This window comes from Rutilus rutilus (assembly GCF_951802725.1).
Source record: "Rutilus rutilus genome assembly, chromosome: 10".
Taxonomy (NCBI): Eukaryota; Metazoa; Chordata; class Actinopteri; order Cypriniformes; family Leuciscidae; genus Rutilus; species Rutilus rutilus.
The window spans coordinates 13,772,177-13,916,355 of record NC_140215.1 but is presented as its reverse complement, the minus strand read 5'-3'; the positions used below and the strand labels follow the sequence as shown (position 1 = coordinate 13,916,355).

General features: G+C 38.0%; 10 protein-coding genes across 14 annotated transcripts in view; 1 reads left to right on the top strand and 9 right to left on the bottom strand.

Moving 5' to 3' along the window:
- Positions 1-7,490: 7,490 nt before the first annotated feature.
- dnajb11 (DnaJ heat shock protein family (Hsp40) member B11) lies at positions 7,491-12,419 on the bottom strand. Its single transcript, XM_084422421.1, has 10 exons — positions 12,259-12,419; positions 11,621-11,777; positions 10,598-10,695; positions 10,191-10,323; positions 9,867-10,009; positions 9,701-9,783; positions 9,530-9,587; positions 9,265-9,376; positions 8,699-8,858; positions 7,491-8,563 (listed from the first exon to the last, which is right to left on the bottom strand). Exons 1-10 carry the CDS (start codon positions 12,330-12,332, stop codon positions 8,499-8,501), a joined length of 1,083 nt encoding a protein of 360 aa, XP_084278547.1. The 5' UTR covers positions 12,333-12,419; the 3' UTR covers positions 7,491-8,498.
- Positions 12,420-12,815: 396 nt separating this feature from the next.
- Positions 12,816-15,292, top strand: rabl3 (RAB, member of RAS oncogene family-like 3). The gene is made up of 8 exons (XM_084422153.1): positions 12,816-12,893; positions 13,188-13,279; positions 13,360-13,489; positions 13,607-13,721; positions 13,895-14,045; positions 14,164-14,235; positions 14,368-14,406; positions 14,617-15,292. The coding sequence occupies exons 1-8, from the start codon at positions 12,848-12,850 to the stop codon at positions 14,671-14,673; spliced, it is 702 nt and encodes a 233-aa protein (XP_084278279.1). The 5' UTR covers positions 12,816-12,847; the 3' UTR covers positions 14,674-15,292.
- Positions 15,293-17,039: 1,747 nt separating this feature from the next.
- Positions 17,040-21,145, bottom strand: LOC311298993 (uncharacterized protein). The gene is made up of 10 exons (XM_084422376.1): positions 21,011-21,145; positions 20,603-20,750; positions 20,284-20,434; positions 19,945-20,202; positions 19,721-19,867; positions 18,476-18,548; positions 18,091-18,244; positions 17,766-17,928; positions 17,428-17,688; positions 17,040-17,328 (listed from the first exon to the last, which is right to left on the bottom strand). Exons 1-10 carry the CDS (start codon positions 21,054-21,056, stop codon positions 17,179-17,181), a joined length of 1,551 nt encoding a protein of 516 aa, XP_084278502.1. The 5' UTR covers positions 21,057-21,145; the 3' UTR covers positions 17,040-17,178.
- Positions 21,146-21,883: 738 nt separating this feature from the next.
- ercc1 (excision repair cross-complementation group 1) lies at positions 21,884-27,683 on the bottom strand. The gene is made up of 9 exons (XM_084421185.1): positions 27,528-27,683; positions 25,755-26,135; positions 24,838-24,941; positions 23,399-23,498; positions 23,133-23,209; positions 22,892-22,991; positions 22,710-22,781; positions 22,266-22,334; positions 21,884-22,099 (listed from the first exon to the last, which is right to left on the bottom strand). Exons 1-9 carry the CDS (start codon positions 27,588-27,590, stop codon positions 22,034-22,036), a joined length of 1,032 nt encoding a protein of 343 aa, XP_084277311.1. The 5' UTR covers positions 27,591-27,683; the 3' UTR covers positions 21,884-22,033.
- Positions 27,684-55,231: 27,548 nt separating this feature from the next.
- Positions 55,232-56,786, bottom strand: olig1 (oligodendrocyte transcription factor 1). The gene is made up of 2 exons (XM_084422010.1): positions 56,578-56,786; positions 55,232-56,147 (listed from the first exon to the last, which is right to left on the bottom strand). Exon 2 carries the CDS (start codon positions 56,144-56,146, stop codon positions 55,439-55,441), a length of 708 nt encoding a protein of 235 aa, XP_084278136.1. The 5' UTR covers position 56,147; positions 56,578-56,786; the 3' UTR covers positions 55,232-55,438.
- A 10,584-nt stretch (positions 56,787-67,370) lies between these two features.
- On the bottom strand, positions 67,371-91,492 carry olig2 (oligodendrocyte lineage transcription factor 2). Of its 4 annotated transcripts, none has more exons than XM_084421449.1 (6): positions 90,918-91,492; positions 90,254-90,532; positions 75,858-76,195; positions 74,079-74,855; positions 68,747-68,961; positions 67,371-68,272 (listed from the first exon to the last, which is right to left on the bottom strand). In XM_084421449.1, exon 6 carries the CDS (start codon positions 68,228-68,230, stop codon positions 67,415-67,417), a length of 816 nt encoding a protein of 271 aa, XP_084277575.1. In that variant the 5' UTR covers positions 68,231-68,272; positions 68,747-68,961; positions 74,079-74,855; positions 75,858-76,195; positions 90,254-90,532; positions 90,918-91,492; the 3' UTR covers positions 67,371-67,414. The 4 variants fall into 4 exon arrangements, with proteins under 4 accessions (XP_084277575.1, XP_084277574.1, XP_084277573.1 ...); XM_084421448.1 differs by lacking the exon at positions 90,918-91,492 and having other exon boundaries at positions 74,079-74,197; positions 74,570-74,855; positions 90,254-90,662; XM_084421447.1 differs by lacking the exon at positions 90,918-91,492 and having other exon boundaries at positions 90,254-90,662.
- Positions 91,493-91,666: 174 nt separating this feature from the next.
- Positions 91,667-97,059, bottom strand: gatd3 (glutamine amidotransferase class 1 domain containing 3). Its single transcript, XM_084421451.1, has 7 exons — positions 96,862-97,059; positions 95,877-95,929; positions 95,238-95,351; positions 94,964-95,083; positions 94,683-94,775; positions 92,575-92,731; positions 91,667-92,258 (listed from the first exon to the last, which is right to left on the bottom strand). The coding sequence occupies exons 1-7, from the start codon at positions 96,982-96,984 to the stop codon at positions 92,130-92,132; spliced, it is 789 nt and encodes a 262-aa protein (XP_084277577.1). The 5' UTR covers positions 96,985-97,059; the 3' UTR covers positions 91,667-92,129.
- A 151-nt stretch (positions 97,060-97,210) lies between these two features.
- Positions 97,211-103,835, bottom strand: LOC311298633 (interferon-induced GTP-binding protein Mx). 2 transcript variants are annotated; one of them, XM_084421726.1, is made up of 12 exons: positions 103,766-103,835; positions 102,396-102,611; positions 102,075-102,212; positions 101,800-101,954; positions 101,381-101,519; positions 101,069-101,267; positions 100,673-100,751; positions 99,703-99,825; positions 99,487-99,625; positions 98,732-98,890; positions 98,284-98,573; positions 97,211-97,961 (listed from the first exon to the last, which is right to left on the bottom strand). In XM_084421726.1, the coding sequence occupies exons 2-12, from the start codon at positions 102,607-102,609 to the stop codon at positions 97,728-97,730; spliced, it is 1,869 nt and encodes a 622-aa protein (XP_084277852.1). In that variant the 5' UTR covers positions 102,610-102,611; positions 103,766-103,835; the 3' UTR covers positions 97,211-97,727. The 2 variants fall into 2 exon arrangements, with proteins under 2 accessions (XP_084277852.1, XP_084277851.1); XM_084421725.1 differs by lacking the exon at positions 103,766-103,835 and adding an exon at positions 102,877-103,094.
- A 585-nt stretch (positions 103,836-104,420) lies between these two features.
- LOC311298632 (interferon-induced GTP-binding protein Mx-like) lies at positions 104,421-123,912 on the bottom strand. Its single transcript, XM_084421724.1, has 12 exons — positions 123,817-123,912; positions 121,108-121,337; positions 118,871-119,008; positions 118,564-118,718; positions 113,915-114,053; positions 113,614-113,812; positions 111,584-111,662; positions 111,315-111,437; positions 110,898-111,045; positions 106,182-106,340; positions 105,732-106,015; positions 104,421-105,353 (listed from the first exon to the last, which is right to left on the bottom strand). Exons 2-12 carry the CDS (start codon positions 121,322-121,324, stop codon positions 105,120-105,122), a joined length of 1,875 nt encoding a protein of 624 aa, XP_084277850.1. The 5' UTR covers positions 121,325-121,337; positions 123,817-123,912; the 3' UTR covers positions 104,421-105,119.
- A 16,888-nt stretch (positions 123,913-140,800) lies between these two features.
- Positions 140,801-144,179, bottom strand: part of hpxa (hemopexin a) — a 4,610-nt gene continuing 1,231 nt past the window's right edge. Inside the window, exons 4-11 of the mRNA XM_084421311.1 lie at positions 143,943-144,100; positions 143,695-143,848; positions 143,369-143,581; positions 143,164-143,265; positions 142,370-142,494; positions 142,118-142,265; positions 141,750-142,007; positions 140,801-140,941 (exon numbers count right to left, since the gene is read on the bottom strand). Of these exons, the coding sequence (XP_084277437.1) occupies positions 141,778-142,007; positions 142,118-142,265; positions 142,370-142,494; positions 143,164-143,265; positions 143,369-143,581; positions 143,695-143,848; positions 143,943-144,100 (1,130 nt within the window). The 3' untranslated portion in view covers positions 140,801-140,941; positions 141,750-141,777. The remainder of the gene's footprint in view (positions 140,942-141,749; positions 142,008-142,117; positions 142,266-142,369; positions 142,495-143,163; positions 143,266-143,368; positions 143,582-143,694; positions 143,849-143,942; positions 144,101-144,179) is intronic.

Sequence of the window (144,179 nt, the reverse complement as noted above, 5' to 3'; positions counted from 1 at the left end):
GGACCAAGCAAACAGCTGAAGGCCGGGTATCCCTGTCTACATGCGCCTTTATCTAATCTACACGCTTGAGGATGAGCTGGACTTTGAATCCCAAACAGACAGTGTATAGCTTGCTTTGTTTGACTACAAAATAAAAGCCATTCAACTCAGGTTTTCCTCATCGGGGGGTCGTTGTAAATGTCGGCCAAAGTATCAATTCACACTGCAGAGAGAAGCAACAGAAAAGCATTTTGCATTTTCTGCAGCAGTTAAAAGTTAAAACTAAAATATACCGTAGGCCTACCTGCACTGTACAAAATACTCGGTTAATAATCGTACCGGCTACACTTCCCGGCCAAAAGGGCTTAAGAGTCTATGACTGGATCATTATTGCTGTGATTATTATGTTTCTAGCATGTTATATGTTTGGCAACAGTTCTTCTAACCCTAGTTGATGGACAGTGTGTAGCTTTTCATTTCTTAAACAACCATGTAGGAAGACACATCATGGCCATATTGCAGGATGACAATGTCAAGATTCATCAGGCTCAAATTATAAAAGAATGGTTGGGAGGAAGCATAATTATAAATAAAGAATAATTCAAAATTATAAGAATAAGTTTCACACATGAATTGGCACCTCTGAGTCCAGACCTTAAATTCATTGAAAGTCTTTGAGATGTGATGGAGTAGACTTACCAGAGTGCTTGACGTTTGCATTATCAATACAAGATCTTGATGGAAATAATATCACAACATTTATTTCCATCAAGAGGTGCATACATTTTTGGTCAAGATCTTATGTATTTTTATTAATAATAACCTTAACTTATAACCTTATACCTACACTAAATAATTTAAACATAGCCTAAATAAAATAAAATGTAACATGAAACACCCTAATTTACATAACCGATAACACAATATAAGAAACACAATTATTTGAAATTAGATTATATGTAAGGCATCTTGCAAGTTTTTTTTTTTTTTTTACATATTTCTTTCTTATTTTTTTCCACTAAAATGTACAGTAAAAATAACTTTTTCAAATTTTTCTTGTATTACATCGATTTAAAATTTAAATGATTTGCTAATTCATACTTTCAGCGCATTTATTTTATAGTATATTATAGTAAAATGCTGAGTTAAACCATTTATAATTTTTCACTGTATGGTAAGGTAACTTACAATATCGGTTTCAATACAAATTACAAACTTTTTTTTACAGTGTGGGACATTGATTTAAATCATGTATTCAGTGTATTCACTGGGCCAAATTATTGATCCAGACACCTTGGTTTCATAGTGTTGCCTGGCAATGTAGGCTGCTGCAGAAAATGCTAAATGGTGGCATACAAATCAAAAAAGCCAATTAAAGCATCTTAATCTCAAAAAGACATTGTAAGAGTCAAATAAAGGTGAACCATCTCAACCCTTGTTTAAGGTCATGATCCTGGTGCACATGGGCACGTATTCACACACACAGGCGCACGCGCACACACTCTCAGTCTCAATTGGCCAGAGGAAGCACTGTTCATAGGTCCTGCCTGCCCAGCATCAGGCTAAGTGCTCTTGACAGCAGACCGCACAGTTATTAACTGTGATCCGCCACCACAGGGCCTGGGCACCGCGGCTGCGGGGAGGGTGTAGGATAGGCTCCACACCCACACAAAGACTGCTTTCAGCGTTCCAGTCCTCAAACATCTCTAATGCACACTTGCTGTACTTTCACATACATACATTTGGTCTCATTTTTTTAAATCCTGCTGAACTTGTGGGTGTTTTTGAAATTAGATAGCAGGTAATTCCACTAACAACTCAGGCAACGGCAACCTAACAACGTAACAAAAAAATACTGTGGTGTACCAGGGTACACTGATGGTATCAAATAGTGTTACCAATGGTCATTTTGTACATATTATGGTACTAAATGATTACCAAGTATAATGTTACTTCAAAACAATGTCACTGGAAGCTGAGGGGGGTAAAATGTGACAGAGTGCCTCTCTCAGTTCCAGTTGAACGCAAACCATTATGGGATATTAGTACGTCGTCACCCTGTACATTTCTGTACAGTAGCCCATACTTGCCTGTAAGGAATAAATGCTCTACTTAGGCTAACCTTGTGTCAAATGCAGCCCTTCTAATCAAGACCGGTGGTCTGAGCGCTGTTTGTGCCTCTGGTTCACATGACTCTACCACCTCTTCCTGAGGATGTGCATGCCGAAGTCCAGTTTCAGCCCCCACAGCGACGCATTAGCCTGTGAAATAGGGATGCAGTATATTTGAGACATTCTTAGGAGACTGTCCATAATGACAGTCATCTATGTTTAGCCCTGAAAATATTTCAAAAAACAGCATCTTGTCCTCACAAACAGATGGACTGAAAAACCCCAAGCCACTTTTTCCTGCCTGCGTTTCCCATAATTAGAGCCCACAACTCGCTGTTAAATAGTTGAGGCTTTTTGCCTTTGAATCGACAGTCTTTTATATAGTAGCACAGCGTACACAGGCTCTCTGCGCCGTGGGACGGTGCTGGCCATCCACAGCCGCCTTCAAAGCACCAGTGGGCTGAAGACGACTGACATGTATTATTCTACACAAGCGCTGCCTTTTGTTCACCTCAGGCTATAGCCACAAAATAGCTGGATTTGTCCATCAAGTACTGCTATTTTGGATACCCTGTTTTTTCCCATCTATGTGCCTTCTATATGTTGGTGGAGCACTGATAACCACATGCAATTAATCATGACACAGATTGTTATTCTCATAGCTGAACCCTTGCAAAAAATTAATAATAATAATTATAACTATAACATAATAGATTATTATTATCATTATTAGCAATAAACATTTATTTGTCCTGCTACGTTATGGGTTTTATTCAACTAAAATCGTAGATTAAATAAAACCTATTTTCATTTAGTAAAGACATCTAAACTGCATTTTAAAGGATAGCCCGTTTAAACTAAAAACATTCTGATCCTGGTTCAGACTCAAGATGAGCATAATTAGAGAAAATTAACCAATTAAAACCATTAAATCATTAACAAAACATACTGCAAAAGTGAAGCAAAGTGGAAGTGCTAGGTGGCTTTGACCCAGCACTGCCAGGAAGCCTCTGCAATTGTGCCATTAAAATCTACAGCCTGACAGGATTGTTTTGAAAAAGAAAGAAGAAGAAAACTCGGTGGCATACAGCCCAACTATGTGTGACAGACGGTTCCTGCAATACCATTGTAAAGAGAACACTGCCCTCATGAGGAAACTATTGTAGGCTACTTATGTAGGCCCACCTATTGTGAAAATATAGATTCAACATATCATGAAGCCTCTCCAAATCTGTGCGCAACACAACAGGAGAATTTCTAGACTCTGATGATCGCTGTAATGCAAGTACAATGAACGAGGACTGAGACTTACTAACTTCAAAAATATACCTATTCCAATTGCATTCGAGCGCATTGCTCTCCGTCCAATGGGCTGTTAACGGTTGTGAACGGATCTCTCATAATCGCACTGAGGTGGTTTCAGTCTGTAAGAAAGCACAAAATTCATATGGACAACTGTTATACGTTTATTGAGCTTCAGCTTTTTCCGTTCTTTTTAAAGCTTGAATGCCCCATTTATTGAGCAACCAATTTTTCACTTTTTTTATTTGTGTGAAAGCAAGTAGCCCAGTTATACATGTTTGGAGAGACATGAAGGTAAGTAAATTATGACAGAATTGTATTTTCTTTTTGATGAACTTGTCTTTTATAGAACTGCCAAGTAAACTATCATTTGTTTGTAGACCTACAGGGCACAATAAAGAGGACGAACAATATTATAATCTATTACTGCACTTATGCATAAAGATATATTTGCAGAATAGCACATTTAATTGACAAGAAAGTGAACGGCACTTATCAACTCAGTAGGTCTGAGCGATATTCTAGTGACTGCTATGTCAACCCAAATTCAAAATCTCTTAGGACATGTGGTGGACCACCAGCAGACCCTCCCCCACCTAGTACTAATATCATTGTGGGCGTGCAAAACATACATACTGTACATCCAGCGAGAGTTGTCAACCAAAAGGGGCGTTAAAAATCTATTCTGGAGGCCATTTGGGAGGGGAAACAGAGGAAAGGGGGCATAAGTCTTGGTTGAGTATGATTTGAAGGAAACCCAAAGCAGGGTAAATAGCAGGGTAAATGGAGAAGTCTGTGGCTAAGTGTTGTGGGATGAGGGAATGACTCTTCAGAGCAGATGCAAAGGAGATGTTTGAGAAAGACCCCCCATATACTCCACGCATACACTTTTTATCCTGCTAACAAGACCCTCAAGGAAACGCCTTATTTCATCCCTTTAATTACAAACGCTCGTAACACTCATATACACATTTGGTTTGACTGTCCTTTACATTCAAACGGATTCTCTTCATCCTTGTCACTCCATCTAACAAACATGTGTACAGTGTTCTCACACAGGCTCAGAGATACACAGAGGGAAATTCACAACATGTAAAACCACACTGTAAAACAGTCATACAAACAGATGCCTCTAATAGTTCCAGGCCACACCCTGACAGACGACCTCCCCAAGATAGGCGACCACCCGTCCTCTCACCCTGGACACGCATAAGGCTCAGGCCTGACTCAGCTCAGTGGCCTCCAGCATAGCGTAAGTAAAACCACCTGCAGCGCAGTCAGAGGTCATAACCACCACGGTAATGGGTGAACTCGATGTCAGACACATTCAGCTCTGAATGACACCACGCACACTGTATTATCAGCAAACATGACAGTGATTAATAAACACACACACATCAATCTCCATATGGAGTGTTCAGTACGGGAGCTTATTCCTTACCAAAAGGTCACATGCACACAAGAAATTCACAAGCACAGTAGGTCTTATAAAGCTGGGTGGGATTCCATCGCATGATTAAAGACAGCAAAGGCCTTTGATCTGTAATGAGCTGTAATTAATGCATCCTATAATGTGGGCATTAATAACTGTTCTAAAAATGTTGGAATTCTGAGAAACAATTGCAGGTTTGCCTTCCTTCTTGCACATGATTTGGTTTAACATTAGAATTCTTGCTTTTTTAGGTGATTAAAAGGTTAGATATTGAATTAAATGATAATATATTTTATATATATATTAAATATTTTCTCCACACATCCACGACGGAGAACAAATGAAAACAGACACACACATGTAACATGCATAACACCATGTTTAGGTTTGACTGTAATGTTGACATAATTGCAAAGAAATGGATACTTCAGGACATTAAGTAAATTGTAAAAATGCTAAATTGTTGTTGTAATTAAGATTTTATAATGTCTAAATAAATCTAAATGAAAAACTTGGGGATGATATAAAAGCAGTTGAGTAATCCTCTGCTTCCATCTAGTGGCAGTAATGGAAAAATCATTTAATTTAATATTTAAAGGTATAGTGGAGGATTTTCTTTTTCCGGGTGGATCATCAAGACTATTGGTCATCCTAGTTGTCAATCATTCTGGTGATTACGTAAGGCCGTCGTACGTGCTCGTCCCTAGGTAGTTTTCGCTTTCTGCGCATGCGCACTTTCAGGTGTATGTGTGGTGAGCTACGGTTTCAGCCATTCACTGAAGCTCACCGTTCTCACCAGGTTTTTTCAAAATGTCTGAGGGTCGCAAGAGAAAAGGTGTCTACGAATTGTATGACAAGAGAAAGGCCTCTGAAGAAAGAAACAAGACCAGAGTGTTTTTGGGAGAATATTTCACACGCTGGCGTGCGCTAAAAGCACAGGTTGGGCTTCCCACTGATGCCTCAGTCGCGAAGTTTCTACTCGACAGGTAAAGTTTGGCATGCTATTTGGAGAAATCCATTTAAAATCACTGCTAGTAAAAGTTAATGTAAGCTATGATTAGCGATGCTAGCCCTGGCACAAGTCATGCACTAGGCTCGTGCATGCTCTCTTGTGCACACGTTTAATAGGCGTTCCATCTCGGGAGCAGGTAGAGTGTTGCGCATGTGCATTTTTTCAAAAAGTGGAGAGGGCGGTTCGGGAAAATCCTCCACTATACCTTTAAGTGTTTGTTTTGCAGTAGATGGCAGCAAGCAAAAGAAAGAAAAATTGTGGGTGATATTACGTTTGTTTGTAAAAACAACAACAACAAAAAAAAACATTATGTCACAAAATCAGTTTTTGTCTGGTTACATAAGCTAGTTGGACAGAAAAAGTAAAGTTGTTGCCCTATATGTGTAATAGCATAGCAAGTAACGTAACATAACATAAGTGATATACTGTAAGCCTATTTTATTATGCATATTAGGCTACTCATCATATCACCACGAGTGATAACTGTAGGCCTATATAGGCCTTCATACCTTTATTTTTTGCACGTTCCCCTCTTTGTTTTCCTTATTTAGGCTCGTGTTGGCAATACGTTTAGCCCATAATTTCAATGTTGATTTAGAACTTCTCCTGCTGGAATCCCTGAGGCGAGGTAAACCAACCCCTGCTCCTCCTTACTCCTGTCCTGAGTGAGTGTGTAGCCTACTTTTTTTAAGGCGCACACTCCGAATCCTGAACAGGTCTAATGACCCACACGGTGACATATTGACGTTTCCCCCTCAAGATGCTTATGTCGCCCATGCCAAAATTCGCCACTGTAAGTATATAATTATAAAATATTGAATGTGAATTTATAGAGTACAATTTTTTGTTTAACTACTGACAACATTCTTCCGAATTTTAACTACAAAACTTGTCATTTAGGCCTAGAGCATTTATTTGAAGAAAATGTCAACTGGTCAAAATAACAAATACGATGCCATGTTTTCAGACGTCGAATAATGCAAAGAAAACACGCTTATATTCATCTTTAAACAACACGACACTAACTTCGGAAGAGTTCAGAAATCAATATTTGGTGGAATAACCCTGATTTCCAATCACAGCTTTCATGCATCTTGGAATGCTTCTCTTTACCTTCACATTGCCGTTGGGTGAAATGATTAAAGCAGCTCGGCGGCTTATGACCTTCCATCTTCCTCTTGATCACAAACAAACAAACAAGAGGTTTTCAGTGGGGTTCAGGTCAGGAGATTGGGCTGGCCATGACATGGTCTTTTTTTGTAATTTATTACTAAATAAATGGTCTAAAAGACCATTTTTGAAATTGGGAGGAAATTTTGTCAGTAGTTTACAGAATAAAACAAAAATGTTAATTTTACTCACATACATACAAATAGAAAATTCCCTTATTTTTCTAGAGCCTTCATTAATTTATAATGCATATTTAACTTGATATGTAAAATAGTATATATAAAAGTACCAATCCTAAAAACTCAGAAGACTAATCCTGGAGATTATTATTTGCTTCCATCTACTGGTCAAGTCAGTTGCTGCCTACCTAACAGACGATGAAATACTATACATTTTCACTGTAATCCCTTAATCTTAAGGAAATACAGCAAGGTAAAAATGTGAAGCTATACATAGAAATCTTCCATAATAAACAAATACTCTGTTTTCATATAAAGTTATTAATTTTTTAATAACTTAAATTGTTTTTAACAATAATTAGAAACTTTTAATTTTCAACTTGAAATGACAAATTATATTTCCCCGACTTGTGGACAAGTTATACTAAGATGTTGTTCTGTTTTGTCTGGTGCGGTTCACACAACTGCAAAGGAAAGTGACAAACTGAGACCCAGTGGGCTGAACATCAGGAGGGGTTGTGAAAGAAACAAGAAAGTGAGTCTGTCACATAAAAAAATTCACAGGAAAGAACTGAACTGTACAGTTGAAGAGGTCTTCTGTTTGAACTTCAAAACCCAAGTAAATGCCCCAGAGAAAACAGACCCACCCACACACACACAAATAGGATTTGTAGCTTGATGAACACAAAAACTACACCAACTGCAAGAACCGTGATAAATCTGTTCTTTAAAACAAGCAGACCAAAGACTGAAGAGTCTAAGTTGAGAAAGTTCAATGAACTTACATTCATATAATCATTTCTTTTTTAAAACACCTGAAGAAAAAGGTCTTGAAGACATACAGTGCTGAGGCAGGTGTTAAAATTGTCCTCTGGTTTGAAGTTTCAGTCCTCTTTCTGTTTTTGTTGTAGGTCTCAGGTCTCAACTGGCACTAAACATTATGCTGATCCATGAGTGGATAGTGGTTGACAGGTCATAGCAGAAAGTTAGTGTCCAACAGATGGAAAATGTCTTGAACTACTTATCCAAATAGGAAACAAGGGATAATAATTTTATATTAGTTTTAAAATTAAAACTAATCTTGGGGGTGGGGGTGGCATGTTTAACCAATTTAAAAAAATACGTTCCATGAGAAAACAAGGCTTTTAAAAAACTTAAATGAGGGAGAAAATAATAATAAAATAAAAATAAAAAACATTAACATCAACCCTTCCTGAGAACAAAAAAACATTGCTTGTTCCTCAGTGTGTGTGTGTGTGTGTGTAGGGCAGACAAGGACAGGGCAATCAGTCCTGATTTACTTGGCTGGTTTGTCAGTATCCCTGCAGTCCATTATAAATCTTTTGAGATGGTGCCTGTTTCAGAAGTTGTCTTATACCTAAGAAAAAATGATTTGTAGAATTTATTAACTCACAAATGCATAAAAACATCCAGAAACACCACAGTAGTCACACAGAAGAGGGACAACTTTTTTTTAAATCCCATTTTTTATATTCTCTAGATGTTCTCTTACCATCTTTCTGTTGGTCATCAAGCTGCTCCTTTGGAAAATCTACATCAAAGGTGACTATGAGCGATCCACGGATATTGTTGTTGTCAAAATTTGGTAGGCCCTCACCCTTCTTCCAAATACGCGCTCCTGGCTTAGTGATTTTATCTCTCACAATGTGCACCTACAAGACCACAAGATGAGTCTCTGTGAGTTTGTGAACAGCCTTATTTTACACAGCAAACACAACGACACATGACAACAGGAGGATATTAGGGATGCACATTATTTTGTGTTCACATTGGTTATCAACCAATCATTTTTAAGTAATCTGTACCTGTCAATACTAATATTTATTAGCAAATGTTGGATATCCACCTTAATGGTGCATGTCATCAGAATGAGTTGCTGTGCATGAATGAATGTACATGATGTGAAAAAACTAATGTAACTTTAAATTTGATATATATACAAACATACATACATAATAAATCATGTACAGGCCAAATTTTACATTCTAACATAACCATAAAGTTCACAAAAAAAAAAAGTAAATCTGTTGAAAGTAAAATCTGGGAGATTAAACGTGCCTTGTGGCCATCTAAATGAGTGATGTACATCTCAAAACCGACCAGCGCCTCTACCAGAGAGATGGTGACGTTTGTGTAAAGGTCGTCACCTCTGCGCTCAAACAGAGGATGCCTGGACAAGAAAAAATTTACATGTGATAAACTGAAACTCAATTTTAAATCTCACTCTTTCAAACAGCAACATTGATTGAAAGTATATTAAACATACATCAAGAGTTCAATTAATTATTCTTATCACAATAATATGATATTACTTTACTCTTACTTCAAAACTTTGATGCGGAAACGCAGATCTCCAGGCTCACCATCAATGTGAGGTTCACCTGAAGTCAGTCAAACAACAGATACACACTTGATAAATCATGCTGCAGTATCTAGCAAATTCATAAAATTAAGTGTTACTGTACTGAGTTATCTGTAGAATTATTTCCTATACCTTCCCCAATGAAAGGGTATTCCATCTCATCTCTCACACCCTGCTCGATCTCCACCTCTAGTGTTCGCTCTTCATTCACAAGCCTGGAAACAATGATACAGCACTTCATGAAAATCATGAACCGTCTTGGTGAGTCAAAGTGAGAGTGATTATCGGGCAAACTTACTTGATATTGGGGCATTCATCACAGACTACTTCCTGTGTCATCTGGAAGCGACCTGGTCCTAGCTGTGTGGTTCTCATTTCCTGCCGGCAGTTGCATTTTCTTTTGCCTGGCGCTTCTTTTGCTACAGGTTTGTTTCGTACCACCTACGTGTTGAAGAAGAGAGGAAACACAGGAAAGACAGGAAAAGGAAAAGGAGATTACTGTACATTACCATGTGACTATGTACACTGCCAAACAAAAGCCTATAAAAGAACACAGAAGGTCTGAATACTACAGTACATCAGGAAGGAAATGGAGAGGGATCAAGAACAAAAAGAAACTCACCTCCACAAAATTCCCTGAATACACCTCTTCTAGGGTTACTTCAAGATCCAGGATGATGTCATTACCCCTGGGAATATCCCGGCCGGCCGGCTGCCTATTTCCACCGAACATAAACCCAAAGTCGCCGAAGAAACTTGAAAAACAACAACAAAAAAACATATGAATATCAGTGCAGTCACATAGTGTAGACTGAATGTGCAGTTACAGTGACAACATTTTTGTTTCAAACAGACATGCTTCTGAAACTAGATGAACAACTATGCATCAGACTTTTGAAAATCTATAATACAAGCTCATTTGACAAATCAAACAATGTTAATGGAAAAATGCACAAAAATATCAGCAGTTAACTGTTAAAGAAAATGTTAATTAGGTGGGTGCCATCTTAATATTGTAGGCTTGTTTACCTGGAGAATATATCACCATGTGAACTTTGATGGCCTTCCTTTAACCCCTCCTCTCCATATGCATCATACTGTTTCCTTTTCTCCTCATCTGAGAGCACCTGCGTTTAAAAAGCACCATAAGAAAATAGTTTTTTTTACCCTGGAAAAACATCAACTCACTTATAGCCAATGTCAGAAATTAACTTTGCCCCCTGAAGTTGTTGTTCTACATTTATGAGATTATTTTTGTTTAACAGAAGAACATAAAGGACACTTTAGTGTATAAAGCCATGATTAGATATTATGAAATATACAAAATGTTGGATAGCAGATAAATAACAGTCATTTTTGCCTGCATCAGCATCCTGCTGAAAAAATAACTCAGATGTACAATCATAATCATATTATATACTCATCCTTAAGTTAATCATCCATAATTTAATATATAAATATATTTATTTAAGTCTAATTATTACTGTTGCATGTTATATTTAAAATATTTATTTATAAATAAAAAGGTATGCTTTTAAATTCCTTTACAATATTGTTTATGTTACAATAAAGTCGACCAATGACTAATTTCCTTTAAACAATAAATCATTTACTGTGTAAAAATTAAACTTTGTAATATTGTAGGCTACAATGTGTACAAGCTACACTAGCGATCCACGTCACAAATCAAATGAATGAAAATAAGCAGATGTTTCAACCAATCAGAGGCGGCCACACATTTCTTCCAACCAATCAAATCGCTCCATCGGTTCGTTTCTAACAACAACGATCATGCTTGTCATATTGACTGGCATCATACTGACGTTTTGTTCAGAAATAATAAATATGTCTAGCGATGCTTTAGTAACACAAAGCATAGCCAGTTCAAACATTTGTATTATAGTTACGCTTACGCATAATATTTACACGAAAACTAAGTCACATTAATTTTAATATATATAACGGAGTAAAAAAAAATTTGTTCAACATATGAAGCGTAGTCAAAACGAATAAAAAGCCCCACGTGAAATGACTTAACATAAACAGCCATACCTCGTAAGCAGCTCCAAGGTCTGCAAATTTGTCCTGGGCATTTGGGTCATCTTGGTTTCTGTCTGGATGAAGCTGCAATGCCAGCTTTCTGTAAGCTTTCTTAATATCTTTAATTGATGCTGATCTAGTAACCCCCAAAATTTTGTAGAAATCCCTCCTGAAAATACAGATTATTTTAGAACTTTTGAATCATACATCAGTTCATACATTCAAATTATTGATGAACAGATACAGCTAACGTTACATGGATACGGATGTCTGTTTATTTAACATACACAATCTTGACGAGGAAATCAGCCAAGGCACAATAAAAGCTTCAGATATTTCTAAAATGTATATAAACATGTGGCATCGATGACAAGCTGCAGCCTTGTTACAGCAATTATCGGTAGGCACTTAAAAATTAAAAAATAAAACTATGTCCTATTTTTAAAAAACACTCCGGCCTTTAAATAAACACATTAAATTACAATAAATAACGAGGTTATATAAAGTAGTTTATGGCGAGATTCATCAGCATGATGCATGAACAGTGGCGTAGACCAATCACAGTGAAACATGTGTACCAGCCAGAGTAACGTTAGTGAGTTTATAATGCACTGAACCTAAACAATGAAAATAACACGATATTCACTTACCCAGCCAACACTGTCACTATCAAATATAAAAGCAGAAAACACACACTCGACAGTTTCATTCCTCTAACAGCCATGGGTACTTGTGTTTCTTTCAGAAGTCCAATAAAACACACCGGCTTTCTGTGATGTCTATCAAAAAGCCTCTTCCTGCTCTGTCACAAGTCCCGCCTCTTTTTAAAAAGGAAGTTTTATAAAAGTTCTATCGAAAGAAGACTCACTGAGTCAAGAAAACGTCATTATATTATATTATATTATATTATATTATATTATATTATATTATATTATATTATATTATATTATATTATATTATATTATATTGTGTTGTATTATAATATATTATATTATATATTAGAATATATTATATTGTTTATATTGTATTATATTCTATTATAAATTCGGAATATATATACAGAATATCCCACAAGAGCTACTACTAAATATAAGATGGAACTTTATTTATTTGCATTTATACTTTATTCAAATACTTATATTTTATTTTATTTTATTATCACTATTTCGTTCTGTGCGCAACTTTTATTTTGTTTTCATATCCGTGCAGAGAGTTTACACAGTGTACTTCCGGAAAGAAATGGCATCTTTGGATAGGGTGAAAGTGTTGGTCTTGGGAGATTCTGGTAATAAATATTATCTAAATAATCTATCGACCTTCATCTCTGTAACCTAGAATGTGAATGTAAATTTAAAATGTAACCGCGTTGTATAATATTCGACTCAAGCTGGAGGTATTAGCCTGCCACATTAGCTTGGATTTCTGCAATACTAGTATTATGTTTATTATTATTAGAGAATATCTATCACGAGGAACTTCATCCCACTTAGCTGCTAGATGTTGTACAGAGATACTTTGTAAGCCTCGATATGTCACCCTCCTCTGGCTCTGATCAGTGTTATTTTATGTCTGTTGACAGGAGTAGGGAAGTCCTCTCTTGTACATTTACTTTGCCAGAATCAAGTTTTGGGGAATCCTTCATGGACTGTAGGCTGCTCAGTGGACGTCAGGGTACAGTGAAAATTATCAGTAATTATTATTAATGAACTGTGTTATTATCATAGCAAAACCTGTCTTGATTATTTGCACAGGTACATGACTACAGAGAAGGCACTCCAGACGAGAAGACGTACTACACTGAACTCTGGGACGTTGGAGGATCTGTTGGCAGTGCCAGCAGTGTTAAAAGCTCTAGAGCTGTGTTTTACAATTCTGTAAATGGTTAAGTATCAGACACAAAAATTAAAAGTTGTATTTTCATGTGCACAAAAAGACGATGGAACATTTGCAATGACTCTTCTTTAATGCTAAATCACTATGTTTGTCTTTTTCCTGCAGGCATTATTTTAGTTCATGATCTGACCAACAAGAAATCCTCCCAGAATCTGTACCGCTGGTCACTGGAGGCCCTGAGCAAAGACTCCTCTCCAACTGGCATCATTGTATCAAATGGGTGAGTCAAGGTTAACTTCTGATTCTGTTAGAATGATTGCATCAAGCATTTCTTCAGCTGAAATACAATGCTTATATTTTGTGGTAAATAAATCAGAATACAGAATATTTGATTATGTCTATAATTGCCTAGATATGCTGAAATAAGTTCATTTTGATGTTTTGCACTTGCAGAGATTATGATAGAGAACAGTTTGCAGAGAACTCAGTTCCTCTCCTGCTAATTGGCACCAAATTTGATCAGATCCCGGAAAACAAGAGGAATGATGTCCTGACCCGCACTGCCTTTCTGTCTGAAGACTTTAATGCGGAAGAGATTAACCTTGTGTGTGCCTTTTAGTGCTGTTATAATGTTTTTACCTAAACTAACATAATATTAAGCCAAAAAAAAAAAAAAACTTGTCCGTTATGCATTCTGAGCTTTTTCCTGCTTTTTTTCCCAGGATTGTACAAATCCACGGTATCTTGCGGCCGGATCATCAAATGCTGTTAAACTGAGCCGTTTTTTTGACAAGGTAGCAACTTTAATTAAACTAAAGTCTGTATTTCCTTTTTTGACCCTAATGATTCTCTGTCATTTTGTGAGTAAATGTCTGATATATCTCTGTGCAGTGTATTAACATGTATATATGTTGTGTCTCTTTTAGGTAATAGAGAAGAGATACTTCACAAGAGACCCTAGCCAGGTGATTGTGTGCTTTTCTTTGTTTACATGTGACTTCAATTGTGTAGCCACAAATGAGCATATTTGAAATAATGTTGTTTTGCAGTAGTTTTAGAGAATCACTTATAAGATTATAAATCAAATTGTAGATGTCATTAATTTATAATTAATTTTATTGTGGAATAATTATTTTGTTAATTGGCAACCTATTGTTTTCTTTTTTTCTTCTTAGATGCAGAGTTTCACAGACAGGAGGCGCTTTAATTTCAAGAGTCTGCACAGTGATTGAGTGTACACATATACTTTAGATTGGTGGGTTTAGTCCTGTTCATAATCTGAATAAGCATATTATGCATATTCTTCTGCCATCATGTTCTTCTGCAAAGACCAATTAGTTTGAGGGAATGTTTTTTTTTGCAAATAAATAACATTAACATCCAGTTTACTCACATGTATCTCATATTCTGAGATTGTCTGTATTTTCATATTTTATGTTCAATAGCAATTTGAAATCAATACTTTGGGAATTTGAGGATAGGAGGACTGAGATAACCTCACAATAATCCTAAATTGGAAATATCCCATTTTTCCCCCTTCTCATGTTTACTGTTTGTACTAATGAGGTGACATGGACCCTTGTTTTCTTTGGTAAAAGGTCATCTATGTTTATAGTATCATCTAAAGTGAGATGGCAGAGTTTTTTTAATTTATTAAATAAACCATTTCTACTTAATCTTTAGGATCATCTGAAAGGAATACAAGAAATCATAGATTTACAGTTTTTATTGTTGATCTTTGTAATTTAAAAATAATAAGCCTTTGCTATATTAGCAAGCTGTTAATACTGTGCATGTACAGAACTCTTTACTCGAGACAACATTAAATAAAGATGCATTTCAATAAACTCTGTTAGTGTCCTCTTTTCCACTTCTTTATAGGCTATATAGTATATAGCAACCTAGTATTTATATATAACATATAGCAACACTGCATGTCCTATATTCTGAGATCAAGTGTCGATGCCACATGATTCTGCATTCTGAAGTGAACAGCAGTTTGAGAGTGACTTCCTGCAGCACCCTTGATGAACTTCGTGGTTAGTTAGTACCCCAGCACAGCCAACAACATATTCACATTAGCTGGCATTTTTCCATCCCTGTTTGAACAGACAATAATGTAGTTCATGTAATTTTCTTAAATCTTAAACATTTATAGTCCGATTTTTTTTATTAAATGTAGAAATATTTCATTTCATGTTATTACCAACCTCAAAATGCTTTGGTGTAATTCAGTCAACTATCAGATAAGAAAGCATGAATCACATTTTACTTCATGTGATAACCTACAGTATAAACTTGTATCATCTCGGATATTCATCTGTAATATAAATAAATAGATGTTAGACCCCCATTCATTGCCCAAGTGGGATTTGAACGTGTTTTTTTAAAATAGTTGAATCAGCTTTATCTAAAGTATTTAAGAGTAGTTGGTTGTGAGTGACCGGATACACTTTCAAATAAGACAGAACAACATGTAAAAAATGCATTTCCTTAGAGATGGTGGTAGACATGTTAACACCTAACTAGAATTTTCGAAACTCTGGCTCAAACACACCTCCTAACCTCACCACACACTTCAAAGGGGCTTCATAGGGGGACTTTTTACGCTACTCGGAGCAAAGAGGTATGCAATCACAAGAGCAACACCTGGTTTTAGCAGGAACAGACTAATTTAAAAAGTATGAAACAATCACACACTTGCACACTAAACCCCACACAAGTAATTATAAATGAAATAATAATACATTTATTTTATATAGCCCCTTTAAAAGTTACTTTCTCATGGCACTTTATATAAAAGCTTTACAAAAAGTCAAACACAACAATAAAATAACATTACACTGTAAATATAATAAAAGGCAGATAACCAAAAACAACACAATAGAAAAACAAATCAAGTAAAAGCACTTCTAAAATAATTTTTTAAGACAAGTTTTAAAAATATGTAATGATTTTGCTTCCCTGATGTCAGCTGGGAGAGAAATCCACAGTTTTGGAGCATATGATAATAAGTCATTGACAACTTTAACCAAGGCTGTTTCAGCGCTATGCATTTTCCTAAACCCAGATAGAAGGGGCTCGAACAAATTATTAACCATTAATGAGACGTAACAACACCCTCTGGACGAAAGTTGCAAAAATTGTTTAAATCAGTTTTGCTTTTTTTAATACAGTAGTGACCGCAGTTTTAAGTGCTGTTGGCACAACCAGTAGACAAGGAGTCATATATTATAGTTAGAACAGCAGGGCACAAATAACCGAGACAAGATTTAAATAAATTAAAAAGCAAGTACATAATTATTATTTTATTTTTTTATTAAGGGAAAGCAATGTATTTTATTCTGTTCTGCCCATTTAAAAGCACTTTAAGCAAAGTTGTAAAAGTGTGAAGTACACAATACTGCAATCAGGCTACTTTTCATTGTTGAACTGACTGTCTTTATAGATAACAATATATTTAAATTATAACTAACTATTATTGATGAATGAATGTTTGTTCTGTTTATCCCACTAAAATAAGCTTCTCCTTGTCATCTCCTACATCTGGTGATCTAAACGGATGACTTAATGAATATTGCAGTTTATTTAAAGGGGTTTTATATGGTCAATGAATAAATACTTCACATCAGAAATCAAGTGTTATTACCTGTTTATTAATAATCTCAAACTGGCTAAACATATAGGGTTTTGACAGTTGCAGCAGAACAGGTAATTAGCAGAGATATGCAGACTTTTTAACCAATGTTCTTTTTAATCCAGGGGAGGAAGTAGTAGATTTTTACATAAGCTTGAGGATATGTTTTATTTACACAGTTACCATCATAGGTATATGAAGCGATTCCTTGTGGTTTGTTTTTGCAGATAAGAGGACTTCCTGAATCACCCTAATGAAGAAGGACAGAGGAAAAACATTAATATAATATAATATAATATAATATAATACAATATAATATAATATAAAACATAATATAATAATATAATACCTGACAAAAAGCATGTTTCCCATCTGAAACACTACAGATCATTCTCTCAGAGTTGAAGTATTGCTGCCACATTTCTTCACATTTTGAGTTCTCCTGCAGTGTAAGAGTGACTTCCCGCAACACATTTGATCCCTCTACTGCTTTTGGGGTTATTGACCCCCAACCAGCAATTGAGCATTTAACATTAGCTGATGTTTTTCCCTTTTTCTTAGGAAGAGCCATAACTTTCACAAATTTATTCAGCTTGGCTTTCTTCTTCAGCTACAAATAACAGAAAATAATTTAAAGAGTGCAAGCAAAGCGCATAATATAGAGTCACAGAGTGAAGATGAAAATACCTTTAGTAACATGATATCATAGCTGTAGTCCTTCTCATTATCAGGTTGAAACTTAGGATGTCGGATGCATTTTATCACTGGGATTCTCTGGTGGCTCTTCTCGTCCTGCTTGATGTTGTGAGCTCCCAGAAGAACCTCAAAGTGGTCCGGTCCACAGAAGGCACTGCAAGGGAACAAATTAAAAACTGTGTAAGCCTTGAAGCACTTGAATAACTAAAACACAGAATTACAGATAGATGAGACAGATAGATAAGCTAAAAGTCTTGAGGCTATAACTTTTTGAAAAGCATCATAAATAATCCTTCACACACATCCTGGGACATACTCATTCAAACAGTGGGCCGTTGTCAGTACATAATCCTCTTTGATCAGCATCCCTCCACATGTGTGATGATTATTTTTAAGCTGAATAGATGCCATGTATGGTCTGGAATGAGGTTTAGCCTCTTTTCCACCAATAATACCACTCTCCATCCCACCTGTGACAAAAACAGAAGTAACACACCATTACCAGACTATTTAAGGAGGTATTGAATGTACATACTTTTTACAATTTGCATTCTAAGTATATTATTTTATTTTCATTTATATTTGAATATATTTTTTATTTTCATTTATATTTTTCACAATTTTTGAGTTTTCAGATGTTATGCTCTTGTAAAATGATGCACAATGTGAATTCAGGAAGAAAAGAATGAATAATATCTTACCAGCCACAGAGATACCAAGGAGAAGAAGAAAAGCGTATAGAACCATGGTGCAACTGCAACTGCAACAGCCTGTGTTAAAGCATTAGTGTGCATATGCTATCAATAATATACTTAGACCCACTCACTAGCCTCACTAGTTGTATCTCCTCCCCTCTTACCTCAAACCACAAAATGTGTGCACAAAATAGCAAGCAACCATAACTCAGGAATCATTACATTTGAGTTACAGAGTAATAAAATACTCTACTCAATTAAGTGTACTGTTATTAGAAATGAAATACAATAAAAAGTACCTTGATTCCAAATGTCATGTTTGTTCAAATTATTTGTTGGTTTATTATAGTGTTGGTGTCATATAGTGATCCCACACTGACTGACTGACTGACTGTGTACATAGTATTTTTATTCATAGTCAATGACTGGACGTTGGTTGTGGCAAGCATAAAATATCAATGTGTGACATCAAAAAGTTACAGGTCTAAAAGACATTTTAATTTCTCTTTTTAATAGAGAGCATGTTTGTAACATACAAAAAGTGGGTTATTTCTAATTATAAATCATATTTTGAAGGTTGTTGCTGGCCTTCTAATGGCATTTGTACTTCACATCAATTTTATGGACATTTTAATTTCATAACATCTTATAAAATATATAATGGTGCCTATAGTATAGTCTCTGGCCTAGGCTCTAGCACTATGACCCTAGAAGGACCAATCAATGAATGTATAATGTCTTTCAACATCAACAATGAACAATGTTCTGTAGCTTCATATGAACCAAATTTCTACAGCTGATTTTATCTGCTTGATAAGATTATTTTTACTTTATTCATACAGTATGCAAGCAGAGGTGGACAGTAACAAAGTACATTTACTTGAGTACTGTACTTAAGTACACATTTTGAGTATCTGTACTAAAGGCAATTTGACCAAAATCAAAAATACAGGCGTTTCCATCCTAATTATGCTTTTAAACTAAAGTTTGCCTCGGGTAGATTAACAAAAAGACCCTAGGTTGCATTTTGGCGACAGTTATCCTTGAACATCAATCTGACGTTGGATTCGTTGGATTCTTAGTGGACCTAGATCCTCCCTGAAAACAACCAAGGAGGCAATACAGACAAATAAAGTTTGTTTATTAGTATATATATATATTATTATAAAAATTTTTTTATGAAGTTCAAAAATAAAACAAACCTGGAAATGGCAGCAGGGAGTAGCCAAAACTTCGATGCTGTTTCAATCACTTAATGTTCTCCCTAATCCACGGAAGGAAGGCAGATATTTTCATGTAGACCTCAGGATACTCCTTGGATGTACAGTTACCAGGATGTGTGTATGCAGCCATCCCTTGAATTTTAGAGTCACAAAAGAGAGGACTGCCAGAATCACCCTAGAAAGAAACAGATGAAAGGCTTAAATGTATTCTGCCAGTATTTTTTGTTAATCATCTAAGTGACATTTCAGTACCTGACAGAAAGCCCTTTTCCCATCGGAGATACTACAGATCATTTTCTCAGAGTTGAAATAGTCCTTCCACTTGTTTTTACATTCAAAGCTGAACTGCAATTTGAGGTTTACTTCCCGCAGAACCCTTGATGCTTCTCCTCCGGGTTCTTTCATACCCCAGCCAGCAATGGAGCATTCCACACGGGCGGGAACATTTTCAATGGTCTTAGGTAGATCGATAACATCCACAAACTTATTCCGCACAGCTTTGGCCCTCAACTGTAACATATCAATCAGTGAATACCAGAATACAAAAATTGCACAATCTGAGCACAAGCACAATCTGAGCAGCATGAATACCTTTAGTAACATAATATCATAGGTGAAGTTATTTTTTGTATAATTGCGATGTGGGATGTGCTTCTCTATTTGGAATATCTGCTGGCTCTTCTCGATCTGTCTGATATTGTGAGCTCCCAGAACAACTTCTAAGTAGTAGATGTTTTCAACACTGTGAAAATATTTAATGTTGAGGTTATTTTAAAGCATCATGTCAGAACATCCTTACAAACAAAATAAAGGCTAAAATACCTAACTTTTTTAAATCAGTTTAATAATCAACTGTTTTTGAATACTACATATTAACCAGTTTATTAAGGATATATGGATGCATACTTACTCCAAACAGTGGGCTGACGTCAGCACATAATCATCCTTAATCAGCATCCCTCCACAATAATGTTCTCTTTTATACTGGAGAGATGCCATGTATGGTCTGGAATGAGGTTTAACCTCTCTGCCTCCTACGATACCACTCTCTAACCCTCCTGTGATAGAGGATATCATGGGAACTAGAGTTTACTTAAACTTAGTTTAACTTGAAAATATGACCAAAAAACACAAGAAAAATGGTTATGAGCTTATTATTATTATTGATGTATTTCTCCTAATATATCACAATGATTTAAACTGTTTGAAAGCCATTGGTACAAAAATGTGGATATGTACATAAGTCTAAAAAAACAAATGGGATCTCATTAAAATATTCCAACCCAAATCAATCTACTTGAAGATGTGAATGTCTTACCGGACAGAGAGAGGACAGAAAGCAGGAGACCGACGCTGAGCAGCATGATGTATAAATGTGCTGATACACGAATGGAAAATGAAAGGCATTTGACTCTCAGTGTTGCCTTTATACTGTCTGACCTATATTCTCTGTTGCATATGAAAGTATACAACGGAAAGGTGTAGGGGAAGGTTCTGAAATGCTTATATTATTAGCACAGTGGGTGCAGTTCACTGAAAAATTAAGGTTCATTTTGTTTCATTCATTGGTTCATAAATTATGACATTTATTCACCATCATGTTGTTCCTGACCTGTATTACTTTACTTTCTTCTGTAGAACACAAAGAATGTTAATAACCAAGCAGTTTGGGTGAACACTGACTTCTATTATATGGATAAAAAAAACTGTTTTTGTTGTTGTTGTTTTTTCAAAGTATGTTATTTCATGTTCCACAGAAGAAAGTCATACAGGTTTGGAACAGCATGATGACAGAATTTTCATTTTTGGGTGGACTTCCCTTTAAGGATTATGCGAAAAAATATAACATTCACATTAAATGAATGCAAAAGAGCTTTAAGAAGATTCCAATTCATCACTGTGTAGTATAAAACCTCCCACTAGCTTAGTTGTGATTTGACAGGAAAGGCTGGTATGATGACATTTTCTGTGGCATATGTGATGGCCATCAACTTTTGGCCCACAAACTACCACAAACACAGTCAGTTTGCCCTAATTCCTATTTCTATTTTTATTTGAGTGTGACCACAAGTTTCCATCCATTTTTTTCTTATATGACTGATTTCTACAGGTTTTTCTCCAGTTGCAATACGAATCATGGGGTTATAATAGAACCTCACCTCCCACTCTAAAATATCAACATAATACACAATTACTCTTAAATATTATTGATATTTATTGAACTTTTCATAAACACCAGTGATAAAAATTTAAGAGGCTGTTTATGCCCCACTTGAAGGCCACATATCATCATAGACCAAAGACTCTAAGACACAGTGATTTTGTAAATTGCAGCTCTGATTTATCCGCTTTCCTTCTTCTTGGTCTTTACGAAGGGTTGGTGCAGTACATCATAAAGCCTTCTTGCCTAAATGAACCACAATCAGGAAAAGTGATTAAGACACATACCCTTGGATTGGTTAAAAGTGTCAAATGCACTTATTGTTAAAAAAAAAAAAATCTATCAAAGTACGATGCTACGTTACGAATAAAGCCAACAGTTCAAAATATGATATCAAAGTGTCCCTACACACCTTCTGTGGACCGAGTCCTGGGCACAAAACTAGTTCCTCCTTAGAAGCCTTAATGATGCCCTCCAAAGACTGAAGAGATAAAATACCATCAATATAAGAACATAAAAGTATTTCAAGTTTTTTTATGTACACTACCATCCAAAAGAGGTCTGTAAGGTTTTTTAATGTTCTTGAAAGAAATCTCTTTAGTGTCACATGATCCTTCAGAAATCATTCTAATATGCTGATTTGCTGCTCAAGAAACATTTATTATTATTATCAATGTTAAAAATAGTTGTGCTGCTTAATATTTGTATTTAATAATTCTTAATAGTATTTATCTGAAATCAATTTTATGCATCCTTGCTGAATAAAACTAATAATTTATTTAAGAAAAAGTATCTTTTGAATGGTAGTGTAAGTAATAATAAGATGTGCAACATCTAAAGGAAAAGTATTCCTTACAGAAAAAGTAGACAGCAGAGTCATGGCATCTGTCTTATTGACAGACTTTACGGTGGTTAAACAATCTGTAACCTGTCAAATAAAAAGAACGTGCGTTTTATAGAAATGACGCCATCAGTGTTTGATTAAAAGAAACCATACATAATAATTTCAGATGTATAAATTGATTTTTGGGCTCTAACCTGGGACAGGTAATTTTTCTCCACTTGTTCTTTCAGAAGATCCGCAGGTTTCTTCTCGTAGGATTTAAATGTCTCAAGGTACCGACCTGCTTCTTCAGGACTTACACATACAAACAGGTGTGTTTAGTTAAAGGAACTAAATTAAAGCACTAAAAACTAGCAGGAACTTTAACAGCTCATATTTACACAAGCCACTCAGGAAATTCCCCTTCAGCTTGATTATTTAGAACTATCCCCTTACCTCCAGGCCAATATGAGGGTACAGTCAGCCATGATGCATATTCGAGCAAGCTCTTTCAGTGCATGATGAGGGTCTTTCTGATAAATGAGGAACACAGAAATGGGACATGAACATCAGCAGTCTCTAACTGAATTAAAGCTGCTTAAAACTTCAAAAACAGGCACTAAGCCAGCATTTATTTATTTAGCATTTCATTCAGAAAGAGATTTAAATAACACAACAAAAGAACAAAGAAATGCAAGTGTGAGTGAAACAGACAGACTCACCACATCAACCTGGATGAGCAACACTCTGAGGGTGAAACTCTGTCCCAGCTGTTTCAGACGCTCATGGATGTAGTCTGGGTTCAGATTATGGTAACGCACACTGTGGTCATGAGAGAGAGAGAAAGAGAAACTAAAAAATCCCATATAGTACTGATATATGTTTCGGTAATATAAACACTATTAAAAAAGTGAATTTGTAATTCAGTCAAATGAAACCACTGGTTAAGGGGCTGAAAACTTCTGCAATGATTCATATATTAAACACAAAAAGCATAAGCAAAAGCCATATACATAAAATTAAAAATCCAATTACAAATTGCATTTGTTAATTAACATTTCTCAGCTGATTCTACATTGTCTAAAATGTATTGTCATACCAATCATTACAGTCACCCACAACATGTTTACTTCCTTGAATTCTCACTAATTTTCTTTGCAAAGAGAGATGGAGGATGATGTGGTTTCACACCTGACTAAGTGAGACGATTCCATTTAACGAGTTTAAAGTGCACGCACACTTGCTGGAAACCATGTTTCTATCATTTAACACTTGATTTGCCATTAGAAATGAAGTATTATGAAATATTATTTAAAAGATCTGCACAGATGTTCAGTAATTGGTTTGATAACAAAAGCCACACATCTCACACACACAGAAAAAAAAAAAAAACACATTGAAGTAGTACTTTGTCTTAGACAAACATTAAACTAAGCAAATAAAGGATAGAGCAGAGCTGGCAACATATATAAAAGTGGCATTTTCATAAACATAAAGAAGACCTATTATACTTTCTTACATTTTCAACTTTCTTTAGTCTGTAATATTAAGACATGCAAAGTTACAAAGCACAAAGTCCACTCAAAAAGGAGTTATTTTCTATATCAGTAAGCACTGTTTCTGAACTCCCTGAAACGCCTCCATTGTAGTCTTGAGTATATATATTCCTCACTATTCACTATATTTCTCATTTAAATAATTTTAATTAATTTAATTAAATAATAATCGAAACACACTCGAAACGGTTGTCAATCACAAAACACGAGTCCAGCTGACCAATCAGAGCTCATTGTGCTTTTTTGGAAAGAGGGGCTTCATAGAGACAAGAACTAAACAGTGTTACTGACAGATTGGGAAGAGAGGTGCTGCAACAAAAAAAAATTGTAAAAAAGGACAAAAAAAATAAAAAAAAAAATACCTTACCACCTATTCTTTCCTCCATGATTGAGTGCATTAAAATCCAACAAGACGTGTACACTTGGGCTCAAGTGTGTACAATGAAAACAGTGACAGCACTGTTTCCATATTTATCTCCATCGGTGTCCTGAAGCTTCTAGCTTTTCAATGTGTACATTTGGATTCCTATTTTGAAGAAGAAACATTGGCAACTGTAATATTATAAATAATCCCACTGATACTATACATATACCCACAAACCAACCTGAGAAAAAGAGCACACGTTGTCCGTCCCAAAACGTAGTCTGGCACCACTTCTCCAAACTCCCATGGAACATTTCTCACAAACTTTAGGATGGGGTTGCCTCTCTGTATACAGATTAAAAACATATCTTAATCAAGTTCTATATTTAATTGTTATATTTTAATATTTGTTATATTAAAAATCAAGTAAAAGGTGCATTCAGTAAGTTTTGATTTACACTGCCGTTTAAAAGTCCGTACGATTTTTCATGTTTTTGAATGAAGTCTCTTCTGCTCACCAAGGCTGCATTTATTTGATAAAACAAAAAAACAAAAACAGTAATACTGTGAAATATTATTACAATTTAAAATAACTCTTTTCTATTTGAATATATTTTAAAATGTAATTTATTCCGTTGATGGCAAAGCAAAATTTTCAGCGTCATTACTCCAGTCTTCAGTGTCACATGATCCTTCAGAAATCATACTAATATGCTGATTTGCTGCTCAAGAACATTTCGTATTATTATCAATGTTAAAAAAACAGCCGTGCTGCTTCATATTTTTGTGTATTTCACAATATTAATATTTTTACTGTATGTTTGATTAAATAAATATAGCCTCGATGAGCATAAGATATATTTTTTCCAAAAACATAAAAAAATCGTACCGTCCCCAAACTTTTGAACGATATGTTTTAATGGCTTTTCTTCTTCCAAATGGTCTTGGACTAATACTGACACTTATCGACACGGAAGCATGAAGTCAATTTATTATATGCTGCTACTTCACACAAGAGTATTTATCTAACACAATATTACTATACAATTCTTTATATGTGAGAATAAAGGGAAACAATTTTAAAATTAGGGGGAAAAATACTGAGCGTACCTTTTAAAGATAGGAAAATGATAGATAATGAACATGCGTTATACAGACCTGTCGAGGACTGACAATAATACTGTTCCCAGATCCTAAGAGATGAGGAGGAATGATACGACTCTCCAAACTCTGACCTTCCTCTTTCGTCTGATCTTCTGTTGGTACCTCTGCTGGTCCCTGCTGTTCAGTCTCGGGTTTTCCTGAGTCTGTGGATGCCGTACTAACTGAGCCGCTTCCAGCTGTGTTTACACTGCTTTGTCCTGCGGCATCGTTCCTACATTGGGCAGCAGATATTTGTTTCTCTGATCCATGAGCTGCTCCCTGAAGCCCCCTGTTTTTGCTCTGAACAACAAACTCTGCATAGGACAGTGGTTGGCCAGGAGCTGGAACAGTTGAGGCCTCGACTTGACCATCTTTGGCCTTAAACAACGATGCCACCTGTGAGAATAAAAGGAACCAGGATACTTGCATCATTTCAGAGACATTGCCATCTGAATAACTTAATGTAATCTTAAAGGTGCCATATATTCTTCTGCAGCATTTTTTATTTTATTCATCTCTTGCAACTTATTATTTTTGTCATTTGAACATTACATTAGAACTGTCATTAAAAAACAAGGTGTTGGGCAAGGCTAAAACAATAAAAATATACACATGAAAAGCATTTGAAAATGAACTTTTCAAATGCCTTCTATGTATAGATTTTCTTAACCTTGTCAAAAGACTGTTCTAGTGAGATTATGAAAATGCATTACAAAACATTCATTTTAAAAGTTTTTGAAAAAATGTTGAAGAAATGTAGAACTATGATGATCTGTAGAACATGTTTTACTATGATGATCCAAACAATGATTGAAATAAAACTATTACTGTGAAAATTTATTTTTATACATATTTGAAAAATTAAGATGACCCCACAGTTATGGCATCATTTCCATCACACACACACACACACACACACACACACACACACACACACACACACACACACACAAAAACATTTCATTCCCACAAGTTACTGTTGCCTACTTGTTTCCTAAGGAGACAACAGTGTCAGTCAAGAACATGGTTGATATAAAATAAGATATAAGGGGAAAACACCACAAAATCTAAATAATTTAATTTAAATATCAAAAAGTGTGTTTAGGAGATTTTATATACTCAAACCATGCACAGTCATAACTGTGCTTAAATAATGATGTTTGATGTGTTCTCTCTCGCTCGCTATTCTAAGTGAGAAAATTAAGTCAAAATAACGAGGGGCGTTTTAAAAAAAATAATGCATGGCCTCTTAGGGCCTCCGTAATGCGAGGATCTTCCAACGTTTATGATCCACTGAGGAAAAATGTCATATGGGTTTGGAAAGGATAAACATGGGGGTAAGTAAATTATGATAAAACTGTAATTTTGAGTGAACTGTCATATGGATCAAATGTATGAATCCAGCTTGTTGTGGTTTATTTTAAGTTCTGTCTTGAGTGTTGCACTTACTGATCGATAGTGGTAACGTTATATGTTAGTTAGACTGTTGCAGTGTGCAACATGATGCAATGCATCAGTATGAATTGAGTCATCAACACCTTGTTATGGCCAAACTTGCAGTGTGCAAACTTGCTGTGTGAAAGTAGCTCATCATGTTGGTAACTTTAGATCGTGCTTGTTTAGTAAGGTTAAGTCCCCTGGCTTAATATCAGTGGTGATAGTTCATGTATGAATGGACTTTGGTGAGGTTTGAACCTCCATACTCACAGTTATTAAGACCTCTGCTACTACAACACACCATACCAACACAATCATAGTAACGTTAGCTGCTAAGGAAACAAAACCCACCGGACTTCTTTCCTTTGTGAACGCCGAGTCGTCCAAATTGATATTGAATTTCTTTTTTTCCATTTATAAGTTATCAGTGACTGCACAAATCATAGAAACCAAACATACTAGCAGCACATCTGCCGCCATCGCAGAAAAACAAAACAGTGTCAGACAAATGTGTCAAACACAGAAACATCGATCGATACGGAGACGCTACTTGTACTACCCGACAGATGGCGCCCAAACCCGGAATTTATTATATTTGCTCACATTATTCGAAAGATGTTTTTAATACTTTCACGATGCTTTTCACACACGGTGTCCCAAATGTAGCCTGCCGATTTTTAATGTTATTCAAAAGTGTATTTTAAACAATATTGTACTTCCGTAAGTTTTTAAACATTTACCATAGTTGATATGGTATAGCCTATAATACGGTCATTTAGGCTACATTTCAGACTGAAGGTTGTTGCTAGCTGATAATATTTTAAATAATACATTTGTACCATTTTATTTGACATTTTATTTTCATATACTATATATAACTCATTTTATATAATTTAAAACACTTGATTAAACCTTTACAGATATAGTCCTTGTGACAACTTCCACATGTGACAGCTAGCCCCAGTGCCTCCTATTATCAGTTGGCACTTTTGCAGTAGCATGGTACTTTCTTTTCCTTTAATATGAAAAATTATCATTAATGGACATTGACTAAAGTCTCATTCATGACTTTTTTTTTATCTCATCTCAGTCCTCAGAGCATCATGTTCAATGTTTTTATAATGTTAGAGGTTATCCAATTAAGAAACCCAAAGTCTGACAGACATCTGTGTATTGCCCATTTAACCCTGTTTGTGTGTGTATGTGGATGGCGTTTCGGGACGTCCTGCCACCGTGCCATAGCATCATGGGTCCCACAGACAGATGGTGCCAGCTTCTTTCTGAAGTCATGTTCATGCCCTCCAAGAGATGTGATGCATTTACACAACACGCACAAACCTTTGGCATCACACCAATGTATGTCAGTCACCTTTCAGGACAAATCAGACAAGATCATAAGTTGAAAGACAGTATGGATGCGCATAGACACACACACAAACACATTCACATACATGTATGAGCAACCATGAAAGATTTGTCTGGTTAAGTAAGGGTGTGACAAGGACACAGTTAGAGTTTTAAGGTGAGCGGGGCTGTATATCCAGCCTGTGGAGCAAAGGACTGTGGGTAAAGACGTCAAGCCAATTAGCTGCTCCATGGGTATAACCTTAAATACGTGTCCTCATATTGAAATTATAATAATTATAATTTCCAGAAAAAGCTTTCATTTTATACACTATACCCACAAAGATGGAATAGTATTTTATTTTACTTGATTTCATAATAAATTATCACAGGTTATTATATATAAATTATTATAACCTGCAATAAATTCTTAGTCAGAGACTCAGAACAATTATGACTATAAAATCAAATAGAAAATACAAAAAGTGGCTGTATTTGTAATCAGATGTATTTTATTAATAATACAATTTAGACACAATTGACTGGTGCCATGTAAGATTAGATGAAATCTTATTTTTATCTGCATCAGTAAATTTTGATGTAAGTTGTTGGGAGTGTTTTATTCATGTTCAATGTTTTCAGAGTTAAATATTTTAGTTTTTTACTCTTTTAAAAAAAGAAAAATTATTAATTAAAAAAAAACCCATTATAACTAAACCTATATTTAATATATATATATTCATACTTTTTGACAGAATTACAGCATATATATATATAATATTAGGGGCAAACATTTTTGTGTGGATGAAAAGACACCGTTAATTTGTTGAAAAAAAATTGGTGAATTACTTTTACACAATAAATATTTAAATGGTTTGTTTATTTTACCTATATACATTATAACTTAACCTATATAACTAAATATTTCTATAATAGAATATTCTTAATCTTATGTTAGATAACCTACAAAAAAAAGGTGGATATTTCGCCATCTCATTTTAAATTTACGAGGCATTTTTATCACATTCAATTACATTTTTCCCTAAAGCCCTGGTTAGTTTTTACACTTTCAGCATATAAGAAGAAAACTTACTGCTGTCCTGTAAATGTTTTTTGGGGAAGAACACAACCAATCACACCCCACACCTCTGTAGACCTGAACTAGCTCAGTTTGTGATGGCAGGAGACATGTAGGATCTATCCAGGCTAGTGCTGAATATCATGTAAACTTTTATTTCTATCATCAATACTCATTTTCACATTCTTATTATTGTTCTTGTCCAATAAAGGAGAGGAGCGATGCGACAGCAAAGTTACAGATGCACTAGTGCTTTTAATAGCTGGTATATCTAGACACTGTGTTTTCTGTTTCGCTCTTCCTCTGTCGCTCTTTCTTGCTTTCTCTCTCTGCCCATGTTGGCAGTGAGCCTGGCTTTGGCTGCAATAACGGCCACCTCCAGACCTCCAGCCCCTCCCTCAGGTCTCTCCTCCCCTCCCCTCGCAGACCCCATGCTGAGCCGGCTGTGTCGAGCTGTCAGCCCCCGGCTGCGGGCTGCTCCTGGGCTCCCAGTGTGTGTGTGTGTGTGCGTGTTGGGGCAGAGGGGTAACGGTCGGGTCCGTAGTGGCCGCTTATCTGCCCTGCCATCGCTGGGCAGGCGAGAGGACAGATTGGCCCTCCAGCTGTCTGACTGAAGGACTCGCAAGACCCCTTACTGAGGAAACCACATGCCCTGATACACAACACGCACATACACACACATATCTTATTGAGATCACCACATTCCCTGATACGTACACACACCAAGTCACCCTCAGCTGTAACATATGCGTTTCAGCAGCACACTGACTGTACCATCCTGTGCCAAATGAGCCAAACTATAGGTTCAGAAAAAATGCTTTTTTCAGTATGAATGCACATGGCATTCACACATCATATCAGCACTGCTCTGGCGTCATTTGACCACACAGGGCCGAGTGCAATAGCCAATGCCATTACTAAAGTTCATACGTTTTCATACAGAGGAAAAAAAGCAACTTAAACTATAGCCTAAGCTGGTTTTTAGTTGGTCAGACTGGGAGACCAGCAAGTTCTGCTTTGCCCTTGAGAGCATCTTAAAGTACACCATCTTAGGCTGGTTTAAGATTTAGTTTTTTAATCTTAAAGAAAGCCTCATTTTTAATAACTAAGTACTGAAAAGTCCCATAACAGTGTCATTTCAACCTCATCTCAAATGATGTATTATTTGAAAACAAAATATAAACATAATTTGATCAATTATATTTTTAACATTTTTGAAAAATGCCCTTTTATAATTTTATTTCATATTTAGATTTTTTTCCAAAAATTATATATATATATATATATACACTCACCTAAAGGATTATTAGGAACACCATACTAATACTGTGTTTGACCCCCTTTCGCCTTCAGAACTGCCTTAATTCTACGTGGCATTGATTCAACAAGGTGCTGAAAGCATTCTTTAGAAATGTTGGCCCATATTGATAGGATAGCATCTTGCAGTTGATGGAGATTTGAGGGATGCACATCCAGGGTACGAAGCTCCCGTTCCACCACATCCCAAAGATGCTCTATTGGGTTGAGATCTGGTGACTGTGGGGGCCATTTTAGTACAGTGAACTCATTGTCATGTTCAAGAAACCAATTTGAAATGATTCGAGCTTTGTGACATGGTGCATTATCCTGCTGGAAGTAGCCATCAGAGGATGGGTACATGGTGGTCATAAAGGGATGGACATGGTCAGAAACAATGCTCAGGTAGGCCGTGGCATTTAAACTATGCCCAATTGGCACTAAGGGGACTAAAGTGTGCCAAGAAAACATCCACCACCACCATTACACCACCACCACCAGCCTGCACAGTGGTAACAAGGCATGATGGATCCATGTTCTCATTCTGTTTACGCCAAATTCTGACTCTACCATCTGAATGTCTCAACAGAAATCGAGACTCATCAGACCAGGAAACATTTTTCCAGTCTTCAACTGTCCAATTTTGGTGAGCTCGTGCAAATTGTAGCCTCTTTTTCCTATTTGTAGTGGAGATGAGTGGTACCCGGTGGGGTCTTCTGCTGTTGTAGCCCATCCGCCTCAAGGTTGTGCGTGTTGTGGCTTCACAAATGCTTTGCTGCATACCTCGGTTGTAACGAGTGGTTATTTCAGTCAAAGTTGCTCTTCTATCAGCTTGAATCAGTCGGCCCATTCTCCTTTGACCTCTAGCATCAACAAGGCATTTTCGCCCACAGGACTGCCGCATACTGGATGTTTTTCCCTTTTCACACCATTCTTTGTAAACCCTAGAAATGGTTGTGCGTGAAAATCCCAGTAACTGAGCAGATTGTGAAATACTCAGACCAGCCCGTCTGGCACCAACAACCATGCCACGCTCAAAATTGCTTAAATCACCTTTTTTTTCCCATTCTGACATTCAGTTTGGAGTTCAGGAGATTGTCTTGACCAGGACCACACCCCTAAATGCATTGAAGCAACTGCCATGTGATTGGTTGATTAGATAATTGCATTAATGAGAAATTGAACAGGTGTTCCTAATAATCCTTTAGGTGAGTGTATATATATATATATATATATATATATATATTCATACTTTTTGACAGAATTACAGCATATATATATATATATAATATTAGGGGCAAACATTTTTGTGTGGATGAAAAGACACCGTTAATTTGTTGAAAAAAAATTGGTGAATTACTTTTACACAATAAATATTTAAATGGTTTGTTTATTTTACTCTTTGATTAAGTTTTTCTTATAGTTGAACGTCTGAATTTGTGACAAAATAGAATCTAAAGGGCATTTGAGAAAAAAAGACATTTTAATTTGATCTTCATATTACAATTTTTTGTATATTTTTTTTAAATAAAAAACTCCTGGGACACAAAAGTTCCCAAATTTAAAGAAATATCCTAATATGTATTTAAATAAAATGAAGAAATCTACCGTGATAAGGAAGTGTGTGTAGGCTACCATGATACGTAATTGTTGTTTATGTATTAATTTATGCATTAAAGTTGATTTTCAAAACCCCTAAGCTAGAGCATGAGAAGTAATTACAGTGTTGTTTTATTAGCTAAAAAACCTCACAACAGATCATGGCATTTGTCTCCTATTGCAGCAGACACACTAGGTCAGGAACCCTGTTGTTGTCTACAACATTAATAACCTCTTCTCTTAGCACATAGACACATAATGAAGTGTGTTTTCTCAGTCAGGTTACAATACATTGGTCCCCATGTCCCAATGCCACATATTATGAGAATTCCCAGTTAGGCTTCGTTACACTATCTTACCTCCCCCACCCTCTAATCCTGGGACCAGCAATTCCCAAAACTGCCTGTTAGCTACAATATCAATGCACAGTTTTTCATTGGCCCCTGGTGGCTCCGTCTTATGTATGTACATCTGTACACACACATAGAGAGAGAGTGAGCAAGAGAGAAATTAAGGCTATTACGAAAATAACTTAGAAAGTAAAGATATACAGAAAGTAGGGTTAAATGAGGTTAAAAAAAAAAAGAAATTCTTTCGTATCTACGTATGCACTTGTGTTTGTTGGTGTGGCCTTCGGGACAGCCAGACCGTCTTGAGGGCCTCCAGGGGCTGATGGTAGCAGACTGCATGCTGTCTGTGTACGGTCTGTTCTCCAGTTGTGACAGGGAGCAATTCCTTATGAGCGCAATTAACCAGAGAAAGGGTGCAGCCAAGACATCGAAGTCAATTATGTACCTTTAGAAAGGACAAGACATACCAAGAGTTTATAAAAGAAGATAAAACCTTAGGTTGGTGGGAATTAAGTTAGATGAAGAAAAGACTGGATGAGCTTGTACGAGAAGGATAGGTGGAGCCAGGTGTGGAGAGAACCAGTAAGCAATTAACAAAGACACTTAAAATGCCCACTAATGAGAATACAACCAAATCTCAAGAGGGAAAGAGCGAGGGCGAACACTGCCCACTGGATTTGAGAGGTCGTCAAGGTGAACATCTTGGGAATACTTCCTCACCAGCCACTAAGCCTCAAATATATATGATATTCCATAACCTTCACAAATCAAGTGCACTAAATGACCTCGTCTACCCACAATGCATCTCCGTCCAGATCCAGGGCTTCTTCCCATGACCTACTTCCCCCCCTCGTGTGGTGCATTGTTGTGTGTTTGCGGCTGCTGAATGCACCCTTCTTTTGTGGCTATTTGTGAGACCAGGGGGTTAAGACCCTTGTGTTCTCCCCAGTCTCCAAAACAGGCCTCTAAACAACCGCAGCAACAATAACAACAAAAAAAGCAAATGTTGATGGCAGCCGAACTAGGAAGCGGGCCGTGACGGCATTGCGCCAACACAGTGCCGCCTTTGTCAGCGCTCACATGCCGTATTGTGTGGCACGACATCATCGCCTCCCAGCAGCTGTTGCCGATGGAAACGAGCATGACTGTCAGCCGTGCTGGATTGTGTAATGCTTGGGCATCGGGCACGATGACTCAATGCGTGTGTGAGTTTAGATTGGGTTACCGTTTTTGCCAGGGTTACGTCTGGTTTTCATGGTTTACGACATATGCTGACATTCATTCACATTTTTCAGTCTTAGTCCAGAAACATGCTTTGTGCAAGGACCCAAATAGCACACATACGTCTCTAAGATGTCTGTTAAAGACTGCTTCATCTGAAAAACATCTGTTGTGTATAAATATCTGATCATCTTTTTATTTCTCCCCCAAAAAATTCTCATACATTTAAAATCAACATAATAATCTTAAAGGCAAATGTTTACTGAACATCTGATGGGAGACATCTTAGAGACTTATTGCAGATGAACAAATACTCTAAGAAAAAATCTTGCAGTTGAATTAACTTACAGTACATGTAATAACTACGTTATTATTCAACTTTAACTTTAGCTAATTTAGCAAGATTTTCTTCAAACTATTACTCAACCATGGCAGCAATCGAAAACTTTTTGATACTTGAAAGAGAAACCTGACCAAAAAAAGAAGACATTTAAGCTAATAACAGCTATTTTGCTCCTTTTGGCTAAATCAATCTTGCATATTAGCAAGCGTCTGTATTCATGTGCCTGCATTGAGTATGTTTCAGGCCCTAGACTACTATGTACGTGAGAAGATGACCCGGATGTACCCCAAATGTACCCGGATGACCTTCTACTTCAGGCGAGATTCTGAAGGGCGCATCCTATGGTCACTTTACTATCCAGGCCGGGAGAGTATTTGTGAGTGGCAGTGAAGCGAAGAAAATGATGCTGGCAGGTCATATAGCAATGACATCATGACAAATGTTGTACGTCTAGAGTACATTCATACTACACACATTTATACTGAATAGAATATACTTTTTAATGGTTGCAAAGTAATTACTTTTTTATCTACAGAGATTGTCATTTTGGATGCAACCATATGTAAATGCAATCTGTTCTAATTACACAAGCTCTACAAGTATATGTTGCATTCTCAGCATTTCCACAATGGGTGCTAAAAAGTGCATTAGCATAAACCATGACACACCAAGCTGACATCAAAGAACTAGCGGCAACAAAAACAGACTTTGTCGCCTTGCGTCGGCCAAAAAGCTGCACTTGAACACACCAAAAGGACTACAAATGACTGCCAACTAGCATGTGCTTCCTGCGCCTATATCTGTTACGAACTGCTCCGAGACTCAAAAGGTTGGAGATCCAAAAGCAGCTTTTAATAATGGGACAATCCAGACACGTAGTCCAATGTACAGGCAACAGGTCAAAACACAGGCAGTCCAAACAAACAAACAAACACACAAGGCTGCAAGGCAAACGGGTAATCCGCAGGCAGAGAGTCCAAAAACCTAAATATATGGAACCAGAGAAATGCAGTGCAACAACATACAAAACTTTGCAGTGAGTGACAGGGTGAACCAGGCTTTTAGGCAGACCTAATGAGGCTAATGATTAACAGCTGTATGTAATCATGGCTGATAAGTCTGGGCAAAGGATTATGGGGAATGAAGTCTGTGAAGGTGTGGTAATAGTCCGGGTTGGAGTGCCCTCTGATTGTTACAATATCAGTAGGTATCAATAGTCTATATTAATCATTCAAAAATGAAAACCGAAACTAGGACTGCAGATATAGGCTACAGATTGTAAACAAAGCAGTGCTTGCATACCATTTTTGAATAGCAATCATGATGATCAATTTATGATGTTTTAATAACAAATTTCATCAGAAGCATAAATTAGCACAAAAGGAGCTCTTAACTATTTCCTATCCCAAACAGGGAAGGGGGAGTAGTGTTCGGGCCAAATTCTCGAGAGCCCTCCCCTCGGACGGCACACCAAATATGCTTTTACTATATTCGATTATATGTAAGGGTGATCTTGTGAACTTCATTCCAGGCGGCTCATTTTGTTATGAAAATATTTGCGTATTGGTATGCTCAGGTAAGATAATGTAAAATTAGAAAAGCCTTCTGTCTGTGCCATCTTGATTTCTTTGCTTGCTTTCATCACTTTTGCTTTTATTCTTGTGCACTGATTCGTTGGCTAAACTGAACAGCAGATCAGAGCGATCTCTCTCACCGACGGCTCTGACACCAGTTAAACATGCTGAACCGGGTGAACTGCCGCCAAAATGAACCCCCTCTGGAGCCGATGTGTGGAACACACCACAAAAACTAGCCTGATAAACCCTAACCTTGAAGATAATCTTGATGAGCAAGTGAGTTGAAATGAATTAATTTGTTGATATGTTTATGCTAGCTACCTGAAAAACAACATTTTAAGTAACTCTTTCAATTCATCCCAAAGGTGTTCAATGGGTTCCCAAAACATTGCCACATAGTTAAATTCCTTAGAATGTCATTGTACGCAATAGCATTAAGATTTGTCCTCTCTGGAATAGGCAAACTTAGTAATTAGAAGGGGTGACCACAAACTTTTGGCCATGATGAAACGAGTGCATCAATGGTTTCAAGGTATTGCACATAACAGCTTTGTCAATGGGTGCCTATACTTTGGACTTGAAATTGCACAAACCCCAACACACACCTTACTTTCTCCTCTCTTTTTCCCTACTCCATGTTTTTGTCCTCCTTCCTCCACCCTTAATTGCCCATAAATGTCAGAGTCACAGAGTCTCCAATGTTCTTCCACTAAATTAACCCATGTTCCCCCTACACACATATTAACACACACACACACACACACACACACACACACAATTAGCTCTCCTGCGCTGACTCAGAGTTGTTCATTAGTGCAGATAAACACCCAGAATTGGAGTTAAATCACAAAACACACCTGAGAACATTTATTTGAGCAGATCATCCTCCCCCTGCCTCTCGCTGTATGTTTTAGAGAGGAAGAGAGACTCACTTGGGAAATTAACCCCTGTCTCACCTTGTTATTGTTGCTGTAGCTTGCATGCATGGTGCCAGCCCTGACTGCCTTTCTGAACTTAGATTTCAAAATTTTGCCCTATTCACAAGCAGTTAATGCATGTTAATATAAGGACCACAATGGAAACAAGCCTTTGGACTTTTTTGTGTTTTTATCCTTTTGAACACTTCGTGTTGATTGTTTTTGTTCAATAAAGTTTTCATTCATTCATTCATTCATTCATTCATTCATTCATTCATTCATTCATTCATTCATTCATTCATTCATTCATTCATTCATTCATGTTGCTAGAGTGCAACAGTTTGATTATGGAAGTAAAAATCCCATTCATTTTCTCCATAGGGAAACTGATTTGAAATGGTAACATAAACCTTAAAGACAGACCTGCATGGTATGCTTTGGTATATATGCTTTTGTTGAAGCCACCAGCCAGCATTATTTAAACGTAAATAATTTCCCTACGTTCTCAGACTATATACAGTATTTGTATATACTGTTAACGTGGCCATTTTAGTAAAGGAGCATTGGATCCAAATGCAGTATAAAAATTTTTTAAACAAAACTACAAAAGTAAATCCAGGCAGAGAACAAAATAAATCCAGGCAAAGTACAAGATATTCCAGACAAAGGAGAAAAGAGAAACTAAGGGGCTGTTTACGCGACACCGTTTTTAACTTTAATGCGTTGTAGCCGTTTATTTACACGACAATGGCATTTTGGGTGCCTGAAAATGCAAACGTCTCCATGTAAACAATAAAAACGTGAATTTGTGAAAACGATGATGTCATGCACATGCGTATTACGTGTTCAGTCTATAGTGTTTCATCGCCATCTAATGATCTGGCAGGCAGAAGAATAAAGCGTTTTCAGTCCTGTTTGTGGATCCGTGTGAATGGGGATCAACTTGTCAATGGTGTCATCTGTATGCGGAAAACTTAAAGGAAACACTTTTCCGTTTTAAGCATGTCGTGTAAACGTACCCTAAAACAAAACATAGCACATGAAACATCCATAGAGGACAACACCACACCAAAAATAGAAGAATAGAGAATTGTGTAGAAGAATACACAAGAGAACAAGGGCAGGAACAAGGAACAGGTGTGAGTGAGTTACAATGGTAACAAATGAGGTTAACTAGGCCTATAGACACAAACAAGGAGAAAGAAAACAAGGTAAACACAGTAGATGCTTCTCAATACTCAAATTGATGCTTCCTTGTTTTCTTGCTCCTTCGTCCTCTAGCCCTTGACCCGAAAACCGATCAAACTCAGCCGTCTTGAAGTCATAAGCAAGGATACACAGGTGTATCCTTCCCTTGCATCCTAAGGGGGTAGAGCTAAGACGTGAGAAAAGGAAAAAGAGGATGAACAAATACAAAATGAGAAGCACCCAGGAACTAATCACAGGAAGTCAATAACAGAAACAATAGGAACCAGAATACACTTAAAACTAAGAGTCAATTAAACACAAGACAGGGGAACAAGAGACAGGAATCATAATTATATTATATTTATTATATTATATTATAGTTGTGTGTGTGTGTATATATATATATATATAATATAATAATATTTAAAATACCTATGGGAAAAATACTTTTGTTGCACTCTGTACAAATTAATAATCGGAAGTTGTTTAAACTGACATCAGGGAAGAGTGGAATTACACATTGTCTGTACTGCAGTTGAGCGAAGTGGCACATCAAAATGAGGATATTTAATTCAGTTCAATTCAATTCACATTTATCTGTATAGCGCTTTTCACAATACATATTTCAAAGCATGAAATGCATGCGTCTACGAAACAATTTAGACTAGTGATCTGCTTTTCATTGGCAGGACTTTAGATACATTTTAGTTACATTTTTAGTTACATCACAGCCAATTTGATACTTTCTAGTTGTTTGCAGGGGGAGATACATTCTTATTATAGAAAATTTTGACTGGACAAAAATGATTGGTCAGGTTTCCTCGAAGAAAGAGACTGTAGATTTTAAATGTGAATATATGGTAAAAGTTAATTTTAAATTAATTTAGTTTAACTTAATAATTTGTCGGTGCACTATATAGATAGTCTCTCAAAGTTAACACAAATTATGGAGTTTGGCTTGCTTGCACTGTTTTTACTGCACTGACAGTATTGGATGAGAACAAAACTTGAACTGAACTGAGCTGGATGATGAGACCACTGTTTTCTGCAGTGCTGCTTTATAGCTGATTCATTTCATGACTTCATTTCATAACTGACATCAACTGACACAAAGTGAACACTAGATCTACCTAGCTGAATTGAACTCTTTTCATAATTGATTAACTTTACACAGTTATTGAACTGAACTGAATCAACACTGCACTGACTTGTAATAACTGCTTTACAGCAGAATTTAATTATTTTTGCATCATTAATCATTTTCCTGTTAACGATCTGTATTGTATAAAGTGCTATAGAAATAATGGTAACTTGACTTGACAAATGGACTTAAAGCCACAAAACTCTACTTTTAATAAAACTGATATTTCTCCTCAACAGGAACTTTAGTGGAGATAAAGTGTTGAAGAAAGAAAGATGCAGGTGGTATCTTGTTGCCTAGGTGATGGTTGGTGCAGTCTGGGGGTTTCTATCCCTTTACACCCTGTTCACAGCTGTGTGTGAGAGAGAACCTGCTGGAAAAGACACACACACACACACACACAAACACAGCAATAATGAGCATCTTAGTGAAAGATGGCTCCATAAGCTCTGAGGACTGACAAACACGCTCTCTCTTCTTCTCACTCATGCTGTCTCTTCTCTGTCCTCTGTCACACAGTGGCGTCTCTCTTCTCCAATAGCGTTTCAATACTCTACTGTCACGCCTGCTGTATGGGGACCAGATCTTATTGTGCCGTCTTAAGACGCACACATTGAAAAAGAGGGTTTGTGTCAAAGGGAGAAACAGAGAGAGAGAGAGAGAGTGAGTTAGAAAGGAGAAAAGAGCCCAGCGGGTTCTCTATGATATCATTGCACAGGGAAGAGATGCGATCCATTGTGATAAACTCTTGGCAGGAATACAATCTGCGATGTAATGCTTTGGGCCGGTCAGGTGTGCGTGTGTCGGCGCGTGCACGCGTGTGTGTGCGCGAGTCAATCACAATGTTTGTACTGTGGGGGTTTGTTGACAGATGGTCAGGCTACTCGTAGCTGCTGTGGAACAGACACGTCTTTGTATCAAAAGAAAGAGAGCGATTGTCATTCTGTAACACTTTCGTATCCATCCATCCATCTATCTCTCCATCCATCAACACTCAAGTTCTCTTTACAAAGTTTTATGGTGATATATTTCACCTTTTTTAAGTTTCACACTTAAATATTGATTTTGAACAATCAGGTTTGCAGACCCAAATCACGGTTAAGATCTCTTTAACATCTTGGTTGTATCTGTGATGGAATTTTTTTTTTTTTTTTGATTTTGATAAATGTGAAAAGGTCATTTGACAATGTGACATGGAATGTGAAGGATCTTGAAAAAGTGTTAAGAAACTTCTAAGTTACTCTTCTATTATATTTTACTCAATTCCTATGATTTAAAAATGTGCTTATGTTGAAATGTTGTGTGCCCTATGGAGGTAATTGAAAACTTCTCAAAAACAGGCTCTGCATTGGAGTAAAAATAAATCATATGTAATGTCTATCTAATCTACAAATACTCTCTCACATTATCTAGGCTAATAAATTTAGACTTTAGTGATTAATATGAAAATACTGTCAGTTGCAAGTCAGGCAGGTATGAGTGTAACCAATCAGAATGTAGAATGTTTTAACATACTGTAATCTGTAAGGTCTAAATTTGTGTGTATTTTTTTTGGTTGTCGAGTTGCAATGCTGTGTCTGAATTGACTCCCAGCTGGTCCCTAATAAACTGCAAAGAGTAGGCCTAACTTGCGAGTGGTGTCTTGATGCTGCACAGCTTAGGCAGCACTAAAGAATCTTGCACAGTCTGGAAGTAGAAATGCAGTGATAGTGGCTTATTGAATGGGATGCCGTCCCCTAGGTGGTTAGAGTCCACCAGGCAACTGGGCTGCCAAGAGCCTTAAGTCATTTTGAAAATGTCTATGACATTTCTCATAGACAGCAATGAGATTGATTGGATACTACTGCTTAAGTCTCTTGAGAAAAAGACCACAGTAATTTCACATTTGTCTTGTCTAGGGTTTCAGAAGATACACTGTCATTCAAAAGTTTGGGGTTGGTAATATTTTTTTGAAATATTTTTGAAAAAGTTTCTTATGCTCACCAAGACTGTATTTATTTAACCATTACAGTACAGTACAGTAACTAAAATTACTGTTTTTACAGTACAGTAATATTTTGAAATATTATAACAAATAATATTATTTTATTATTTATTATTAATTTTATTTAATATATTTTAAAATGTCATTTATTCCTGTAATGGCAAAGCTGAATTTTCAGCATCATTACTCAAGTCTTCAATGTCACATGAAAAATCATTCTAATATGTTAATTTGATGCTCAAGAAACATTTCTTACTATTATCAATGTTGAAAACAGGTGTGCTGCTAATATTTTTGTGGAAACCATGATGCATTCTGGACACTGGTCACTGGGGTACCTCAGGGATCAGTTTTTGGACCCCTCCTCTTTTCCATATACACTAAATCACTGGGACCCATTATACAGGCACATGGTTTCTCCTACCATTATGCTGATGACACTCAGCTCAACTTTTCATTTCAACCAGATGATCCCACTGTAGCTGCACAGATCTCAGACTCAGCATGAATGAATTTGAATCATGCAGGTTTGCACTTCACAATATTAGGAAGATCAGGCCCTTAACAGAGCATGCAACACAATTTCTCGTCCAGGCCCTTGACAATCTTCTAGCTGGTCTTCCAACATGCGCAGTAAAACCTCTGCAATTGTTTCAAAATGCTGCAACAAATCTTGTCTTGATTTGAGCCCAAGTTCATTCAAGACATTCATGCTTGAATACAGAATGGCCACAGGCTCTGCACCCTTCTACCTCCACTCTCTCTTACGAGTCTACATCCCCTCCAGAAGCCTACATTCGGTAAGTGAGCGGCGCTTTGTGGTTCCATCACAGAGAGGCTCAAAATGACTCTCAAGGATGCTCACTGTTCCTGGCCGGTCACTGTAAAAAATTTCTAACCCTCCCAAATCAAAAATTTCAAGTGACCGATAACATCTAAATTTTTCAATTGGCCCAAGTGAAATTCTTGTTGCAATAGTCTGTTAACATTGGCTCAATGAGAAATAATACGTCAGACTAATTGAAAAATTTAGATGTTATCGGTCACTTGAAATTTTTGACTTGGGGATGTATTTTTTTTTTTACAGTGGTGGAATGATCTTCCCAACCCCATCCGGACATTCAAATCCCTCACAATTTACCTAACCTTTAAAAAAAAAAAATCCTCTCTTCCATCAGCACTTAGCTTTAAAAATGCTTCAATGCTTTCAATGTTCCTTTGTCTATGTTCTCATTAATCCCTCCCTGTTCTAGCTTATACTATCTTGAACGATGACTGAAACTTTGTATCACTGGCACTTCTCATGTGTCTTCTTGAGATGAATCGCTTGTTGTATTCCTCAACTGAAAGTCGCTTTGGATAAAAGCATCTGCTAATTAAATGTAAATGTAAATACATTCAGGATTCTTGATAAGTAGAATAGTAAAGTTCAGATATATATATATATATTTCCCTTTTTATCAATTTAAAGCATCCTTGCTGAATAAAACTATTAAAATCTTATACTTACCCTAAGCTTTTGAACAGTAGTGTGTCTCAACATTATAAACTTTTATTGCCCAGATTTGCCAAGACACGAAAATCAATTCTCAAATATAATTCTTAATGTTGAGATACACTTCTGTTCAAAAGCTTAAAGGTAAGTAAGAGTTTAAAGGGCTCATTGGATGCCCATTTTCCACAAGTTGGTATGATTCTTTAGGGTCTTCATGTAAAGTTTGTAACATACTTTGGTTAAAATGTTGGTTGTGTAAAACAACACCCTTTTTACCTCCTCAAAAACAGCTCTATTCACAGCGACCTATTTCGGTGCATGTCTCTTTAAATGATAATGAGCAACTGCTCACCCCACCCCTCTCTTCCATGGGGCATAAAGTGCTACCTTGGCAATCTGCCTTGGCAGACAGTATATAGACCTTATGTAGCCACGCCCCTTTTCAGCGCTGCGCTCGTTGTCTTTTGTCTTCCGGTCTGTATTTTCACAGCAATCTTATGTATTTATGAATGTAGGGCTCGTTTTAAAATCTTCTCGGTCTACTGACATTTGTTAAAGGGGCATTTCACCCATTTGAACATTGTTTTTGATTTAAAGTGGGTCATATATGTAGTCGAAATGTAAAAGAAATTTAGAATTTGGTGCCTTTGTGACCGAGAAAAGACAAAAAATAACTTCAGGACGCATTTGTATGAAAGACAACAACTCCCACAATGCACCACATTGCACAGCTCCGCAAGCCACTCCCACTAATCCAGAAAGCGCATATCTGCCTATAAGAGAAATCACTCTTCCGTCTACAAGGCTAGCTACCACCAGAGCTTGAAATTAATTTCACAATCACACAAAATGTCTAGTTAGTTGGCGAACTCATTAGTGCATTACTCCTCGTTTGTATTTCTTTCGAAAAGGTGAATTATTGCATGGTACCTGGATGTTCAGTCAGAACATATGCGGTGCGAAACTAGGAAACTAGTTCACAACACAAACGTCTGTGTCCTCGTCTGATTCAGAGATTTCGTCCAGGAGAAATTGTCATCGTTGAAAATCTTTGCCACAGACGGACTCTATCTCTGTGTTCGTAGCGGTTCGTAGTTGCATAGTGAGATCACCGGCGCCACCAGTCCGCCCTAACCCGAGCCAGTCCGGGCTCCTCGTCCGCGGCAGGCAGGTCTTCTGCCTCGGCTGCTCTTCGCTATAATGCGGCTTGTAAAGGTAGCCACAAACACCTGATTCAAGCATCAGACTTCCGAAATCCTCTTCCTCTAGTCTATATCATATTGAGTACTCTCCTCCGCTATTGTCATAACTTTACATCTGTCTCCACAGCGCCTGTTAGCTTAGCTTCAAACAAGATGGAGGATATTGCTTTCAGTTTCAGAGAGTAAAGTCCCACCCACTGATCTGTAATAGGTCTGTAGCGTGAGCGGGTCCCGCCCCCTGGGAAAGATGAGGAACTAGTGCTTGTAGTCTCAACAGAAATCCCCCCCTCTTACACTTCCTCCTACAATGACGCAAAATGACGATTTTTGCGTCATTGTAGGAGGAAGTGTAAGAGGTAAATAACGGATTTCTCCCGTCTCAGGGGAAAATGAGAGAGTGTTGCACAACCATTCAATAGTATGACTGGGTTTCTAACAATGCAAAGCTTAATGCAAATGGGTGAAGTGTCCCTTTAAGACATCTGCTTTAAACATTACAATCCTCATGATAACTTTTGTTAACTTTACATTAAGTAAATCCACTTCAGAAGCTAATTACTCCTGGACAGCAATGCCATAGTACGGTGACCGGGAGGGGACATGTTCGGTTCACTTAGTTTTGTCGTGGCCACAACATATAAACTCGTGGGAACGTGATAATATGTTGTTGCCACGAGATATTAATTCCTGGGAAGGTCATGTTAAGTCGTGGGAACGTGATAATAAATCGTGGCCACGAGATCATTTTGTTGAGGTAACGACATCATTATGTCGTGGCCACGCGATGTAAAGTCGTGGCCTCGAGATCATATGTTGAGGGAACGATATATTTTTCTCGTGGCCACGACTTCATATTTTGAGAGAATGACATCTATTTCTCGTGGCCACGAGTTATGTTGAGGGTACCACACTGGTCAATACTGTAGCAGTCGGAGATGGAGGTGACTGATGAAATAACATTTTACTTTGAATTAGGAATGTCATATAAAGATATAGTGCGGTCTCTGGCATCAAGACATTCACGTGAAAGACACCTGATGCGCATTTTTAAGTTGAATGGGCTTTTTCGTTGGAAATTTGCTGGCTTGAATGAAGTACTCGGGTCACGAATAAAGTCCCATTTAAGGCAATAAACAAAAACAAATTATGAGAAACTTAAATTAACAAATAACTAAGTAAATTATGACCGGGGTAAAAGGAGGAGCCTGTATCGTGTGTGAAGATTCGGTTCCCACATGTTATAAAACTGGTGGCCACGAGAAACGGATGTCGTTCCCTCAACATATTAAGTCGTGGTCACGAGAAACGGATGTCGTTCCCTCAACATATTAAGTCGTGGCCACGAGAAACGGATGTCGTTCCCTCAACATATTAAGTCGTGGCCACGAGAAACGGATGTCGTTCCCTCAACATATTAAGTCGTGGTCACGAGAAACGGATGTCGTTCCCTCAACATATTAAGTCGTGGCCACGAGAAACGGATGTCGTTCGCTCAACATATGAAGTCGTGGCCACGAGAAACGGATGTCGTTCGCTCAACATACGATCTCGTGCCCACGACTTAATATGACATTCCCACGAGTTTATATGTTGTGGCCACAACAAAACTAAGTGAACCGAACATGTCCCCAGCCAGTCACCGTACCATAGAGATTTACAGAGCGACCGCAAAATCGGAAGTTCAAAGATAATATTCTAAAGATGCTGCGCGCTTGTTTCTCTGGCACATAAGGTCTATACAAATGACTGAAGGCGGAAATATAATACGGGACAGTCCGTCTGTGGTCGTGGGCGGAGCATGAGCAATATGACATCATATTGCTCAGAAAATCCAAACGGCATGATTATTGAGTGTTTAGACTTTTTGAGGATTAAAAAAAAGGAGTGAATGGATTTATAGACACATTTATATGCAAACACCATATAAAAGTGAATTTTGCATCTGATGACCCCTTTAATACTTTTATTCAGCAAGGATGCATTAAATTGATAAAAAGGGTAATGAATGTTTTTGCACTTTCTATTTTCTATTCTACTTATCAAAAAATCTTAAATGTATCACGGTTTCCACAAAAAATATTAAGCAGCACAACTGTTTTCAACATTGATAATATAAAGAAATCGTTAGCCTCATAGCATAATTGCCTAAGTCATTTAAAAAAAAAATATTACTTAGGCAATTATGCTATGAGGCTAACGAAATGTGATCATGGACTATTTTTTAATTTCCCAATCAAGAAATCATTTATTTATACTTTTTATTTCTATATTTTATGAATTTCAAATTTATATACATTTTTAATTTTTAATGATGTGTTCCCAAGAATCTTCATCTAAATCAAACCCCGCATTGTGCAGAAATGTTTCCTCCCTCACTTTGTAATATTTAGTGTTTGCGTGTGTTTCACACCTGTGTGAGACTCATGCTGTGCTACAAGCCTCCCTGTCCAGAGACACCACGGCAGTAAACAAGCATCAATGTCCCTCAGCAGGAGAGGACAAACTCCGAGAGAAGGTGAGAAAGGGAGGGCAGAGATTCATTTTAGACAGCGATATGTTAAACTAGTACATCCTGGAATTAAGAAATAAATAGATAGATGCTTGGCTACTTATCTTGTTTTAAGTCTCTCTTACTCCTTTACGTTATGTTACATTCATGCATTTACAGTAGCCTAATATGTTTACACTAAAAGTTTCCTTTTGAGGTGGGACTACTTTTCTGGTTGCACTTTTTTTACAGTATGTGCACTTTCAATGTACTTACAGTGTACTTACCCATGAAAATACTGAGTAATGTAAGGTAATTACACGGGTTAAGGTTAGGTTTAGGGGTAGGTTCAGGGTTAGTACCTATTATCCAGTTAGTGTCATTACAATAAGTACATAGTATGCACATGAAAAACAGGACTGTAAAATAAAGTGCTATCACTTTTCTACATGGATGACAATCAATGTAATTCCTGTGGGTGGTGGAATATGCATTTCCAATTCCAATTCACAACAGTATCTTGCATAGATATCAAGGTTAGCATTAATAGGTCCCAAATCAAAGTACATTTAAAAATTGAATACCGAAAGTGTCGAAATGACATATGTATGGTAGATTTTCAAAGTGTGCATGTTACACTAACATTGTCCATAAAGAGTTTGTAAACTTTCTCAACTTTTTCAGAAATAGAAAACTGTTCGTGAACACAGCTTTGAAATGCCATACCAAATAATACATCTTTATAGTAATTTTATGGTAATTCATTCAATGTTTTTAATGTTCATTAAATGGATTCAATTCATGGTGGTGACATGGTGGTATGTGGTTTTAAGGAACACTTTTATAATGTGTGTGTCCCAAAAATGTATGTACTTTCCCATCACCAGTGAAGGACAGTAAAAGCAATTTTAATACAGTTTTTTTTTTTTTTAATGTAATAGTTTAATTGTTCACGTTTTTTTTTACAAAAGGAATAGAAAAGACAATAAGTTGGAATATACTGTGAATAACTTGAAATACTATAATAACTAATATTTCTTAATAGTTAAAACAGGACGTTTTCTCTTTTTCTCTTTATCACCCTGTCTCTTCTCTGCATTTAGAACTAAACTGTCAGCATCTCTCTGTCTCTGTCTCTCTCTCTCTCTGTCTCTCTCTCTCTCTCTCTCTCTCTCTCTCTCTCTGGTTTTGGGTTAACTCCAACTCTCTGACGCTGTCTGACAGTATGCAAATATATGCAAAGGAGGCTCTAGTCAAGCCAAGCAGCACCTGCGGACCTGACCAGTCGAGACCAGTAGTGACCTGTGCGTGTGTGTGTGTGTTTATGTTGTGTGTGTGTATGTGACCGTGCCCTTCCAACAGAGGGCTTTTTTTTTACACCACCCACTTTTCTCACTGCCCTCCGTAAGCATAAGGACATTTGTACACAGGCTGAATGAAATGACTTTATAATCAGCACACGATATGTACAAAATAATAAAATCATCTGGAATTGAACTCTATTGAGCAGAGACAAACTAAAGTTGACTTCATCATCAATAGCTGGGTCCTCATTTTATATATATTCTTTAGGATATATGTTTTGAATGAAAACAAGATGTGAATGGAACATACAGTACTTGTTTGCAGTAGTTTTTATTTTTATTTTTAGTAAGTACACGTACTTTAATAGAAACACAAATAAATTACATTCCTTAGAGTATTTTCCTTAAAGTGGATAGCCTTTTTTTCCCCTTTGTGATGTATATTCGAATGAAACGGGTTCTCAATAACAAATCTATAGGACAGGACTTGATTTGTTTCCCTTTTTTTCCACTTTTTTTTTTTTTTTTTTGGGTCATTGTCGTTTGCTATTATTGCAATGTCATCTGGGTGATAGGTTGCTGAAAGGGATATAGTATATTTATAAACTCAATTAAAATGTCAACTTTACAGGAATGCAATATTTTTTTTACTTTAACAATTTTATTTCATCAAAGTTTTTAAATCAATATTTTTTTCTTTTTATTCAAAAATGCCATGTGAACACTGATTAATGTTATTCCCATGTATGTTAGAAATGTTGGTAAACCGCAAAAATGTGTTAAGTAGCAAGTCATTTTATACACCTGCAGATTTTAGTCCATTTATGAATTCTGCAGAGCGATGCGCTTTGATCCTGCCTGCTGGTTTTGGCATTCCAGCAAGCTGGAGAGGAGAGAATCTGACCCCTCTCCTCCCTCTCTCCCTCTTTCTCCTCATCTTTCTTTCCTTCCCTCCACTGCCCTTGTGCCGATGTGTCTTTAGGTTTGTGCTGGTCAGCACAACGTCTGTCCACCGTCTGGCTGAGTTCTGCTGTCAGTACAGTTCCAGAGGGTGTGTGTGTGTGTGTGTGTGCGCTGACGCTTGGCATGGATGTCAGTGTTTCCCAAATGAGGAGAGGTGTGCGTGTTTGGTTGGGGTGGTGGGGTGGTAGGGTGGGGAAAAGCTGAGGTAAGGTGGCTCAAGTCCAGACCTTGTCTATAAATGACACAAACCCTCATGTCTCTCTTTCACACACACAGACACACACACACACACACACACACACACACACACACACACACACACACACACAGACACACACACACACACAGACACACACACACACACACACACAAAGCGTTTGCCCTTCTCTGTCTCTGATCAGTGGCAGAGTGCACAGGGGAGAAGGAAGAGGGCATGACAGCATCACTCACACTGTGCTAAAAGCACATGCTTTGCACACACACATGAACACACTGTGGGGCTGGGTTTCTCTCATACCGAATTCAATGAGAAATGTACTTTCAAAAGCATGTCATTGTGGATCAGTTACTTGTAATTACAAACAGACAAGTATGACAAATATGGACCATGCTATAATCCTGAAAGCACTCATTTCAAGTTTAACATTTCACAATACATTCGATTCAGTTATGAAACAAAAGATACGGGCACTTTCTGGTTGTCAAGTGTTCGTATACTGAACAGTGGGTTAAGACACCTGTGTGAACATCCTCTATAATTCCCATGACACATGTTGGTTAAAAGTAATTGCAAAAACAGCAAAGATTTCAGAGAAAAAGTCTAACATAATTTGTTTGCAGATGCCAGTTGGTTTGATATTTTGTAACTAGTTCAATGGCATTCAAGTGTGACTTAATTATGTCAATACTTTGCATTGTTAATATGTGCAAATATATACCTACAGTATATGCAGATTTTCTTTTAATAATTGCCTCATAGTTTCCATAAATTACTTAACAATAAGATTAACACTTTAAGGTTACACTTTACAATAAGCTTCCACATTTTAACATTAGGAACATAAGCCAACTATGAACAATACTTTTACGGCATTTATTAATCCTAGTTAATGTTAATTTCTGCTTATACTAATACATTTTTAACATTAAAAGCTGTATGATGTTAAATGATAAAGTTAATTAATTATGAACTGACAATGGCCACAGTACAATGAACAATAGTATATTTTTAAATGAACATTAGCCAAGATTTCAGTAAATTCTGAAAAATATCATTTTCATTGTTACTGCATAAGACATGTTAACGTTTAATTTTGTAATGGCATATAAGATGACCAACCCAATTTAAAACTGAAATCATGCTTTCACAAAAATATTGTTGTGAAATTAAACTGAATGACTGTATATATATTACTTGTATGTATTAGGAGGCATCACGCATGTGGTTAATAGGCTACACACCACTGATCTATTCTATATAGATCAGTGCTACACACACACACACACACGGAGCACTATTATTTAGTCTTTTGTCTGAACAGATATGCCTGCGAGCCTCTTGTGGTGAAGTATAACTGCACTTAGAATCATCTGGAAAGAACTTTGACTCAAATGAGGTAGATATGTATGGTGTTTGCTTAGCTGTTAAAAGCTAAAGGCTCTTTTTCTCAGCCCATTTTAAAGAAAAGAAACAATACATTTGATGAAACTTTAATACACTACAACATATAACCTTTCCACTCATTTATATAATGAGCACATTTTTGCTTTTTTAAATCATCAAATGTCTGCAGTTCAGTTTAGTTTAGTTTGCATGGCCTGTCAGAGAATTTAAAAACATTGCTCTGGTAATATTTCACCACACTTTAAAATACATTAATACATTTATATCGATAGCACAATTTCACCAGAAATTACCATGGTAATAGTAGTTATGGGCAACATACCAGAGTTCATACAGTTTTTCTTTACAATAGAGATTAATTTTAAAATATGATGTCTGAAATTGTAATATTTTTGGAATTTGATGTAGCTAATTTGTTTATTGGGTATTCACTCCTAAAAAGCATTATATTATTTTCCTTACTGCTCTCTGTCTCTATCGCTCTGGAATATCTAGTCAAGCAGAACTAACTGTGAAAAACTAACCCGTCTAGTGGAGCACAAAGAGCATCTCACACACTCTGTGTGTGTCTATACACACACACAGACTCCCCACGCTGTGGCGGCGGGTTGACAAGCCCGTCTGCCAAACAACTCAATTAAGCAGAAAAGAGGAGGAAAAAGAAAGAGAAGGAACAGAGGAGAGAGGGAAAGGGAGAGAAAGAGAAAAGCCTGTTCCCTGTCAGCTGCGCGGCCGCCTCTGCGGGGCAAGAAGGGCAGGAACACGTCGGAGAGAAAGAAGAGAAGAGGAGAATAAAGGGAGGGTGTGAAAAGAGAAAGCTCTGTGATGTGTTAACTGGCATTCTGGACCCCAGGGCAGTGATGGGGCACAGGTCAAACTAAGAGCCACTGGGTCATTGCCACGCCGACAGGGACACCCGGCCCAAACAGTGTCTGTGTGTGAGAGAGAATGATTGTGAGTATGTGTATGTTTGCTCTTCTCTTCAGTCTGGAGAGAACTCTCTCTGTCCCAAGAGTGCGAGTAAGTGTGTATTTATATTGCACTTCACAGACTCTTATGAGAACTGAAACATGACTACAATCTAGCTCCGAATGCAAAAATGCACCGTAGAACTTAATTCTTAGCACTCAGGAATTTATAAATGCTTTTTCCATGACAGGTCATTGTTTTGTTTTTTTCTATATGTTTTGTGGCATATAGTGGCTGCATAGAAAATATTTTGACACTTTAGTCAGACATTAAATATGTGACTGTCATTGTATTACATAAAATATCAAGTGGGATATATTATTATATTATAATATAATATGATATAATATAATATATTTTATTATTTAAAAGATGAAATGAAAAGATGTTTCAAAATGAAGACACCAAATATTCAGACAATTTCTGTTTGTTAAATGCTAGTGAAACATGTTCATATGTAAATATGAACATAAACAAATGGACAAAAAAGAATTCACCACTAAAATGAACTTGAGATTAGTTAGTTAGTTAAAAGTAATTACAAAAACAGCAAGAAAGTCAGTTCTCAGAAAATGACTAGATGCCACTTGGTTTTATATTTTGTTAGGTAATGCGATGAAATGGTAACATTTTTGGTTTAAGTGTCCAAATACCTTTCTTGTGGCAACTTTATTTAATGCCACAATAATTGTGTAGTATGCAGGAGAAACCAGATTAATAGGCCTTAACTGAACGAAAATAACATGTCTGGAAGGTAATGTTTCAGATATCTTTGGCAAGACATTGAACTCTCTTTTCTAATGTCTGTGTGAGTGTGTTTGACTGTTCCCATGCCACACCACCCTGAAGCACTCACAGTCTTCAGGGGCATAAGGGTAATGAGACGCTGTTATGGAAGCCAATAAAACTGTGTGTGTGTGACAGAGAGAGGGTGTGAGAGGATCGGCGGGTTAATGGCACAGGTCATTACTGGGCCCAGTAAAGTGTGTGTACTGGGCTGATCTGGCCTGGAGAACAGTAGGCAGGAATTTTGGGGTGGAGGGATGAGGGAATACAGGAGGTTTAATGCTCGAGGAGATAAATAAGAGGGGTGGGAAGAGGAGAGGGGGTCCCCTGTTACACCCGTCCCTCCCACTCTCTCTTTCATTCACATGTTCCAATTTATGGCTCAGCATTTCCTATCTCCAAGACTCCCCACGTTGAGAAGAGAGAGAGGGAGAGAAAGCAGAAGAGATAAAACCTTGATTTTGTGAATATGATCTTGAAAAGATAATACTCTGAAAAGCACAAAAAAAGGTTTACTTTTTTTTTTTTTGTGGGAAATTACTTTTAAGTTAACCAAAGTCAGCTTAGTCACATTTTTTTTATTTTAAATAAATTATTTAATTTGAAATAGTAATTAAATGACTCAATTGGATCAAATCATTATTATCTTACTTGATAAAATATTTTTACAGTGCAGGATTGAAAAAGATTTAGTAAATTTTCTGGGGGGAAAAAGATGAGTGAGTTAAGATGTTCTGTATGGTTACTAGGGTGTTGCTATGAGGATGCTAGAGTGTTCAAGGTCCTAGTGTTACATAGGGTGTTTCTATGTGGGTAATACTAGTTGCTAGGGTTTTGGGTGGTTGCTTACTGACCCCAAGGTACATGAACCTAAGTTTCTTTTCAATAAGTCAGCTGCAACATTTAAGGCGTGTGTGTGTGTGTGTGTGTGTGTGTGTGTGTGTGTGTGTGTGTGATATATCGATGACTCTCTAACCCTTCATAAGTCACAAAGAGATTGGTGTTTTTTTGGCCGGGTTGCTGGAATAAAGAACCCGAAGAGTAGAGAAATAAATCCTGAGACATGTGCACAGGCTCTGAAAGGAGGAGTGGAGATCTTCTCACACTCATCTTTTCACCCATAGCTAAGGATGGATGGCCCTCAATCAGTCTTAAACTTGGCCTGTCTCGGACACTAACACATTTGCATGTTTACCTTGCTAGACTTCTATTGTTATTCTATAAAGCGAATAAATGTAGGCTACTTTTTTTTATATAAAAAGAAAAAGTATTTCGCATTAATTATTTTAGTGTTTTTAAAACCATGTCCTTTGAGGACGTCCCCAAAAAAGAGATTTTGCTAGATTTATATTTTTTTTTTTACTTCAGGAAACATTTTTGGCCACCAAAACATTACAAACCTGCTGATTTAAAGCAAAACACAAAAATAGTGAAGACCACTTCATTTTCACCATACGTTTAGATTTGAACATGTTCGCTTTATTTGTGAGGACATTTTTGCCAATTTGGTCTTCATAAGAATCAAAATTTCTTACACACTTAATTCACTAATTAACATTTCCTCTAATTAAATAGTTCATGAAAATCGATTTGCCTGAAATTTTGTGAATTCACAGTGCAGATGTCAGATATTCTCTCTTCAACACACAGTGGTTGGTCGGGCCATATATCAGTGAAGTATACCAGGACACATTGGCATTTAGTGGTGAACAATAGGACACCCCGTTCTACTTTCTCTTCTTTTGTCTCACTTTGTTTTGGCTGGATTTAGCTGCACTGATGAGCTGAAGAACGAACACAAAGAGAGAGCAGACCCCTACATTCTTCTCACAATACGCCTACCATCATCAGAGAGAAAGTTATCACCTCAGGAGAGTACGACAGGGGAAGATGGCTTTAAGAAAAGCACTGAAGTGAGGAGAAATTAGTGAGGTAATCTCTTCAAGTTGTCAGCGGACATAAGGCAGCTATATGTAAATGTAAGAGGTGGCAAGTTAAAGTGAGTGTGTGCGTCCTCGCAAAGAGAAGGGTTTTAAGTCGGAGGGTCTTACTTTGATCTTTCCCACTTCTCTGTCCCACCTCTCCCCCCTCCGTACTTCTTTTTCTTTTTTTACCTCCTTGTAAGAAAATCAAGGCCTATTAACCCTAATCTCACTTAATGGCATATACCTCTCCTTTTGTCCTGGGCGATGGGCAACAGACTCTTTCCATTCAGCCTCTCGCCCTCTTTCACGCGCCTGGCCGGACTAATCCCCTTTTGCTGCAGGGCCGATTATTCCTTGTATTTTATCATTATTCTTATGATTATAATCTGCATTCTCATTCATGCACCCCTATCCACAAGATGGAATTGCTTTTCCCTCTCTTTCATGGCTTTCACCGTGCCCCGACATTGAAAGAATTGCTTCTTCTTTTTTTCAACTGCCCGGCCTTCGGAGGGGTGGATGTCAGAGTTTGGGTGCAGGAGAGGGTGTTGTTTGTAATTTAGGTAAGTGAACTCCTTCGGTAGAAACACATTTTCTGGCCGTTTGAATGTGTTGTTCACAGAGAGTAATGAATGGCGCCACACTGGCCCGTGTAAATGCATTTACCTCGACAAGCAGCGAACGAGGGAGTGGATTATAGACGGTGAGGTTGGAGAAAGAGTGTGGGCTAATTATTATGGGGCTGATGTGAGGTTTGTTTGGGGAGTTGAATGGGGTGGGTTCAGGCAAGGCTGCGGTGAAAGAAAGGCTCCGTCCTTGTGCTGCAAAAGAGGTGCACAATTAATTATTTCAATCCGTTCGGATGCACACACGCATGCACAAGCTTACTCTGACAGAGAACAAGTGGAAAAAAACAGGATATGTGTTTAAAGATTAACTTTTGCACTAGTTTTAAACAACAGGCACACACACACACTGTTTCAGTATTACTAGTTTAATTCTAAGCAAACACAATATGGGCAACAGTTAAGGCTAGAAGATTTTGCAGAAATAAAAACTGATAACACTTTACCAAAAGTTTCAATTTGTTTACATTAGCTAATGCATATTTGCACATTCAAGTTTAAACCACTTGAAATGTTAAAAATGTATTAGTATATGTAGAAATGAACATTAATCAAGATTAATAAGTGCTGTAAAAGAATTGCTCAAAGTTTGTTTATGAAAATGTTTCATCATGAAAAAAAAAATATATATATATATATATATTTTGTATTCCACAAAAGAAAGTCAAACAGGTTTAAAAACATCATGACATCATTAGGTAAACTATAGGTTAACAAATTGGACCTTATTGTATAGTGTTACAAAAAAATTAAATAACCAGACACCTCATCCTGCTCAGAGATTAAAAAACTGCATGTTGTTGTATTGTTCTTTTTTAGTCTTTCTCCAAGGCATGTTGGAATCACTTTGGGAAACGTGTGGCGGGATTAACATGCACCACCCGTGGGGTCCGGCACACCCCACACTGGCACACCAGGCTCTCCGTCATGCTGCTTGACCCCCAAGCCAAGGGCTCCTCCTGGGCACCCTGAGGCAGGAGAGGGCACTTTGCCACAGCCAGTTGCGGCTCAGGGGAGGAAAGCAGAAGCTGTCCAGGCCCGGTGAGAAATGGCCACCCTCCTGTCAGCAGTAGACGTGGTACAGTTCCACTGACACCCATCCCAATGCTGACCTCGCCCAGCAGACGCCTCATCTCCTGCAAGGAAGAGCCTAGGAGTAGGATGTAGTTACGGGCCAGCACCAGCGTGGAGATTTTGGACAGGCGCCTTCCAGTCGGAGGGGCTCCAGTCGGGAAGTAAGGGTGCTGCAGTGCTCCTCCTACACCGCTGGGAGAAGAAGAGTAAGGCACCATTACTTCCCTTAAAGCATCCATGGCCACGTTGAGGTCCTGCATTCTCTTCCTCTCGCGGCTGTTGATCTTTCTCCGCAACTCCTGTTGCTCCTCCGCACTAAGCTCACGAGGGGGTTTCGAAGATCTGAGATGTCCCTGGAGACCCACAGCATTGGAGGTCGGTCCTCCTGCTCCTGTTACCCGTACCATTCTTGGCATGAGTTGCTGTAAAGAGTCTTCGCCCTGTTCTCTGCACCTAAAACCAGGCACAGCCTGCATTCTGAAGAAAATATTGAGAAAACATGAGTAAGATAAGTAATTGAAAATCAAATTGAGAGATTTGCAAATATATTTGGGATTTATGTATTAAAGATACAGTTCACTCAAAAAATGTTCAAATTCCATCATTATTTACTCACCCTCATGCTGTTCCAATCATGTATGACTATTTCTTTTGAGAAGAATGTGAAGAACTGTTTTTTTCCAAATAATCAAAATCAATGGGGCCCAAAACAACCTTTGTCAAAAAACATAACGAAACACTGGGACATTTTTCACAATATATTCTTTTGTGTTCCACAGAGGAAAGAAAGTCATACAGGTTTGAAATGGCTTACAGGTGAGTAAATGATGAAAACATTTTTTATCTTTGGGTGAATAATCTCTTTAAAGTCATATTGCTCAGTCTTTCTAGTAGGCAAAGACTTTACCTTCAAGCTCTTGATCCACACACTCCAGATCTTCTTCCGGGATTCCTCAAATAATATTAAAGCAGTTCACTTCTTCAAGTCCATATTCTAGTCATGAGTTAAACTTCCTTAAAAACAATAATTGTTAAATGCTCAATTAGATGGTTTGCTCTCTTGTCCACGTACTGTAGTTGTCCTTTATAGAGATCTTTAAACTGCGGCTAACTAACACGCTCCTAACTATTGGAAGAATATGAGAGAAGTACTGCTATAATGAGCTAATGAGTTACTCTGTCACTCTCTCTCTCTCTCTTTCTGTTCCTGACGCCCCCTCATCTGCCCTCCATGCTAATGATTTGATCATCATTTCCAACTGTTAAAAACCCTGATCGTGAGCACATGCCTCATGTTTGTTGAATGGGATATGATGATGTCTTCATCTCAATGCAATACTGTGACATTTTCTTGCATGCATAGGATACATTGTGACATTGATTTTCAGCTACTGAATGGTGAAGCAAATGAACAAGTGAGCCAACAAACAGAAGGCCTAATGATTCTCGTCACAGGTGGCACACCGGACATACCCAGGGCAAGACTGATTGTAAAACATATAAGCGGCGCAATTGTCTCTTTTACCAAACTATTGACACACTTTCATTTAGCCTCCCTCTAAATGTGAGAGGAAGGAAGAGACGTAAACAGAAAGCATGTTGTTCACGTTGAGAGCGGGAGGTGAGAACATAGAATCTCCTGTTTGTCTCGCAGGGGTGAGAGGAGGGTAAGAAGGTTGCGGCACCCGGTCCCGGTGAATGGTATCATGGCATCCATGCGCACATACTCGTAGGCTCAGACAGGAAAGAGAATTTAAAAGAGCAATCGCAACGCCAGGCACCTGCAGGGCAACAGAACACAACCTGCCAGTGTGTTGGTGTGTGTGGAATTGTGTGTGCTTCTAGCTGACCTATAAAAGACAGCCTGTGATGGATTAGAGCTGGGATGTTCGTCAGCTGTATGTCTGTGAACGTGTGTGTGAAAAGAAACGGCAACCGAAAGGAGGGAGGGCGAGAAGAGAGGGCCGAAAGGGACACCTGCTCTGACACAGAGACAGAGAGAAGAGATGAAAAAGAGAGGGAAAGAAAGAACCTGGTGTCCACCCGCAACACCGCCCCCCTCCCGCTCACTCCGTCCTTCCTTCCAGCTTGTGGGGGGTTGAATGGGGTGGCGCGGTGCCGGGGGGCTCACATCCGTATCCCCTGCCCCCAGCGCCCATTGCCTCCGTGGGTTTCATAGAGAGGCTGGAGCAGGTCAGGGACCGGTGGAGCCAGGCAGCAGGGGAGATGAGGGCTATCTTTGTGGGGGCCAGAGTGTTTTCCGTCTGGGCCAAGCCGGCGAGCTTGGGCTAGGTCTCTGGAGCTGCACCTGGGGGTTCAATCAGCTCATTCACACCAAGCCTGTTTCCTGTAGTTACCAGTAAAACGCCTGGCTGAGGTGGTGTCCACTTGGCACCGCTGGGGTTCCCATCTCTGAGACACACACACACACACACACACACGTACGATAGCTTAATTATGCTTGTAATAAAAAGCTTGGGCTGTGTCCCTGGAGCTGCATATATAAAAAAAATACACACACATTCACCGGCCACTTTATTAGGTACACCTTGCTAGTATCTTGTTGGACTAACAAGACTCCCCCCCCCCCCCCCCCCCCCCCACTCCCGCAGATTCGTCGGCTGCATCACATCCATGATGCGAATCTCCCGTTCCACCACGTCCCAAAGGTTCTCTGTTGGTGACTGTGGAGGCCATTTAAGTATGGTGAACTCACTATCATGTTCAAGAAACAAGTTTGAAATGATTTGAGCTTTGTGACATGCACGTTATACTGCTGGAATTAGTCATCAGAAGATGGGAACACTGTGGTCATAAAGGGATGGACATGGTCAGCAACAATACTCAGTTAGGCTGTGGTGTTTAAATAATGCTTGGTTGGTACTAAGGGGCCCGAAATGTGCCTAGAAAATATCTCTCACCATTACACCACCAGCGGCTTGAACTGTTGATTCAAGGCAGGATGGATCCATGCTTTCATGTTGTTTACACCAAATTCTGACCCTACCATCTGTATGTTGCAGCAGAAATCGATACTCATCAGACCAGGCAACTCTTTTCCGATCTTCTATTGACTTCTATTGGTGAGCCTGTACTAATTGTAGCCTCAGTTTCCTCCTGCGTCTTAAGTTTGACGTGTTGTGCGTTCAGACAGAGATACTCTTCTGCACACCTAGGTTGTAATGAGTGCTTATTTAAGTTACTGTTGCCTTTCTATCAGCTCGAACCAGTCTGTCCATTCTCCTCTGACCTCGATTAATCTGATCGTTTGCATCAATAAGGCATATTTGCCCACAGAACTGCCGCTCACTGGATATTTTCTCTTTTTCGGACCATTCTCTGTAAACCCTAGAGATAGTTGTGCCTGAAAATCCCAGTAGATCAACATTTTCTGACATACTAGCCCATCTGGCACCAACAAAAATTTAAAGTCACTAAAATCACCTTTCTGCAGATCGTCTTGACCATGTCTACAAGCCTAAATGCATTGATTTGCTTCCACGTGATTGGCTGAATAGAGCAGTTGAACAGGTGTGTATACTGTATATACTATACCTTCATTACTAATTTGTATAAAAAATGTATGTAGTGTTGAAACCTTTACTACTTATGAATCGTTACAAATATGGTCTTAAATTCTTTAATTAAAAACTTTTTAATTATTTTATTATTTAAAAAGTCTTATATTTTTGTAAATTTCTTTCCCTTAAACATACAGATACCCTCTGAAGTTTTGGGACAAATTTCCCGATCCATTTCCTTGTGTTGAGGTGAAGGATCGTGCAGCACAAAGGCAAGACGGAAGACCAAAAATAAATCTGTGCACCAGCAGAAACATCACAATACCTCTGTGACAGACACCTGCGCTTAATTGCCCAGAAACAAAAACACAAACAACAAGGAAACATTGGGCATAAAGAAGTTGGACTACCTGTGCTAACTTTGACAGCTTGCACTGCTAACTGTTTTTCATGATGTGGAAGGTCACAACACAAGCTGATGCAAAAAATCCGCAACATTGAAATGGAGAAGGTCTGCTTCCATATTCATTACCAGACCATGGACGCCGGGAAACGTCTGCTAAATGCCGAGCGTGATATTTCAACCGCCGGCTGGCCAGCCCTTCGCCAGCTTGTGTCCGTACTGCACGTACTGCGGAGCTGTCTCGCACACCAACAAACCTGCATAAAGAAAAGTTCTAATGAGAAATTAACAGATGTCACAACTTTATTCTCTCTTTCTCTCCCCTGGAGGGAAGCAGGTGTGGAGGGTGAGGCAGGAGGGCCTAAACCTCCATCAAACGTTTCACGTTCTCCACAAAGTAGCTTCTAAAAATGAGTGTGTATCTCGTGGAGATGCTGTAAAACATTTGACATGGGGGAGGTGAGCTGTCTAGAGCTTCAGAGCACTGCGAACCCTGCTTGACGTGTTGCTCTGGGCCGGCGGCCATGGATATGAGAAGATTACAAGCTGTTAATAGGGCGGAACCAATGAGCTGAAGGCTGGGTATTGTGACTCCCAGCATGCTCTGGGAAAGGTTGGCCTGGACAGAACGGTTGGCTTCTCAGATGGATGAAGCCAGGCGAAGAGTCACCCCATGGGCCTTTTGTCAAGTTGCCCGAAGAACAGTTGACACTGTTTCAAAATCATACACAGTCAGTGACGTCCAGAGAGTGTTGGGAATCATTCTTTAAACACACGCTCTGAAGCGGTCCTGCTGAGGACACACTGATTATAGCTGTCACGGGCTACTCAGTGCCAGCTGCCATGTGTGTCACATTTCACTAATAAGAGCACTCACTCTGACACGTCACATTGAACATATGCATTGCAGAACGCCGTGCCAAAAGGCTTCATGCAACAACAACAAAAAGTAAACCTTTTGTGACGCAGATTTCCATTTCATGGTTTTTAAAGTTTTTTTCTCACCTTTTTGTTGATCTCTTTACAGGAATAAATGCAAAGACCGTTGTGTTTTGTCCGTTTGTTTCATCATTCACTTCTTTATCGATATTGACATGTAAATTGAGTGGTGAGGTAACAATTTCTAGATCAATTCCCACCCAAAGTCCTTTTTGAGCTTTCTACGAACACTGCTGTATCTCCAATCCACCATTATAGCTGTGTATTGTGAACCTTCTAGATTGATATTCTCATTCATACTCAGGCAGTTTTATGTGTTACTGTTGTACAAAATTTGTGAGGGTTAAATTGAATTGAATTAAAATGAATTAACACAGTGCCAGGGCTATAACCACCATAGACTTTGAAGGGTCCCTCCCAATAATCACTTTTGGCCTTATTGTCTCCCTAATATTTGATCTTTTTGAAGCTGCTCTGCTACACTTCAGTATGCATGCTCTTATTCTTAAGTACATTTTTTAGGATGGTCCGCTTCAGAGGTCTAACAGCACTTGTCAAAATGATTGACATCAAATTAAAGAAGGTGGGCTTTACTATTCACGAAGCTGAAGATGAATTCCATCGCGATGCTTGTTTTAACAGTGAAAGAGGGCAAGATGTAGATAAACATTTAATATTTGTCCTAATGTTTTGGGACAGAAATGTTAAAGGAGAACTCCGGTCAATTTTAACATTGAGCTAATTTTTTTGTACATTTGGAGTGCTGTCAGTACAGAGAACAACGACAAAAATCGGTGTTGCCTACACCGTGTTATCCTCTTTTTAAAATTTGCACCCTGTTGACTTCAATGGGGCAAGTTTTAAACCTGCTTTTAGGCTCTTAACATCCTTGATGTGTCATTACAAGTGCACAGGTCATGTGAGTGATTCCTTCAGAGTGATCGCGGGTGAATCTGACTGCAGTAGACGTGAAAGATATTAATAAAAATTATGTTTATTCAGCCAGCGCACATACCTGTATTTACATCCTGTTTTCGGTCGAAGTCCACAGTAGTCGATTGTCGAGTTCATGCGCGTGATCATAGGTACTAAACCTATGCGCGTGAACTCGACAATCGACTACTGTGGAAAACAACCAAACTACTTTAAAGTTTTGCCATTTTTTTATTAAAAATCCTTTTAACTAATTCATCATTTAATGTGACAATACAAGAAACATTAACTGAGCCATCTTCATATTTTAAAACAAAAATATTATTTGCAAATAATTCAAATGAATTACTTTACAATGAATTCTACTTCTTTTACTCTTTATTCCCCTTAATCCCTTTAAATCTTCCCCAAAAAATGGTTTGGTTGCCAATGTTGGTGATTTGATGTTATTGAAACTTCTGACCAGTTAAGTCAATGTCTAGCCAGGGCCATTACCAAAACGGCTGACAAGATGGGCTCATTTGCTTTAAAAAAGACTTTGGATTGGACTTCCCTTCCATAAGGGAATGTGAAGGCTCATGGGATGTGATAGATGAGTTGACATCACATTAGGTTTGAAGAGAAGACAAGGAATAACTCAGTGACTTGCTGAACAAACGAATCAACATGAAAAGCAATAAGCCAGAGGGACAAAAAAAAAAAAAAAAAAAACGGAAGCCACTGTCAAGATCATAGGCCAAAGGGCAGAAAGTCACTGGAGTAAAAGTTAATAGGAAAAAAAATAATTAACTAAACAAAATTCACGATATAGGCAACAAAGCTTTGTGATGTTCCATTGTTTGATAATGAACATAGCATGTGTACAGAGTAAATTTCGGAGCTAATTTAGCTTTTCGGTGTTGAAACTTAACTATAGTGCCGGTCTGCCGTCCATTCAGGCCTGATGAAGGATGGATTCTCAGATGCTTGTCAAGGCGGCTGAAAACGAGTGAAGATAAATGAGAGAAAAGAAGAGTCAGGCGACCCATGCAAACTGAGAGCGGAACACCTCTATCACCCAACCATCCATCAACCGCCCTGACACATGCACACACAACACACACCATCTAAATGCAGCAATACAAGACAGAGCTTGCACGTGAAAGTGTGTGTGTGGCAACAGAAGTGGGCAGAGAAAGTTTCTCACTCCATAAAGTTACTAATATGATTTTGCAGAAGGAGAGAGAACAAGAGTGTGTTCCCCTGTGGATTGAAACGGAGAGACATATGCCAGAACAGGATCAGATTGCAGGACAAAGTCATTTAGAGTTTATCGGGTACACACACAGTTTTTTTTTTTTTTCTGAAAGGAAGAACACTGCTCATAAGATCATGTCTCTGAAAGGGTTCAGCTGGACAGCAACAAAGCCACAAACAAAAGGTCCAGCAGCCACAAACCCTCATTGGCCTGCAGAGCTCCCATGGTGCTCTTTGATGCTAAGTTGTCCTGGCCCTGTCCTCTTTTCACAGCGCATCCACACTCGGCCAGTCATGAATATCCAAGAGTTCAGCCCCTTACAGGATTATCCCCTCTTTCTTTAACCGCTCAAACATTCCTAATGCACATCTTTCTAGCTATCTTACACTCCTTTGAGTCTCTTTTCTTTCTCTCTATTTCTCTGCTCCATCTGTCTTAGTCTCTTTCAGTAAACACATTGACCCAGGCTGTATGAGAGTGCATTGGCTTTAAATCATAGACTTGTAGGTGCACACAGCACCCCAGCTCATGACCTGCAAACAAACACACAGTTGCGCTGTGTCTCTCTCGCTCCCGCTCCCAAAAGCCCAATAGCACTAGTTGCAACAGAGACAACTTAAATATAATGTACATCACACTGTTGTGATATTGATGTTTTAACATCAAAAGACTGCTTAACACATTTATTCTCATTCTAAACTGAAAAAGTGCTTCAAGCATTATGTAAATTAAATCAAATTAACATCTGTAAAAAAGCTACCGTTCTGATAAAGGATTTGCATTTCTATTTCCTGTCTTGTTGGCCAGTTTTTACCAAAAAGAAAAGGGGCAGGTAAATCACAAGTGTATGAAAAATAAAGTTTATGCAGCAGAATTTATTGCCCATTTATGCCTGTATAGTTCCAATCAAATCAGACTGATTAATTATGCAATCATCACATGACACTTTCCTAATGAATCTCAATGAACTAAAATAAAAATGTCTTTTATACATGAGGATGTCCTCGGCTCCATGGGGCGTGTTACATAAGGAAGAACAGATGATGGAGGGTGAGATAAACACTTGTCTCAGGGGACGTGTGGTCTCATATGGCCACTGTACAGGTTCCTCAAATCATCCGTCTGCTTCTCCTCTAAAATGCACTTCTTGGAATGATTATGTGATGAATGACTGACACTTGCAATAACGATGATGGATCAATGAAACTGAGAGGCCGAGAAACACATTTTAGAATTGAAGGAGACCGAGAGGATAACTTTACTTCTCTCCCCGTCTCTCTTTCTTTTGTCCCACAATGCTACAGATGCACTTCGTTTATTTGCTTATTTTGGCTGTTTTTTTTATTTACATTATTTGTGTTTTTCCACCACATTTGATGCATCTCTTCAATCCTCTCCGTCTAATCCTTTGGACTAACAAGGCCCAGTGTTTGCCTCTGAATAGCCCAACATCTGTGCTGAATCAGAGGATTTAAGAATGGTTTTAAGATCTGAGTTTAAAACCAACACACACACATAATTATTAAAGACTAAACAATCTGTGGAAATGCTATGCATGAGGCTGCTCTAGTTTGGCATGGATAAATGTTAGCTATCTATTCAAAAAGTTTCATTTAGCCTATATAATAACTTTTTCTAATAGTAGCAGATTATGTACATTCAGTTTATTGTCTTTGTCATTTTGTTTAAGTGAACGGATCTGTGAATCATTATTCAGCGGCATAACCCTTATATTGGCACTTCCTGATCACTGAATGATGACACTTTAGGTAGATTTGCTTTGCAATATTTGTCCGTGCGTTATTAGTGATGCCTATTAGTATCTGTAAATACAGTAGCCTATGTGTCAGTAATCAGTGAGTGAGAGGAGACCTTCGTTAAGGTGTTCTCTGTTCAGTGGCTCCGCGGGGGAGGTGCTGCTCTGATTAATTTGGAAACGTGATAGCGTGTAATTCTCATTACCTTTCGAAGTAATTGCATTTTACGCGGAGCAAATGGGCGAGGCGGCTGAAGATTACTAACAAGCAGATGTTAGTGAAGGAAGACAAGACATCAGCAGCCTGTTTGCTTTCATGGAGCTCAATCTGGAGTCGAAATTAGTATTACACTGACTGCTACTGGGTGGATGTAATGAAACTTTTTTTCATTGAAGCTTGGAAACTTAAGTAAAAAGATTTGTTGTTGTTTATGAGCCCCTTTTTGTTGAATTTAGACTATTTAGTTGTGAAATGAAGATGTTATTGAAATTCCCAAAATGCATCTAGGATAAATCTGCAAATAAAATATCAATAAAATATCTCTTAAAATAATCAGTTAACGTTTGTCCATATAAAATAAAAATAAATGCCTTTTTTGCTGTGCAAAATTAATATGGTGAATTATTCTAATAATATAATATAATGAATTTTAAAACAAATAAACACGTAGCAAATATGAATATTCAAAAGCCAGCTTCGCTCCGTATCGTTCCAGCTCAAAAATCCCTTGGAAAACATTGCAACAGAAAGAGCAATCTGCCATCCAGCTGCTGGCGTTTAGTTATGTATTCCACCTAATACTCCTTTATTTATTCCCTCCATCTCGCATCTTCTTTTTCCTGTATATTTTGTGTAGTGCAAGACAGCAACTGCGTTTTTTGCATTCTAAATAAATGATCGTCTCCTTGAGGCTTAAAAACATGAGGGTAATCTTAATTTTTCCCAGAATGATGGCCTTCATAAAAGTTAATAAGAAAATCTACTTTTGGTCTCATTTGGAAAGCTGCCCAAAGCAGAAGAATTGTTTGCTTTGACAGGTAAGGGTGTTCACAGGTGACATGAGAAGTGAGGACATGAAGGCGAATTCCACAGCTCGATGTCATAGATGTGCCAAATTACGGAAAAGTCATTGTGACACATTCCTTCTATCTCAATCAACTTGTTTTCTATATGACTGTATTTATATTTAGATTTATATTTTGACTCAGTCTGTCTGCCTGTTTTATCAATGATTAGTGTTCCACGTTTACGTTACCGGGTTAAGATAAACATAATTTTCATTTGAACGCAAATGGACAGTGGCGAACGCTTTTTAAGTGCGCAAAAGTTGAGCATACATTTGTTTAATTTCGTTAATTAGAATAAACAATACATTTAATTCATATTCTCTCTGTGTTTTGTATTATTACTGATATTTGGTTAAAAAAAAGAAACTCATTCAGTTTAGTTTAATTTGCCTGTATACATTCTGATAGGATAATGCGTAAATCATACAGGTAGGCTACAATAACTTTTTATATAATAACAATTATTATAGAATTTATCTAGCATTAGTCGTCAATAATTACTATATAAATATAAACTACATAAAACAAAAAATAAATTATGAATCTGTAACCTGTGGTATTTAAATAAATTCTGCCACACAGAGACTGTGGTTTATCGTCTGTCAATAATCTCGGCTCAATATTATTAAACATTCTCAAGCTTTTTAGAACATCTTTGTTCCAGTTTACAATAAATAAATGGTGTCGGCCTGAGCACTCTCTGTTTGTTCTTATCACGAGCGAATAAGTGGTTATTGTTTCCGGGGGGAAAAAGCATACCGTTATCTAAAAATGTAAAAGAAACTTTTTTCGTCAAATTAACTGCGCTGAACTTTATCTTTTTAATTTTCTTTTTTTACGTTTTAAGTGATATAGATAGATAGATAGATAGATAGATAGATAGATAGATAGATAGATAGATAGATAGATAGATAGATAGATAGATAGATAGATAGATAGATAGAGTTCATGTTTCCTTTCATTTTGAAAGTACATTGAAGAATATATTTGAGCTTCCATACTGAAAAAAAGATTTGGGTTAATTGATCAAGCACAAACAAGTAAATAAATGCATCAATTTAAAACATTTATTTTACAGTTATGACAAACATTCACCGCACATTAATTTGAAAATACCATCAAAATAAGTAAATAAATATCATTTTGCACTTTATTATAAAAAATAAAAGTTGATAATTTTTCGCATCGGCAATGACGGGTAAGTTTGTGCAGAAAGAAGTAAATAAAAACAATAAAGATGGAAAGCCAGAAAACTAAAGAGAGAGAGAGAGAGAGAGAGAGAGAGAGAGAGAGAGAGAGAGAGAGAGAGAGGTGGATCTTTCCTGTTACAGACAGCGCCTGGCAAATGCATTCTGACCCCGAATATAAACTAGGAAGGTAATATAAAATCTCTCAAACTGTACAAACGCTATCTACATATTTACACAGCATACAGTCCTATTATGTTTTTCAAAACTTTCGTTTCGTCTAATGGCCCATGAAACTATTTAGCCCTCTTTAACTGAGGCATGAATTGGCCGGATTTATTTTATTAACTCTATTTCACATTAAACTTGTTCTTTCGTAGCAATCTCAGGATTGAAGGCTAAAAAGAGTAAAGTATACCATTTTCACAAAATTCATACACAGAAATGCACATGGATAACCCTAATATCTCTAAAGTGTTAGAAAACTCTATGTTAGTGGCTTTGATTCATTCTTCTTCGCTTCAGATCTTGTGCTTTCCAAATTGTTCAGTCATGATAAACACGAGATAATACATTGTTATAGATATATATATATATATATATATATATATATATATATATATATATATATATATATATATATATATATATATAAAGTCTATGGTTCGTTCTCAGAGTTCTGTTATCAAAGTTCAGTACTTTATTTTGAGTCACTGGTCAGTCGTGGCATGCTGACGGTGCTCATACCGGACACATGAGGCGGCGGCACCTGGCACATGCTACACGGACACGGGATCCCGGGACCCCAGTGCTGGAAACCAGCGCCGAGTGGCCCTGAGTTCGATGGTGCCTTGAGGAGTCCGTGATGCGGTCTGACGGCTGAGAGACCCGGGCCGGAGAGAGATGCGGCACTGGAAACTGCTGGTGGTAGCAGAGGATGATGTACCGGGTGAGCGGAATGCGAGACAGCAGCAGGGTGACCCGCTAACGGAGCGGCCGCGTGTGCAAGGGTGCCGCACCCGGACGGGTGGAAACCGGCGTGATGGGCCCCGCTCCCTCCACCGTAGATCTCGCTCACGAGCCGTTTCATCTCCTCCAGCGAGTTGCTCAGCATAAGGATGTAGTTGCGTGCGAGCAGCAAGGTGGCTATTTTGGAGAGCTTGCGCACGGATGGCCCGTGGGCGTAGGGCATGACCTCCCGGAGCCCGTCCATGGCGATATTGAGGTCGTGCATGCGCTTCCTCTCGCGGCTGTTGATCTTGAGGCGCATACTCTGCAGTTCGTTCTCGGATAGAAGTTTACGGTCCTTTTTGGAGAGCATCTTCAGAGCCATTGCGTCCTCATCGGCGCTGGAGCTGCCATGCAGATCTGCGCCTCTTAACTCCGGAGGAGAATCGCTCTGCGTGGAGGAGACGGCGCCGGAGAAACCCACGGACTTCTTGACTGCGGACAGGAAGAGATCATCGCCTTCAGGAGAAGAAGGTCTACTGGACACTCGGCTCGTGTCGGAGTCCATGATGTTCAGTGCGCTCGCAGCTTCTCACAGATTACAATATTCCTTTAAAAGAAGGTAATGATTAAAAACAAATTCAAAAATAAATTTTTACAATGAAATAAATGTAATTAGAAATTACAAACTAAAAGTAAAAAAAAAAAATATATATATATATATAATATGGTTTAATTAAATGCAATACAGCAAATTAAGAGTAGCCTATGTTCTAGAAATTCATATAAACTCTCCAACTCCATAAGTTCCCTAAAGTAAAGCTGTTGAAGTTTGTTACACAGTTTGCGAGTTTAGTGGCGAAAAAGCAAACTAGGCCTATAAAAAGATCATTTTGAAAACAGTTAGAGATTACCTAATAGCTAAATCATATAATAGTAGCATGTACAAATTACTCAACTGAATAATAAGGAGAACATCATTTAAATCATGCTAGGCGTTTACTAATTGTAGGCTACATTGTATTTAATACTTTTTAAAAAGTCATCAAATCATTGCATTTATTTTCTATATATTCAAACTTACCGGTAGCAGGTGCAAGCGCGTGTTGTGTATTGTTAGTGTGTTATTCCAGTTCACTCGTGCACTGTTTGTGTTTGGCACGCCCGAGAGTGACGAGGGGTATTTTATAGTAGGTCCCTCCTCCCCATCACCCGGGGACAAGTCACCGGGACAATGTCAACGCTTTTCCGACAGCCCGTCAAGAACCAATGAGCTCCAGTGGGTGGGAGTCCGAAAATCTGATGTCATTGCAAAAAAAAAAAAAAGAAGAAAAAAAAATCCGAGGCTTCATTAACTGCATTAGACACACTTCGCATATGGTGCCTCCTTACAGTCACAGAACATCGTTGGGTTTAGATTACAGTGAGTCGGTTGAACAAAATGTGCAATCTGTACTGAAGCTATTGAGTTAGTTAGATGAGTTAGTGCATGCGTCCACAAGTAGGCTAGCTGAAAAACTTCAGGGAACTTTGTTTGACAATTTTGTACTGTGTTTAACTGTCCTAAGTCTAAATGCACAGCACAATGTTGAGAAATTAAATGGCAATAAAAATAAAATAAACTGCACTCAAGAAATTAATATTTTCACAAATTACACTATAATTAGACTATTTGTAATGAATTGGCATTTAAAATAATTAAATATATATAATATATATAAATAATAGTAAGGTATATAGGCTGCCTATGTGGTGTGAGCAGGGCCGGCTCTAGCCCTTTGGTTGCCCTAGGCAAGATTGAGTTTTTGCGCAAAAAATTGAAATTGAATTGAAATTCAATTGAAAATTGATAAGTGTCGAGCCTTTATTTGTTATAATTTTGATGATTATGGCTTACAGCTTATGAAAACCCCAAATTCAAAATCACAGAAAATTAGAATTGATATGAATTGATATGTCATAAGCTGTAAGCCATAACAAAGTCTTGAAATATCTCACTTTGCATGTAATGAGTCTATATAATATTAGTTTCACCTTATAAGTTGAATAATTGAAATAAATTAACTTTTGCATGATATTCTAATTTTTCGAGTTTCACCTGTAGTCACTCCAACACTTCAACAAGCAAAATATTACTTAAATCATACACTCTAATAAATTGCACATACAAAAATGCTACAAAGAATGTTCATTGATGAACAAACAAAAATGCTCTAATAGTCACTCCAACACTTCAACAAGCAAATTATGACTTGAAGAATCAACTGTAAATTGTTTATACACAAATTCTACAAAGAATGTTCAAGGATATTTACCAAATTGGATTAATTTAAGCAAATTATGACCATTAAACTGGTTTAACTATACCTTCTACAAACAAATGTGCTATTATGGATAATGTATGTACCACTACAAAATTAAAATATTTAAGTTCTTTTAGTTCTATCTCAAATAATAAAATATTAACAGTTGTTTCTGCCATTTCTATTCACCTTCAAAGTAACTATAGCAAAACTATAGCTTAGTGACAGCAATGAAACGTCCAATATTAGGTGATGTCATTGGACACCTTAATAGCTAAGATGAGAAGACTTACTCTATACTGAGCTTTATTTTTTATCTTCTTCCTTTCTCCGTTTTCGTCCCTGTGCACCAGAGGTTTAGACCGCTTCATTTTCGATCAATGCGCGGCACTTCCCTAACGTAACGTAACGCAACCCTCCCGCCCCCCGCCAATCCAGAAATGGTCGACAAAAATCATAAATTCAATCTAATAATCAGGTTGACAAGTAATTAAACGTGTGGTTGAGGGGGCGCCCTTTGCCCTTTGATCATGTTTAATAAACATGTTTTATTTCGCGTTTCGTTCTAATTTTATGATTAATATGGGAAGTAGATAGGGCGACACTAGAGTGCGTCCGCGCCCCCAACACATTTGTCGCCCTAGGCAACCGCCTAGTTCGCCTATAGCAATCGCCGGCCCTGGGTGTGAGGATGGATGCCGATGCAAGTTTTTCTTCATGATCGTGTGTGTAGCCTATTTCCCGCAGGATTGTGCGCGGCAGTTGCAGACACTGTTTTGCGGTTTGAATGCGCTCATATTGTTTTAACCCGGTGACCCCATGCGGGCGCCTGACAGCTGACTGATTTCAGCCGTTAAACGCATTTAAAACGTTAGGAAACGAGGCGTGCAAAATGTTTTTAACGGTTATGATCTGAAACATTTCAATTAGGCCAATATGGACGAACAAAAGTTTTTGTTTGGGGTAGAAGCGAAAGACATAAACACGTAGCTGGCTACAGTAGGCTAGCCTACTAATATTTATGAGAAATGTACGTTTCTCTTATAGTCTAGCCTTTAGATGATAGATAGATAGATAGATAGATAGATAGATAGATAGATAGATAGATAGATAGATAGATAGATAGATAGATAGATCCTCAAAAGAGTCTGGAAATGTGTTTGTTCATATCTGACTCCACAGGTGCAGATTTAACAGACGCATCAGTGAGTTTAGGAGAGACATCACCAGATCAAGGTCTTTAACATATTTTCACTGAAGCATCTATGAGCTGTTGTTGTTTGGTTGTTTTCCCCGCGCGGACAGTCCCGTCTGTCTGTTTGCTTGTTTACTCTCGTTAAATACGCTTATGCAAATGAGTTGGTTTAAACCGTCGGTGTCGGAGAGAAGTTGTAGTTCAGTTCCTTCATTATGAATTCCGGTAATCTCACTTGTTAAGTGTACCAAAATGGTAATATATGCCGCGACTGTCTGGATTAGAAACGGGGGGACAGAAAGAGCCCTATTGTCGAAGCTGCAGTTTATTCCTCGCGCATATAATTATCTGAAATGTCACCCGGGGAAGAATGCAATGCACACAAATTCACACACACCCACACACGACACACACTGACTGACAACTGTCTTGGGAGCAATTACAGAGAGAGAAAGACAGGGGTTGGTCTGCCCTCGATTCATCCCAACTTTGGTAACTGTATATAGTCCGCCGAGAATGTTGCCAATTAAGGCTAATTAAGAGCATCCATGACTGACGTCATTACCTCTTGATTTAGATTACATTGAGGCAATGAAAAAGATGTACTCCTTCTTACAGACCTGCTTAAACAAGACTTAATGCATAAACACTGGCCACATTACAGAGTGATTACAAATAAGCAGCCAATGTGAAAGCCTAATGAGCAATGTTCTTAATTGCAAGTTTCTGTGGATCAGTTCATAATGCACATTGTCATTGTTGCAATTGTGATTATTTAATGTAATATGCATACAATTTACACTGATGCAAAGTGATGCTTTATTCAGTTTTGGCATGTCTTTTTCTTATTTATATTGCAAAACATTTCAATTAACCATTTTGCAGAGTTTCCAGACAGCATTTTACAGCTTATTCAAACTTCACAGTTCAGGTGCAGAGAATTAAATCAACTGAAATGATAGAAATACAGACCTGGCTACATTTTATGTCGTTCAGTCGTTTAATTAAAAGCTATTTGTTTAACACAACACCTTTCCTGCCTCGGAGAAAGAGGGAGAGAGAGAGAAACGTTAGATACGAGAGCTTTTGCCACCTCAGGGTGAATGAATGTTAGCCTGGCTGTTGAGTGTGGAGGGAGACTGAGTGCTAATTTCCGCCTGTTGGCAAATCCTCTTCTTTTCTCATTACCTTTATGAGATAATGATGTGTTTGCGTGTGCATTCCAATAATGAGGTGGGCAGAAGGTGTGTATATGTGTAAAAACTGTTAACCCCAAGAGCTACATTAGCCAGTGCTGTAACTGCAGTCATACTTAAGTTAATGAATCCAGCTGGAGTTCACTTTCAGCTTTTTTCTGCAAAACCCCAAACTCAACATAAGCACAGTATATAGTACTTTACTGTTATGTCACGGCACTTTTTACATCTTCGACATTTTCTGCTGTTCTGTTAAACAGAGGTTCTTTTTAATCTTATTTTTTTATCCTGTGTCTGTTTGTTTTGCAAAATAAATGAAAATGGGGTCTAAAGTTTAAAACCACTGGTGAAAATTTTTTTTTTTTTAATGGATCCTTTTCGCATTTCCGGGGTTCTCAGAAGTGGAAGTCGTCATAGTTGTGTAAACGTCTATAGCGGTGAATGGAAACTACAACATCTCAATTTGCTCCCAATAGCACAAAAACTAAATAAATAATTATATATATATATATATGATTGTGTTTCTATGAGTTTTCAAAATAGAAAAAACAAGCAAAAAGATTGGTTACAGTTAGGGGTGTAACGATACCCTCATGTCACAATTCGATACTGATCTCACTATATTATTGCGATACTCCAAGACATATGATAAAAGGTTCACAAAAAATGTACTGTTGATTAAAATGCTAAATTTGGTATTACATTGGGGGTGTAACTGAATTGGACTTGGTTCTGGTGACCCAATGCACAGGACAGAGACACCAGAATAAAAATATTCATGATTCTGAAGCTGAAAATACAGAATTATTTTAGACAAATATGTTTGCACTCTGTCACTGACTAGATATATTTAAAATAATGTAGGCCACTTTTTACTGGTAACATAAGACATTTGGCATTATCAGGACCCACAAAATATTCCCCCATAGCATTATTATACATTCCATTCAACATTATATAGTAGTTTAATGTAGTACTGACACTAAAGCTGAAAACTTGATTTCTTTCTCACACAGTAATTTTTATCCACGATACATATCGTTGCATTTTTGTATTGCAATATATTGTGACACGACACCCCTAGTTACAGTTTTACAGAAGAGTAAAATTTGCTGTCACTCTTTCTGCCGTTGTATTGGAAACATCCAGACAGCGGTGTTACCTAGTTTTCTGAAATGTATTGCCAAGGTATAATACAAAGTATTGTGTTATAAATGTACATTACATTTAAAAAAAATTTAAATATAAAAAATGTATAGAATTGCAATATAACTGTTGAAACGCATTGCGAAAAGGGTCCATTAAAAAAATCATTAAATTATGTTATCAGCATAGAAAGTGTAATTGAATTGAATAAAAAATTTATTGAAAAACTAACATAAATTTCATAATTTAATAGTATTTTTGTCTTCCTTTTGCAGTCGAACTGCATGAACTCCACATCTTAAAGCTGGTCATGGTAAAGAAGTTGAAATGATCATTGTCACAGATTTGCATAATATTGATAGGTGAAATAGTGCTCAATATTAAATATTTTTTTCCCATCATAACTTGCAGTTCAATTTAATTAACCTCTGCACCCTCATCCATCCTGATTCCTTCCCCTCATCATCCAACAGTTTCTTTTCTCACTAAACAGCCTTTATTCTTCCACAATTATTCCAAACAGTTTTGATTCAGTGTAGCATTGCTTTAATATCAGAAGAAAACTTTCACTCTCACCCTCTACATCTCTCTTTCTCTGTCCGTCTGGGTGGCAGTTGGGCTTGTGTTGTGTTGAATGCCAATAGTGAAGAGCAGCATATGTGAGCTAGTCTTAATCCTGCTAATCTTCCCTCCAACTGAAAAAGAAAGAAAAAAGAAAACCTTTTCTCTCAAGTTTCTGAGCCCAAATGGCTTTCTAAAGAAAATCAAAACATGCATCTTCTTTCCTTTCTTTCTTCTCATCCAGACACCTCATATACATAGTGAATATAAGTGTTGATGGCATTTTTAACATATGGACATCACAAATTTCTGGCCACAACATCTCAATAAACAGATCCCCCCCACCTCTTCCTCTCCCTGCTTTTCTCCTCTATTACAGGAGTGTAAGTTGTTGGGGTCTACACAAGTCTTTTGTCCCTACAACAGCCATTAGTAGGTAATTAAGTCTTAACATAGCCTCTGCTCCCCTGGCTACTATTACACCCTGCTCAAATGGAACGGCTTACAAGCTCCTTTACACGGCTGGACAAATTGAATGGTGCTCATCAGGCTCTGCCTATTATTCCTGCCACCCCATCTGGCTGCCAGCGGATAAAGGGGGATTTGCAGGCGGTGGTGAGGGGCATGCAGGCCGCTGTGCTCAGGCTGAGAGCAGGAGAAAGACCAGGGGCTTCACTGGAGAAGAGCCCCCCCACCCTCCCTTTTTAAGGTGGCTGCTTCTTTTCAGGAAAAAGCTGTGGGATTTGCTGCAACCAAATGCTACAAATGTTACCACAACCTGCTCCCCTGATCCTGCAAGAGGGAAAGGAAAAAAAGGAGGGGTGTGTTCTTGTGTGAAGCAGGGGGGATGCTGAGATGGACCCTGAAAATGAGATGATGTCAGTATGGATATTAATCAAGAAAAACATTGTTGTATCTTATGAAATCTGTACCTAAAGGAACACACCAAAGAAATAATATAAAATATTTCCCATCATTTACTCACTCTCATAATGAAAAATAAATCATAAATAATTTTATATTTTTTAATGTCCATAAAATTAAAATGGAAGTGGTCCAGTGTGTTTTGTGTGAAGAAAAACGGTCTAAACATTTTTCTAAATATATTCTATTGTGCTCCACAGAAGAAAGTCATACAGGTTTGTTAAGAGATGAAAGTGAGTGATGGCAAAAGTCAGTATTTCAAAGATTTAATTGTGCTTTTGGAGTTGTACAGTGCCAATGATACTGAAACCTTTTTCATTAAATTATTATTTTCTTTTGTGTAAAAATGCTAACAGCTTGTTAATTGGTTAACTGTGGGTTACCTTGCTATTTATCAGTTATCGGTGTAACATGCACAAAATAATGTAAAATTTACGGTAAAAAAAAAAACAGTAAAAGGACATTCCCAAAGTCCCTGCATGATGTGTGTTTTGTTTTAGTTTTTTCTGTTATTTAGTTTATTGCATTATTTTAGAGCCATGTGTGTTACCCTGATGGTGTTTTGTCTTTTTGTCTAGAATCTCTGATTCAGCACGTGACTTTCTATTTTACCACCTGTATTATTATGATGGTTATCACGGTCATTTCTGGCAACAACAGCTGACGTTTTTTATTTAACAGGATATTTTTAGTGTAGCTCCTCGCCTGAACTCAGTCAATCCTAGAAGTAACTAAGAGATAAAAATAGGAAGGGACCAAAAAGACTGCATATGGAAAATTGAGACACAGAGCTCTCGCTCCCAAAAGTCATTTGAAAGAGCATTCCTGTACTATTGGTTCCTGGTCCTTCACTCAAACACATGCACTTACCCTCGTGATGTCTAACGAGGGGGCTGGCAGCTTTATTACGAGCATCCCCTCCCACAGGCAGGCTGAAGCAGTAACAGGTTGGGGTTTTGTTTTCAAAGGAGGAGAGTTGTTGTGGGGAGAGCTGCCCTCTGTGTCACCCTTCTGTTCCCCAAGTGCCTGTGCGCTGTTCTATTGTCTCTGCCCAGATTCTTTAGTAGGTATACATCTCTCCATCCCTCCTCTGCATCCCGAACTTTCACAGCAGCCAAGGGTCGAGATCATCTATGTCAGCATTACACTGAATGTTCACCAAAAACCTGAGCATCTTCAAAGAATGGGTGGCACTTCCTGTGGATATTCTGCAGAAAAAAAACAAACAAAAAAAAAAAACGCTGCATGAAAATCTCCCTTACTTTTTAAAGACTTTATTAATATCTAAGACTTTTCTAGACCTGTTTTTAATGACCTGTTTAAAATGACCTGATATTTACTATAAATTTGTTCCTGCAACAGCACATTCATGGGTTCAGTTCCCAGGAAACACACCCTGAAAAAAATCGACCTAAAAAAAGTCTAACAACATTTTACAGCACTGAATCAATATAAATGCCCTAACCTAACCCTAACCAACCCTAACATACAATATTTTAAATTAATAATCTATTTCAATCTTTTTATTTTTTCATTTTTTATTTTTAAATTGTTTATTTACATTTTACATTTTCATGATTTAATTAACGCTTTTCAACTACTCACAAATCCTGCAGTTCCCTCACGAACCCTCAGGGGTAAGCAAACCCCTGTTTGGAAAACCTTTCAATACCCGTAGGTTAATTAATATTAACAAAACAAAATTACATTTATGGCTTAGATAAGGTAGAAATGGCTCTGTACTGATAAAGTACATATGTTGAATGCATTGTGAAATTAAAATGAAGTAATAAAAAAGATAAAATACATATAAAAATGGAAAAGAATCTATCGGATTATGGAAAACTCACTCTAGTACACTCATTCGAATAGAATATTCTATACAACGTTCGCCACAAATCCACAAGTTCATAAACATCCCCAAATTTCGCACATTTTTTGGCAGAGCTCAGTGATCATAATAGTGTTTTGATGTGTATGTGCGACTGTGTTTCGCTGCAGATACGAAGGAATGCCGTTGGGTTTTCTCACCCCTCTGGCAGCGTCGCTCATTCAATTCTTTTGCCATTACGTTGTCATCAAGCCATTTGGCTGCTCTGGCCTCATAAGTGCGGCAGAAGAAAAGAGCTAGTTGATTCAATTAAAGCCATACCAATTCAACTCCACTGAGAGCCAGCCAAGAAGGTTCTTTCAGAGAGAAAGGAGAGGGAGAAAGCGAGGAAGGTAGAGGAAAGCTTTTTATTCCCTCTTGTCTCAGATTTGAGTGCAGATATTTAATGTCGTCTAGTCTAAATGTGTCTTCCGTTGTGCATTTAGTAGTAGTGTTATTTGCTAAAATGGTTTAGCAAATGCACACGTGAAGCAAAACTCATGTTTATGCTTGTGGTCCTCATGGTCTGTCTGTGCATGTGTTTGTCGCAGGGGCCAGCAGTGGCCGTTTGTCACCGTGAATAGGCTCAGGGTGGTTCACATCATTGGGGCATTGAAGGTGTCTCCTCCCCTGTTGTAAAACAAGGGTGTGTGTCACACGGGGACATAGGAGGCATTGTGCTCGTCGCAGGGGCTACCGTACCACCCAGAGTGTTCCCTAAATCTAATCCCCCTTAAACACCTCCCCACGACCCTGTCCGGCCCACGGCCACAACCCCGTCCTGACCACTATCCGCACAGGAGAGCGGGATGGACTGTGAAGGTATAAGTCAGGGATGGACATTGGGGCTCCGATGCGTACGTTTATAGAAAGAAAGAAAGCGTGAGATGAGATTGAGGCCTAGAAGAGGCGAGGGGGCGTGTCTGTGAGTTTCCCCTAACAAGATAGGTCAATGGGATGATTGATGGCTGCAGAAGTGGGAACAAAACAAGGGGAGGCGATAAAAATCAGAAAAGAGGGGAAAGAATGGAGAGGGAACGAGGGTCTTGTATCCGAGTTAGGGACGTCTGTGCGAGTGTGAGAGTGTGTGGGAATATTTACTGCCCCGCAGAAGTGGGCGGCTCTGAGTTGTTGCTAATTAGCGGGGAGGCATCTGAGCTCTGTGTACTGTGGGTGTATGGAAATGGCAAGTATGCAGGGGTAGAAGGAATACGACAGGATATTTGGGCGAAAGAATGGCTATGCTGACCACCTAAGATGACCCCCCCCCCACACACACTAGCATACCTAAAGTTACACACCCCTCACTACTTTCCCCCGCCTTCTACAAATTGATGTAAATGAGCAGTGCTTTTAAAATAAAGGCAAATAATTTATGGGCAACTGTCAGTTTCCTGAGTCAGAAACACACACACACACACACACACACACACACACACACTCTCACACACACACACACACACACACACACACACACACACACACACACACACACACACACACACACACACACACACACACACACACACACACACACACACACACACACACACACACACACACACACACACACACACACACACACACACACACACACACACACACACACACACACACACACACACACACACACACACAACCAGCAGGGCTCTTAAACTGAAGAGTTCAGGCTTGTGTTTTTAAGAGGGGTCTCTTGTCATCTGAAGTACTCTGAAGAGGATCTGCAAACTATCGCAAGCAGGGACACGGGCAAACAACACATTAGGACATACATTCATAGGTACAGTATGCCCAACACACAAGCTGTTCCTTATTTACTAGCTTTTACTACCTTATTTACTAGAAATTACTGGCTTTTGTTTCTTGGTGCAGTCAACTGGCAACAAAGTCTTTGACTTTCAGAGACAATTTTTATGTCAAAATAAAGGCCTTCTCTTTTTTTGTATTTTTGAGGAAAAAAAGAAATACAAAAAAATATATATATAAATAAAAAGATTAATATTCCATATTAATATAATATTAATATGCCGTGTCCATATGACACTTGATCCCAGGTTACTCTTAGAGGCGTTGTGCCTGTAATTCAGTAAGTGTGCACTTAGTTACCTTGCATAAATATATCTGATATATATCATGACAAACTTTTTCATACCCTTTACACAAAGATAGATCTGACACATACCCTGGTACACCCAAAATTATACTACTCTCAGGGCTCTTTTGCAGCAACTTTTCCTTTATTCTCTTCTCTCACCAACCCATCTGCTCTTCTTGGCACATTCAATTACATTTCACCTTGAGAAAGAGAGTGAGAAAAGCATCAGGCTCTAGTGAATTGCAACAATTACGATAAACAAAACCACCCATTGCTAATGGCTGCACATTACTACACTGCAGAGAATAACAGATACAAGGGATGTCTAATATATGAAGAGTTCAGATGCAAAAGCCTCTAAGTGCCATCTGAAATTTTCTTCTAGAATGATAATTTTTATAAAGCTTGTTTATTTCACTTAAATGACAATTAATAGGTCATTTGCATTGCCATTTAAGTTAAATTATTGAACTTAAATATACGAGCCTGATAAGAATGATCATTCTAGAAGAAAATTTCAGATGGTACTTAGAGGCTTTTGCATCTGAACTCTTCATATATTCTAATATATATATATATATATATATATATATATATATATATATATATATATATATATATATATATATATATAATATTAATTATATTACACATACATGCCCAACGGATTTGGACCTGTTGCTCTAAAACATGCAAACACACCACACAGTCTCTGAAGTGTCAACCTGTATGTGTATAGATACAAGCTCTAATTGGATTCCTACAGGGGAGTCAATTTTCTTCAAAAGGTGTTCAAGTCAACCCTTATCCAGCAAGTAAAGCACACAAACCCAAAAAATGCCTCTCGTTAGACTTCCCACAACACACACACAGACACAAGGTCAGCACGCATAACAGTTTTCTACCATGTTTTGGATTGGGTTTCAGAGCCAACACCTCACACACTGTCATCAGCGAGTTAACACCCAACTCTCAGTGGTCACGCTTGCCAGGTTGAGTGTTTAACTGACAGGTGGGAATGAGGGAATTGTATATATGTGTGTGTGTGTGTGTGTGTGTGTGTGTGTGTGTGTGTTTAGCAAGCAATCTGTAATGAGGGGGCAGTGTGTGTTTAGGCCTGTAATGAGGTGTGAGAGAGAAGCGAAGACCTTAATAGGCAGCAATTACTGAGTGTGTTGTCATTGAGCGAGTCTATTTGTGTTTCGGTATATATGTGTGTGTGTGTGTGTGTTTGCATGCCCATGTTGCAAAGGTTACTTTTGACACCTACTCTCTAGCAATTCCAGCAGAGAACATTTGACTGACAGCATTTCAAAGACACAGATCCTATTTCAAAACGAACTGTTGCGTGCATGGTTGTGTGGGCATTAAAGAGTATATATAATATAATCCATTTTGTCTGTCTTCATGACTATATATATATATATATATATTTTTTTATATATATATATATGTATTATATATATTTTATATTATATAAAAATACTATATTTAAATATTATTATAATAAAATAAATTATTTATATTTATATATATATATGATGTTGTACCATTTACACTTTGTCACAGTTGGTCATGCACGAGTCGGGATATATAAATGTATGTTGTGCTTATTGGGACACAGGTTCCAATCCAGCTTGCATCTTTTCCTGATCCCACTTCCTATCTCTTTCCCCACTTTAATGTCTGTCTTTTTAATTAAAGACAGAAAGGCCACAGAAAAAAAACAAGAAAAAAAAAAACCATGAAGTAAAGTGACACACTACGTCATCTCTCTCCGATGCTCTTTGACTTTTGGGTGACCTGGTGACGACCTCCCAGGGACACGCTGGTTTTGGGATAGTCCCCAGGCTGACCTCATCAATTAAGATGACGATGAGTTCAACAGCAGCAAGCCACCCCATCGCCATCTTTCTCCCACTCTTGCTCACCCTGTACATCCTTTGTCTCCATTAGTTTCCATCTCTCTGTGTGCATTCCTTCATTAGACACATCTCTCGTGATCTCTGTCCCTGTTGTCCCTTCTTTGACATTGTCTCACCCCTTCACCTCAGTTGAACTTCATTTGCCCTCCATTACAGTAGTTCCTCCGTTACATTCCTTCTGTAATTTTTTCAAAAACAAAACGATAACTATTTCTCTCCATGTCCGAGTGATTTGTGGAGGCGCAGTCGGGTTCAAAAGTCCACATTGAAAATATGATTAAAAAAAATCTAATTTTAACCAGGAGATAAACAAAATCAGGTAATAAAAATATAGAAATATTATGACATAAAATTTGAAATATTTAAGACTCTGCACTATTTCTAGGTCACTAATCAAATAAATACATTTCTGATCTGAACATGTAAACTTTTTACATAAGGTCATAATGTTCTTGCTTCCATTTAAGCACAAGATCCTCTTTGGATCATTCTCAAATCATGCAGGAGAACATGATCATAATATTTTGAAATTACTTTCTTTAAGGCAAACTTTTCACTTTTCATAAGTGGACTTTGAACCTCTTTGCATTTGGGGGTGCTGGTATCCAATGAAACAGGGCCTGTCTAATTCAGAGACACAGTAAAGTATAAGACATCTCAGCATGTTTGAGCATGTGTATGCAGGACACAGAGAAAAAGAAGAAAGAAAAGCGAGAGAAAGAGAACATAGCTCTGATCTCTGATGAATATGTAAATCCTGATAGCGGCTTGCTCTCCAGGGGACCCCCTTCACCCCTGCTTTCCCACCCCACACAAGAGACGAGGGACCGGGCCGCACTGAAGCTTAGCGGCCCGAGATCTTCACTCCCCGGATGATAATCCCACTGTCCAAAGGCACGGATAACGAGAAGAGGACCATAATCCTATTGTCCCTCTGTGTCACATATGTCGCTTAACACACTGTCTCTCCATCACAAGACTTCATCCAGAGCTGCAACAGATTGGTCCCCTCCAAAAAAGTGCTTGTTTTTCTTACTGTCCCTCCCTCTTCCTCTAAACATTTTTCACACATAACCCGCACACACCAAGACCTTTCAGAAAAACCACACAACACGGCATCTTCACAAACTCCTCAGGCTGGGTTTGTATCAATATCGTATCTCCATATTGCTGTGTGGGTGGCATGCGGTGGGGTGTGTGTGAGAATATATGCTTGTGTGTGTGTGTGGACGTCTCAAGTTAAGATGCACCCCTCGTCTCGCCCGCCTACCTCAGCCCTACGGCGCTTTGTGTCAGAGAGGACCTGTTGGTATCCGCCTTTGTCATTGAGTGTGTATGTCCATGGGCATATGGTTGATCCACCTCCAATAGGTTCATGTAGGCAGAAAACAGCCATTCATACGCCTATTCAGTCAAGCTGCTAGAGACACAGATTACTATGTCATAACACAGAGGGAGGGAGAGAGGGAGGGGTTTGGAGTGATAGCGAGAGAGAAGAGCGAGAGAAAGAGAGATTACTTCATAAACTTACTCTGATCTCTATGTGTGTGGCGCTGCTCTAGCGATTGAAAAGATAGAGCCATTGTCGTTCTTTCAGGCCTCGACTTCAAACACCTAAATTTGTTGCACCAACTACGGCGAACTTGAGAGATGCCGTGTTTGAATGCAAGTCTGGTTTTTTTTTTCTGTTGAATCAAACTCCTTAAAGGGATAGTTCACCCAAAAATGAAAATTCTGTCATCATTTACTCACCCTCAAGTTGTTCCAAACATGTTATGTGGAACATGAAAGAATGTTTGTAACCAAACATTTGAGGGCACCATTGACTTCCATTGTATTTATTTCCATGTATGTAAGTCATTGGGGCCCATCAACAGTTTGGTTACTGACATTCTTCAAAATATCTTCCTTTGTGTACAGTAGAAGAAATAAATTCATACAGGTTTGGAACAACTTGAGGGTGAGTAAATGACGACAGAATTTAACTTTTTTGTGTGTACTATCCTTTTAAGGCCTGATGGATTTGCACAAAAACGCTGAAGTGCCGCTAGTGAACGCCATTAGCATCTTGTTCAATATCTATATTCTAAACTCTAATATGTCAGATTTGGTTTCCAAATTTGGGGAGCAAAGATGGCAAAGATGTGTGAGATTGAGAAATCCAGTCATGAAACCTAGCATTATAATGCAGCCTTCATGTGATATCGGAATATTTTTTGGAGTTTATCGAGTTCAAGAGTTTTTGTTGTCGGAAACAGTAGGAAATATGTAGGACGACAGGTTCGTTGTTGATTATTTCTTGGGGAAATCTTATTAAGCCAAAATGTACGGCTGATATCGAGTCAATATCCAATTAATTTTTAACAAAATGTTCCATTCATTGGTAACCATATAAACATTATCTGAGATATTGTACATTCACAGCATCTAGATACGATTCTGACGATTTATGAATTTTAGTCAAATAATTTTAGCTATTTTTGCTGAATAAAATCAAGTGGTTATGTCTATACATAAATACATCTATACAAAAAACAATTGCTTACAATTAAAGACCAATCTTGTTTGATCCCCAACATTCTTCAAAATATCTTCTTATACAAAAACCTATTGTAACTGTATGTAAACGTACTGACTTTGGTGGATTCTTGTGGTGCTATTGAAACATTGCTCTGCATCCTGATCAGCCTAACACAGCGTCCCTGTGGAATCTGTATTACAACCATTGGCAGTCAGGGAAAGTTTTTCGGGAAACCTGTTTGAAAACAGGTTCCATTACTTTCGCATTTCAGTTTGCTGCTGTTAGAGGCACAGACAGAGAAGAACGTGACATGAAAAGTTTCTGATTACTGCACGAATATCCTTCAAGTGTCCAGTTTCTCTAATTCAGTGTTTACGTAAAGTTCACTTTCCTGACCTCTGCACTGTCTACTTGTCTCACCGGCTTGTTTGTCTCTCCCTCACGGCTCAGTACTGTCAGGGTTATTCTCTGCATGTCCATACTCGATCACCTTTTCTGCCCTCCTAGGACAGAAAGCCTCTCCTTCTGACAGTAATGGCCATCACTGTCTCACTTCCTCTCATTCTGATGACCTCTCGTTCTCAGGCCCCAATCACTTGTTCGCCAACAGTGTCAACACTGTCATTAAAGGCACATTGTCCTTATTAATTAATGAGTGCTGTTGTTTTTTTCCCTCTCTCCCTCTCTACATACTTATTCGGATTAACATATTCATGAGTCGGCCAGCTTTGCAGCAGCTTGCTCGCGAATGGGGCGGCTCTGTTTAGCCCCTGTGTTTTTGTCTTTCTCCATACCTAACCTCGTTTGCTGGGCAGATCCCTGAACCATTAAAGCTCATGATCCCTTTATGCCAGCGAGACTCAGACAGGAGGGTCGGGTTATGAACCCAAACGCTGCTGTTTCACGCACCAGTAAACACACCCTGGATAATAAGGCTCAAATGCTAAGTGTTACAAACTGATTAAAATGTCTGTGTTACAACTTTATCCAGCCACAATAAACAATGCTCCTCCACGAGAAACTGCGGCAGCTTTTGATATTGTCCCAGAACTGCCCAAATGTTCCCAGCCCTGGTTATTTTGCAGGGTGATCACACGAAGAAATGTTTATTTGATTATCGTATGCAGGAACATAAAGCGTCATTAACAAGCAATCCCAGACATGTTCAAAATGATCACTACAAATATGAACTAATTCTGCACTGCAAACTTAACCTAAAAATCCCTGATGCTTAATTTGCAGTTTAATCTTTGTACACAAGGATACGCAATATATCAGTACCATATCAGTTATCAGTCAATATCAACGTTTTTCTATTTATTTGTCAGTTTTGGCTAAATGTTTATTTGCTCTCTAAAATCACATTTGTCATCATCTAATGTTCACTTAAAGTTAATCTTTAAAAACTCTAATCATTTTGTAACAGTGTAAATGAAATCTCAAAATTAATATCCATTTTGCATACTGTACATTATATAGCTGTGATGCCTCATTCACTTGTAGCTTTTCAAATGTTTGATTTTGAATGAACAGTATTAAGACAAACAGGGCCATAGCTGGACCTTAAAAATGTGTTCCATTTGGAATTGTGGGGCCCCTTTTACCCTGCTAGCGACGGCCCTGAAGACAAATTAGTATAGAATAAGCCAATAATTAGCGGCTTACAACTAATTTGTTTTATATACAACATAATCTCAGACAAAAGTTTACAGTTGTAACATGATAAATAATAAAGTATTAGCAATTAACATGTACATTAATATTGCGGATACACAAGATATTAGTGACCACATCCACATCGTCCAATAATGTTTTCTTTCGGTTATTAAACAGATCTTGGGATATGATAAGATCAGGGCTTATTTATTTAGTTATTTTCTTCCAATTCATATATTCTTCTGTTAAAGGTACTAAATTGTTTTTTTCTACTACATATTTAACAGTTTATTTTTCATTTAAATTCCATATCAAAGCTTTCATTTTAAATTAGCCATAATATCAGAATGTATTAAATAAAAAATAAAAAATCTATGTCAGTGTATATACGTAGAAAATAGAACAAAAAGTGAGAATGTAGTGAAATTATTGAAGAAAATGGGAAGGTTTGTGTGCAAGTGATTTCCATTTTTTCCACTTCCTTTTAGTGAAAGCAAGAACCCCTCTTATTAGCCATTATTGGTTGTGTCCACCACAAAGCCCTGCTCCACCACAAAGCCCTGCTAACTGCTAAACATTTACCTTACACGCACACAGAGACACAGACTGAATCTGTCTCTCCCTTCAACTCACTGCCCCTGCTTACACATTCACTCACATGCACATAAACACACTAAAACAGTCTCTATCTCCAACTCTTCGCCACACACACACACTGACACACCAATTTGTAGCCTGCACAGTTCACATTGTTTGTTGAGCCTTGCAGTGCAGGCCGCTTCGTTAGCTTGGCCTTTAACGAGCTGCTTAATTGAGCTGTCTAGCAGGCCACCTGTCGCCCTGCACCTCATTAGCATACTAATGCTCCTACATTGTGCTGCAGTGACAGCCAGAGAGAGAGAGAATTGAGGGATAAAGTGGCCGGAATGGAGACAGAGATGTTATGATTAACCAATTTTTTACAATTGCTAAAAAAGGATATATTTAGGTTTGTTAATCTGACAAAATTATGCATATTATCATACTAGAATTAAAATCATAATGGCTTTCCTAGATACGATTTTATTATATTTACCTGTTCCATGTCTTGCAAAATATTACAATTTAAATGTAAAGATTGACAATGACATTTCAAAGCCTGAAGGTGTTACCAAAAAAAAAAAAAAAGATTTATAAGTTAGACGTACTGGTTGCAACCAAATGTGCTGTGTTGAGCAAATTATACGGCTTTTAAAAGCCAAAATTAATTTGATCACTGATTCGTTTTATTACTGAGCTGGATGCAATTGGGCAATGCTAGTGCAATGATCGTGGAAAGGATTAATAGGCCTTTTCACCTTTGTACTGGCTGCACACAGTTGCTCAAGTGCCTGCTTTCATTCAATTCATGACATGCAGCTGCAGCACCAAAGATCTACCTGAGAGAGAGAGAGAGAGAGAGAGAGAGAGAGAGAGAGAGAGAGAGAGAGAGACAGAGAGACAGAGAGAGAGAGAGAGAGAGAGAGAGAGAGAGAGAGAGAGAGAGAGAGAGAGAGAGCAGTGTTTTTGTCAATGGTTAAATGGCTTGACAGGTATTGTTGTGTGTGATTGGAGCATTCAGTACAGCCTTGGGCTAAATTTGCCTCTAAACACACTATAAACTGGAGAGGCCTTTAGACCTCACACAGGACACACATGGACATGTGATTCACACACTTGTTCTGCCAAACACAAACTAAACTTTTGAAGACAAGCTCCACACTTGCAGACACTTTTTTAGCCTTGACCCTCGGAGGCCGAGTCCCCACCAGATGGAGAGCCGTCCACCTCAACCATTGATGACCATGAACTTTAACCTGGAACAGGCTGACCACTTGCACTGACCGTCTGACAGATACCCACACAAAATACACAAACGCACACAGTTCGTACTAATGTATATCCTGGCTATTCCTCTGGCAAGAGGAAAAATTTCAGTGGTGAGGGTCTGCCAACGGTTCATTAGATAAAGGATTCTTGCTCCCACTTAACATCCCAGAGAGACACTTTAGAAAGGCAAGACAAACATGATGACACTTACCAAATCTGTTTGAAAGACCAAAAATACTTCCTGTTTGCAGAGGAAGCAAGTTAAAAAGCTAAAAGTCCAAAAGTATATTTGCATGTGAGCTTGTGTATTTGATGTGCACTAATGTGACAGCAGAAAGCTGGCACGGGGAAACCAGCTCACAAAAGATGAGAGGCACCACACTGGGCGACCTGCTCTGCTCTTTTTCAGTCCCAGAGAAAAGTGCAAGATACTTTACCTCACTGCGAGAGAACAGCGGCACAGATGCCTGATCATGTAAAATACCATTTCTTTAATATTATTATTATTATTATTATTATTAACAACAAATAATTTTGTAATAAAAGATATCTATATAATTTAAATATATCAAATTATAATTGATAATTCATTATAATTAATACTTTATTAAACTGTAGCCAAAACCAAAAATAACAATTTATTTTTTGTGATTTTATAAAAATTATTTGAATTATAAAAATTGTAATTTTCTAATTCAGTTTTCATAATTTAAGTTAATAGGTTGTTTAGTGAACCTGTTAACTTTTTCTTTAAATCAGTTTTCAGTAATAATACTTTTGTCAAGATTCAAAATAAGTGTCAGCTGATCACATTATTCATTGCTGAGCAAGACTGATCTTTAAAAATAATAATAATAATCGGTCTGGCCTTTGTTAACAACCTTTTTATTATACATGCACACCATTGAGAAAGAGGGCAGAAAAAGGCAATGGCCATAGAAAAGAGGTAAGAAAAGAAATTGAAAGGTGGTGGTGGTGGGGGGGGGGGGGACACAAAATCTGAAAAGGTGGCTGTGGAAATTTAGGGGGGACAAAGTCACATCCATGCCGTACGCGCATTCATTTCTGCCGGTAAATACAGGGTCTGGACAAACCACCATATGCTAATCACCACAGCATTTTCACGTCAAAATCAGCATCCCTGTCCCTCTTGCTCCCAAACTCATTCTTCCTGCCCATTCTTTCCTCTCCCCCCCTGTTAATTAACGTATGTCTTTCGCTTTGATAGAGAGTCTCTTGCACGAATTAGTACAATATTGCAGTCCCCTTTAAAGCCCAACCCCCCCAGGCTCCCCCTTCTTCCCCCCAGTCTTGCTGGATTGGGCAACCTTGTGCACGTATTGGTACCGGGTTTTTCAGTAGAACACTTGTCAGTGGCATGCATATGGAAATGTGAGTCTACATTTTAGCTGCTAACTCCGCATCCCCTCTAAGGCCCCTTGCTGTGTGCCCCCCACTATCACAACTAGGGGATGCTGGGACCTCATGCTGGGGGCAACAAGGCGTTGTACTATTGAGGGATGGACAGGGGTCAGTGGAGGGGTACACTAACAGACAGGACACGCTTCTCTGGTCAAACACCAGCCCACCCCTATATTCTGAGCTGGAAAGGTTCGGCCTGACATTGACCAGCTGTCATATTTATAAAGCGGTTGTGGTTAATGTATAGAGTAGAATTGTGGGTTAATATCTGAAATAAGAACAATAATATGTATTACTTGAGAACAGACATATAACATATATGTAATGATTTATCATTAAATTATCATTTTAATAATTATAATCCTTACATTTTTACAAACAACTCTTTCATGGATCAAACAATTATTTCATACAAATGTGTTGTGTTGATCATGTTGTGATCTTTTATGCAAGTGCCATAAAACCAAACAATTATTCTCCTTGCATCTTAAAGTGAAAAAAAAAAAAAACCGGATCCCCCCCCCTTAAAAACAACTTTTAAATGGAGTAGGACAGGGGAATATGATGTCATGAGAAAAAAATCCCTTTCATTGTATGGACTAGTACGACCTCACTGTAGTAAAAAAGCCTCTCAAGGACATAAGCCAATCAGAATAAGAATAAAAGAGAACACAGAACCTAATCCGCAGCCCGCTATCAAACAGGCCTCTTCTGCACAAGTGTGAGCGGTTGAGAAATGCTCTCTCCGGGCGTACGTGTGTGAAAGCGAAAGGTGTTTGTGGGAGAAAGCGAAATGACAAGTGTGGGTGTGTGTGTTAAAGAGAGTGTGTGAGACTGGCAAGCTCTTGACCTGCGGCTGTATGCTGCTAATCCTCTGATCAGGATGCCAGGAGGACTGCGGGGCCTCAGGCCGGCCCCTGATAGACTGTCCCGCTCACAATAATACACTGAGACCTCAGCCCATTTACATCCCACAGGCTGTCAGAACCGCTCACACGGTCCACGCATTTGATGTCAATAGAGATGGAGCCCAAATAACTACAGAAGCAAAGTAACTTGTTTCTGTATTATTCCACATAATTGTGTAGTGCAAGTAGTGTGTTTACACTAAACAATGCAACTACGCGTAGCATACTATGAGTACTCGGATGACGTCCAACTGAAATGCCCAAAAAATACAAAATATTCAAGTTGCAGACGTGACCACGACCCAAATTTTACAAATGTGAGCTGAATGCTTTAGATCACACCACGTGTGATTTATGCTTAAATATTCAAACTAGTGTTAAAACAAACAGCAACACCAACACACGCATATGAAAAAAAAAATTCCCTCAACTAAAATCAAGTAAATTAGTTCCATGTAGTACAAAAACATTATTTGAGATGATTACTACCCTACTACAGCTTAAGAATGACAGGAAAGGTAGAATTAGTTATGATTTAGGAAAAAAATTGCAGAGAATAAAAGCAAGAAAAAGTAAAGGTAATTTTTTGTAATGCTTTAGACCAGTTTGAACCCTCTAAAATTCAAGGATGATCTGCTTGAATGCGGATACTGGCAAAAATTGGTAAAACTGGTTGTCCTTACTAAACGGCACAGCCATGAGTAACCTAAAAACCAACATGAAAAAGCTAAAAACATGATAATTTATACACAGGTCAAGAAAACGTTTTAGCAAGTCAAGGCCATTTTTAGACAGTGAAAATACGAAAAAGGTTGCAACTAAAGCAAAAAACAAAAGTAATGTCTGCACACTGATATGACTGCTCCAGAAAAGTACTTCTTTCAACGTTTCGACCAATTTTTGACAGTCAGCATAAAGAAACCCGTCGTCCAAGAGTGTAGAGAAAGCACCAAGCGAGTGTGTGTTTCTGAGTAGAAGGGGGTGGGGGTGAGGAATCTCAGACTGCCAGGCAAATACTTACCATTTGTCTGTGTAAGAGCGTCTGCAGGCCCCCAAATCCCCACGTTTTGTACGAACAAATTGGCAGAACGCGGGGTCTTGTTTGCCCAGCCTCTTTGGGCGGCTGTGGGAAGTGGGTAGGGCTGATGAGAAGTGGGTGGGAGAAATCCCCATCAAAGAGTGCCGTGCCTGGGAACAGAAGAACTACATGCCCTGGTCTGAGAACTGGCCTCCATCAGAAAGAGTGAAGTCTAAAGTAACCAGTGGGGACACTCATCTGCCTGACCTGACCCAAATACAACTGAAAAGAGCGAAACCAATCAAGAATTTGACACTATCAGATCACACAACAGCAGAGGCGGCAGTGGGAAAGGAAAGGAAAATTATATTATGATTAAAAAATTGATGAAAAAGTACATTAAAGCATTAATTTAATGCAAAGTGACTGTGAAACCCTTTATACATGTTACAAAAGATTTCTATTTCAAATAAATGCTGTTCTTTTGAATTTTCCATTCATCAAATAATCCTGAAAAAATATATATATATGTTTCCACAAAAATATTAAGCCACACAACGGTTTCCAACACAGATAATAAGAAATCTTTCTAGAGTTCTAAATCAGTTAACAAATATAAGCAGTTATAATAGGATTGTGTTTGTGTTCACAGCCTTCAAACTCATACCTCAATAAGATGCGGGTGGGTGCTCAGGAAATGAGTGTGTGGACAGACCGCAGGTCTCTTTGAGGTGCGTGTAGCCTTGCGTGATGCCATATGATGATCAGTGCCTCTAGCTAGACGTGTGACTAATCCTGTTAGTCTAAAGACACCCGTTTCCTTTTATCTCACTGTCTTTCTGCCTCACTTCAGTTTCCAGGACACACTTCTCCCTTCACCACCTGATTTCCTAACCACAGACAATCACTTTAGAAATTAGCCATGAACATGTGAACATCTGTATGTCAGACGGAGCAAATGTATTAAATGTTATTATAATATTCGGTTTCTTCTCTTTAGGTTAGGAGAGAATGGGTTAAGCTATGACACTTTTTACATCAGACTCTAGGCAAAGAGAAATAAGATTACTACAGATTGTCTGCTATTAAATTACATTAAGCACCAAAAAAAAAAACAAAAAAAAAACCTTACCGATCCCAACTTGTGAATGGTAGTGTACATTCACATTCGAACTGCAATTCTGCATCCTGTTTGTTAACTCAATTCAAATTCAGAATTGAAGTGTAATTTAAAAGGCATTCTCAACTTAATTCTGAATGGCACACAACACTGTCATTCAGTTATAGGTGACTGTCAACTATTAAAGAAAATATTTTGAGTTTGAAATAACTTGATTTTCAGTTAGCACATTAATGCATTACATTAAGTGCTGACTAAATGACTAGACACTGTCATTTTATATATTTTGTTAAGAAAATTATTTACTTTATTTTCAATTTCAAACTTCATATTTGAACACACGGTGTCTAATATATTTAAAGAACACAGACACGTTAAGCTTTTATTGGTGCACTGTATTAAGTTGATACTCTGACATCTCTATTTCAGTTTTTTTTTTTTACTGATGAGCTTTCCTTTACATGTCAAGTTACATTTAAAAGTTTTCAAAATTAAGAAATCATAGAGCTACATTTACTTCACATTTACTTTTTTTCAAGAACAGAGAGTGCCCTCTGCTGGATATTCACCAAAATACCATTTAACACTGTCAGGCAGATACAAGTTTGATTAGTAATGTCTGTCAAGTCTTTCACAGTCTAGTTTTGCAAATCACCAAAAATCACAGCAATAAATAGCCTACTCTTTTTCATTTATGCAGTCTGATACAGATCCTATATGAGTGATAATGATGAAGATACTGATATACTGGTTGAACTTTTACTTCCCGCTGAGCTTTAGGACGTCTCTCACCATAGCACCAATCCCATCAAAAATCAAGTGCAACTTCGTTTCACACATGAATGCAGGTGTGGTCACCACCTTATTCTTCTGGTCCACATGAGCTTCGTAAGGATGGAAGGTTAAGGTTAATTCAGAAAAACTAAGCTCTCATAACATTAATGAGAAGTAAATTAAACAAGACAAGTTGAAATCTTGACTTTTTAAGTCATAATTATGACTTGGTATGTAATGATTATGACTTTTTATCTTACAGTATGTCATAATTTTGACTTCCATGGAGAAAAGAAGAGAAGAGAAGAGAAGAGAAGAGAAGAGAAGAGAAGAGAAGAGAAGAGAAGAGAAGAGAAGAGAAGAGAAGAGAAGAGAAGAGAAGAGAAGAGAAGAGAAGAGAAGAGAAGAGAACTCTGTACAGTTAGGATATGGTGACTTCTTTAACAGTATGTTTGGCTCCCAGTGCAGTGATGGCTTGTGCAGTACCAGCATATGGCCACTTCCCACCTTCCTCCTCCTCATGACCCACCGTCACATCCACACCTGGAAGAACTCTCGCCGCCAGCACTGGAGATATACAGCACAACCTGGTGACCAGAAGACAAGGAGTCCACACTTAATGCGATATAATGCCACTTTGACTGTCAGGTAGAAGTCTGCTGCGGAGCTTGGGTCAGTGCGGGCTCTGTAAAAGTGCGCAACGAGGGCGCATATCAGCTGCGTAGGGGCAGCTCGCAAGCACCCTTATGAAACCTAAAATGAAAAATGTGACACCCTACAGTCTTGTACAGACATGTTCGCATTGGACACTGTAAGTCCACATAAATGTGCCATTTGGATACCTATTAAGTTCTGTATCGATTACAAAGTTTTGCTACTGACTTATAAGGCCGTAAATGGTTCAGCTTCTGTGTATTTAACAGATCTTCTATCGCCCTACAATCCACCTTTTTACTCCACTTTAAAATGAAAATTCTGTCATCATATACTCACCCTCATGTTGTTTCAAACCTGTATGAATTTCTTTCTTCTGCTGAACAGAAAGGAAGATATTTAGAAGAATATCAGTAACCAGACAGTTTCTGGTCTCATTGACTTCCATAGTATATTTTTTTCCTACTATAGAAGTCAATGAGACCAGAAACTGTCTGGTTACTGACATTCTTCTAAATATCTTCCTTTTCCGAAAGAAATTCATACAGGTTTGAAACAACATGAGGGTGAGTATATGATGACAGAATTTTCATTTTAAAGTGGAGTATCCCTTTAAGGTTACAAAACTCTGGACTTTTGGTTGTACCTAGAATATCCAAGTCCACTAAAGGAAGGAAAGCGTTTTAACATTTGGCTCCTAAACTCTGGAATAGCCTTCCTGATAATGTTTGGGGCTCAGACTCACTCTCCAAGTTTAAATCTAGATTAAAGAGACATCTTTTTAGCCAAGCATTCGCATAATACATCTCTTAACCATGTACACCAGTCATATCAGATCAAATGCAGATGATTACACTTAATGTAATGAACAGCAGCTATGCTAATTATTTTCTATTTGCTTCTGTTTTATCTAAGGATGCCCATCCTGAGGTATCTAGAGAGTACGTCAGCTCCAGTTTGGATCCAGCCTCTTATGAAGACTTCAGATGCCCGAACACCTGTGAAGAGATGACGTCAACTCCTGGACTTCAGATGATGCAAGCTCTGAATCAACATGCACCAATGCTAAATTTCAATACATTGTAATCGTTATGTTTACAACTTGTAATAATGATTTAAACAAACTCATTGTTTCTGCCTTAAATGAATACATTGTTAGCTAACTGTGTGATTTTTTACTCTGTGTACTTGGACACAGTCATCTCTGATAACAGATCACTCTAAATTGTATTGTAGACGCATGCATTTTTTTTTTTAGACTGCTTTGAAATGATATGTGTTGTGAAAAGCGCTATACAAATAACGGGCCTTACTTATCATAGCACTTGAAGTTCTTGAAATTACTGACTTAAAATGCATTCCTTATTTTGTACAACTTTAATAACCTTGCCAGCCATTGTAATCTGGTTCTGTTTTTTTAACCTATAACCTATTTTTGAAACCTATAATTTCCCATTTTTTTAGGCCTTTTTATTGTCCAGACCTCAGGAACATAAATTTTACTTAACTTTAAATGATTGCAACACCAACATTACAAGATATTTCCATATAACAATACATTTTTAACACATAAAAGCTCAGAAAGACCACAAATCAGTGGACTTTCCACCTTATTTTTAATGTAAGAGCGGACGCATCCATTTGTAAGTTGAACGTTTCTGGCCTTTGCTGTCATCCGCTTCCAGTTTTGTTATGTTGTTATGCATTTTCGTAATTATAAACACACTGGTTTGTAGCGCAAATAGTTTTACCGTTCACAGCACTTTGTTATTCTTGTAGTTATATATCTATAGAGGCTAAAGAATCAGAAGTCTCACATTCATATTCTCTTACTTCTGCGTTGTAAAATAAGGTGAATATAGATAGTAATTTATAACGACTAACCCAATTGGCTTTCCTGCTTTATGGAAGTCCTTTAAAACCCGCTCCACTTCCTCATTCACTTTACAGTCCTTCCCATCAATAGCAAATGTTGACCTGATGATGGTAAAGATGCAGAAGACAACAGAGAGATGAGGACTACAACAGGAATGTCAGTGGCAAATTAAAATATATCTAAATGCAAACAATGTTTATCAAAAAGTTTTTAGCATTGGTTTTATCTTTAAAACTTTTTTCTTTTTTAAAGGCAAGTCCAGTTTATCACATTTAGTCACAGCACTCACAGGTTTTTAGCTGCACCGAAACCACCAGGGAAGATGACAGCATCATGATTACTGGCACTCAGTTTTGCCAGGTCAGTGATGTTGCCCCTTGCGATACGCGCTGATTCTGATAAGACGTTCCTGTATAAAAAGAAAAGTTGAGCGAGTTAATAATATGTTAATAATTGAACTCTTACAGTAACAAAAACACAAAAGTGTACATATATGCTAAGGTATATAATGAATTGTTTTGACAGTGTAATCTTTACACAGAATTTCTGAGAGGACACTTCACCTCGACTCTGTCTCCACTGGCTGACCTTTGCCATGGTCTATCACATGCATCTGAGACACATCGGGAGCAAACATCTGAACCTCTGCACCTCCCCGACTTAGATGCACAAGGATTCTACATACACAAAAATACAGCAAAAACGAGTATTCACGCAAAAGAAAAGAGTTCAAGCAATAGCTTGCATAAAGCATAAATCAAAATAGCATAAAGACACACATTTGGGTTACACTGAGAGAGAAAAAATCTGAAATAGGACATTAATTGTGACATATTTTACAGTAGTAGCGAACTCCTAGCAGGGGTATCCAATCCTGTTCCTTGATGGCCACTGTCCTGCAGAGTTAAGCTCCGACCCCAATTAAACACAACAGAGCCAGCTAAACAAGGTCTTACTAGGCATATTAGAAACTTCCAGGGAGGTGTGTTGAGGTAAATTGGTGCTAAACTCTGCAGGACAGACAGAGGCCCTCCACGAGCGAGTTTGGACACCCCTGTCCTAGGCCCTAAAGTCAAACTTGGCATGAAATCCATGCAACAAAGAGACCTTCTGTCCCTTATAGAAGTAGATCCGCTTAGTAACTAAAGAAAGAAAAATAGTATAGAGACATAAAAATAAAAATAAACTAGTAAGTTACTCACGCTGATGCCTCATGGATTTCAGTGCCATCATAAACACCACATCCAGACAACACCTAGTGAATAAAAGATTAAAAGTTAGAACTCAGAACTCTTGTTGGCGTGTGTTTTGTGACGAGCTGGAGCGCAATAAACAAAAACATATGAAAAGTCTTCCGGATTACTTAAAACCGATAGATCAATGTTCAACTGTCTTAAAGGGATAGCTCACCCAAACATTTTAATTTGGTCATTACTTACCCTCATGTTGTTCCAAACCTGTATGGGGCTCTTTCTTCTGTTGAACACAAAAGAATATATTTTGAAGAATGTTGGTACAGTTGACTGCACCCATTGACTTCCATAGTAGGAAAAAATACTATGGAAGTCAATGGATGCTGTCAACTGTCTGGTTCCCAACATTCTTAACAATATCTTATTTTATGTTCAACAGAAGAAAGCAACTCATACAGGTTTGGAACAACATGAGGGTAAGTGATGACATATTTTTTGGGTGAACTGTCACTTTAATGATACTGGCGGCTGGCTCTACTCTCATGTCACCAGGGACTCAGCTCGCTTTTCTCCTTTATCGATTAGTTAAACAAGAACTTCAGTATGAATAATACTGTCATATTGTTGCTGTGTTCATACTCCGCTGCCCGTCGGTGTTTATTCTGAGATAATTAGCAGCTACTCCCTGACAGTGACTATTTTCTCGTAACGTTACATTACATGTATTATACAAGTGTCACTGATTTCTAATGTTGTATGCAAATGACCAACTTACACAGCCGGGTGACATGAAGCGCCTCTACCAGAACTGAGAAAGAACTACTTTCAGAACACAGTAAAACCCCCAGTGAAATGCAAATGTTCATGAAATCTATTAATTTCACACAATACAGCTCTAAAATGGGACACTAAAACGTGTAACGTTAGGTATTTTGACATCGAGCGCCAACAACAGTCACGTGCAACGCCAGTTTGGGTCTGCATAACTACTTACAACAGCGACTTTTGCGCTACTGCAGTTTGAAGATGCATGAAACTGAGCAGCAGCCGCATATCTGAAGTGGGCAGTACGGAACAGCGAGCGCAGAGCAAACATGGTGTGGAGCGAGGAGGACATGGAGGACCAATGCCTTCTTCGCCGTTACTGATGGATGGAAAATCATAGAAACATATCGCCACCTACAGTTTACTCTGCGCCCACCCACAATCTAGGACTTAAAAATGTGCTGCACTGCATTAATAACAATAACGTGTCAACGTAATTATATAAATGAGCATAACTTTATATATACAAATGCTATATATATGTGTGTGTGTCTTCATTAGATTAAAGACTGCCATAACAACCTTTCACCATTTTTTTTTATTTTAAAATTATAAAGTGAATTCTTAGATACATGAAAAAAATATTACAAATACAAAAGTGCAAGCTAAATCTTTTGCCAAGTGCCAAGTTCTCTTTAAAGGTGTCCTTAATTTCCACTTATCAAAGAACAGCATCATAACATCTTGAGTAAATGTTTGAAGTTATTATTTCTAGATTTATGTGGTTCTTATTATTAACTTATTAATATTAAATTAGGGAAACGAACAATTAGGAAACTGGATGCACACATAACATAAAATAGAAAATATATTTCTTATAAGTGTAAAGCAAACTGTGGGACAGTTTCCAAAACAAGACATGTCCCTAAATGGAATTTTAGCAGGGAATTTCCACAAACACCATCTTAACTATTTGGTGGTAAACTGTACGTACATGTACAAAATAAACTCCAATGACACCCCATTGCAATTCTGAGCAAAACATCTGGGATTGGTGCAGCAAAAATATACTAATGAACAACAGACACTTAACAATTATACAGAATGCACAAACTTAGACAGGACTTTGCCTGCACTCTTGAGGCGCTCCAGTCGCTCTTTCAGTTCTTTCCTTTTACGTGCAACAGCGGAATCTTCTTGGATCAGCATTCCTGGATTGTTCCCTCCAATCATGGCAAGCATTGCATTCTGAAGCTCAGAGATGTACTGGTCCAGCATGTGATACTGGACTATCAGTGGAACTTGATTAGCCAGACGGTCAGAAGTAATCTACAAATACATACAAAGTACATTCAAATACATTGTAAACCATAATAAGCTAAATTAATATTTATTTCAAGACTCTGCCGCAAATAATTTAACCTCTCCTTGCATATATGACAGGAGAAGGTGATGTGTTTTTGATGTTAAAATATTTCCGCTATCAGAGACAGCTACAAGAAAACCAACCATACGTTTTTGGAAAACAATCATTATTCTTGCAATTGCAAAGTGGCAATAGTGGCAAAAAGATTACGCACAGAGATTAAAGAGAAAATACCCCTAAATCTTCAGGTATGTGAACAGATGCATAAATGTTTCAAATGATTACCGTAAAATAGGCAGTGAGATGTTGTGTCATCTCGCGTACATCTGCACTGATGAACTGCCTTTGCACAAGAACTGTTTGACTTTGTTTTACAGTGTCAAGCTGATTGCTGTACAGATGGTCTTGGGAGTAGACAATCCTCTCCATCTTAAATTGAGACTGTATTTTCTCCTCAGCTTTCTGAAACTGCTCATCGAGAAAATCTTCAATTGGATCTTTGGTGGCCCTTAATAGGTGAGAGAAGGCCTTGAAATGAGAGCTAACAAGGCGGTTCACACAGGAATGAACAATGTCTGTAATAAAGGACACAAGAAAACAAAACAGCCACAGTTACAGTAAGACACAACATAGCATATTATATGCATACTTGATATACGTCACCGATTTTCTGCATTTGAATTGACTTTTTAGCATGCAACACTGCAAACCATCTTGAAATACTGCCATTCACCTGAGACATCTTTGAGCAGCTTTAAAGCAGGTTCTACCAGCTCCTCAATGTGTTTCTTGACAATGTTTTCGAAAGTTCTATAGTTCACAAATCCAGGAAGCTCCTTTCCTCTACGAGTCCTAACATACTCTTCTACCTCATCTCTGAGGGTTTCCTCCGCTAGAGAGAAAAGATGAAAGAAAATCATGAAGTACACACCCCTGCAGCACAAAGGGTTAAACTCAAAAAGCATGTATATTGCATGCCCACAGAGAAGTTTTGATGCTGCACAGAAGTGGCCTAAATTAATTCATGAAGGAACTCAAGAAATAATCTCACAAGCTTGATGGTTGATTGACATTAATTGTCGAGAGACAACAAGACACACTGATTGTCCTTTAAAGGCTACAGTGGCTTGGTAGTGTAAAGACACAAGGAGCCTTAACTGGGTGAACTGCTTTCCTGTAATGAGATTATTGTAGAACAGAGTTCCATTCAAGAATCCAGTCTTCCCTCTCATTTATGTCATGGTCAAATGTTCACTGATTTATTAAAAATTGAAATGTCTAGCACTAACCCATTATAAACTACCTGTAGTGTGCCAGATTTAAACTTTCTGTAAATTAAAGATGTAAATAATACATCATATTATCAGAGAAAGTGCAAAATAAAGATAATAATATTAAAACAATATAAACTGCACAAAGCAACATTACTGTCACTGATCATTTAAAATGTATGCTACAATGTAAACAATATATTATTTATAAACACACTCTTTATGGTTTTGTCATCCAGAACGCGTTTCCATCTTCCATATTCCTTCCTGATTTTGGTGAAGACCCTCATGTCTGAGCTTAGATCTTCTTCTGCCCTTTTTACTCCTTCAAGGGCATCACTGAACTGGCGAATTTTCTGCAGAGTGCAAATCTCATCAGGTTATGAGATTTAAAAAAGGCCACATAAAAACATGTGGGGTGCAAGATTTTTACCATAATCAGAAAATTGCTCCTCTCGTGTTCATCAGTTGGAACTCCATCTCCCAGTGCTCTAAGATCCGCAGTCGTCTTCTCTAATTTCATCTCAAGTTGTTTCTGCAACTGTGGCAGCGTTTTCTAAAGGTAAAGAAATTACACGAAAATGGAGACATTAGAAAGCAAAAGGCAATCTAGAATTCTGTATCCTATTCTGATTTTTCCCCTGGTTTCACAGACAGGGCTTAAGACTAGTCCTAGACTAAAATGTAAGTCTGAGCTGTTTCCACTGAAATAAACTTGCACTGACTGATCTTAAAAATATATCAGTGCCTTTTTAGTTTTAAGATGCACATCGGTAATGTTTTTTTCTAAGCATGTTTATAAAAATTACTTAAATGTCCTAATTGATCTATGGTCTAATCCTGGCTTAGTCTAAGCCCTGTCTGTGAAACTGGGCCTTAGTCTTCTATACTTTAAGTCATTTACTCTTTTCTGTCAATGTCTCTGCTGTAACTCTTTGTTAGGGCTGAGTGATTAATCAAATTTTAGTTTTGATTTATTAGCTAAATATTATACTGTTAGACAGACTTACATTTAAAACTTAAAGCATTATTTCATTTTGTATACATTATATTTGTCCTATTTATAATTTGAATCTATTTTAATTGTATTAATGACTGTCTCATTGTCTTCAATAATTATTTGAGGACTTTTTTAACTTACATTAGTTTAGTATTAGTCTAGTATTAGTTTCCGCTATGGTATCGAAATTGGTATAGAGAATTGTGACATTTCAGTGGGATCTAAACTTTTGATATCATAGCAACATAATTTCCTTGTGAAAAAAAAAAGAAGAGATTCACATAGGATTTTGGCCATATAACCCTATCCTAATTATGATAAATAATGGTGATTTCAATATTGATCAAAATAATCGTGTTTATGATTTTTGCCATAATCGAGCAGCCTTTCTCTGCATACGCACAGTAATGTGTTCAACCAATTCTTTTGTGAGTCTTTCTGCAAGAAGGGGTACTGTAGCTTTTCCTTCCTCAAGAAGAGACCTGAAGGGAAAGAATGAATTTAAAATAATGACAAGGAAGTTGAGGACTGCAGCATAACTACAGCATTTTGCATACGTTTTATGAGTGGGTTATGTGAAACATTGATAAATATATAAACAGTGTTGTTGTTGTGAAACAAAAGCAGTAACACATACAGAAAAATATTACTAAAATATAACGTGAGATGAATGTCATGAACATTATATATATATTAGATTATATTTCACAAACATCTTGCCTGCATATAAATCACACCATTGTTTTTCTTCCACAGACATGAAATGGCTCATGCTTCAATTGTGAGAGAAAAGACTTGCCTGAAATGAGCATGTTCATCAAAAAAAAGTCTTTCTTTTTCCAGCGCTTTGACCAGATCAAGCTTCTCATTGATGTCTTGCTGGCCTCGGCACTTTACGATCATGTAGCCCTTCTTCAGTTGTATCACTTGATTATTGACTGTTCTGACCACCGTCTCCTCCATGCCTTTGTCCACTAAGTCCGGTTTAGTCAGAATACCTGCAGATATGAATATTTGTCTATACACTCTTATCAGTGTTTTATTTTACTATCAAGAAAACAGGAACAATGTATTTGACAATACTTCACTTATTCAGTGAAATGTTACGTACCCAGGGTCCTTTGTCCGGTTGAATCTACTTTGAATGCCATCTGCAGTGCCTCAGTGGTGGCGATGTCAATGTTTGCAGGCACCACAACCAAGCTGATGGTTTCTTGTCTTTTAATGAACTTTTCAATTACATCTTTTATCTGTTACAGAAAAACAACATTAGTAATTTTGAAGGGATAGACTTTATTCCTGAATAAAAAAAATATACGTTTTTGGTTTGTATTTTGACACACGTTCATTATAAATGGCACAGTCCAACCTGACATTTTATTTGAAATTCCTATAACCATAATAACCACCTGCTCCAGCATTTATGTTTAAAGGTTTAAGAAACGGTGTGTAAAGGAGCTGTTATCCAAAATATTGGAACGCTGTAAACATTTCAAAACATTTACATATACCGTACAAATAGTGTCTTACTTGTTTCTCGATGTCTTTTGGCTGGTTGCCAGTGGCAACTCTAGCAATGCCTGGCAGATCAATCAGAGTGAGATCAGGGACATCACTGGACTGGATCTCCAGAGTGATCATCTCATGACTGATCCCTTCTCCCTTTCCAGCCAATACTGTCTGAGCTATAAAACAATACCATGTCACAAATATCCCACAGACGACAACACAATTAATTCAACCATTTTAAAGACTCAGTAAACTGTATCTGTATACACTTAAATGTGTAGGCTAAGTATACAGACCATTTAAGACAGCATTCTCTATTTCAGAAGGGTCCTTCAGTTGCTTTATTTGATCCTTATATGACAGCAATCCATGCCAGTTGTTGTCCTTCGTAATTTTCTTCAGTTTCAGTACCAGAGGACAGCGTGTTACAATACCTGTGTTTTAAATACTAGATAGTCAGTTTCTTATTTGAACAGACTTCCTTACAATTGAAATGTTCTAATTACAAATAAGACTAAAGTAATTCAAACGCTTAAGTAATACAGTATAATACAGTATATAAATTCAGATCTATGATTCAGACAGATGAACGATAGATAGAATTGTGCTCATATTACCTGTTCCCCTAGGTAGTGCCACTCCAGACAGGGCTTCCAACACAGAACTCTTTCCTGAGCTCTGGTCACCTATGACAGCAATAGCTGGCAGGTTCAGGTCCTTTTCAACACCTAATGACCTGAGAGAGTCCACTAGGTCAATGCATGGGCGGACCTTCTCTTCATAGTGCTGGCTAAGACCATTAATCTTATTTCCTCCCTTGCCTGGAGACATGTCTGCAAAGAGAAAAACAGACAGTAGTTCAGTTCAGAGTTCTTATTATGTGGTCAACGTTTTATTCAAAAGTTGTTTATAGAGTAATTATGGATAAAGCACGTGTTAGGGCGTTGTTGTTGTTGTTGTGCGAATAACTCCTATTTGAATTTTAATAACCTAGAGTCGAATGCAGTGCTATCAGTTTTAGAACTGTTTTCAAACACAACTCAACGTGAAAGTCTATCAAAAAACAAGAAAACAAAAACGCAGGTAACTTATACGTACTGGATTCATCAACGGCTCAGCTGTGAAAGATGTTACGCGCTAGCACGCAGAGTTTTACTAAAACTTCACAACGTGGAGAATTTTTGAATATTTCACATTTTGTTGTGCATTCAACAAAAAACAACTCTTTGTCGAATGTCGAAAAGTGTCTCCAATTTCGCTCCGGAATGGAGTTTGTCTCATCAACAGGCGGGAAATGGGATGTAAAAAAAAACCCCGGGGTGGATCCCTATAGAACTCTTTTATATCTCTGTCACTCCGGTCCAGTTATTCACCGGTCCGGGCTGAATGTGTTCATGTGTATGTAAAGTGCATTATTAGAGCTGAACATTATCTACCTATATATCCATTATATTATTCACACTGTACAGTACAGACTAGTCATTGACTGTAGTCAGGTTAGACGCCATATTGAATCTAAAGCGGATGAGACTGAGGCTGCTTCATGTGACTCATGATGATAGTACACAGGGCAACTTTTTGAGCAATGTTGCTGGGCAATCTAGCCGAGCGATTGTTGCTTGGGCACTTTCCCATTGAAAATGGGCAATCAATTTAGATCTGGATAATTTAGATCGGTCGTGGGCCCTGAGCTCAAAAAGTTGCCCTGGCTGTGTATCATCACCTTGAAATGCTGTGTTCGAAATCGCCCACTAACCCACATTCACCATTCCCTACATTAGTGGATGAAATCAAGTGAGCGAATTCGGACACTGAGTGCGCAGGAAGGGCTACCGCTTGTGCATAGTTTACTTTGTGCTTGCTGTTTAATAATAATCATTTGACTCTGCCATGGAAACTAGCATGTATAGACATGCTAACAATTTAATAATTAACAATTAATTTAATAATAACAAACAATTTAATAATTAATTAAAAAGTAGTTTACCTGTATGATGTTTCGCTGGACCAGCGCGGTTTGGAAAATGGATGGATGATTGAATCAGCTGCGTGCGCCATCTCCTGGCCGACGCGGGAATTTACTGGTGAAAAAACGAGCCACGAGCCGTCGCTCAATCGTTGACCAATCGTAGCTCGTAGGCTTCTGGTAGGTAGGGATGTAGACTCGTAGGAGCGAGTGAAAGTAGGAGGGAGCTGACCCTGTGATAGATCTGTAAGCAAGCGTCAATGCCTTGAACTTGATGCGAGCAACGAGTGGTAGCCAGTGCAAAAAGATGAACAGAGGAGTGACGTGGGCCCTTTTGGGCTCGTTGACGACAAGACGAGCTGCAGCATTCTGAATCTTTTGTAGAGGTTTAGTTGCACATGATGGAAGTCCAGCCAGAAGAGCATTTTTCTAAATATACTAAAGTACAATTATTTAAAGTGTGTTAAAAGTTGTATTGTGAAAATTGTGAAGTTAATGCATTGGCACGGCTTGGCAGCTCTTCTCTCCGTACAGTAGGCCTACGAGTACAATACTATATGCCACCCTCTAGCAGTCACAGCCGAACAGCTCCTGAGACACCCTATGCTTTTCAGGCAGGGCTTTTCCTGTAATTATCATAGGACAAAATATAAAATAGGGCAAAAAAAGTACCTTTAAATGTCTTTAATTTCCAATCATCATAGAACAGCATCATGAGTGCAGTAAATTATGACAAATTATTCACGTTATTAATGCAACACCATATTCATGTGAAAATTCTGATATTTTAATTCAAAATTACAAGGTCAAAAATTTGCAATAAAACAAAAACAAAATATTCACAAACAGTATTAATCATTCAAAATAAGACCAGAAACATACAATAAGAAAAGTATTACGAAAATTCTTTCAATTAATTCATGCCAACTTTAAAATAAAGGAACAGTGTGGAAACGTTATAGGAGCAAGTTTTCCATGTAATTGATTGATGTATATCCACTATAATAGGGATTTTCCAGCACCATTTATTTTATTTTGTGCTTTTTATTTTCCACCAACATTTTAATTTGCATATATCCAAATCACTTGTCCTAAGGCCGAAGGTAGGGAAACAGCAGATCAAGATGGCCAGTCCATTACAGACACAGAGCAAACACACACACAGAGACATACGCACATTCACACATTTACACTTGCGGGCAATGTACTGTCTCCAATTGGCCTGACCTGCATGGCTTTAGATTTTAGGGGAAACCAGAGCATCCGGAAAAAAATATGCACCAACATGTGCAAACTTTAAACAAAAAAGCCTCCTGGTTCAGCCAGGATTTCAACCAAGAAGCTTCTTGCTGTGAGGTGACAGTGCTACCCATAATTATGTAGAATGCACAAACTTCGACAGGATTTTGCCTGCACTCTTCAGGCGTTCCAGTCGCTCTTTCAGATGTTTCCTTTTATGTGCAATAGCAGAATCTTCTTGGATCAGCATTCCTGGATTGTTCCGTCCAATTATGGCAAGCATTGCATTCTGAAGCTGAGAGATGTAGAGGTCCAGCATGTGATACTGGACTATCAGTGGAACTTGATTAGCCAGACGTTCAGAAGTAATCTACAAATACAAACAAAGTTCAAATTAAATGTAAACACAAAATATAATTAGCACAAATCAATATTTGTCACAAGACTTGGCCTCTTATAATGCCATTGATTATGTAAAAGGTTAACTAAAATTCTTTATTCATTTTAAGATGTTTATTTTTTCTTCTATCCCACGTTTAATGCACAGGATCAGTTAAATGTAAACAGTTCAAGCTGTGGTAGCTGTTTAGAAGGAAATTGACTAGTTTGCAGAGGAATGAGTGGTTGGAGTATTTAGAATTTAGAAACAATCGTTATATTTTGCAGTTTTGTTAGATGCCTTTTGTGGTACACAGACTACACACTTCACCCTTTTAAAGAACAAAGATTACTTATTAGGTATACAAACCTTGAAATAGGAGTTAAGATGGTATACCATCTCGCGTAAATCTGCATTGCGATTCCAATAACTATTTATGGGTTTTTGTTTTACATTGCTTAGCTGGTCACTGTAGAGACTGTCTTGGCAGTAGACAATCTTCTCAATCTTAAATTGATAATGTATTTTCTCCACAGCTTTCTGAAACTGCTCATCGAAAAAATCTTCAATTGGATCTTTAGCAGCCCTCAACAGGTGAGAGAAGGCGTTGAAATGAGAGTTAACAATATGGTCCACACAGGAGTGAACAATGTCTGTAAATAAAAGAGATGAGAAAGCAGAGGAGTTTAGCAGAGGTAAGAGATTTGTATGATTTTTGAAAGAACGTTGTTTCTACAGTAGTAACAAATCACATAAAATTTAGGGGAACAATTTAAATTGAGGGCACAGTAAACCATCAAACATTATGGTGCTATTTACCTGCGACATCTTTGAGCAGCTTTAAAGCAGGTTCTACCAGCTCCTCAATGTGTTTCTTGACAATGTTCTCAAAAGTTCTGTAGTTCAAAAATCCAGGAAGCTCCTTTCCTCTACAAGTCCTAATACACTCTTCTACCTCATCTCTGACGGTTTCCTCCACTAGAGAGAAAAGACAGAAAAAATTGTTTGAATACAACCATTGGCGTTTTGAACTTGCAACTTACAACATTAGTTAAATCATGCTTTTGGTAAGCATAAGTAAGCAGTTACAACAAGCTATACATCTGTCTAAATACCTCACATAAAATCTCTTTATGCTGACGATATTTTGCTGTTTCAAATATTTCAGTTTCCATTCCTGAATGTTTAAATCTCATATTTGGTACATTTTTGGGTAACAAAAATTCATTGGAATCCATCAGCATTAATGCCCCTTGATGATGCAGCTAGATAGGAATCAAACAGCTTACCTTCCTTGATCCCCATAGTTAAGTGGTTTACATTATTTGTCAGGGGTGTGAATCGTCACTGATCTCACGATTCAATTCGATTACGAATATCATGTCAACGATTCGATACGATATCACGAAGTGTCACATCCTCACTTTTCAATATTACTGCACATGCCTAAATTTTCGTCAATGCATACAAGCAGTGAATATGAACTCCCTTTTTATTTTTTCTACTCTATCTACTTCTATTTTATATTATGCCCCGGTTTCACAAGATGTCCCCAGAATGTGTCTGTGAAATTTCAGCTCAAAATACCCCCCAGATAATTTATTATAGCTTGTCAAAATTGCCCCTTTATGGGTGTGAGCAAAAAACACGTTTTTGTGTCACGTAAGTGTGTGTATGTCTTTAAATGCAAATGGCCCCACCTGCAAGTTTGGCATCGGGCCAAAAAAAAAAAATTTGCCACTAGATGGCAGGCCAGAACATAGTCAACAGATAATTTAAGAAATGAATTGATGAACAGAATTATTCCTTGGCATCCTCATGTAGTAAACTGCATTTTTTTTTATTGCGTGCTTGAGGTACGCTATTATGTCATGTGCAGAGTGATGTTAACATTTAAGCTAGCTGGTGAGAGAAAAATGTCATTATTAAAGAGTCTAAAGAGGAAAGATGACATCGAAAATATGTCATACAAAGGAGAATGTCAAGACAACAATGAGTTCATCCTACCTAATTTTGTGAAGGCAAAACAGGTGTTCGACCGAATTTCGACCTCCGCCAAATTATTACCCCCCTAGCATTGGTAGGTTTAGGATTAGTTGTGGGGGAGAGGTTAGGGTTAGGGGTGGGGTTAGGATTAAGCAATCAGGTACTGACTTCAACTAGGGGGGTAATAATTTGGCAGGGGGTCGAAACCGGTGTGTCTTGATCCACAGATTCTTTTGAATGTTTTACTGAACTTTTCAAATTAAAAGCTCTCAATTAATCTGAAAATATAACATTTCTGCTAAAACATTCTCGTAGCCTACTTTTATTTTGAAGGCAAAATCCCTAAAGACGAAGTGATTGTGAGTAAATGTTGCTGTTGAGGTGACAGATCTATTTCAGAACCAGGCGCGGGCCAAATATTATTGCTGGCGGGTCAGTTTCTGCTTTACACGAGCTTCGGATACTCTGGCAATAAAAAAAAAAAAAAACGTGAATTTCACTCATCCAAATTCTCAAACGTGTTAATTGTTTTGTGTGTGGTTAAAAAAAAAAAAAAAAAAAACATAATAGGCTAGGCGCTACTTGGTATTTTTATGTTTATATGTTTACATTAAATTTTGTAAAGTGCTTTAACAAATTGCCTCATAATTTTTACAGATAAATTGCTTTAATACCAATTATCAGGGTGGCCTAGGACTTTAGTACAGTAGAATACTTCTGCTGTCAGGAAAGCCAAATCAAGTTCTTATACCTGTCCTGACCTGAGCACAAGCTCTCATTCTAATCCTGAAAGTCTTAAATACTTATAGATAAAGTCTTAAATACCATATTTAAATACTTTAAGTCTTTAAATTCATTTAAATTGATAATATCACATGTGTACTTAATTACTGTTTGTCTAATGAGTGCCCAATCTCTGAACAAAAAGGTTTCAATAAGCGCCACCTATCTGTAAATGTAAGCACAGCAAAAGCTCACTTTGTTTTCCAAAGACAGATATTGATTACAATGGTCTGTATCTTAAACTTGCATTGATTGCTTACCTCTACTGTAACTGATTTCCCACACAAATGTTAATGCTTTGATGTTAAAGCTAGAAAGTCCACTAATGTGTTTATTAACAAAAAGGCATGAGTGGAGAAAAACAAGGCAATTTTATTTTGATCAAAATTTTCATAAAACTGCTATTTAAATGTATTATTTTAAAGGTTATACAAAAAAAAAAAAAAAAAAAAAAAGACTAAATAAATAGGCTGAATAAGCTGATCAATAGCATGTTAAATGGTGGTAGCCTATACGGTACACCCCCCTAAGCTCACAGAAATGGTTAGACCCAAGTCTTCAGCAGCCCAGTTTTCTCGTGTGGCTTAATTGCGCACACGCCGCACTGTCTTCATTTGGACGCGCGCTTCAATCCGTTGTGGATGCTCTAACATAATGCACACAAATGTGTCCCTGCTTGATATACAACCACTGATTAACATAATCGGTTTTGATGAGAAAAAAAAAACTAACGTTATACGAGAAAAATAAAACCATACGAGAGCGGATTCGAACCCAGAACCTCTGAGAAAGATGAGACGTAGCTGTGACGTAAGACCTGGCTCTGCGTTGGCTCTTTTAGCCTGTGGAAAAGCAAACCGGTTCTTTGGAGGCTCGTCAGTCGAACCAACTCCGAACCGGCACTAGCTCTAGCTCCGAACCAGCACCTGGTTCTTGTTGGTGGAAAAGGGGTATGACACGCTTGGCGAAAGTTCTACCACTGGACCATTAAGATACACGTTGAGTTAAATATGCGGATTCTCGATGAAAATTCTCGAGCTGACTTGATGTAAAGCCACTGGTTGCACAGTTGATTTTTTTTTCCCTCTGAAATAAATAGCAAAAAGTCATAGCTGAGACTATGTGCATGATTATGCTGTATTATTCTACTTGATAAAAACGTATTGCAGCAAGATTATGCGTGCAAAAGAATTAGAACAGCTACGTCCGTGTGACAGTAATTCATGCGCAATTGAGCATACACATCAAAGAGCAGGGCCTCGCACCCCACCAGCGACGGCACTGATCAGGATAGCAGCTGTCCTCTCGCACCGTTGCTTGGCGTCAGGAGCGGTAATCGGGAACACCTGGTTGCACAATTAGGAAATCCTAGGAAGGCTACATGGTGCGTCCTTCAGAGGACGCATAGGCTGCATCCTTGAAGTCTGCGTCCTTCGAAGGATGCAGCCTTCAACATTGGGACACAGCTCATGACTCTGACCCGTTCAAACTGATTTTTAATGTTTATTTCAAGCGTATTTGAGTGTGTATTTAATGTGCATTTCACATATTAAATATGCATTGAATATGCGTATTTAACGCGCTAATTTGTCACGTGCAAACAGCACGTATTTAAAGCATATTTCACGCTAAATACGCGTTGTTGGCATTCAAATTCACGTGTTTTTAGCGCACATGGCTTTCCATACACTGCTGCACATGGCCCAGATCTCGTCCCATTTTCTCACAACTCTTTTAGTTCATTTAAGACTTTAACTAATTTAAGACTGCTCTTATGAGGACACTCAACAAAACGGACATTTTGGTATAATTGTGTGTTATTATTACGCAGCGCGTTCTCTTTTGTCTTTTAACGCTTGAATGGTTTAAAAGCATTTGCATGAAGAAGAACGTGATTACATAATGTAACGCTAGCAAAATGATGACAGAAAAAATGGATGCTGCGTTAATATTTAATATTTAACGCATTAAACTGAAAAACATTATTCGCATGCATTAGCGTTGACAGCACGGACATAACCAAATGTTTGATGGAGTTTTTACACGGCACCCCCCCTGCTCTCGCCAGTTGGGAAAAGGTGTTCTAAGCGTTTGACGTGTAACCAATACTAAAGTATGTCAATCATCATTAGAGTGCCACCTTCAGGCTGAATAACGCAAGGACATTACAATTCTGCTAAAAGTGTGTCTGATGTGTTCAGCGATTATAGAAAGCTTACAAAATGTTTTTCATAAACTAGTGCTAAGACCCAGAATCTATACCTAAATTTACAGCATTAAAACATTACTTTTAAATTTACAACAAAATATCTGAGTTACTTTTTCAAATAAGTAACGCAAGTTACTTTTTCCATTTATTGACTGACACCTCTCCTGTTCCCATGTTGAGAGAAATCGGGAGTAAGTGCAGAGGCGTTGTGTTTCAGCACAGCAGAAAGGTTTGTTTGAGCAGTGCCCTCTACTGTGCTGGTGTGAATTTCATTCATTGCTTATTCATTTCAGTTTAGGTGTGAAAATGCCTTTACATTTACCAAAAATAGTACAAGTAAACCAAGTCCAGGTTAGAAAGAGTAATGTAACATTACTTTCCGTAAAAAGTAACGTCTCGGTTACTCGTTCCATGAAGGAGGGAACAAAAAGTTTGCATAAAATGTCACTACTTGTGGTTGCATCCCACAAGAGAGCAGTGGTCCATCACTGTATACAGGATCATTTTAATCAGGGTAACGCTATAATGCTAATGCAACAATTCTATTATAAACTCACTCTTAATGGATTTGGCAGTCAGGACGAGTTTCCATTTTCCAAAATCCTCCCTGATTTTGGTGAAGACCCTCATGTCTGAGTCTGAGTTTTTTAGATCTTCTTCTGCCCTCTTTACTCCTTCAAGGTCATCATTGAACTGGCGAATTTTCTGAAGAGCACAAAAATAAAATAAAATGTTTAAAAATTAAATCCAAGTAAAAACATTGCTGGGGTGGAACATATACAATAAATACTTCCAGCTTAGGGTTAGGTCATTAACAATAATTTAGGACCAATATAATGAAACTTCATAGAAAACTCAGAAGTCTAGCTGGATGGTGCCGGTGAGTGTACATTAATGGGAAAATAAAGTTGAGGACGTTCTGTGGCATTCACCACCAGATATGTCCAGTAGTGTTTTGTTTTTTGTTTTTTTACTGTAATCAGAAAATTGCTCTTCTCATGTTCATCAGTTGGAACTCCATCTCCCAGTGCCCTAAGATCCTCATTCGTCTTCTCTAATTTGCTCTCAAGTTGTTTCTGCAACTGTGGCAGCGTTTTCTAAAAGTGAAGAAATAAGATGGAAATGGAGACATTAATGCAAAAAAAAAATCGGACCCTATTCTGACTTTAATTTACTTCAGTCTTTTGTTTCTTTAAGGCAAACTCTAATAAACTAGGTATGTCATGTAACTTTGCTTACGCACATAAATGTGTTCAACCAATTCTTTTGTAAGTCTTTCTGCAAGAAGGGGTACTGTAGCTTTTCCCTCCTCAAGAAGAGACCTGAAGGGAAAAAATCATTTCAATAGTAACAAAGAATTTGAAGACAACTGGAGAATTTTGCATAATTTATATGTGTAAATATAAATAATAAAAAAGACCATTTTTAAAATGCCACACAAATGTCCCTGATACCTGACACACATTATAGTGCAGTCTGTCAAGTGCCCTAAACACTGTAAACTGCAAAACAAAAGTCCAACTCTGAGGATGCACCTCAACAAGGGTGTTTCAGTGGGCCGGCCGTTCAGCGCTCATGTGCTCATTGCACAGCGTCATATCGGCCAGTCCTTCAGGAATTTGCTACTGGATCTTATGTAGATAGTGGTTAAACATGAGATATAATTAATTTTGGGTATATCAAACAGGCAATCCTTGGTCTTATTAATCTATTACTTGTTCCAGAGCAAATCGATTTTGTTTAAGGGGAAAATTAAGTTTCATAGGTTATTTCACTTAAATCCTGTACTGCTTGTACGTTTGACTTAATTGTTTGCTTGTTTATTCCCTATTGTCTTTTATAATGGCGATTGTTGTTAATTTAAATATTGTTGTTCATTAAATAATATTTTATATAAGTATGCCGTATTTGGTATTGAGAAAGGATCCTGATATGGCCTTGAGTGAAACTTAAATTATTACGCCTTTAGATGGCAGCAAAAACTGTCTTTATGAGTGAGTCAGAACAAGGAAGTTGTTTTCTTTCAAGCATACGTTTTGGTGTCTCACTATGGGATCCACTCCTTCCGTGTATTCCGGTGGTGGTAGTTATGTTTGAGGCCTATAATAAAAGTGTACCTCTTAGTAGCGTGTGTGTGTGTGTGTGTGTGCGTGTAGCATAGACAGCGCGCATCAGAGATGCGTCAGAGAGAGCTTAAAGTGATATTGATGTTGGTCTCGGGTCAGGTTGGGTTCGGGCTGAAAAATTGCAGACGTTGTCGGGCTGGGGCCAGGTTAGGACCGGATTTTTTGGCCCGTACAGGGCTCTAACGACCCATGACCCGTGGTCTCTCCTGTTATGCAGAGATCTACTGTCACAGGCATGGGGGGAGATCTTTCATCCTCAACCAGAACACTGGCCAGTGAGTGGTTCAATTTGAATACAACCGGTCTGTCTGACAGCCATATCAGAACCATACAGAATGCTAGAGTGAAACCACGTACGGGGAAGCCGATCACTAAGCAGCGTTTGTCGCACTGGATAGTGGAGGCAATTTTGTTGGCATTTTCCATTAAGGGTCATGTGCCCCCAGCTGGTTTACGTGCACACTCAACAAGGGGAATGTCAACTTCGTGGGCTCTCTTTAAAGGAGTCACAATTCGGACATTTTCAAGGTTTTATAAACTGGATGTTACAGCTCAAACTTTAGCTCATGCAGTAATGAGCGTGGAGTTTGAGTCATGACTCATGACTTGTCCAGCCTTGGAGGCGGTACTTATGGTTGGCAGGAGACTTCAAGACAGGCTATCTGGCAATACGGGAGTTAGGATATCCCATAGTGAGAAACCGAAACGTATGCTTGAATGAGAACAATAGGTTACTTGCATAACCCCGGTTCTCTGATAGCATTAAGTGAGGTGTCTCACCAGATCACCCTCCTTGCTGTGTGAAGTGAGGAAGAGGTGTGCTTGTTTTGAATGTCGTTATGACGTTATGTTGCTCTTCTTATACTGAGGGGGTGGGGTAGCCACCTCGTTCCTTTGTTACAAGTTCTACATTTTTAGAATTAGTAACGGAGGCTTGGGCTCAACTGTTAAACTGTCAACTTGAGATTTGAATCCATGGCGGAAGGAAGTAGTTCTGCACAAAAGAGGGTTTTTAAAGACACTCCGTTGTTCACACTGCTACTCGTGTAATATTGCTCATATATCTCTCACAAACTTCTTGGCTTTATTTTTTTCACTCTACAGTTTTTCTTGCATATATGGTTTGTGTTAGATATTCTTTTCTTGCCTGAAATGAGCATTTTCATAAAAAAAACATCTTTCTTTTTCCAGTGCTTTGACCAGACCAAGCTTCTCATTGATGTCTTGCTGGCCTCGGCACTTTACAATCATGTAGCCCTTCTTCAGTGGTATCACTTGATTATTGACTGTTTTGACCACCGTCTCCTCCATGCCTTTGTCAACTAAGTCCGGTTTAGTCAGAATACCTGAAAATGCAAAGAGAAAGATTTGTATTATTTTTGCTATTTCACAAAACAAGATAAACTACAGACAATAGTTCACATATTCAGTGAGTAGCCTATTTGTACCCAGGGTCCTTTGTCCAGTTGAATCTACTTTGGATGCCATCTGCAGTGCCTCAGTGGTGGCGATGTCAATGTTTGCAGGCACCACAACCAAGCTGATGGTTTCTTGTCTTTTAATGAACTTTTCAATTAGATCTTTTATCTGTTATAGAAAACCAAAATTAGGGAATGCAGTGCTGCAAGAATCAATGCATCTATAATACATACTGTTATCTGATACTCAAGCCTTGACAGATTTTTTTTTATACTGAAGATTTATTGACACTTATATGGTGTTTGGGGTCCGTTCAGACCCTTTTGATGTTTCATTTTTCCCTTCATCTCAGTGGCATGGGACTTTTTGACTAACCCCAAATCAAGAAAAGTTGGGACATTTTGAAAAATGCAATAAAATCAAGAATTTGTGATTTGTTCATTCCCGAATTGTCAACAACAACAAAAAATCACATTCCTCAATGAGAGATTGCAAAGAATTTAGGTCTTTCACAATCTGCCATACATAATATTGATTTCAGACCATGCTATTAAAAAGTTATGGATTTCGTGTCGATAGACAAACCCATTTTTGTTTACCGCATTAACAAAATTTAGGCATGATGACAAAATGACTCTAATATGACTCTAAAATGACTCAAAATGAATCTCTGCAATACTTTAGCATATTGACATCAAATTGGACACAGCACCGCCTATTGGTCAAAAGTGATGAACCATTAAATCAAATTACTAGTGACTGTTTATGTGATTTTACAGCGATCTGAAATCTGAAATAACCTGAAATAATTTAAAAATGTCTTTATTTTCTCGTTGTTGCAGTTGGTCTGATGCTCCCAGCCATGTTGGCATGTCTTATTGGATTATTTGCATTTGTCTCCGTACGGTTATTGCTGCTGTGCTTGCAGCTATATTTTACATATGTTTTTATATAATCTTATTCTAAAGTTAATTATTTTTTTTATACATTTTTTTTTTTAGGAATTTTAGCTACTGTATATTTTTATATAATTTATGTGGGATTATTACAAAAACAGACACTTCAAAACACCTCATACCTCAACAACAAATTCTAAACTTTCACAAAAATATGTATAAATTAAAGCTGCAAGCAGCGATAAAAGGGCCCTCACACCTGTGCCACAAGCCTGTGGCGGCTTTAGGAAAACAGAGCACGGTGGGCAGTATGTAAATATAGGAGGACTATGTCAAGTCATTTGTATTTGTCACACTTCCTGCTACCAGCAGCTGGCACTAATACTATAACTGAATATTGTCAAACAAACATGTGAAGTTCAGGGCAGATCGGACATCGTATGCCTGAGTTACCACAACTTCCTCTTTCGTGGCAATAATCGCATACATTAGCACTTAGCCAAGTGTTGCATGATTTAACATGTTTCTATCATGTTTGGTTCTTCATGGCATATTTTAATATGTTTCTTGGAGTGAATTACAGTGTAAAGCATGTCACTTCCTGTTGCCAGGAGGTGGCGCTATTACTATAACTGAATATGGGCATGCAGATGTCTTCAGGGCAGGACTCTTATCAAACATGTCAAGTTTGGGGCAGATTGGACATTGTATGCCTGAGTTACAACAGCTTCCTCTTTCACGGCGAAACATCAGAATTTGTCAGGCCGCCACGGACACACCCTTCAGCGAAAACTCAAGATCTTTACAATATACCACCGCTAAGGCCTTAGGATTACACTGACCATACACGATGTTGATCTGGTTAAATCTCTATAAGGAGTTAATCACAGTGTAAAAAGTGCCATTTCCTGTTGCTCACAGGTGGCGCTATTACTGTAACTGAATATTGGCATGTAGATGTCTTCAGGCCGGGACTTAAATAAAACATGTTGAGTTTGGGGCAGGTCCGACACTGTATGTCTGAGTTACAACAACTTCCTGTATCATGGCGAAACATAAGATTTTGTCAGGCTGCCACGGACACACCCTTCAGCGAAAACTCAAGATCTTTGCAATTTAATGTAAAGGCCCTTAGATTAGACTGACAAAATATGATCTGGATCTGATTAAATCTCTAGGAGGAATTTGTCAAAGTACAACGTCTGAAATGGCAAAAACTGCACCAATTTTGCAGAGAAAATTCAAAATATCTCACTTCCTGTTTGGTTTTCAGATTTTGCCCACGGGACTTTTTTGTAAATATTGGCCTGTTACTTGTGTCTAGCGAATTTCATACCTGTGCGTGAAATGTAGCGCCAGGGGCACTTCGTTGAAATATTGTAGGTGGCGTTATTGAGCCATTTTGCCACACCCACTTCTGAAACCCATATCGCAATTCTGACGCGTGTGCAAAGCTGATGAGTTTTCGAGCATGTTTAGGTCCTCAAAAAAGCGCTTTGGAGAAGAAGAATACTAGTAAACAGAGCAATTCCAATAGGGTCCCCAAAAGGGTCCACTCATCATCGGTGCTCGGGCCCTAAAAAGTTGTGATAGGAGTAGTTGGCCAAATCCAGAAAAATGAATGGATCTCTGTGGCCCTCTGCTGGCTATATATAGTCAAAATACTTTTTTTCTAAAACTAACTCCGGGTTTTTTTAACCAGCAGATGGCAGAATTCTGCCTCTAACAGCTAGATCAATATCCAGAAACTAATTCATCATTAAAGTAATTTTTCCAGAAAAAAATATTTGATTTTAATTTGTAATATGCAAGGTAATAGTGTAGTACAGTAATTTTACACAAAATATGTAAAAAAAAAAAAAAAAAAAAAAAAAAAAAAAAAAAGTACCACATATCACCCAAAACACAGCATAGTTGAGAAGTAAATAAAAACAATTATATATTATTTGTATGTATGTTTGTCACTGTATTTTTTTTTATATAATATATATATATATATATATATATATATATATATATATATATATACTGTATAAGAATGAGGGTTGAATATGGTATAGTAGACTAAAATAAAGTATGAGGGTTAATTTATATGATAATTTGCTGCCACAGTTTATCTGTTTGTTCCTTTTAATATTCCCTGAAGTATTATTTGCTGTATCTTTTCATTTTATGCGCGTATTTATGTATATGTGTAGGTAAATGCACACACTCACAAACACACACACACACACACACACACACACACACACACACACACACACACACACACACACACACACACACACACACACACACACACACATATTCACACATACAAACACCTACACATACATTTAATTTTTTATTTAATATGTGTGCTTGTATGTTTATGTGTGTATTTATGTATATACTGTATTTGTTCTTCCTTTTAGTGTTGTATCTTTACTGTTGCTGTTGCTCTAGGTTTTTTTTATCAGAATTAAATCAAATAAAAACTATGATCACAACAATTTTTAAAATTTTCACACACATTCATTATAAATGGCACAGTCCAAATTGTATTATTATTTTAAATCCCTATTATTGTAACTTAACTTAGTTATATTCCTATTATAATAACCTGCACCACATCTCCTGTTTGTTAGCATATATTGTGTACATAAGCATTTATATTTTTTCTGAGGAACCATATATGGTATATTTTAACTGAGGAACTGTGTTTAAAGGAGCTGTTATCCAACATATTGGAATGCTGTAAACATTTCTAAAAATTTCCATATACAAATAGTTAGGGATGTGACGAGACGAGACACGACATTGGGTTCACGTGAACGAGACGAGATATTTGCATGATTTTTCAGAAATCCTCAATGACAAAATTCATGACTGGAAAAATAGTAAGCAGGTGCATTTTGAAATTAGGGTTAGGGTTTGTTAGGGTATATAATAATCTTCTTATGCATGGCATTTCAGGTCTACTTATGAGTATGAATTATCAAATGCATTGAAAGAAAACAATATACAAGCACTGTAAAAGGTTTTTACTGACTGCTCCTCAGACCTTACTGTACATTTATGAGCTTTCAGAACTTCTGTTTGAGGCTGTGTGTGACCTCCTAACTGAACTCCTTTCTACAAATTGAACAGAAATAAAAACAGTATTGTAGCTTTTGTGCTAACAAAAATACACAGAGGCAGGATTGCAGTGACAGAACAACAACAGTTGTTTTTTCTTGAACTAATGCATTAGTTCTTGAACTTAAGCATTAACCCCAACCCCCAAACTCTCATGAACGACTTCTTAAAGGGGACATGTCCAATATGCATGCTTGTCGGTGTTTTATTTTGCACTGGCAGTTATAGGGTTAATGCGGTGAGTTCAAAGCCAGGTAGAGAGAAACGACCGAGTGCGTTTGTCTCTACAGTTGTTCTTGCGTTCCGTTTAAAAGTTCGGAAATGGAGGCTCCCTTGAGAAACTATCGTCATATTATAAAACACAGAGAGACTCAAAGGTCTACACAGCAACCCGTCAAAATAAAAATTTGGTTTAATCTTTGAATAAAGTTTTGCGTAAATCATTACATTTTAAATAATTGGTTATAACAATTTTATTAAACCATTAAAATAAAAAAATAAAAATAAACTTTTGGGAGATGCAAGGAGCGAAGTAGTCCAGTGATAATTAACAGGCAGCCATGGTGAACGCAATAACCAGCAGATGCAGTACGCTGCTTCAGCAATTTTTCGCGGCTACTTCCGGCGTTCTATTGTGATGCGATAAAGGCCTATTAGTGTCTTACTTGTTTCTCGATGTCTTTTGGCTGGTTGCCAGTGGCAATTCTAGCAATACCTGGCAGATCAATGAGAGTGAGATCAGGGACATCACTGGACTGGATCTCCAGAGTGATCATCTCATGACTGATCCCTTCTCCCTCTCCAGCCAATACTGTCTGAGCTATAAAAAAATATATATATATAAAAATAAAAAAACACAACCATGTCACAAACATCCCACAGATGACAAAACAGTTAATTCAAAGGCTTACAGGGAATTAAAGTTCTCAATAAACTGTATCTGTGTACACTTAAATGTGTAAGTATACAAACCATTTAAGACAGCATTCTCTATTTCAGCTGGGTTCTTCAGTTGCTTTGTTTGGCCATTATATGACAGCAATCCATGCCAGTTGTTGTCCTTTGTAATTTTCTTCAGTTTCAATACCAGAGGACAGCGTGTCACAATACCTGTGTTGAAAATACTAGATGTTCAGCTTAAAGGTAGAGTAGGCAATTTCAGAGAGGCTAGCAAAAGCAAACTAGTAGAGATGCACCGATTGATCGGCTGGTGACCGGAATTGGCCGATTTTCACGTGATCGGCCATGACCGGCAACCGGCCGGTCAGTCTGACATATGCCGATTTTATGCCGGTCAAATGCACTCGGGCGCCGCATGATTAACCTTTTGAGCGGTACGGTCTCATATATGGGATTTTTATTTCTGTGCCCCTGAGAGTACGGTGCCACATTTAGAATATTCAGTGACGTCGCATAACTGCCAGATTCAAACTGTGCTTTCGCGCGTTGGCTGGCGCTGAGCCAGAGTCGGACGCGTTCAGCGCTGTCATGTATCACAACTAAGCAGTGTTTTCAACCTCATAATGTTTATTTTAGGTTTCAGATATTTAAATACACATAAGCACGAGTAAAACAATACATTTGGAGTTTGTAAAATACACACTGATGTCTGTGGAAGCAGCAATAACAATCTATTCAAATATAATTTGCCGACATGTGTTATTCATATCAGACAAACATAGTGGAAGTACGTTAACTATAAAGTTTACTCTATTCTTCTCAGTTCACTGGCCACTTTCTTGCATTTATTTCGGGAGAAACTGATGAATTCACGTGCTGTAAATCCGACTGACAGGACAACATTGTGGCGCCCATCTCATGTTATAACTTAGATCAAGATTATTTATAAAGGTTTTTAAACGACCAAACACACTCACTTACACGTATTTGAGAATCGGAGAGAATCAGATAGGCTAGTTGATGACATGGTAAGCAAGTTTGTGAATATTTTGAATAAAAAAGGAAAAGCGAAATAAAAGCGACACATCTGTCATACAGTATTATTGTGGCTGCGGTGTATCGCGTGACGCGTCGCCATGGAAACATTAAAGGGAACGTTCGCCTTGCAAAAACTCACTCTGGGGGTGGGGGTGTCGGTTAGAATATTTTAAACTTACGCGTGAAAGGGTTAAAGAAATGATCGAAAATAAATATTTGTGTGTGCTGTAAAGTGGTTAGAAAAAAATTAAATCGGAATCGGCTAAAATCGGTATCGGCAGGTCAAACTCAATGAAAAATCGGAAATCGGAATCGGCCTAGAAAATTGTAATCGGTGCATCTCTACAAACTAGCTTTGAAAGCATTAGATCCCACCCTCCCTTCAGAACGCTCTCCAAAGCCACACCACCTCCTAAACACATGAACGTGTACAGCCAGAGTCTGCAAAGCTTCACGAGACGGCGTTAAACTACGTCATGTCTCAAAGCACATTACAATTACAATGAACATAAACAACTTACAGAACTCTTATTTGTACCACCTGACTGCTGCAGTTAATTTCGGTGTTGATAGTGTTGACATAGAATCGCATAAATCAGAGTCTGAGGATGTAAACAGCGAGTAGTACGTCACGGGTTGCCATCTCATAATTAAGGTGTGAACGCAGCATAAGCTTGTTGTTTTTGGTCAGGATGAATTGTGAAAGGTGGCTGCTGTTTGTTTGTGGCGCTCTGTGACTGTCTGTCCACAACTCTGCCATACGGAACGCGCTGATGACGTGTGATGTCTGCACAAGCAGGGTGCGCGGAGGTATGGAAATGCCAACGCTATCTAACGATCAACTCGTATGAGTGAGTAAAAGGTGGCCAATTCGTACGACCTCACACTCGTATGATTTGTCTAAACACAGTGATGGATTGGTTTAGGGGCCAGGCCGCGTGGTCAGGGGTAGGTCATTCGTACGAATTCATACGAATTGGGCAACTCGTAAAATAAGTACGATTAACCAAAAATCTTACAAATTCGTGCGAGTGAGGTCCTATGAATTCGTACCAATTAGCCACCTCGTAAAATTCGTACAAATTGCCGTGAGATCGGGTTGGGAATTACATATGTTGACAGGCAGGTATGTACATCGTATATATGGGGGAACATTTAACATATAGCAAAAAGTGTTTATAAAAAAAAAAAAAACTTTTTTTTTACTAATAAATAAGGAAAGAGCAAAAAGGTATTTCCAGTCTGTTGTATAATGCATATTGTGCTATTACCTGTTCCCCTAGGTAGTGCCACTCCAGACAGGGCTTCCAACACAGAACTCTTTCCTGAGCTCTGGTCACCTATGACAGCAATAGCTGGCAGGTTCAGGTCCTTTTCAACACCTAATGACCTGAGAGAGTCCACTAGGTCAATGCATGGGCGGACCTTCTCTTCATAGTGCTGGCTCAGACTATTACTCTTTCCCTTTGAAGAACTGCTTGGAGCCATGTCTGAACTCTGTCTGGAAAATATGACAAAAAGAAACAGTTCTCTGTAGATCAGTGATATTGACCAATTGTCAACCAATGACGACCTATCAATTTTAGATCTTTCAAGAAAGAACGTTCAACAAAAATAAAAATAGGTTACAGCCTTATTAAAACTTGACCATCTTATTAAAACCATGATGACATTTAAATGTCTGTCTATAGAGAAGTAAAAAAAAAAAAACAGGTTAATGCAAAGGATTCATCAGGATCTTCACTGAGTGAGACACGTGCTGAGACGTAGATTGTGTTTTAAATGCCTGTATATTTCGGTCTTATTAAAACGGCAGTGCCAGCAACAGAGGAAAACACCAAGGTAAAAGTTCGGAGGGCTGTTCCATAAAACAAGTTTATAATACAAGCCAGGCTTATTTTAGTTAGTCAGGCTTATTGTTGGTGGATTCTTGTTGGTGGACTTTTTAAAGCAAATAAGTGACTCAAAAAAATCTAACACCCAGCAATGTGTAATTTATTTGCATCTCCTTTCGAATACAACATTCAAATTACTAGACAAAAAATTATATCCAGAGAAAAGTGGATTTTTATTGGTATAGCGCCATAGACCTCCATTCATTCTGCACTCGTCCTGTGAGCGCCCTCATATGGAATCAGAGAGGAACTGCAACCAGTTCAGAAGCCGGAAGTGTACTGAGAGTGAAACTTCTCGCCTTATTAGACAATAGGCTTGTTTGAGATGCGCCTTGCCTCGCCTGAAATGTAGTCGAGAGTAGGCGGCTGCAGTGAGAGGAGGAGTGAAAAAAGAGCAGGCAAGCCGGACAGTTCTCTCTTCACGCAGTGGATCTGACACCTGTGAGATCAAAGATGGATATCGCGGGATTCACGCTCGTGCAGTGTTGCCAATAAACTGGATGGAATTTAAGTTCTGTACGTTGCTTCTATATAAAAATAAATAAAATGAACAAGACACCCAAAGTACTTGTTATTTAATTCCATTCCAAATACATGTTTATCAAAAAAAAAATCTTTAATACAGACATATGTGTTTTTTTTTTATATATATAAAAAATTTAATTGCATAACCCAAAGAGATCGCACTGTCAGATAGTTTGGGAATATTCACTAAACATTCACATAAACTAGCCTACAAAAACTTTTCTAATCAATAGGCTTGTTTGAGATGCGCCTTGCCTCGCCTGAAATGTATGCGAGAGTAGGCGGCTGCAGTGAGAGGAGGAGTGAAAAAAGCGCAGGCAAGCCGGACAGATCTCTCTTCTCGTAGTGGATCCGAGTGGATCTGACACCTGCGAGATCAAAGATGGATATCGCGGGATTCACGGGATTCACGCTCGTGTTGCTAATAAACTGGATGTAATTCAAGTTCTGTTGCTTTTATATGAAAATAAATAAAATGAACAAGACACCCAAAGTAGCCTACTTGTTATTTAATTCCATTCCAAATACATGTTTATCAATATTTTTTCTTTAATACAGATGTGTTTTTATTTATTTTTTTATTTATTTTTATAAAAATTAAATTGCATAACCCAAAGAGATCGCACTGTGAGATAGTTTGGGAATATTCACACATAACATTTTACAAAACGTTACATAAAGTTTTACAATCAAACATTTTAAAAGAGAACAATAGCCTACATCACGGTTGTTTAAACCAATGAGCATTAAGCTGTGTCGTCAGCAAGTCGTTTCCCAGCATGCTTTTGATCAGCGCAGTCGGTGGAGAGCAACTGCGCTCGACTGCAGAATCCGACACGTGCGGCTTGCGCTCGCGAGAGATTTTTGACATACGTCAGCATGACATCAGAGCCAGGCGGACCGCAGTCGGACACATTTCTAACCGGCATGCATCTCGCGCTGATCACCGGTGATCGGTTCTGCGTAGATTTTGCTTATCTCAAACAAGCCTAATCTCTCGCTCTCATCCTCATTGCCACGACACCTGTCTCTACTGCCACGTCTACATGCTGTTCGCTTTATAGACATTACTAAAGTGTCTTAAATCGTCTGTAGGCCTATATATCAGGTGTTATTTTAACGATTCATTTCTGTCTGGTCATCTAAGATTTAGAAATGGAAACAGAGGTGGTTTGGATCATAATTTGTCGGTAGCCTATGATGCTATATTACAGCACCATTTTTTTTTTTTTTTTTTTTTTTGGCGAACGTGTTTTTTATGACGTGTTTTCATGTTCATGTTTTCATGTTGATCCTGGAATGACATTACAATCAACCAATCAGATATTTGAAGGACAAGTTTACAGTTTGTGTCAAGTTTGCTTACAACCAGAATAATCATTATTATTAAATTTAAAGGACTCACATAACGATTTGAGCACAGAAAGTCGCTCCACTCCGTTCCAGAGTAACAAATTGAGTTGAGAGAGAGAGAGAGAGAGAGAGAGAGAGAGAGAGAGAGAGAGAGAGAGAGAGAGAGAGAGAGAGAATAGAATAGAGTTTATGGAAGCAGGTACTCACTCAGTTCTCCAACGGCGCCTCTGTGATGTGAGGTGCGCTGACCGTGTTATATAAACGCTTAAAGTTTCACTTTCCTTTCATCTGAAACTGCACAATGTGAAGGGAATTCTGGTGAACACAGTGCCAGTGGTATTTTGCTTCCATTTCATGGTTTCTTGGGGCTGCTTCTTCAGTTATCAATTTGTATACAAATTTTGCATAGCTCATGTCTAGGTTACTCACTTTGACTTTCAGTTTACTCGATCCTTAAAGCGCCCCTGCAGGTTAAATTGTATAGCGATATTGTACAGAAATATTGTTATTACGATCTGCACAAGTTATTAGATATGACACACAACACATTTTGAACAGCTTGTTCTCGAACAAACCATAAATCCTTGTCAATGCAAAATGAATTACAGCAACTTTCTAGAAATCAGTCTGCATTTAATGTAGGCCTATTGCAATGTAGGCCTAAGAGGCCTAATTTTTAACGGTCCTCCTTTGCACCTTTTACCATTAGACTGAAAAACAAAATACCAGTATTGTAGTTTTTTAAATTTAAGACAGCAAATAGAACAAAGAAAGTGTTGCGCCAGTATGTGGAGTGTGACGTGGATAGTGACGTGGTCCTTGACGTTGAGCGTTAATGCGCTACTTGTTGTTGTTGTATATCTTCGATCTCCATTAAAGGCTTGACTAAACTAGTCTCTCGTGTCAGCGACTCATTGTACCTTATCTTCACACTGGTGTGGTGGCAGCGTTACCGTAATCACTCCCCAAACAGTTAGGTGAGCTCATGTGAGATCAGTTCACACTAAAGACAACGCATAAACGAGCTGCATTATGGATTATCTCCGCTGGTGAAATGCGAGACTTAACCCATGGTGAATACACACAGCCAGTGGCGGAACTAGAGTTTTATACATGGGGTGGCCAGGGGGTGGCCACTGCTACTTGCGGGGGTACACAGTACACACACACATAGGCGTCGATTTCGGGGGGGACGGGGGGGACGCGTACCCCCCAGATTTCGTCATGAGTCATTTTGTACCCACCACTTTTAACTTCCGTCCATATTAATTTGACTTTTGGTTCGATTTTTTTGACCGTTTTCAGTGGTTGTGAGGAGCAATATGAGAGAGAAATTTGGTAATCATTGTCTGACCCAACAAAAAAAAACATTATAATATTCATTTTATTTTATTTTCCGTGTTCGCATTTATGAGGGAAAAAACAACGTGTCAGTTTAGGTTACGGACCAGAGCGCTCTGAAAGCGGCACTAAAAGACTGCTTTAAAACTTTCACAGAGACCTCAAACAGAACAGCTGCCTTTCTTTAAAGTGAATTTCGTTTTGTATTAATTATATCTTAATTTTAATCAATGTTTCATGAACCAATGGATTTAATATAGCTATAAAAAGTAAATATAGCAGAATCATACGTGACGCATTGCTGCCACATACATATTATTTTTTCACCTCAATTATGTCTACTAACGAGATCTTATGTCGTTTTAAAATAACTATGCATTTTAATTGTTTATTAATGAACTAGTCTTTTCTAAATCAGTGTAAGCTGCCTGCATACATATCTCCACATCTCCGCTGTAATGTAGCCTAGATGCGCCTTTCATACGGACAGGATTACATAATCAGATGGTAGCTACCGTATTTGCTTTCGATTGGATTTTTTTTTCGTTGGTGGACATTTTTTTTAGTAACTTTATAGTTATATTTCTCATGTCTGTGAGGCTTGTCTATACACTGTTTGTCAGTTCATTTTTGAGGCGCGCTCCAATTCACAGAGATCATGAAAGCGCGCCCTGTTCGTTTTCTTTTATTTTACAAAGGCACCTTCGTTTTCTTTTATTTTACAAAGGCACACCGTTTTCTTGTTGCTGTGAGTTTACACAAATAAAAGTAGTTGCGACTGATGTATTATTATATTCTGTATGACCAGAAATGGAGTATTTTAAGTTGTTTCCACTGTTGATAGGAAAATGCGAGTGATGGCACCGGCGCCTCCATCCACATAGGCTATAGTGCGCGCTCCATACTCCGCACAAACACTTGGATATGCGCTTCCTAATAGCAAACATTTATTTAGGTTAACGTTAGAGCGAGCGGCCATGCCAGACGGATAATCCTCTTCATGTTTAACTAATCAAATTCTGTTGCATTTTATTGCGGCAGTTTGAAAAGGGCGGCTGAAACACTTAGCCTATACAGACAAACGCCCAACGCTGGTGTTTTTCTTTAAACAAATTCGTTTAGGCTTTAAAATAAATATTGTTTATGGGCTAATTAATGCCACAATAATTTATTTATTTTATTTGTTTTGCATTGAATACCATTGCATATGTTCATTGAATGCATTGAATATTTGCTATGCACCGCTATGCCATCCTCCCATAGAAAGACACGTTAAGAGCCACCTATTTTCCTTATAATAAAGGGTTTCTACGAAAGGAAAACGCTTAATGTATAATTAAATGCATTGCGTTCATATTCTTTATCACTGAAGCTTTTTCTTTATTATAAGGGTGTATTATTCCATTAAAAAAGGGACTGTTTATAAGGTGACAATCCGTTATACATCTTGAAGATTTTTGTATTGTATTGTATCTTCTGTTACAAACACGAAGATTGACATTTCGTTAATTAAACAAAATAAAAACACAAGGTGTAAAAAATAAACAACTTAGGCTATGTTCTGTTAGATGTGTTTTGACTAGTTTTTGTTTAATTATATCTCTATGAAGATATAGCCTATTAACAATCATTCATAATCATTACTTTTACGAAGTGGACGAGCGGAGCGGAATATTCAGAAATGCGCTCTCCACTCACGAGCTCTGATCGGATTCGGAACAAACCCGAACCTCACTGTCTGCTGAACTTGCGCAGAAACATCAAAATATAACCAGCTTTTTAAAATGTTTTTTTTAAACTAAACACTATTTTAGCACAAATGAGCTCATTGGCGATTTTTTTATAATTATTGACAAAATTAGAATATAGTAAAAGTTTTTTTTTTTTTTTTTTTTTTTTTTGGGTGGGCCTGTTGAAAAGTGGGGCCGTGCCTGAGCTACAGGACATCGTCTTCCAAAACATAACCTGCGCGAAAGAGAGAAAAAAATGAATGCGTCATTGTACCCAGCACTTCTGAAAATGCACTTCCGAATGCGTCTCTGTCCCCAGCACATTTCAAACCAAACTGACGCCCATGCACACACACACACACACACACACACACACACACAGTGGAAAAGCTTATGGAAGGAATTGGGTCACTCTGTTTGTGTCTATAAGTGTTGAACATCCAAAATATTTGCAGAAAACAAAGCTGAAGCACCAAGGAGATAAGATACCGTAGCATGTGTCTGTTATGAACTGCTGCATTTATTTACAAAAAAACTCACATTTACAATTTTTTATTTTATTTTATTAGATATAGCAGGCATCAAGCAGACATGTACTTGAAAAATTTAAACAATTTTATTGCCCATCAATATAAAATCTTATCCTAGGAAGATTTAATACAACATAATTCTTTCATTATAATAATTTATAATTATTCTTTCTAATTATAATTATTTAATTTATAATTATTTTTTTGTGTTCATTTTTTGGTGAACTATCCTTTTAATCTGGCAAAATCTTCTCAACTTAAATTCCTGAATTTGGTATGTGATTGACTGCCTGTGTCTGGTAGATGCTCTGAGCTGTTGCTGGTCCTGAAGTCTGACCACACTGACTCTGACTAGCCAGTGGTGATGCAAGGGCTGGGGTCTGTTTGCATCTGATCTGCCTGTTAGTCCAGTCATTTTAAGCCAAAATGGGGGTCAACCTTGAACAAATTGCAACAGAAGCAAACTCAACTGATTTTGTATCCTCAATATGTCCTAAGTAAGGAAAAACAAGTCCCGAAGAATCCCATTAGGGGAAAGTTTCGAAAGACCCAAATATAGCCTATTCATAAGCCTATTATTACAGTCTATGATTCATTCTTTCTCTCACATGAATAGGGTAAAAATTGTAACCTTTAGATATCACCATGAAAATTACTGAGTTGATTACTTACATCAAGACAAACAAAAAATGTATTACAAGTTTTTTTTAATTGTTTGTTAACATGGACAAATGGTGCATAATCTAATTATGTATGTGCTAATTTGCATAAATACCACAACAGATCTAAACATTGGGTATAGCCAGGTGAAAATGTCTTGTTGAATCTTGTTGACATATAACTGTAAAATACTTAATGTTAATGTCTGAATGGAACCCATTTAGGCTACCCATGAGCATTAATACATAGAGGCAGGAAGTAGGCTAGTTTAGAAACCAGCCTTTATTAATTTTTAAGAGATTGGGTTTGGGTCTGTGGGACTGTTTCTGGGGGACGAGTCTGAGGGAAGAACAGGAGACAATGGTAAGAAGAATGCAGAAGACAAAAGGTAGGTAAAATAAAAAGTAAATCCCCAGAAACAGTTTTCAAAACTTTCCCCTAATGGGATTCTTCTGGACTTTTTTTCCTTACTCAGGACATAATGAGGATACAAAATTATTTGAGTTTGCTTCTGTTGCAATTTGTTAAACCTTTTTTCATAAAATGACTGGACTATGTTTGTGCTTATTAAAAAGAACTCTTATAGCCTATCTCTCCCTTTCTTTTCATGTTTAATTGACCCTGTTCAAAAATATGCCAAATTTAAAATATGATTCCAATCATATTCATATTCTAATCATGATCCAATTACCAACATTTTTATCTTAACTCTTTCCAGTATATATATAAAAAAGGTGTTTTTGGTAATTTTCACAATTTCATGGCACCCCAGAATATTTTGTAGTATGAATATCTGAACATACCAAAAGAAAGAACAGACCCTGTGCTTTAAAATAAATAAATCTGTTTTATTCTAGCTTCGTGCGTCTTTTTAGCGCAATTTTCCACCGGACAAAATTGCGATTGTTAACTCATGATTTCTGTTCTGTCTGTGCGCACCAATCTTGCACTTCTATCTACTCCTCAACCAGACCACCTAGAGACTTCGGGTTTTCGGCATTATGTTAAGGAAGGTCTAATCTCGGGAACGCACAAAAAAAAATCCAGGAAAAGATTTTGGATTTCCTGGAAATTCCAGAAAAAAATCAGTTTTTTGCAAATTTCTCGGCAACCATAATAGCTATCGAGTTGAAACAAATTGCAATCTAGTCAGGGGGCCAATTCTGAAAAGGGCTTCCGTTAAGACTTTTGCGGACATGTTTTGGTACAAGCTGTCACCCTATTTTTTTAGTTAGAAGACACCCATAGGTAAGATATTAGGGTGGTTGTCAAGCTGAATTTTTTTTTGTGTGACTTGTACAAGCAATTTCAGGCCAATTTTTTGGTTTCCTTCTCAACACGACATGCCAACAGTAAATGTTGAATATCTCCACAACCACAAGGACCATATTCATAAAAATGGTATCAAATGAAAGCCAACACTCATGGGATGTCTGCTGAAGTGTCAGAATGAACATTTATTGTACAGTGTAAGAGACAACAGAACTAGAACATGAAAAAAACAATCTCCACCTAAAGAGAACCAGTTTTCAAAGTGAATATCAGCTTGGAAACATAACCTAGTATCCCAAAACCTCTATCAATCAGTACCCATATCTATGGGAATGAGTCAAGCCAAGTTTAAAGCTTGTAGGAGAGACAGTGCAATGCTGCACAAGTGATAATACTTTAATGTCAAGGCGGAAATTTAGAACTGTAGATGATGGTCTATGGTGCTATTTGACTTAGTGTACCAGGTTGTAACACAAATTATATTTAATTCACATATCACTATAGTTATTAATTCCATCCTAACAAAACTGCTCTCTCACTTCTTTAGGGTTAGGGGTTAGTAACTAGTTAGTAGTAATAACTATGTAATAGTCGTATGGCAAAGGTATGTTTTTCCCCATCAAAGCAGTGGCTCTCAGGTTGGCAGAGGTTGGCTCTCAGGTTGTCAGTCTCATCCCTTTGAGACTGAATGGATTGAATAAGCAAGGTCAAGCTAAGCGCAATGCAAATAATGGTGTGTGTCTATTATATTGCAAAAATATTGCACAATATTATACTACAATAATCTCCAGAAAGAGCACAAAGACACCACTTCCTGAAAAATCACTTCAATCAAAGGGCTTTATCTTGGCTGTATTTTCCATATTTGTCTTGACAAATGAAACATTTTTCCCAATTAATATCTCTTCCTATTTGTTTTTCTTTGGACGCTAGGCTTACAGCTCCCTCTGGATCCATGTTATCTCATCTGAAGGCAAAGAAATTTTTCACTACACTAGTCTGATTGGTTTCTGAGTGGATCACTACAATGTCCTCTGACATAAGCTGAGGGCTTTGCTATCTAACAAACTTATTAACACTTTTAGCTATAGCAGACTGTAAAATAGGCTGCTGTGCAGCAAATAAATTAAAAACATAATATTTCCATTACACATCTGCACAAAACTTAATTTACCTATTAGTAAGTAAGCTAGTAATTATGAAAGTAAATTAGCCTAGCTATACAGTATGTCTGGTAAGTATATAGCTAGTTGGAAAACAGTTTAGCTTACCTGTTTCTGACAACATTTGATGGTAGAATGGCAGAATCTTGAGGTAAATGTTTGTGTAGACAAATAGATCAAGTTAATCTGTTGTGTGATTGAGTGATTCACTCCTTTATAAAGTTTTGTTCAGACTGTACTGTTGACACCTGCTGTGATCATCTTCTCTCGATCTGCTGCCTAATCACAGCTGTGCTTACACAACAGTGCCCCTTGTGGTGTGATACTCTTGTGGTATTTATTGATTATTATTTTTTAATGATCATGCTTGCACATAAGTTGGATTATATTGCACATTTGCCCAAAATTACAATAGGTAACATGGAAGAAAATGGAAGCACTTTGGGAAAAAAATCCGCTTTTACCACTTTTAAGAATATAGGGCTCTATCTTGCACCCAGCGCAATTGACTTTGTACACCGACGCATGTTTCATTCCTATTTTGCACCCGCGCACAGCGGACTTTTCCCTCCACAGACGCACGTCGGTTAACTAGCAAAAACACTTGCGCTCCCCGGGGCGGTTCAGCGCAAAGAGGAGGCGTGTTCCGGCGCAAACGTTCCCTCATGCTATTTTGCAGGTTTAGAAAACAATTCCGCCAGTGACCAGGAAAAACCTAGTCTAAAGTCAGTGGCGCATTGCGCATGTTATTCATGCTATTTTAAGGGCGCATGCTTGGCCATAATCAATGTAGCGTGTGCACAACGCGCATACACTTTGATGCTCTCATCTACACAGAAGCAGCAGTTTTCATTTTTGCAAATCATACATTATTACTAGGAAAAATATTAGGTCTTGTAGGTCTTGATAAGCCTAAGGCTTCTACCTATCCCTTTTCGAACAGTGTGATTATTATGCAAAAAAAAAAAGAAAAAAAAAAGAAGGTTTTGTTTTTCTTGATTTTGTTTTATTGATGGATATTTCATGTGTTGCTGTCTTTGGTTTAATTTATTAATTGTTCGAAATAAAGATTTCATTCATTTATTCATATTAATACACGAGGGAAATCATTGTTGTGTCCATGAAGATGTGAAAAAAAAAAATAGGCATAAATCTAGCTTACACATTTACCCAAATTATCATACGCCTGTTTAACCGAAGCTAATTTGGGTGTGTTTGTTTCTCCATCCCCAATGTCACTTCTCTGTGTTTTACGGCCCTGACGAGGACGTCGGTCTCCTCGGCTGTGATCCGCTCCTGGCGCGCGCCTGCCAAATCCGCCGTTATAATAGGAATCCGCTTTAGAACAAGCGCGCCTGCTCTTAAAGGGAATGTGAGATGTCGCTCTGATTGGTTTATTTCACGTTACGCCCAAACCACACCTATGAATAATGAAGCTACTTCAGACCAACCCCTTTTAGATTTGCGCCAGGCGCAAGAGTCATTTATCCCGCCGGGAAAATAGCAACAGCGCCAAGACCCGCCCACAAAGTTACTTGCGCTTTGCGCTTTGACACTTGCGTTTCAGATCGTTAAAATAGGGCCCATTGTGTTAAAATGGACAAAAAAACATTTTCTAAGCTGACAACCTGGCTAGAACACATGTTGAGGGGTTAAATATTAATACTGGATAGGTTGTATACTTGTACCAAAAAGTGTCCAACAAAGTTAATATCAGTTTTGGCCCCCTGACTAATCGATAGCTTCTAAAATTTACAATAATATTAGAAAAAAAGAATTGATCAAAAATCTTTCCTTTATGCTTCAAAAATTAATTAAAACTTTATATGAAGGGAAATAAGAAAAAATATTGCCTTTTCACCTATAAAACTATTGTTCCACAGAAATACGTAAGGAAGGTAGGCTATTCACAAGAGTCATGAGCACAATTAATTCCACTGAATTACGGCAAGAAATCAATGAAGGTATCGATCAAGATTTGGAGAAGGAGCAAGAATATATGAGAAAACGACAAGAGGTTGTTGCAAAATAAATGGAAGAACGTTCAGCAAAGCAACAAAAGATGGCGACATCCACACCAACGGCTTCCTCATCAGGCGTATCTGATTTCTACGATGACTCGTGGCTTTCAGAGGATGTTTTGGCAAATATCTCGAAAGCAGAAGAAGAGTTTACAAAGTCACAAGCCAATAGTCAAGCAGAAAAGAAGGAAGAATCTGAAGAGGACAAAGCAGAAAAGGAAGCTGATACAGAGAAAATCGAGGATATTGAGTGAACACAAGATGTAAAAAATAATGAGCTAATAAAAAAATGATGTTCAACTAGTCAAGTGATTGTGCCTTTTTTATTATCCATTGCTGATTTGATTTCAGAAAGTTCATTTGAATTTCTCTTTCATTTACTATCTCTTAGTGTTGTGATCCCATGACGTGAGAAAATTGCGCTAAAACACTCACTGGGCCCTATCTTGCACCCAGCGCAATTGACTTTGTACACCGACGCATGTTTCATTCCTATTTTGCACCCGCGCAAAGCGCGCTTTTCCCTCCACAGAAGCACGTCGCTAAACTAGGGAATGAACTTGCGCTCCCTGGGCGGTTCAGCGCAAAAAAAGGAGGCGTGTTCCGGCGCAAACAATCCCTGGTGCTATTTTACTGTTCCATAAAACAATTGCGCCACTGGCCAGAAAAAAACTAGTCTAAAGTCAGTGGCGCGTTGCGCGTTGTTCATTATGCTATTTTAAGGGCGCATGCTTGACCATAATGTATAGAGTGCACAACGCGCATAAACTTTGATTCTCTAATCTACACAGAAGCAGCTGTTTTCATTTTTGCAAATCATATTATTACAAACGATAGATAGATAGATAAGTCAAGTCAAGTCAAGTCATTTTATTTGTATAGCACATTTAAACGAACGACAGTTGACCCAAAGTGCTTTACAAGTTAGAGCAGGAAAGGCAGAAACAATATGCCTTAAAATTACATAAAAATGTGTGTAAGACACACATAAAAAAAAAAAAAAAAAAATATGTATCAACATTTCAAAGCAAAAAATAAAGCAAAAAGACATAAGAAATTAAAGAGAATTAAAAGCAAGAGAATAAAAGTATGTTTTCAAATTTGTCTTAAAACTGACAATTGTGTTACAGATAGACAATTTATTATAAAAGCATACATCTAGCTTACACATTTACCCACATTATTATATGCCTGTTTAACCGAAGCTAATTTGGGTGTTTCTCCATCCCCAATGTCACTTCTCTCTCTTTTACGGCCGTGACGAGAGCGTTGCTCTCCTCGGCTGTGAACCGTTCCTGGCGCGCGCCTGGCAAATCCGCCATTATAATAGCAATACGCCAAGGAAAAAGTGCGTCTGCTCTTAAAGGGAATGTGAGATGATGCTCTGATTGGTTTATTTCACGTTACGCCCAAACCACACCTATGAATAATGAAGCTACTTCAGACCAACCCCTTTTAGATTTGCGCCGGGCGCAAGAGTCATTTATCCCGCCGGGAAAATAGCAACAGCGCCGAGACCCGCCCACAAAGTTACTTGCGCTCTGCGCTTTGACACTTGCGTTTCAGATCGTTAAAATAGGGCCCACTGAGTTTTTATTACTTGTTTATCAACACTTGAATGTTGGTAAGTTTCCTAAAAAGCAACATGAGCAAAAAGCTGAGAAAATCGCATTTTTATCAAAGACTAGGCTACATCGAGATCAGATTTAATGATGATCAAAACACAGTAGATCGAGTCCATCAACACCCTACACCCATAAAGCTTCACAGTCCTAGTGATCGCATTATGATATCGCTTGTTTCTGCTCTTCTTTGCCTGCGTTTTGATCTCCTATCCTCACATTAGCTAGAACATCTGTAACTGTAACGTACACACGGCAAGGTAGCCTACTGTATGCGTGTATTAGGCCGAATGTATTCGGAGCAAACCCCCCTGATGCTAAACCTTAAAAACTTACTTCAAATATGACGTTTTCTTATTCGGTGAAGTTCGGTATCTCGTTGACCGGACAATCACTCTGACGGCAAGTCCAAGGATGAAAACGGGAAAAGGGTTCTGTTATGACTGTTGTGTGTGTGTGTGTGTGTGTGTGTGTGTGTGTGTGTGTGGGGGGGGGGGGGGGGGGGGGTAGTGTGCAGAGTGCAAATGATTGTTGCACCTGACCATTGATGAGCGTGAAGGAAGAGAGTGATAAAAAGAGGGGCACAGCGAAGCGTGCGGGGTTCTGAGAAGCGGTGTGTTTTTACTAACGCCGAGCTGCACTCAAGGTTGGGGGGCGGGTGCCGTTCGCACGCTGTTTAGGGCTGCCGGCGGCGAAGATAGTGTAGCGGGCTAAATTGTAGATAAGGCCGGGTAGGAGTGCGTTGGGCGCCGCAGCTTTTCAGAAGAGGGGTGCTCCGTTTCTGCTATTGCTCGGAGGCCTCACGAGCGCTGGGTTGGTGTTTGCTTTTTCCCCTTGACCAAACAGCGCCAAAGCCTAGACCCTGGGAGAGGGTCTCGTCTCCCGGGAGAGTTAAGTAGGCCTACCAAATTTTATATGTGTGTGTGTGTGTGTTTGTGATTTTAAATCTAGCAGTATAACCATATCATGATGGGTGGGAGGGTTAGAATGAACTAAGTTCGTATGTTGCAGTCTGATGGCATCTTGGGTGTTAGGTGCACGTGCCTTGTGAATGTGTGCCGTGTTTTGCGGTGGTGATGTGGTTTATAGCTTTTGCATATTTATTGTGTGTAATACTAGCTTTTAGATTGTCTATTTATTTGCGGTTTCCTCTGTGTAGCATGCTCCATTGGGGTGTTGTTCGCCCAGGCTACTTAACATAGGTATTTGGGACATTTAGAACCTGACCCAGTCTCTGAAATGTTTGGTAACTGAATGAATTATGTTAAATAAAGACTATTGTTTCTAATCCCGTGGTGCTGCTTGCTTTATAGAGTAGATTTCTCTAGCCACAACATTAGCCCCTGATTTAGGTTTATTACAATATCATGCAGTCACTATGCATCGAAGCCTTCCATGGCCACATCCCCATTAGGCTGTCCAATGACAGTGGTGCAACAGGAAACATGATAAGGGTGGTGTGTGCCAGCAGACTGGGCCTTAAAGTCTCCAGTAGTATACGCAGTCAGCTCGTCAGGCAGACGGCTCCTCGCCATTGAAGGTGGTGGGAGAGACACCCACACATTTTCAGAGAGATGGGCACAAGCTCTTTTTTCAACGGACTTGTGGTAGAAAACCTGGATTCTGACATTATCACTGGCATCCCCTTTATGGAATGTAATGACATCTCCATCCGCCCTGCTTGACATCAGGTCTGTGTGGAGTCAGACATGCCATTCGGCGAGCTCACATACTTCGTGCCACCTCATCACATACTGTGTGGCCAGGGGAATTTGTCCAGCAGAACTAGCAAACATTAGCGACGAGCTTGCTGTCGAGCCGCATGAGGGCCGTGCGCTCTGGTTTGCTCCATCGTTGTTCGTAGGGGTATCCGGAAAAATCAGGATTACTCATTCTGAGCAACTTTGCCTGTTGGACCACTGCTGTCAATCGATTTGTTCGTTAAATATTGGAGATCATTTCAAAAACCTACTTTCGCAAACTAGTCCTAGATTTTTGGCTCAACATCGATAAACCAATGTGGCATAATTCTCTGGACTCTCGGTCAATAATTATAAAAACATGTTCATAGCTATAATAGGATCATTTAGAAAACTTTGCGTCTAAATAATTCTAAAGAAGCATGCAAATAGGTGGGGCTATAACTGTTAAAAAGTTGTAAAAATGCTGTATTCATATGGCACATCACACGAAAATGGCTGCTGAAAATGACACTTTTCCTGTCTGATTTACGTAGAACTTCACGGAATTAGGTGAGCACATGCGTTACATGATTCTAAAGAAGCGTGCAAATTTTACAGAGATCAGGCCAGAGCTATTACACATTAAAAGGTAAAAAAAAAAACACTAGATTTCCATGATAAATTACCTGAAAGTGCATAAAGGGGTATTTTTCCTCTCTGATGTGCGTGTTTACAGACTGGGTATATATACGCTTTTTTAATTAGGGGTTGAAGCATGTAGAGCTGAAACCCTATTGTAATTGTTAGAATTTCCAAGGATCAGCATTTTTCCCTAAAATTGATTGGGCAGACCAAACCATAAGTCATAGAGACTTGAAACTTTAAGGGATGGTAGTACCCACCCTGTCGACAACGTCAGCAAGACTTCCCCAATCAGCCTGATGGTAGCGCTACAGCAACCAAAAGTAACTCCTAAACTGGAGTTGGGCTCTGTCTTTGATTGAATGAAAAAGGATGTGGTGACTGGTGTGGTAGATTTTTCTTATTTCGCACCTGACCTAAGTCTACCTGGTCATAATCGACGTCCCCGAACGTCTACAGTCAACGTTAGTTTGTCTGGGTCTCGTCTACAATCGACGTCCTCGAACGTCTACAGTCGATGTTAGTTTCTTATAATATTTATACTCTAGCGTGTCTACAGTCGACATTGGCTGAGTCCCCAAACTCTAACTTGTTTTTATAGAATAGGAGTATGGCAAAAATTACATGAAACTTATTATTTCCATTTCATTTGATTGGTTCTTCATATGCAAGCCCTTCTGTTACTAGGTAGGAGCAAACTTAGATCTAAAATCATTAGAAAAATAGAAAAGGGTTAGAAGTTCATTTGATTACTCAGTATGTCATGAGACTATTCTAGACTGTTTTATTTTTTATATCGTCTAGCCAGCATCTCAGAATTTTCCACTGGTTTCGACACAATCTTCAGAGTACATTTTGTTCAAGTGTTAGAATGTTAGGCCTAAAAGAGAAGTAAGGTTAGATGTTAGAGTTATGATTAGTTTGATATACAGTTTACTATTTTATTCATTAAAAAATCCATCACTTGGAAAAGCTGGTCACATTGCAAGGCACTGTTTGGAGAAAAGAAAGGAAGATCAGGAAGTTGTTTGTTTTGCTTGTGGAATGATGGGGCACAAGGCAAGACAGTGTTACTTTTCACACAAAAGTAAGATGGGCTATCATTGTTTGCTTAGGAAAATTTAGAAACCCAGTTGGCACTATTGAAAGGAAATAAAGAAGAAGCCATTTACACCTTGTCAAACATATCAATACACCAGCAACATGACTGTAGCACAGTCAAAAGCAAATGCTGATGCAAATTAAAATGAGTTTTATGATAGTAACACATTTTAGAAAAAAAAATGATTCTTTATGAAAAATGTTTTATTAGCATTGATATGTAGTTGTAATTTATATAAAAGTTTTAATGACATTAATTTTTAAATTAATTTTAAGACATTACTGATGTTTGATGTTCATTTGATTAAACCTGTGACTTTAATGTTTTAAATGTGAAAAGATTCTTGTGGGGAAAAGGGGGGCAACCTCTTCTTTTTGATTATTGTTTCAGATATAAGCTTCAAGATGTTTGTCTGAAATGTGTAACCTCCTGGAGAAAGATGATCTGCTCGTTTGAAGGATGAGAAGGAAGTAGAACCAGTGGAGCCAGGGGATTTTCTCAAGAAAAAGAAGAGAATACAGAGATTTCCAGACCTCCAAGATCCAGGGCCCGTATCCCTAAAGAATTTTTGTGCAAAAAGTGGCTCCTAGCGGCCAAATTCTAAGAAAATTCTCAGAGTCATGACGTTTTCTTAGAATTTCCCCTAAAAGTGACACGAAAATCCCAGTTAATATAAAAGCTATTCCTCAAGATTCCTAGCGCTTAAAAGGGCTCCTAAGGCGAGATCTGCTAAGAGCAGGGAAGAGGACTTTTAGTGGCTTAGGAGTTCCCCTAAGCAGCTGCACATTCCTTTTTTTCTCCATTTTCTGTGTTTGTAGGATATTTGTTAACAAGCCTTCATAAATAGACCAGCCAGCAATCACAGACATTGATAAAAGCTGAGCCGTGTTACCCTCGTTAAGACCACATTGAGTTGTAACGTTGCAATTTCTACTTCATTAAGGACAGCCCCTTGAGATAGGCCATCTTGTTTTCAATGGGGTCCATATGGGAGTGAAAGTACAAAATATGCCAGCTAGGATATTAATATGAGCAAATAAGACACAAATCATTATTTGAACAGGGTGTAATAATGAGCTTAAGTTTTCACATATTTTAGATTCTAATGTTAGGCTATAACCCCTACAGCTTACTATTCATTTTCCAGATATTTTCTTGAATGTGAAATATTATTTACAATTACAGTCTGCATAAGATTAGAGTGTATAATTATGTTTATTGATTTGAGGGTACATCCTTTGCTCATTATCACCAAAAGTTCATTTTCATCAAACTTGTAGGATCAACCAATCACAGCTTTTGAAATGATGACTCATGCCTAGCAACGGGGTCAACCACACCTCCTCACTAAGATAGGATTTTCCATCCATTCCTTGCTCAGAGTTCACTGAAAATGTTCTGGAATCACTTCTAAGCTAAAACTCCTGGCAAGGAATTTTTAGGTTAAGTTAGGAGCTCTCTGAGAGGATTCTCAGAATCTTTAGGGATACGGGCCCAGAACTCCAGGCCTAAAAGACCTAGAAACCCTGAGACCCACCATGGGATGGATGGATCTGGGTCCATATTCTTAAAGCTTCTAAGAATTCTCTCAGAAAGCTCCTAATTTACCTTAAAAACTTCTACGCACAGTATGAGTCTTAGCTTAAGAGCGATTCGGGACGGATTAGAGAGCAACTCTGAGCGAGGAAAAGACGACAACTTTCATCTTAGTGAGGAGGCGGGGCTGACCTCGTTGCTACGTGTGACACAGTCTTTTGAAGTTGTCCAAGAAGGGAAAAAAAGATTGCTTTTAAGTAAGCCTTCACTTTGAAATTACAGGTGTAATTTTTCCTGTATCACTGTACTCACACATGCATTCACACATTATATAGCCTAGTAGGCTATATATATATATATATATATATATATATATATATATATAGGCTATATATACACACATATATATAATATACTATTTAAGGTGTGAATGCGTGTGTTCTTTATGTGTGTGTTCGGTCACAAACATGATCCCTGCAGGATCTAATGTACTCACTGTCATGCATTGTGTGCAACACATTTCTTCATCTTCACGTTTCGTCCATTTTCTCTGCTGCTAAAGAAACTCTTAAGCCTCTTAAAAATCCTCGTCCGTAGGCCTACTCCTAACAATTTTGTACCTTAAGACCTATTTTAAGGGTTAAAATGCTTTCTGAATTACTTTTTTCTTTTCTAGGATTTTTATTTAATTTTAAGAGGAAACGCCCACATTTCTAAGAATTTTCTTAGAATTTTGTCACTAGGAGCAACTCTTTAAAAAAAATTGATAGCTGTTATAAAACTCAGACCTTTGCGTCATTAGGTGAGCACATTTGGCACGTAATTCTAAAGAAGCATCCAAACTTTTATGGAGATCGGGCCATATCTGGGGCTATAACTGTTAAAAAAGTTGCAAAAATACTGTATTCATATGGAAAATCACACGAAAAGGCTGAAAATGGGCATTTCCAGTCTGATTTAAGTAGAACTACATGAAATTAGGTGAGCACATGCACTACATGATTCTAAAGAAGCGTGCAAACTAGAGATCAGGCCAGAGCTATTTCACATTAAAAGGTCAACAAACAAAAAACCCACTAGATTTCCATGATAAATGACCTGAAAGTGCAGAAAGGGGTATTTGTCCTCTCTGATGTGCGTGTTTACAGACTGGCTATATATTATGTAATCAGTAGTTCAAGCTGATATGAAGCACGTATCGCTGAAACCCTATTGTAACTGTTAGAATTTCCAAGGATTAGCATTTTTCCCAAAAAGTGATTGGGCAGACCAAACCATAAGTCATAGAGACTTGAATCTTTAAGGGATGGTAGTAGCCTACCCACACGTCTACAACGTCTCCAAGACTTGCCCCAATCTCCAGCATGGTGGCGCTACAGCGACCAAAAGTAACTCTTAAACTGGATTTGGGCTCTGTCTGTGATTGTATGACAAAGGATGTGGTGATGGCACTTGGTGGCGCTATTAAAAAAAAAACATGAAAACAGCTAAAGCTATGCAGTCCGATTGACTTGCAGTGTGGGATGCAGTGTCTTTGTCCAAGGTGCCTCAACATTCGCATACCTCGAAAAGGCTTTAAAGGAACATGCCGACTTTTTGGGACTTTAGCTTATTCACCGCATCCCCCAGAGTTAGATATGTCCATACATACCCTTTTCATCTCTGTGAGATGAAAATGGTATTTATGGAATTCTCTAACTCTGGGGGATACGGTGAATAAGCTAATGGCTGCTTGCAGCTATATTTATGTATTGAAGCTGTTTATGTGAAGTTAGGTCATTTAAGCAGTTTAGAAAGTATAGGCCTATATATAACAGTGTAATTAATGAACAAATCTAATAACTACATATATATGCAGTAATATATAGGATCACACTGAACAGACAAATATGAAAGATAAGATTATTTATTAACCACACAGTGCACAGATCAAGGACAAATAATCAAGTCTTATTCTTCAATGGAGCTTCAAATAAAATAATACAGGCTCGGTGGTAATAGACACATGCATTAGCCAGCACACCGTACAATACATACAACCGGCACATCCGGGAACTTAACTGTAAATTTCTTAACCGCCCCTTTTTAGGGGAAAACAAACCAGACTTCCCATAGACTTCAATACAAAATAGCGGCACAAAACAACGTCCGTACACAGCCGGCAGACGTGTATAACTTCAGAAATCACTTAGATGAAATATGTCGAGTAATTATATGTCCACCCTGCCTTCCATAGAGTGTGAACGATACATTTATAAACTTAATTTGGGCAACTTAAAAACATGTCCCTACCAGCGTCAAATTGGTCTAACAACCCCACCCAGTGGCCAGAAGTGTTACCCGGACATTTACTCGTACCTCATCGAGTCACCAGGTAGCCAGTGAATGATTTTACTTCGGTTTTAAGAAGTAAACATCTTTAAATGTATAATATTATGTCTTTATATTTAGAGTAGCTACTGAGTGCACTTTTCTGTCCAGCCATACAACTAGCCTGATTTAGCTTTCGATAGCATCATCCGTAATTCATGATATTTCCATAACAGCAAGATATTGATGATAATGGCAGGCAGAGATGGGCATAAATACATGGAAATGTATTTAAAATAAAATAAAAATACAAAATACTGTGTGGAAAAATTTAATTAAATACAAATACATAATAGGGGTAGCCTATTGTGTGAAAAAAAAATGTTTAAATACAAATTACATGTTTTGTAAGGGTTAGTACATGTCCTCAATCCGATACTGTGTATGGCGCTCGCCGGTTTGTTTTCCCCTAAAAGTGGGCGTGAACCTTTTCAGAGACGTTCTATGACGCTACGCCGGTTGTATGTATGGCAGTAAATGGCTCTGCACGCCACTCTCTAGTGGTCACAGCCAAACAGCTCCTGAGACACCTTGTGCTGCTCAGGCATGATTTTGCTTTTCATCATAGTCATGGGACTATCATATATGTAGTAATGGTTACCGAAGACAACCGTCACACCCTTGGGGCCACACATTGCAGTATCAATCCTTTTAAATTGTGTTATGCTTCCTTCCTTCACAGGCTTACGTGGGGTGACTTTCAAGTCAACATCATAGATTGTTTGACCTATAATAGAAAAGACAGTGAGTTTTCTGTCACTATGACAAAAGCTTGTAGTAAGGATCTACAGTAGGCCTACTTTGAATGTGACAGAACAAGCATTCCAGTGATTATACCTTTGATGACATGAGCAATGTGTTTGTCTGCGCACACAAAGGCAGCATCTACAGGACCCTCAATTCCCAGCTCCTCCTTCAGGGGTTTGGGGTAACCATCTAGGTGTGTGTGTGGCTCTCCAACTTTGTACACAAACACTTGTTTATCCTGTGCATGGAATATAATATATGAGAAGACATGTCCACAATAAATAAAAATACAGCTATAATAAAGCCTGGTAAAAAAAAAAATCAACTGCTGCACAAAATAACCTTGATCATGTAGAGATGACCTTCATAAGAGAAGACTGCATCCACTTCACTGTGTAACTCTTTAAAAGCACTCTCAATTGTGTCTGAATGAAACTTATCACCAGTTATGCTGAGGAAGTGGTACCCTAGGGAAGAGAAACGAAGATTATTATTATTATTGTGTGGGTCTGTGAAATTGCATTTGTTAAAATAGTGGCTTGCAGTTGCATTTGTACATTGGTATACATTTTAAAAAAATAGCACAATAACAAGAGAGCTTTCGATGCCTTACTGATATTTGGACGGACTGTACAATTGGGATTTTGAAAGTGATTTTATTTTTATATATACATTTAATAAACAAAAGATTAATATTGTGTAACTTACATTTTAGACACATTATGGTCAGTTACATTGTCTGTTTTTGTTCTGCCTATACGAAAAAAGTAATTGAAAAAAATTATGCGAACAACGCGTATCCGAGCAACAATTCGCATTTTTCAAGGAATCAGTTGAATGAGTGATTCAATGACTCACTCATAAAGGCTTCGATCCTGATAGGATTCGAATCTTGCCTCCCAACTCGAATCCTATCCACCCTAAATATTAGCCTTATTAGGTCTTGAATAGGCCTACTATTAATGGCGGATTATATGCCAAATGAGATGCAGGGTCTGCGCTTTTGAAGGAATCGTTTGAATGAATGATTCTCAACTAGTCACTTGCTGCCACCTACTGGTATAAGGATGTAACCTGAAAAAGAGTCACTAAAATTCCTTGTCCATGTCTAGACAAAATAACAATAGGAAATTCACCTCTGAAAGCATATACACTGCCATCGTCGTCAGATGTAATAGCATCCAAGTGCACACGGCTGCACTGTTCTCTCTCAATGTGGTCATCAGTGCTTTTTTCTCCTGAGGGAGATACCAATAGAGACACCCTATAAGACTCCAAGTTCTGCTTTTTTAATGCATGCTTTCTCAAGCCTGTTAACTTTTCCACACTTGTTACGCTTACCAAAATGTGGGCATTTCATGAAGTAATCACGGCTCTCCTTTGGATATTTGCCCTGGACTTCTCCTGTAATGGGGTCAAACTTGGAGAACTGATGTCCATGGAAGCAGTAATAATGACCCATGTAACGGAAGGCTCCTGTGCAGTTGGGCATGCTCTTGAATTCCTTTTCATCAACCTTCTTCGTCTTCATATCGAAGTGGTAGATCTCATCACCTTTGGTGGATTATGAAGGAATTTAAACCTACAAAATCTTCTCAACATACTTACTATCCTTACATGTTTTCCATTATAATTAATCACAGAAATATAATACGATATTACAATACCTTTGAAAAAGACTACGGTGTCATTAGGACAGTCTGGCTTGGGACACTCCACTGCAGCATCCAAGTAGTCAGGAATTCCAGGGAAAACTTCAGAGATGTCCTTGGGATAGCCCTTCTCCAGTTTGTGCTTGTAGTAGCTGAAGACCTTATGGTCCTTAAATGGTGTTAAAGAAGATGTTAGTTTACTTGTCTGGTGTTGATACATAAAGCAAACTAATAAATTGCACTTCAGGTAATGTTAAAATTACCAGGAAGAAGAACTGGTGGTCATGGTGGTCTGGGCTGTCTTCAGAGTGCATGCGGAATGCAGCATCCACATGTCCCAGATGATGATAGTCGTCCAGCTCAAGGAAGGTTTGATTAGACAGCTCAGCCTGGCCATGGAAACCCTTGAACAAGTGGTCACCTTTGGTCAAAAGTCAACGAGAAAGGTCAGTTAAAGGGCCACAAAAAAAAATTAAAAAAAAATAATAATAATTCATTCA

What these genes read in the sequence shown, in the direction of transcription:
- dnajb11 (XM_084422421.1), bottom strand. Translation starts at nt 12,332, where the DNA reads ATGGCTGTTAGAGGAATGAAACTGTCGAGTGTGTGTTTTCTGCTTTTA. An exon ending in CTCATTTAGATGGCCACAAG is followed by an intron (nt 8,859 to 9,264) that starts GCACGTTTAATC and finishes GTGGTCTTGTAG; the next exon opens with GTGCACATTGTGAGAGATAA. An exon ending in TGATGACCAACAGAAAGATG is followed by an intron (nt 8,564 to 8,698) that starts GTAAGAGAACAT and finishes ATTTTTTCTTAG; the next exon opens with GTATAAGACAACTTCTGAAA.
- rabl3 (XM_084422153.1), top strand. Translation starts at nt 12,848, where the DNA reads ATGGCATCTTTGGATAGGGTGAAAGTGTTGGTCTTGGGAGATTCTG. An exon ending in ATGCGGAAGAGATTAACCTT is followed by an intron (nt 14,046 to 14,163) that starts GTGTGTGCCTTT and finishes TTTTTTTCCCAG; the next exon opens with GATTGTACAAATCCACGGTA. An exon ending in TGAGCCGTTTTTTTGACAAG is followed by an intron (nt 14,236 to 14,367) that starts GTAGCAACTTTA and finishes TGTCTCTTTTAG; the next exon opens with GTAATAGAGAAGAGATACTT.
- LOC311298993 (XM_084422376.1), bottom strand. Translation starts at nt 21,056, where the DNA reads ATGCTGCTCAGCGTCGGTCTCCTGCTTTCTGTCCTCTCTCTGTCCG. An exon ending in GGAAAAGGGCTTTCTGTCAG is followed by an intron (nt 19,868 to 19,944) that starts GTACTGAAATGT and finishes GTTTCTTTCTAG; the next exon opens with GGTGATTCTGGCAGTCCTCT. An exon ending in ACGGCCCACTGTTTGAATGA is followed by an intron (nt 17,929 to 18,090) that starts GTATGTCCCAGG and finishes GTTCCCTTGCAG; the next exon opens with TGCCTTCTGTGGACCGGACC.
- ercc1 (XM_084421185.1), bottom strand. Translation starts at nt 27,590, where the DNA reads ATGGAAAAAAAGAAATTCAATATCAATTTGGACGACTCGGCGTTCACA. An exon ending in TTATTGTCAGTCCTCGACAG is followed by an intron (nt 24,942 to 25,754) that starts GTCTGTATAACG and finishes ATCTGTATACAG; the next exon opens with AGAGGCAACCCCATCCTAAA. An exon ending in TGCTCATCCAGGTTGATGTG is followed by an intron (nt 23,210 to 23,398) that starts GTGAGTCTGTCT and finishes CTCATTTATCAG; the next exon opens with AAAGACCCTCATCATGCACT.
- olig1 (XM_084422010.1), bottom strand. Translation starts at nt 56,146, where the DNA reads ATGCAGGCTGTGCCTGGTTTTAGGTGCAGAGAACAGGGCGAAGACTCT.
- olig2 (XM_084421449.1), bottom strand. Translation starts at nt 68,230, where the DNA reads ATGGACTCCGACACGAGCCGAGTGTCCAGTAGACCTTCTTCTCCTGAA.
- gatd3 (XM_084421451.1), bottom strand. Translation starts at nt 96,984, where the DNA reads ATGTCCTCCTCGCTCCACACCATGTTTGCTCTGCGCTCGCTGTTCCGT. An exon ending in TTCGGTGCAGCTAAAAACCT is followed by an intron (nt 94,776 to 94,963) that starts GTGAGTGCTGTG and finishes TACCATCATCAG; the next exon opens with GTCAACATTTGCTATTGATG. An exon ending in AAAGCAGGAAAGCCAATTGG is followed by an intron (nt 92,732 to 94,682) that starts GTTAGTCGTTAT and finishes TCTGGTCACCAG; the next exon opens with GTTGTGCTGTATATCTCCAG.
- LOC311298633 (XM_084421726.1), bottom strand. Translation starts at nt 102,609, where the DNA reads ATGTCTCCAGGCAAGGGAGGAAATAAGATTAATGGTCTTAGCCAGCAC. An exon ending in GGCACTACCTAGGGGAACAG is followed by an intron (nt 102,213 to 102,395) that starts GTAATATGAGCA and finishes TTTAAAACACAG; the next exon opens with GTATTGTAACACGCTGTCCT. An exon ending in ATCTCACTGCCTATTTTACG is followed by an intron (nt 97,962 to 98,283) that starts GTAATCATTTGA and finishes ATGTATTTGTAG; the next exon opens with ATTACTTCTGACCGTCTGGC.
- LOC311298632 (XM_084421724.1), bottom strand. Translation starts at nt 121,324, where the DNA reads ATGGCTCCAAGCAGTTCTTCAAAGGGAAAGAGTAATAGTCTGAGCCAG. An exon ending in AGAGAATGCTGTCTTAAATG is followed by an intron (nt 118,719 to 118,870) that starts GTTTGTATACTT and finishes ATTTTTTTATAG; the next exon opens with CTCAGACAGTATTGGCTGGA. An exon ending in AGAGCAATTTTCTGATTACA is followed by an intron (nt 111,046 to 111,314) that starts GTAAAAAAACAA and finishes TGTGCTCTTCAG; the next exon opens with AAAATTCGCCAGTTCAATGA.